Source organism: Coptis chinensis, chromosome 4, assembly GCF_015680905.1.
Source record: "Coptis chinensis isolate HL-2020 chromosome 4, ASM1568090v1, whole genome shotgun sequence".
Classification (NCBI taxonomy): Eukaryota; Viridiplantae; Streptophyta; class Magnoliopsida; order Ranunculales; family Ranunculaceae; genus Coptis; species Coptis chinensis.
The window spans coordinates 98,425,615-98,569,793 of NC_141459.1; the positions used below are offsets into that span (position 1 = coordinate 98,425,615).

A 144,179-nucleotide genomic window follows, 5' to 3' on the forward strand; every position below is an offset into this window, starting at 1 on the left:
TAATTTAAATAAGGTCTTTTTTTTTTATTAATAATTTAGAAACACCTCTCTAATGTGACTTAAATTAAATAATTACCTCCATTTCCCACATTGAAATTAAAACAAACCCTATTTTATTATTGATAATTTAAAAGAATCTCCCTAATATCACTTAAATAACATAATTATCTCCCATTTTGTTTTTAAAAAAAAAATAGGTGAGTCTCTCCTATATAATTACAATTACCATTAACAATTAAAATCCAAAAAAACCGTGCTAACTATTGATCTCGAGAGACGGGTTTCAAGACTTAAAAAAACCAATGTGGAGGAAGGTTTGCATACTTGTGAAGACAGAATGGGGCTTCCCCACTTCATATCCCTTACAACTTTTAATGACCCTTCTAATGGATACCTTCTCAATGACACTTTTGTTTTCGGAGCTGAGGTTTTTGTTTGCAAGAATAAAGGACAAGGTGAATGTCTCTCACTTATAACAGACGCAAGTAGTATAAACTATATTCATGGAAGATTGAAAGATTTTCACAGTTGAAGGATGATTTTTATTACTTAAGTTCTTTTATGGCTGGAGACTACAAATGGTAAATAAAATGGAACTATCCATTCGGCATGTGACTTCTGTCATTTTCAGCTTACGAACAAGAAGAATCTTCAACTCTTCTCCATCTTATCTTCTTTGTTTCTATGTATTTAGCATTGGATCGTTCAACACCATTTCCTGAAGGTCAGAAAGTGTATGTAGACTACACACTGAGAAGAAAAGTAAAATCTTAACTTACATTACTACATGATTCTCACGGAGTTTTCTCATAACGTAAGTCTGAACCCTTTATTTTTTCTTGGCAACTAACTTTTGGTTTACTGAGCAAGGAATTGGCTATGGCTTTCCAAATTTCGTGTCACTTGATGCTCTTAACGACAATACAAAGGGTTTCCTGCTGAAAGATACATGCATCATTGAGGCAGAGGTTCTTGTACTTGGGACAGTTAGTAAATTTCCATAGACCCTAAACCCTAAACCCTAAGGAGCAAGGTCCAACACCACTATAACCTTTTAGACTCAGTTATTAACTACAACTTAATACCTTATATTTCCTGTGACCTCGATCCCCTCAAGGTTCTCTAAATTGTTCATCTTCGTTTTCATCTTGGATTCAGATCTATCTGGTACAAACTATGAAAATATTATTTAAGCTTTTTTCGTTTTGTAAATTTGAATTGCTCTTCATGAATATATTTGCTCTTGCCAGTTATCAATCATACAATGCAGTATTTAGACACATTATTTCTGGACTCCACGTTAGTAGCCTCCTTTTCTGCTCTAAATTACTGGTGACGAGAACATAGGTGACCAGTCTATTATACAACCATAGTAGAAATTTGAGATTATCATACAAACATCCATGTTCGTTATTTTCGTAATACAAACACTTCAATTAAGTGTGCCAAGGACATCACGCTTGAGATGACTGCATTATCTCAAATGAATTGACTAATTTTACACCATTTCAGCAGATAACAAAGGGAAAAGGAACAATAACAAGGATGAATATTTTGACATTATTTTAACGACATATGGTGTGTTCCTGTGTACATTTCCTGATTTTCCATTTGCGCTTCTTTGGGAGCATACCTGAGTCAGGTCCTACAAGCTAAGTATAATTGGTTTCCTAACTTCTGAGTTCTGACTGGATTATTTCTACATATCATGAAAAAGCCTCCGTATTTGCTTAACAGTTGTAGGCATCAAGGTCACTGGACAGCGCTTATACTGTTGTGCAAACAATGAATAAACAAGATCATTTAAAGGTGAAAATTGACATGGTTCAAATATTTGTAAGGAATGGCATGAAGTTTCCCACCTGCAATACATATCTGAATATGCATGGGCAGCAGAAAACAAACCCTGAGACTGCAACCACCGATGGATTTACACGCTTCTGCGAGCACAGGGGGCAACTTGTTCCATCGGGGTGTAATGGAATTCCCGCCTCTGCAACCTCCTTTACGTGTGTTTTTTCCACAGAGTTGGATTTTATTAATTGGGAAATGAAATTATCTAAACTTAAAGAAATCACTATCCAATAGAAGCTAACTCTGGAATCACTAGTAGATGACACCATAACACCTAGTGGGTAGAAAGACTAAGATGTCATTGGTTGCGTCTCCTACCAAACAATAAACATGTAACAAAGTTGCAGGTTCTAAATTACTTTTCTTATTAAGAAGCCCAATCTTGCAACTCAAACATTCTATGAGAGCAATTAAAAATGCAAAGATTAGAGTTGATGTGAAAGGAGACAGTAAGGAAATATGTGACAGCATGCACAACTGATTCGATATTAAATAGGTTACATGCTCCTATATTAGCTATTGAGATTTGTTTGTGTGATCATGATTTATTTACCAATCTTAAGTGTGTTGTGACTGTGCAAGACGAAAAGCATTTGATTTAGTAAATCCCTTGCTACTTGGAACATAGACCACATGAGGGAAAATGCAGAAATGTATTAAACAATATGAGTGAAAAGGTACATGACAATTACCTTTGGAGGTGGTGGCGGAGGAGGTGGTGGATATACATTAGGAGCTGACATTCTTTCTTCCGCAGACTGGTACCACCACTCCATCATATGTAAAATTTCAGTGGTGTGTTAGTTTCTATTAAACTTTGGTGCATTCAACTCAAAACTAATTGGTGATGAGTGGAGATGCCCAGGAACTTATATACTGTTATGCAAGGTATTCAATATCCCATATGGGACTATATTCTCAACACGCCCCCTCACATGTGCCGTTACTTCAGCCTAATACGTGGACAACATGCCTGGGGAACGTGGAATAAACAGGGCCCTTGGGAAAAATACAATAGCCTGCTCTAATACCATATTAAACCCTAAAGCATCCAACTCGCAACCAATTGGTGGTGAGTGGAGAAGCCCGGGAACTAATAACTTTTTAGTTTTTTTTATAAGCCCGGGAACTAGCTAATATACTGTTATGCAAGGCACTCAAAATCCAATTTGGGACTGTATTCTCAACTCTTCCAAACTTTTATGGTAGGTGACGCTAGATGAAGGAAAAGAGCAAGCCTGAGTTTAATGCTTTGACTGATGAAGCATCTAAACTAATCAAATGCATGCATCTCCTTTTATGTCTTTTGAACTAAACATCACCAATATTCTAATTTGGTATGAGTGCAATCATCTTGCTTAATACCAGCAAAACAAACTTCCCATTGGCTCCTAGGAAAACAAAACCAATCTGACTTCCCTCCTTGATTATCAGCCCATTAAAAACAAATCAAAACAACAATCATTCATTTCCACCTATTCATCAAACAAGAAACATTTTAATGAATGACATCAACCAAGGAACATTATGTTCATATGCAGTCATTCACGTGCACTATTGACATGATGTCTATGTCCATTGTGATAATAATTAAAGAATAGGACAGAGTGAATGCAACATGAACCAAAGAATTGTTATATAAGATATGAAAGTATTGCATTACCAACCACAGATCACACAGCAGTGTTCACAAAATAGCAATGGGGCACTCACTTTGAAGAAGAACACTGCAGCAATGAGACCAGTTTGTGCATAGTCCAGTGTGGTGTACATACAACTCAGTAACACTCTTTGTAATGTCTGAAAAATGAAAAGGCATTCGAACGAGAAAATTAGATAGAGCTCAAACACTATCAATCACATGTAAACTGTGTAAGATAATTTATACCTTTAACCAAGGAGGTCCACGAAGTCTCTCACGCTCCCGGCTCCTTATTTTTGAAATTCTAGAAGAAGTGTCCATCTACCTTGACATCAAAATAAATTAAAATTAAGTACAAGGTACTGAGCTTTTGGAAGGAAGGAAAACAAGTCTAAATGGCCTTATCATGTCCTATTTATGAGGATAAAGGCAACAGAAGCATAAGAACAGAAAAGCGGGCTTATAAAGCCATGTTACCAAGGCACGCCAACTTTCACTAGGTAATAATAAGAATAACCCCAACGGCTACAAGATGATTTAGTAATGGGGGTCATCCCTAACTACCCTAATAATTATTCGATATAGAGGTCAACATGGATAGTTGTATATCTGGTTTTCGCCTTTACTAAGCCAACACCATAACAAGGAAATCATATGCCATCATCACAACCCATCAAAAGGACAATCAAGTCAACATTGCTTGGGGCATCCACATTATCAAAAAAATTCTGATAAGGGTATTATTGTCCACATAAACTTAAATTTGCAGGTGAAATATTATCACAAGTATTGTAACCAGCCCTTGGCTCATCTCCATGCAGGCCCATGAGACGACCTCAATTTAGTGTAGTAGTATCAAACATAAATTTGTGTCATGATAGTTCTCAATTCTCATAAATATGTTATCTACGTGTTTGGGATGGTAAGCAGGTAATCCAACCATAAAGTTCAATGCAATTTGAGTAAATAGAAAACGACTGGAGAAAGATTACCAGCTCTTGTCCTGTTGCACGACAGACATGAATGCCAAGTGCATGCAATCCAGGGGAATAAAATCCAGTAGCATCCAACAGATATAACAGCTGGTAAGCAAATGTGAGTCCTGCACCAATTTACTTTAGAGCTGAGAGCCAGAGACTGAGCATTCAATGGCAGATATTTACAGAAGGTACTGTTCCGGCCCCCACAAATGTGGCTGGTGTGTTTTAGCAAATCTTGCTGAAACAGGTACAACTGAAAATAAAAGTCAACAGAGAGACTATAACTCTTATGATTACTTAAGGATAGCTAAGAGTGCCTAGAAATCATTAATCCTGGTACTCTCATCCAAGTTGATGTTCTGTACAGATAAAAGTCAAATCAATGTAGAACTGTGAAGGAGATCATCCAATAGTCTTATTTTTTTGTTCAAAATTCTTTACATCATTAAACCAGAGAACTTTTATCATGGAACTAAATTAGTGTATAAAGGTAATGCCATGCTCAAAATACAACATTGACAGGTTGTTCCTGCATCCATAACTTTCAGAAAAGGATCATGAAAAACAATCTAAATATGAATTAGATATAATGGTTAGCAAGATATTCATTAAAATCAGTTCAAGAATGGTAGTTTCATTAAAACAAAGAATGGTCTGTTTTCTTCAAGATGGGGCACGAGTCGAGCTACAAATATAAAACATGAAATTTCAACTCCTATGTCATATAAATAGAAGACATGTAAGCAACAATTACAATATGATGCATTTGATAGTCTCAGAGGAATATTAGGCCTCATGCATAATGCTTTAAGTAAAGACCTTCAACAACATTTAATAGACTGCACTGAGTTTTATCATCGTCAATAAGCTCCACTAGTGTAGTAACATTGGCTTAAACTCATATTCACTGCATAAATTGCTTCCACTAAATAAGCCATTTTATAGGAGACTCAAACCCGTACCACTCGGAAACCAATTTTTTATATTTGCCTACTTTTTCCCACTATTACTTCATTACATGTTTCTTCCTACTTGTTCACGGTTTGCCCCCTCGTAAGTCGTAACCCTTAGGGCATCTCCAATGGGGGGTGTAAAATTACACCTCCACCTAGGCTCCACGTAGGTGCCATTAGGATTTTACACATCTAATTGTATAGTATTGTATAGCTCATAAATATCCACACTCTATACTCTCCAATGGAAGAGTGTAAAAAAAATAGATTTTAAACTCGGACGTCACTCCAAGTGACGTCCCTCTTTAATTTAAACTGGGACGTCACTTGGGACGTCACTTGGAGTGACGTCCGAGTTAAAAAATAAAGCTTCAAACGTGTGTTGAAGTGACGTCCGAGTTTTTAAGTTAAACAGACGTTATTTTAAGTGACGTCCGGGCTTTTTATTAACTAATAGCGAGAGGGGGAATTCCCTACCCTCTCTATTAGCTAATACACTATTACCTACGGTTTAGCACCCCTATTGGAGAGAGTTTTTTGATATTTGGAGTGTAAAATTTCCACTCTATACAGTTTACACCCCCCATTGGAGATGCCCTTAGTGTTCCCGATTTCCCACATCAAGCAAAAAAGTTCAAAGGCCATTTCCAATTTAGCTTTACCGAATCATTTATGACACGCCCTTCATACTATGGCAACTCCGTAATCAACTACAAATGAAACAACAATATTACATAGCCACACCTGACTAATGACTAATATGCACTTCAGAATAATATGTAAGATCTAGATACTCATACAACAAGGATATTAAAATGATGTGAGTGAGTTTACTGTTTGAAAGCTGTTGGAAATAAGGCTAGATAAACGCCCACCAGGATAAGGATAAACCACCAAGATAAGGATAACCACCAGGTATTAGGATGAGTGTAGGACTCTATCCTATCTGATATTAGATGAGTATAGGACTCTATCCTATCTGATATTAGATGAGTATAAGACTCTATCTTATCCAATATTGAGGAGGTGGGAGAGCTCTATAAATAGACCCCCCACCCCTCACATATTGATCATCCCAATAAAGAAAAGCTCTTTCTCCTTTAATGGTGGCCTCCAACATTTTCTAAAGAAGAAGCTAGTAATTTGTGGAGATTCCAAAGGTGGTAACCTCCCTAGCCATTGTCGGTTATTGGTTCGTGAACAAAGGTTGCTTCCCGTTCGTGGTTAGAACTTGACTCCAGCTAAGTTGAGAAGAAGAAGATCTTGGTTGTGCCAAGAACATCATCTTCTCCTGTAGATCAAAGCTTGGAACTTCAAATTGAAAGCTATGACCAAGGTACGATCTTCTGTTTCCGCTGCGCTATTTTATGCATGTGATATAGTGTAATTATACATATCGTAGGAATCATGTATGAGATATCGGTAAAAACCCTACATTGGCATCGAGTCAGGTTTTCCATGGTTTGCATGCTTTTGTTTGTAGTTTTGATATTGTGATCTACATTTTTTTTGGAAAACTGTTTTTTTTTCAAAATCTTTTAATTAATTTTTAAATAATTAGGTTGTTTAAAATTAATTAGAAATTGCTTAATTTTTTTGCAAAATAAATTATTTATGGGAAATAATTTGGCTATTTTAGGGGAAATTTTTTTTTAGGAAAATTTTTTTCCTTTAAATTTTTTATTTTTCCACGATTAAAAATTGGCATTAGGATGTTTATTTTTACTATACAGTAATTATTTAAATCTAGATTTTTACTATTGCATGTAAATAAAATTGTATGTTTTCTATCAACGGTCATATGAAAACTAAGACACAATGCCTAAGTCGCATAGACCCGAGACTTGTAGGAAAATTGAACCAGATCTTGGGAGACGGGCTTCCAAGAAACGCATGATTGCAAAGCAATATAGGAGAGTTTTGCAGCGTACTGTCTTGAAATCTGATAAGATAAAGACAGAGCCACCATCACCAAAATATACACCAAAGAGCCCCAAATCCTATTCGGGATAGGAATGAGGCTCGACCACTTAAATCTCTCCTACATCGATTATGGGACGATGCTGAGGAACCAAATCCATATGATGTGTCATCAGGGTTTATTTTCCCACCTCACAGGGAAACAAAGGAAGTGGCTAGTAATTTTCAAATAGCTGATAGTGACTGTGAGGATGAGGATGACTCCCCTGGGCACCCAGGACGTTTCTATGTTCATGGTTGACTGGCTCTTTTTAGTTCCACATTGTTTTTGAAAAATAGAAAACTCCTTTGTGTAGAAACAATTTTATTAAATGGAAATTTAAGTAGTAGATTTTTTGTATATTCTATGCTATTGATAGTCAAATGCATTGATTTTATTTAATGGCTAGAATCATGCTAGTAGATTATAATGATCATCTCATATGTGAAAATATGGATTACTTAGATTTATTTTAAGAGATGATTCTTATTCGTAGTATCTTATTTTTTGGAATTCAAACTTGATAGAATGGCACCATGGGAAAATCCCCATTTACGATGCTACCCGAAGGACTTGTTAAACGATAAGAATTACAAACTTTTCGCCTGTAGGAAAGTTAGGCTAATCTCGCAGATAGGAAGGTCATTGACGAATAACCGAGACAAAAGAGCATAACCTACCGCCAAAGGAATAACACAAGCTGCTTATACCGCCGCATCTCTTAGGAAGTACAATGAGTATACAAGTAGAGACAATGTTGCCCTAATTGCCATACTTGGCACCATGAGGAATGACTTCATGATGCAATGATGGCCTTGGATCGGCTAAAAGAGCTATGGGAAGCAAAGAAAGGCGGACCTTGGGGTACGACTATCGCAAACCGAGGGAGGCTACAAATGATCTTTGACAAATTTATCAAAATGCCCCATACCTCTATGACACAACATTGCACGGTGATGAGGAACATGGTTGCCGAAGTTAGCCCAAGAGACAGTCCCGTCAAATGAACAACAAATTCAAGCCATTAGGTCTTTACCTAAAACTTGGGAACAATTTCGCCTTATCCTAACGATGACGACAATCACAAACTTTGCACAGTGTAGAGGAAATGTGAGCTTGAGGAACAAAGGTTTCTCAATGAAAAGCATGTTGTTCAAACCGAAGCAAATGTTGTCAACTCCAAAAAGGAAAGGCTCCTTGGAACAAGAAAAGTGGAAAAGGGAAAGGCAAGGAAAAGGCCAAGCGACCCACAACAAAAGAAACCTAGGAAGTCGATGGACATGACTAGTGTTGAATGCTTCCGTTGTCATCGATGGGACACTATGCTAGGGCATGTCCTTCTCCCCGAGGTAAGTTTTACTTTAAGTCTTCACAATGTGATAAAATCTTGTCATCTTTGTCGATTCATCACAATATTGGATTGTAGATTTAGCAGCGACAGACCACATAAGCCGGGATAGGTCCCTATTTGAAGATTTTCGGAAACTTCCACAAGGAACTCGGAGAATCCACATGGAAAACCAAAGTGTAGCTGATGTTTTGGGCACAGGCACTTGTAGGTTGGATTTTGCGAGTGGGAGATCTATCCTTATTGAAGAAGTACTTTTTGTACCCTCAATTAGGAGAAATCTTTTATCAATTTTGAAATTACTTCAAGAATCCTATGTGTTTAAGTTTTCCCAGAACTCGCTTGAGATATCTTTAAATAACAGTTTGATAGGTCATGCTTATTTAATGAATTCTTTTATGACATTACACTAAGCACAAACTGAAGTTTTTATGTCTAAAATGGTTGGTTGCCAATTATGGCATGCTAGACTAGGACATATTGGACCGCAAGATAGATAGGACCGCTTAGCAAGGGAGGGTTGTTAGGTAACTTAACCTCTGTTAAAATGGAAACCCGTGAAAGTTGTCTTGCTTGGAAAAGCCACCAAGAAACCTTTTTGGGAAAGCCCAAAGGGCAACTTATCCTTTACAACTTATTCACTCGACATCCGTGGACCAATGAATGTAACAAAGAAGGCATGGGGCTTTGTATTTCATTACCTTCACAGATGACTATACACGTTATGGGACCGTGTACTTGATGTCTCTCACAAATCGGGCCTTGGACTGTTTTTAAAAGTACAAGAACCTTGTTGAGAATCAACTTGATAGGACAATAAAGGCCTTAAGAACCCGAATCACGACGTGAATATCTTTCACGATGAGTTTAAGGAACTCGTGGAAAATAAGGGTATAGCTAGACGACTAACTATTCCTTATACCCCTCAAAGAGAATAGTGTCTCCGGAGAAGGAATAGAACCCCGCTGAAATGGTTAGATCTATGATGGCTCAAGCTAACTTGCCCATCTCATTTGGGGTGATGCATTGTTAACGGCCGCATTATACATTAACCTAGTTCCTTCAAAATCTGCCGACAAAACACCCTATGAATTATGGACCGGTAGACAACCTATTTTGAACTACCTTAAACCATGGGGTGTGTAGCCTTTGTCACTTCTCAAAATCGAGAATTTAGGAAGTTGAGTGCTCCCCGGAAAGAAGTGTGTCTTTATAAGATCACAGTGAGACTTCTAAGGGGTATGTCTTCCTAGAGGAGGATACTCGGGCATGTCACGAAATAGAAGCACGTAACGCCGATTCTTAGAGGATCAATACCCAATGAGGGTGAGGTTGATAAGGATATATACAACTTTACGAAGTTGACAACCTTATAACCGGCGATGAACAAAGCTAAGATGAAACTTTCATCAACCCCGATTCCAAAGGACAATAGCATTGGTCAACCCATTGATCAATCCCAACCTCGTAAGAGTGTTAGAGGCCATATCCCCAAAAAGCCGGTTTGAGATTGAAGGGAGATAAATATGACCAATGCACTTACGAAAATATCCGATGAACCTAAAACGTTCAAGGAGGCTATTTCGGGTCCAATACAAGTAAGTGGATGGAAGCTATGAAGGAAGAATTGAGTCGATGAAGAAAAACAAAGTATGGGACTTAGTTGATCTACCTCCAAACAGGGGATCTATTAGGAACAGTGGAGGTTCTCAAGATCAAGAAAAATGCGGAAGGAACATAGACAAATTCAAAACCGGCTTGTTGCAAAAAAGGTTACACCCAAAAGAAGGAATAAACTATGAGGACACCTTCTCACCAAGAAGAGATTTGCCTCCATAATCGCCTCCTCTTGTCGATGGTTGCCCACTTAGATTTAGGGCTTTACCGATGGATGTCAAAACCGCTTTTCTCAATGGAGAATTGCAAGAGGAAATCTATATGGATCAACCCACCGGTTTTCAATCAAGGGTCGAACACAAAGTGTGTAAACTAACGCATCCATTTATAGTTTAAAACAAGCTCTAGACAGGTGGAATCTGAGATTCCATGAAGCTATGCTTCAAGACAAATTTGAAATGGTAAATGAGGACCATTGGTATATGTCAAGACATCTAAAAATGGTTTTGTGATTCTATCTCTATATGTGGATGACATTTTGTTAGCGTAACAAAGAAGGCATTGATAAATTTCACTAAGGAGTGGTTGTCATTAAACTTGAAATGAAGGACATGGGTGAAGCTAGTTATGTCTTAGGAGTTAAAATAACTCGGATCGGATCAACGCTTGTTATCTTTGTTTCCGGGAGACATATATCAAGAAGATTTTGGAAAGATTCAACATGACCGATTGCAAGCAAGTGGATCTCCCAAAGAAGTCTAGGAGAGTCTTTGAGTTCTAAAATGTCTCCCAAGAATCCTTCCAAAACTTCGGGGCTATGAAAAATATACCATACTGCCGCTATCGGAAGCCTTATGTATACAATGTTGTGTACAAAGCCGGACATCGCTATGCAAATTGGGTTAGTATCAAGGTTCCAAACAAATCCCGGGTCGCATTAATCGAAGGCGTGTCCAAGAAGATAATGAGGTATCTTAAAGGCACCGTGGACTACTCAAACTTGTCTACCAAGGAAAGATCTTAAGCTGATTGGGTATTCGACGCCGACCGGGTCGAGACCTTGATGAGAGGAAGTCAACTTCGGGATATACCTACATAATGAATGGAGGTGCTATATCCTAGAAGCAAAGAAGAACCAAACTTCCATAGCACTTTCAACTATGGAAGCCGAGTATATTGCATCTTTCGCCACACAAGAGATTGTGTGGCTCGACGATTCATCAAACACTTGTCGTTGTTCTCAAAAAGTCATTGAAACCGGTTCACATCCGACTGACGATGGCTGCTCTTGCATATGCTAAAGATCCAAAGTACCATGGAAGAACCAAGCATATAGAGTTAAAGTACCACTACGTATGACAAATAATACTGAAGAAGAAAATGGTTCTACAATATATATCCACTGATCAGATGGTTGCGGATCCACTGACCAAACCTATTCCAAAGGAACTCTTCCCTTGCACATGTAAAAATGCTTGGGTTAAAGAGGATGTGATTATGCTAAGAACACTTTGATGGTTTAATGAATAAACGCATTCTTTCCGTCGATTGCATTCTCATTATAATTGTTTATCATCTCATATGTATAAAACAGGGTTGGATGGTTCACTCACATGAACGTTACCTTCCATTTTAAACAATGAGAGTGTAGCTTGACAAGTCACTAAACCTTATGGGAAGGGTGGACCTAGTGCCGAGTCATGCCCCTTCTTATAATTGGATAAGAAGAAACAGGCTTCATAGAGAAGATTCTGTCTAAACCTACAAACGGTTGTTGCCAAGTAGGAGCAAAAGTATCCTTGAATCATTAGGGATGACAACACTTGCATGGTATGAGTGGACATACAGATATCTATTGTTGAGTAAACAAATTAGATACTCTTGCCATGACATGTTTTCACACAACATGTGTATAGTTGACCACCTAAGAGCAAGAAAATAAATATCCCTAAAAATTCTTGCTATGTGAGCTCTATTGATATGTTTTTTGTTTAAGACATATCGAATGGTACCCTCGTTGAACTTTTGACTCGTAACTTTGGTTTGCTCCCCATAAGCTCTTACTAAAAGGATGACTGGATGCATACTGGGAAGTTGGTAGAACTCTGACGACAATGACTTCATGCAAAAAGGTAAAAGAACTGTTTATCACACAATCACTGGGATTCTACCTGGCCAGGACAATTGATGATAATTATGAATCATGTGATACGTTTTTTGATTTTATGGTGTGGACTCATAGGGATGAGTGCTATTTGTCAAAGTGATGAAACAAACAGATCTTCGGTATACACACACACTCCTCGATATTAGGTTTCCGGATTCGCCTTCTTTAAGATCACTTTCATGGTAGATCACCGCGGTCGCGTGCTTTTCATTGAGACTTGCTACTTCACGGATATCATGATACGTGTGCTAGGGTCACACGAACCATTTGTCGTGTGAGACACACAAAAATGGTCGAAAGCATTCTACTTAAATGCTTATCTTAGAAACCTTCTTCACCGCCAGGCTGAGCGGAGATGTTGGAAATAAGGCTGGATAAACGCCTACCAGGATAAGGATAAACCACCAAGATAAGGATAACCACCAGGTATTAGGATGAGTGTAGGACTCTATCCTATCTGATATTAGATGAGTATAGGACTCTATCCTATCCAATATTGAAGAGGTGGGAGAGCTCTATAAATAGACCCCCCACCCCTCACATATTGATCATCCCAACAAAGAAAAGCTCTCTCTCCTTTAATGGTGGCCTCCAATATTTTCTAAAGAAGAAGCTAGTAATTTGTGGAGATTCTATAGGTGGTAACCTCCCTAGCCATTGTCGGTTCTTGGTTCGTGAACAAAGGTTGCTTCCCGTTCGTGGTTGGAACTTGACTCCAGCTAAGTTGAGAAGAAGAAGATCTTGAATGTGCCAAGAACATCATCTTCTCCTGTAGATCAAAGCTTGGAACTTCAAATTGAAAGCTGTGACCAAGGTACAATCTTCTGTTTCCGCGGCACTATTTTATTCATGTGATATAGTGTAATTATACATATCGTAGGAATCATGCATGAGATATCGGTAAAAACCTTACAAAAGCAAACCAAAATAATCCTTCAAACTGATGTAGCTTATAAACAGCGAAATGTACCTTCATTGCCTGCGTGTATCCATGGGTAGCAAGCACCAATAATTGCCTCAATCCTCTTCTGAATGCATGTCCATTGCAAATCTTCCGAACTCAAAGTTCCTGAGGTAACATGAGAAGTTTCACCGCTATCAAAATAGTCAGAATCATCAAATCTCACATCACTAGGTCCCCATAGACTAGCTTGAAGTGTAGCTTCCCTCTCTTTGTTGTAGATAGAATGCAACTTTGATTTAAAATATGGCAGAACCACCTACAAGATCAAGTAGAAACTGAATATCAATGTGTGAACTTGAACGGGGGAATACACATACACATACAGAGAAATATGTGTGCTCCAAAAGATTGTAAGCAAATTAGATAACGAGTTTATTCCAGGAAGCAAAGGCAAAAACTATCACAATAATGAAATACAATCTAAAAAGTAAAAAAGATATGTAAAAGCGATTGCAAAACGCTACAAAAAGGCGCAATAGAGATTGCTAAAGAAGAAGGTTATACCAGAAATGCAATAGAGAGGACTCTTTGGCGCTTCTCTAGTCCCAATGATGAAGCCTATCACCTTCTTTTTGTAATGAGAATTGTCCTTGCTCGCTTTTAACTTCACCGCTTGCTCCTTCGCAGAAGCCATACAGACTCTTCTCCAAAAGAAGCCTCTGCAAAACAAGTTCGTGAAACCGTAAAACAAGTGTGAAACGCCAAGTGAGGTAATGACTACAAGTTAGGAACTCTATTCAACCAATTCATCCTTATCAAGACCAACCAACTCAAATATTATTGGAAAGGAAATCAAACTCCCAAATCCCAATAACTAGATCTCAGCCAAGTCACTCGCTCAACAATCTTTACATAAAATACATTGATGACATGCATATGACAAAGATGACCAAGTGCTAAATCACACATGGATGACATATATAGAAAAGCAGTAATAATCAACATGAATGACGGGACATGGCAATATGTTGATAGTTGATACATCAACTCTCACTAGGAATTTGTCATGCTCTATTAGTCACCTTAGACCTTGCACAATTCTAATAGATGTTTTCGCTTCATCAAGCACATAAGTTTTGTGGCTCAAGAGGGTTGTGTGACACCGCCATACTGTGGGAGCTCGTGGGTTCAAACCCGAAGCAAAGACTAGGGAGTTTAATTACTCGCGGCGATGGCTCTTCAATAGTCAATACGTTCTGGAGCTGGTGCCCTTGAGACACGGTGACATGGTTTCCGAAAGTCGAATAGTTTCTGAGCCAAAATGTGCTCCTAGAAGTCGTATATTTGTTGTCAATGTCCAAGACAAACAACGTTCAATGAGATCCACTTTGTGGATTTCCAAGAAGAAGTAAACTACATATTTAGTTAGAGCAATGCTAAAGCAGACTACCCACTTTGCGACTTCCATACATGTCACCTCAAAAATAAATGTCTTGGGATTCAACAATGTACTTCATAGTTCAAACCCCAAGACCAAAATAATTTCTTTTAGTGATGTGGCATGTATGAAATTCACAAAGTGGGCTGCCTTCTAGCTTTGCTCTAATCCTCGTTCGAAAATCCCAACGAACTCTTTGAAACTTTAATACCAAAATTAAGATGATATGCGATCGCTAAACAAAACAAAACAATGGGTAATCTCTAAAACACCGAAAACACAAGCAATAACACAAAATTAACAAAACAGACAAAGATAACAAGAAGAAAACAAACACAGAAGTTCTCAAGCTATGAGTTTCAAGGACCAAAGATCAACAATGCAAAGAACTCATCATCATAATCCAACACTTTATGTAGAAAAGGTCTTCTCAAAGCCAAAACCTGCATCAAACCAACCAAAACCAATTATCCAAACCTTAAATTAACTAAATACATCCAAAAATCATAAATTTAAAAAGAACCCACTCAAGTAAAAACAAACAAAGAGACTTACACCAATGGAGTATGTTAAAGCAAATGTTATACTTGGCTGGAAGTTGTTGTCTTTGCTGCCATTTCAAAGAAAGTGGGATCGAAACCCTTGTCCACCCACTTTGAAACAACATCTTTTTTAGATGAAAGCTAGATTTGAAGTTTGATTAAGTGTTGTTGTTTTTGAGGAATGAGCTCAATGAAGCAACCTAAAGAAAGAGGTTTTTCAAATTGAATTTTAAGAGGGTTCTTCAAATCGAAAGAATAGTTGGTTTGGGTTATTTTGAGTTTTGTTGGGGTTAGCAAATTCCAATTTTCGATTTCCAAATGAAATAAAATAATGAGTTGAAGTCTTCGGGTGTTGGACATTGATCTTTATATTGCCTCGTTGGTAGCTTTTTTTTTTAAAAAATCCTGGGCATGACAAGATGTTATCAACTCCAATTTTAGTCCATAGTGATCAGAATTTCAATTAGAGTTGTATGCCTCATCCGATCCCTAACAACACTAGTACGTAAAGTCAAGACTGCGTGGTTGGTTCTCGTCTCTTTCATCGATTTTAACTTTTTCGTACTAAAAACTTTTCGTTTTTGCGATTTATCTGCCCATTTCTTGGTTGTGCTTCATTTATGACTTGTACTTGAGATTGAGTTTCATATCCCACTTCCACTCCATCTCCATTTGAATCTGCTTCCCTTTCCTCTTCTTGAGTAGTCGGCACTTCATTGTTGTTAATAACCACCACAGGAGTACTAGGACTTCTAGTAAGAATATTGTCAACAATGTCTCTTGAACAATGACATCCCCTTCCGGAGTTGGTGAAACTAATAACACCAACAAAAAATTATGCAAGAGTCAACGGGTCTATGAAGGACACTAGGATTTTCATGTGACCACGTCCTATTATGTGTGTCTGGAATGCCCGACTCTGAGAAACCAAAAAGGAAAAAAATAGGAATGCTTTTGACTTTAATAATATATGTTAAATACGAAATATCATATTACTAGATAACTGCTAAACAGTTGGAGAGTGGAGAGTGGAGAAAGGAGAAAAGAGAGAGAGAGTTAGGATTTGGTTGAAAGGGAGAGGCAAAAGTGACTTCTGCATTGCATTTAAACCAACCAATTTAGTTTTTGTCCGTGATAACCTCTTTTCTAGTGATAGTTCGACATGATATATATCACTAAGTGTTGTTGCTTTCCAGTTAAAAACACCACAAAATCCCTCCTTCCTCAACTCGCCCTAGCTATGTAGCTCTATCTCCATATCACGCCAAGGTAACTGCTGTTTTTAATGGATGAAATTTCAGTGCATTTGCAATTATTTGCTTGTCTTGTCGTGTGGGTACATTGCTTTGACTTTATAACAATGACATGCTTTTGAAGTACTTACTTTGTAACTTGCCATACACATTTTAGATGATAATCATGATACATCTTGCTTATCTTTATTACATTGTAGTTGGGATTTGTAAGAACTTGAAATCCTTGTTCACCCTGAAAAGAATGGTGTTGTTTTTTGTACTAGTATTCGCTCAAGTAACGATATTATATGCTAAACCTTACATACTCTAGGGACTCTTGGAAGCCTCGAGAACATGAATACAATGAGCAAACCAAACCCCCAAGCTCTTTCAATGGCTGGGCCAAAGCCGAGGTGAAGCTGATTTCTCATCCGTAAGTTTTGGCAAGTCATTGGTCACTTCTCTTTAGCAAATCCAACTTGCCCTACGTAACCATGTCATGCACTCATATCTTGCTTGCTTGTTATTTTTTTTTGGTAAACATGACTTGGCTGTAGTGATTGCAAAGCAAGCGATTAAACTTAAAACCAGACCGCCCAACGGCTACATTCGCCTTGGTGAATCTTATTTGGAGTTAGTAACCGGATGAAGCTATAACCACTTATCAAAAAAGGTGTAACATTGGATCCGTCAATAAAGCTTTTAATTTTTGTTGGAAATAAGGTTGGATAGACGCCCACCAAGATAAGGATAAACCATCGAAAGTATAGACTCTATCCTATCTGATATTAGATGAGTATAGGACTCTATCCCATCGATATTAGATGAATATAGGATTCTCTATCCTATCGATATTAGATGAGTATATGACTCCTATCCTATCGATATTAGATGAGTATAGGACTCTATCCTATCGATATTAGATGAGTATATGACTTATCATATCTGATATTAGATGAGTATAGGACTCTATCCTATCCAATATTGAGGAGGTGGGAACCTCTATAAATAGACCCCCACCTCTCACATATTAATCATCCCAACAACAAGAAAAGCTCCTCTCCTTTAATGGCGACCTCCAACATTTTCTAAAGTAGAAGCCGAATTTGTGGAGATTCCATAGGTGGTATCCTCCCTAGCCATTGTCGGGTTCTTGGTTCTTGGTTCGGTGAAAAAGGTTGCTTCCGCTCGTGGTTGGAACTTGACTCCGACAAAGTTAAGAAGAAGAAGATCTTGAGTGTGCCAAGAACATCTTCTCCCTCGTGATCAAAGCTTGAACTTCAAATTGAAAGTCGTGACCAAGGTACAATCTTTCTGTTCCGGCATTGCCATTTTATGCATGTGGTATAACGTAATTGTATATATCGTTAGAATCATGCATGAGATATCGATAAAATCCTACATTGGCATCGAGCAGTTTTCCATGGTTTGCATGCTTTTGTTTGGTTTTGATCTTGTGATCTACAATTTTTGAAAAAAATGCGTTTTTCAAAATCTTTTAATTAATTTTAAATAATTAGGTTGTTTAAAATTAATTAGATTTTGCTTAATTTTTTTGTAAAATAAATTATTTATGGGAAATAATTAGTGGAAAAATTTTTTCTAGGAAATTTTTTTCTTAGAAATTTTTACATGGAAATTTATTTCGAGATTATTTCTCTATAAATTTTAGAATTTTTTTTTTTTACATGTATTTTTCCACAATTAAAAATTGACATTAGGATGTTTATTTTTACCATGCAAGAATTATTTGAATCTAGATTTTTACTATTGCATGAATATAAAATTGTTTGTTTTCTATCAACGGTCATATGAAAACTAAGGCACAATGCCTAAGTCACATAGACCAAAACTTGTAGGAAAATCGAACCGTGATCTTGGGAGACGGCTTCCAAGAAACGCATGATCGCAGCGCAAACATAGAGAACTTTTCAAGAGTATCGTCTTGAAATCGATAAGATAGAGACAGAGCCACCATCACCGAATATACACCAAAAGAGCCCCAAATTCTATTCAAGATAGGAATGAGGCTCGACCACTTAAATCTCCCTACATCGACATGGGGACGATGCTAAGGAACCAAATCCATATGATGTGTCATCGTGGTTTATTTTCCCACCTCACGGGAAACAGAGGAAGTGGCTAGTAATTTTCAAATGGTCGATAGTGATCGTGGAGGATGAGGATGACTCCCCGGCACCCGTGAAGCTTCTATGTTCATGGTTGACTAGCTCTGTTTAGTTCTACATTGTTTTTGAAAGATAGGAAACTCTTTTTGTAGAAACAATTTTATGAAATGGAAATTTAAGTAGTAGATTTTTGCATATTCTATGTTATTGATAGTCAAATGCATTGATTTTATTTAATGGCTAGAATCATGTTAGTAGATTATCATGATCATCTCATATGTGAAAATGTGGATTACTTAGATTTAAATTTAAGAGATGATTCTTATTCGTAGTATCTTATTTTTGGAATTCAAACTTGATAGAATGGCACCCAATGGAAAATCCCCGCTTACGATGCTACCTGAAAAGGACTTGTTAAACGATAAGAATTACTTAACTTTGGTCTAGGAAAGTTAGCTAATTCCGCGATAGGAAGGTCATTGATGTAATAACCGAGACAAGAGCGTAACCTACCGCTGAAGGATTAACACAAGTCGCTTATAATCATTGCATTTAAAAAGTACAATGAGTATACAAGCAAAGATAATGTTGCCCTAATTGCCATACTTGGCACCATGAGGAATGACTTCATGAAGCGTATGATGGCCTTGGATCGGGCAAAAGAGCTATGGGAAGCAAAGAAAAGCGGACCTTGGGGTAATGCATCATCGCGACACCGAGGAGGCTACAAATGAGCTTTGACAAATTTATCAAGTCAGCCCCATACCTCTATGACACAACATTGCACGGTGATGAGAAACATGGTTGCCGAAGTTAGCCCAAGCAGGACAGTCCCGTCAAATGAACAACAAATTCAAGCCGCCATTAGGTCTTTTACCTAAAACTTGGGAACAATTTCGCCTTTATCTTGACGATGACGACAAGATCACAAACTTTGCACAAAAAGCAAAGGAAATGTGAGCTTGAGGAACAAAGGCTTCTCAATGAAAAGCCCGTTGTTCAAACCGAAAATGTTGTCAACTCCAAAAGAGGGGAAGGCTCCTTGGAACAAGAAAAGTGGAAAAGGAAAGGCAAGGAAAAGGCCAAGCCTAACCCACAAAGAAAAGAAACCTAGGAAGTCGATAGACATGACTAGTGTTGAATGCTTCCGTTGTCATCGATGGGACACTATGCTAGGGCATGTCCTTCTCCCCGAGGTGAAGTTTTACTTTAAGATCACAATGTGATAAGTATCGTCATGTCATCCCGATTCATCACAATATTGATTGTAGATTCAAGCAAATGACAGCACACATAAGTCGATAGGTCCCTATTTGAAGATTTCCTAAACTTCCACAAGGAACTCGGAGAGTCCACATGGGAAACCAAAGTGTTGCTGATGTTTTAGGCACGTGCACTTGTAGGTTGGATTTTTATGAGTGGGAGATCCATCCTTATTGAAGAAGTACTCTTTGTACCCTCAATTAGGAGAAATCTTTTATCGCTTTGAAATTACTTCAAGAATCCTATGTGTTTAATTTTTCCCTTAACTCGCTTTGAGATATCTTTAAATAACAAAGTTTGATAGGTCATGCTTATTTAATGAATTCTTTTATGACATTACACTTAGCACAAACTGAAGTTTTATGTCTAAAATGGTTGGTTGCCAATTGTGGCATGCTAGACTAGGACATATTGGACCACAATAGGATAGACCGCTTTAGCAAGGGAGGGTTATTAGGTAACTTAACCTCTGCTAAAATGGAAACTCCTGCGGAAAGTTGTCTTGCCGAAAAGCCACCAAGAAACCTTTTGGGAAAGCCCAAAGGGCAATTTATCCTTTACAACTTATTCACTTTCGCACATCCGTGGACCAATGAATGTAACAAACAAGGCATGGGGCTTTGTATTTCATTACCTTCACAGATGACTATACACGCTATGGGACCGTGTACTTGATGTCTCACAAATCGACGCTTTGACTATTTTAAAAGTACAAGAACTTAGTTGAGAATCAACTTGATAGACAATAAAGGCCTTAAGAACTGATCACGCGGACGTGAATATCTTTCCTCGATGAGTTTAAGGAACTCGCGGAAAATAAGGGTATAGCTAGATGACTAACTATTCCTTATACCCCTCGCCAGAATGGTGTCTCCGGAGAAGGAATAGAACCCTCACCGACATGGTTAGATCTATGATGGCTCGTGCTAACTTGCCTATCTCATTTTGGGGTGATGCATTGTTAACGGCTGCGCGACATACTTAACCTAACCTAGTTCCTTCAAAAATCGCTGACAAAACACCCTATGAACTATGGACCGGTAGACAACCCGCTTTGAACTACCTTAGACCATGGGGGTGTGCGGCCTTTGTCACTTCTCAAAATCGAAATTTGGAAAGTTGAGTGCTCCTGAAAGAAGTGTATCTTTATAAGATACGATGAGACTTCTAAGGGGTATGTCTTCCTAGGGGAGGATACTACTCAAGGGCATGTCACGTAAATAGAAGCACGTAACGCCGATTCTTAGAGGATCAATACCCAATGAGGGGTGAGGTTGATAAGGATATACAACTTTACGGGTTGATAACCTTATAATCACGATGAACAAGGCGAAGATGAAACTTTCATCAACCCCGATTCTAGTAACAATGGCATTGGTCAAATGATTGATCAATCCCAACCTCGTAAGAGTGTTAGAGGCCATATCCCCAAACGCCGGTTTGAGATTGAAGGGAGATAAATATGACCAATGCACTTAAAGAAATATCCGATGAACCTAAAACGTTCAAGGAGGCTATTTCGGGTCCAATACAAGTAAGTGGATGGAAGCTATGAAGGAAGAATTGAGTCGATGAAGAAAAACAAAGTATGGGACTTAGTTGATCTACCTCCAAACAGAGATCTATCGGGAACAAGTGGGTTCTCAAGATCAAGAAAAATGCTGAAAGGGAACATAGACAAATTCAAAGCTAGGCTTGTTGCAAAAGGTTACACCCAAAAAGAAGGAATAGACTATGAGGACACCTTCTCACCAAAAGATGAGTGAGATTTGCCTCCATACGCCTCCTCTTTGTCAATGGTTGCCCATTTAGATTTAGAGCTTTACCGGATGGATGTCAAAACCGCTTTTCTCAATGGAGAATTACAAGAGGAAAATCTATATGGATCAACCCAATCGGTTTTTCAATCAAGGGTCGAACACAAAGTGTGTAAACCCAACAGATCCATATATGGTTTAAAAACAAAGTCTCTAGACACAATGGAATCTGAGATTCCATGAAGCAATGCTTCAAGACAAATTCAAATGGTAAATGAGGACCATTAAGATATGTCAAGACATCTAAAAATGGTTTTGTGATTCTATCTCTATATGTGGATGACATTTTGTTAGCAGGTAAACAATAAGGCATTGATAAATTCCACTAAGGAGTGGTTGTCATTAAACTTCAAATGAAGGACATGGGTGAAGCAAGTTATGTCTTAGGAGTTAAAATAACTCGCGGATCGCCCAAACGCTTGTTATCTTTGTCTCGGGAGACATATATCAAGAAGGTTTTGGAAAGATTCAACATGACCGATTGTAAGCAAGTGGATCTCCCAAGAAGTCTAGGAGAGTCTTTGAGTTCTAAAATGTCTCCCAAGAATCCTATCAAACTCGGGGCTATGAAAAATGTACCATACTCAAGCGCAAATGGAAGCCTTATGTATGCAATGTCAGGTACAAGGCCGGACATCCGCTATGCAGTTGGGTTAGTATCAAGGTTCCAAACAAATCCCGGGTCGCATTAATCGAAGGTCCATCCAAGAAGATAATGAGGTATCTAAAAGGCACCGTGGACTACTCACTTGTCTACCAAGGGAAAGATCTTAAAATCGATTGGGTAATACTCCGACCGGGCGAGAGACCTTGATGAGAGGAAGTCAACTTCGTGGATATACCTACATAATGAATGGAGGTGCTATATCCCGAGCAAAGCAGAAGCAAACTTCCATAGCACTTTCAACTATGGAAGCCGAAATATATGCATAGTTGCTTTCGCCCACACGAGGTCGCTGTGGCTCGTGACGATTCATCAAACACTTGTCGTGTTCTCAAGAGTCACCAAACTAGTTCACATCCGATCGACAAAGATGGTCGCTTCTTGCATATGCTAAAGATCCAAAGTACCATGGAAGAACCAAGCATATAGAGTTAAAATACCACTACGCACGACAAATGATATCTGAAAAAGAAAGTGGTTCTACAACATATATCCAATCGATCGGATGGTTCTTGGATCCACCGACCAAACCTATTCCAAAGGAACTCTTCCTTGCACATGTAAAAATGCTTGGGTTAAAGAGGATGTGATTATGTTAAGAACACTTTGATGGTTTAATGAATAAAAGTGCATTCTTTCCGTGATCGATTGCATTCTCATTATAATCGCTTTATCATCTCATATGTATGTCAATAGGGTTGACCGGTTCACCTCACATGAACAGTCACTTCCATTTTAAATAGTGGGAGTTTAGCTTGACAAGTCACTAAACCTTTATAGGAAGGGTGGACCTAGTGCCGAGTCATGCCCCTTCTTATAATTGGATAAGAAGAAACAGCTTCATAGGGAAGATTCTGCCTAAACCTACAAAACGGTTGTTGCCAAGTGGGAGCATAGTATCCTTGGAATTGTCATTAGGGATGACAACACTTGCATGGTATGAGTGGACATACAGATATCTATTGTTGAGTAAACAAATTAGATATTCTTGCCATGACATGTTTTCACACAACATGTGTATAGTTGACCACCGAGAGCAAGAAAAGAAATATCCCTAAAATTCTTGCTATGTGAGCTCTATTGATATATTTTTGTTTAAAACATATCGAATGGTACCCTCCTTGAACTTTTGACCTTGTCAAGAAAATAAGAGGACTACTCGTAACTTTGGTTTGCTCCCCACAAGCTCTTACTAAAAGGTCGACCCGATGCATACCGAAGTTGGTAGAACTCGACGACAATGACTTTATGCAAAGCGGTAAAAGAAGAAAGGTTTATCACACAATCACCGGATTCTACCCGCCGTGACAATTGATGATAATTGTGAATCATGTGATACGCTTTTGACTTTATGGTGTGGACTCATAGGGGATGAGTGCTATTTGTCAAAGTGATGAAACAAACAGATCTTGGGGTATACACACACTCTCCTGGATATTAGGTTTTTCGGATTCATCTTCTTTAAGATCACTTTCATGGTAGATCACCGTATCGCTTTTCATTGCGACTTGCTACTTCCACAGATATCATGATATCGCGGTGCTAGGGAAGTCACACGAACCATTTGCCGTGGTGAGACACACAAATGGCTAAGCATTCTACTTAAATGCTTCTCTTAGAAACCTTCCCGTTGTGGGCGAAAGTGGGAGATGTTGGAAATAAGGTTGGATAGACGCCATGAAGATAAGGATAAACCATCGAGTATAGGACTCTATCCTATCCGATATTAGATGAGTATAGGACTCTATCCCATCGATATTAGATGAGTATAGATTCCCTATCGATATTAGATGAGTATATGACTCTATCCTATCCGATATTAGATGAGTATAGGACTCTATCCTATCGGATATTAGATGAGTATATAACTCTATCCTATCTCGATATTAGATGAGTATAGGACTCTATCCTATCCATATTGAGGAGGTGGGAACCTCTATAAATAGACCCCCCCACTCTCACATATTAATCATCCGAACAACAAGAAAAGCTCTCTCTTTTAATGGCAGCCTCCAACATTTTCTAAAGTAGAAGCCCGCAAATTTGTGGAGATTCCATAGGTGGTATCCTCCCTAGCCATTGTCGATTCTTGGTTCTTGGTTAGAAAAAAAAGGTTGCTTCCGCTCGTGGTTGGAACTTGACTCAAGCAAAGTTAAGAAGAAGAAGATCTTGAGTGTGTCAAGAACATCTTCTCCCCCGTAGATCAAAGCTTGGAACTTCAAATTGAAAGTCGCGACCAAGGTACGATCTTTCCTTTTTTCACGCTTATTTTATTTTATGTGGTATAACGTAATTGTATATATCATAGGAATCATGCATGTGATAAAATATACCAATGTAGGATTTTATCGATATCTCATGCATGATTCCTATGATATCATAGGAATTAGCTCTTTGTCGCATGGATCAAAATCTTCATCACTATCATTATCAATATCCATGTCTAAGTCCATGTTTGAAGTTAGAAGAAAAAGCTGATCGAAGAAAACAACGAGCTTACTGAAAAAATCAGATGTTATATTCTTATATATTACGTGAGCAAAACTCTATTGTTATTAGGATTTCTACAGAGACTAGTATTTGGCAAAGCATAGTTCTTTTAGGACTGTCAATGGGCTGGACTGCCGACCCTATAGATTCTACAGTTCTATCCACAGGCCCATTGGGCTATTAGTGGACTTCTAACAATGGGCCAGAGGAATGCTTAAAAGTCCAAACAATCAATAGCCAAAAACTGTCTAAAACCCTGTAAACTGTCTAAAACCCTTGCTTTATTTTCTGCCAATTCAAGCTGAAGTCTCTCTCTGATTTCAAAATCTATTCAAGGCAAATCCTCAAAACTATTTCTCACTCCTAAGTTCTTCTAACACTTGAACCTCTTTTCTGTTGCAATGTTGCATGCACTTGTTTATAGAACTTTGCAACAAACTAAACCAGTAACTACTGTACTTCAGCTTCAGTTTTACTGTCAGGGTTTTACATCAAGTTCATCAAACCCCAACACGTCTTTAACAGTAGAGTATCTTATGAACTCATGTGGATTACCACTTAAAACGGCTCTTATGGCATCCAAGAAACTCAACTTGAAAAGTACTGAAAACCCAGACTTAGTCCTGACTTTGTTGAAAAACAGTGGTTTGACTCAAAACGCCATAACTAAACTCATTTCTAGATTGCCCACTATGCTAAAAGCTGATGTCAACAAAACAATCAAGCCCAAGATTGATTTTTTAACTAGTTTGGGTGTTTCTGGTTCTAGGCTAGTTAAGATTGTTACAAGTGATGCACAATTTCTACATAGGAGTTTGGAGAACCAAATCATTCCTTCTATCAATTTCATTAAGAAATTCACTGATACCGATGAAGAATTTCTTACCATTTTGAATCAACCGAGTAGGATTTTTCAGATTCAGCTTGGGAATGTAATGGAGCCTAATATTGCATTATTGAGTGATAATGGTGTTCGCAAACACAATATTATCAAGTTGTTCATGCTCAATCCTTGGACATTGGCTTCTAGAAACGATCGGTTTAGGACAATTGTTGAGGAGATTAAGGAAATGGGATTTGATTCGAGGAGTCTAATGTTTATTCAGGCAATTGTATCAAGGTCTGGTATGAGTAAAACTAGGTGGGAAGAGAGATGGGCTTTGATGCACAAATTGGGATTTTCTCATGCGGAGAGTCTTTCAATGTTTAAGAAGCATCCCAGAGGTTTCGTACTTTCAAAAGAGAATGTGGAGTGCAGGGTCGAGTTTTTCACTGTAAAACAAAAGTTTGAACTGTCGGATATTGCGAAAAATTCAGTGATACTTGCTCTTGCTCTCGAGAAGAGGATCATTCCTAGGTGTAATGTGCTGGAAGAACTGTACTCAAACGGTTTGATAGGGAGTCGGAATGCAAGTTCAATCACTTCGGCGTTGAAACTAATTGAGAAGAAATTTGTAGAGAAGTTTGTCACTAAGTACCAAGACGTACTCCCTCAGATTGTGAGTGCATACAAAAGTCAGATTCGGCTTGCAGAATTGAAAGAGGAAGATGGGATTACAAGATGTAGAAAGGTGAGGTTCGCATTGATTTTCTTTTCTGGTTTTTGTCCTTCCCAACTAATATCATCCTGCTTTTTTAGTCTGGATAAATGTGAAGAATGAATGTCATTTTGTGTAATTGTACTTTCTCAAGTTGTACTTTGTTTGCAGTGTGATTATGTATCTCTTCCCTTCTTTATTGCTTATGTATTTCTTGTTGAACTGAAATTTAAGAGTCACCTATAGTAAAAAGAGGGCCACTGAAAACCACTAGGTAACAAAAAACCCGCAGGGAACTCGTTTGCAAAAGCCACATTTGAAAATCTCAAACTGAGGCTTGGCACTCTTGGTTACCTTTAGCTTGTCAAGTTCTAGTAATCGGCTTGATTATGAGATTCTGACTTTGGGTCGCTTTACTGATAGTCTTCGTAACTACTTCTTTAGTTCGTATGTCAGATATCAGTGTTACGGGTGTCCATAAGAAGAGTTGTACCAGAAACGGAAATAAAGGTCTAGATCGACTTACAGAAACAGGCCTATGCATTCACTCCCACTCAACAAGTTTGCACTTCTTTGCCTATGAGCTCCAAAGTATGCTGCTATGTAAATTGTCAGCCTAGGATGCAAGTCTTGAACTTACAAGTAAGAATGTAGTCCAGCTACCTCTCTTGTTTGTAAACCCTAGGATGTCTTGAACTTACATATAACTAAAACCCTAATCACGTATATGTTAAGTGATTGACACTTGACAGAATGAGTGTCTGTTGATGATGGCATAGTTGTTAGTGCAGGCATTACTGTGGTACTCGCCAGAAAATTGAACTTACGTAGAATTAGATGGTTGTGTTGTAACAAGTACATGTCTAAATGTTACTTACAGAAGATAGTAGCATTTTCTTAATGAACATATAACTGCCAATGCATGGCAGGTTGCTTTTTGTATAGCTTCTGGGGAAATGCATTGTTCTTCTTTACAAGGTTTGTTTTCATGCTTTTCCCTTGTCACATTCTTACCACTTAATTCCATCAATTCAATAGTAAAAGCCGCAATCTACAGTAACTTTGCGGGATAACAGTATATTAGTTTGTCATTTCTTTTAAAGAAAATCTTTAGCTTCTTTCTCATTCGAATACTTAAGACAAATATAGACACAAATCTTCCTTCCCCCTGTAGGAACTATACTCAATTTATAGATATAGTTTAGAAATGGTTATGGACTTATGTTTAAAAGTAGAAACCTCAATTCATCTTGTAAGTCCACTTTTAGGAGTGGAGTAACTTTGGAGTCACGATAAGGTGGAGTTCATATAACCATTCCCGTTTTTTGAATCCTTATATTCTTCTCTTTTAGAGGAGTAGCTTAAAGGGTTTGCTTTAAAGGATTTGTGTGGTAACCAATAAAACCTTTCATCACAGTTTCCATCAGTGGTTAAGAAACTCACAATCATTGTAGAGAAGAGCTGGATTCTACAGAAATATGATACTTGTAGCAACTTGTTAGTAGAACAGATTGAAGTCTCTGGAGCACAAGTGATTCTCAATACCCAAAGATTCCAGTCTGCAGAAACGTATCCAATGATAGCACCTTGTCTTAGAAGCCACACTTTGAGTGCTCCCGCCAGCAAAATCACCAGGAGTCCCATCAATTCGCAGATGACTATTTTAATTTTAATTTTGTATATGCATAGTGCGTGGTAGGTTCACCAAGGCATCCTGGACTTTCTCGTTCTCCTTTTCCCTGTTAAGAGCATATTTCCCTTTGTTGTCATCATCAATTTTACTCCATATCCATCTACGTTAAACTAAGAATCGTTGACGAGGCTTCATGGAAACCTATGTTTGTATGGAATCAAATGATCTTTGAATCTGAAAGTTTTCGTAAACAAAAACGAAAAGCTTTCTTCTCTTTTATTTTTCTACACAGACGTGGTCCGACCAAATGGGACAACTATTCCTTCCCTGTAACAAAAGGATCATGGGTAACTATTACATTCAGAACGGCTCTACTGGTTTACGTAATTAAGCTCCCCTTTTTATAGTAGCAGATTTACTTCCCAGGAGAGCCAGAAGTGTTATGTGAACACAATATGAATGAGGCAATTGCTTCCTTACATAGAACAAGTTCTTTCTACTCTAGTTGCACAAAGCCACAAACTAGTTACTGGTAAGTGAGAATACTTTTACTTAGTACTAAGTAATACAATTGGGCAATGGAGGCCTGTAGTGGAGAATGATAGAATTATATCTTCTAGTTTATCTTCCTTTTAACTAGGTGTACTTCTGATATTTGTAATAGTAAAGCTAATGGACTAGCCAATGAACTGCAGAGTTTCATAAAAAAAACGTACTAAGTTATATGTGTGACAGTTTAGAACTTTAGAACAATATGTTCACTCACCATGTCAACTACAACTCATTGACTTTACTACCCTCCCCTAACCTCAATCCTCACTGGAAAACCACCTTTCATCTTAGAGGTCAGATGAGAAATGAACACAGGCTGGAAACCTTCACCTAACGCTGGCACTATTCGAAATTGACGCAAAACCCCAGCTACCACTCTCTTCATTTGCAAGAATGCCATCTCTTTACCGAGACAAATTCTAGGCCCAGCTTGGAACACTGGATATAGAAAATTATCCCTCCCTACAAATTTCAATTTACCTTCACTTTCATCCCTCTCCAGCCATCTCTCTGGCTTGAAATCTGCCCAGTCTTTACCCCACAAATTCTCCATTCTCCCCATTGCATAAGGATGATATGTGACCCTCATCCCCTTCTTTACAACAGTTCCATCTGGTAAAACATCGTCGCCTGTTGCCTCTTTCGTGTCTGCAGGGACTGGTGGGTACAGTCTCATGCTTTCGCATAGTGATGCATGAGTGTAAACCATGTCCTTTACTTCATCGTACATTGATCCTTTCAGGTTCTCCATCATAATCTCGTTAAGTATCTCTTTTCTACATGAAAGTTGCAAGAGATTAACCAGAAAAACCATGTTAAGGCCGCTGAGGTTGTATCACGACCAGCTATAATGAAGCTTATAACCATATCAATCACAAAAGCATCATCTGAATGGCCGGAATTCATGATCCTTGAAAGAAGATCGACGGTTTCTAAAGAGGACTTGTCTTTTAGTTTTTGCTTCTTTTCTTTCACAATGGGTCTGAGAAATTGCTTGCTTCAGTTGCTTTTCAGATCCAAGGTTAAGTGCCATTTTCAGCTTCCAGGTGCTGGAAATATATAACCAAACCGTTCACTGATAATCTTCACAGCATCCTCAAAAGCAACTGCAAACGGTGCTTGTGGGAGTGATGGAGACAAGTACTCGGGATCAAACCCAAAGGCAATCTTGCAAATGTTGTCGAAGGCAAATCATTGGAGAATATCTTGAAGATCAAGTACTGAATTATTGGCTGCCGCGTCTGAGAGAATGGGATAAGGCGATTGGAGAGCTCTGAATCAACTACAGTCTCAACAAACTTACGGAGGGACTTAGTGTTGAACTCATGGCTTAAAATTTGTCTTCCGAACTTCCAGTTATCACCATCAGCATTGAATATGCCATTGCCAAGGAAATCGACTAAAGTAGTAGCAAAGAAGTCTCCTTTGGGGTAAAGAGAAAATTTAGTCTTGAGAATGTGTTGCACATTGGAAGGATTGGCAGTAACAATCTGACGTTTACCAAGAGCCCGATGAAACACAAATGTCCTAGTAGGACACTGACTCAGAATCTCTGCAAACCATTGGCTGTATCGCCCTTTATTCGCGATGATAGCAAGTGATGAGCCAATCAACGGGTACGACCTCGGCAGCTTAGAGACACAACCGGTAGATGATTTTGGACAAATCCTTTTATTCTTGATGAAGATGAAGAAGTAAAGTGGAAGGATGAAGAGAAGAAAAATAGCTAAGAGCACAAAATGGAACACGATTCGTAATTTGGCATATACCAAGTTAAGTGGTTGTACTGTACTTGTACCTTTGTGAAATGTGTGCTGTTTGTCGTTGATATGGAATTGATAATGCTGGAAAGTGTATTTATAGCTTATTCATTGCGTCTATTGACCCATAGAGCAAATACCGATAGAGAATTTTCTTTCCAAATGAACTGTTGCCCCTGGTACGCGGTTTGAATGTGCTGTTTGGCACATTCCTAACAGTACATAAGGGGCGGCTATTACTCCAGGCATATTATTCAAGATGGCGAATGTTAAGGTGACCAACAGAGATTGCCTGTCAGTAATAATATGAATATATGAAGATTCTTTGGCCCTTCGCCCCATCCCATACAATTGAAATAGCCTATGATGATGATTGTGATAACGATGTCAGCTTCGAGATGCTTTTAGACAATTGGCTGTTGCAGGAAAATGTTGTGTCAATTATATGTTGCAGTAAAGATGAAAGGAGATTGTCAGGTTATATTCGCAGGTGTAATCTCCTTGCTAGTGAATATGCCGGTTGCTATATGCTAATATGCAATTTCCACTCCGGGTACTATTTTTCGTAATTCTTGTACTTAATAACAGAATTCTTTGTCATACAAGATTACAAGTTGAACACTGGAGTCTGGAACCCGTGATCATCTACAGTAAAAACAACTTGCGTAATATAAAAAATATGCTGAAACCCCTATCAACTATCAACTATATGCCTATAACTATGCATACTTGTGTTCATTATACATAAATTTTGGTGGTTCTTCCATAAAAAAGTTGGTAAGTAAGGTTTCCTAATTTGTCTAAGTTCAAATGGGCCTCCAATCTTCTTGGATGAACTGATGAAGCCAGCATCAGGAGTATTTCAGCCACAATTTGGAAGAAGAATTGGAATTAGAAATGGTTATTTCCATTCAACAGTTAAAGCACCTAAATGGGTTCAACTTCATGACTTCTGCTGAAATTTCAATGATGCACACGAAGAAAGGAGACTAATATATGTGAGGATAAATTCTGGTTACCTCACAATCCCTGTACACCACTTCAAAGCAAAATGCACAAGTGCACACCTGAAGAAGAAGAAGCGAGCATAGGAGACCTAAACGAGATTAGGGTGGGAACAAACTGGGGAGGAATCACTACCTATCCTCTTGCTCAGAGTTCAGTGGTAGAGCCTTGGCCTTTAATATAGGCAGTGATCCTCCTTCCTATTTAGTTGAGGATCACTACAAATCAAGAAGTCTCTTTCAAAGAAAATATAGGATCGGACCTAATTGCCTACTTGAGCTGCTAGACTTCCATTGAGAGTCTGGTCGATGAGGAATAAGTCGGAGATTCTAGTTTCAAGACACCTTCTACTACCTTAAGATTGTGTCAACCTAGTAGTGGATCTGTTTCAGCACTCATTGACTCAGTTCCAGTTCCTGCTAGGTTAGAATAATTAACCATCTCTCCTAGCCGTTAAGGGGCCTACCAGGTACATGGAGTCACTCGGACCACTTTCCGGTGTTTCATTGCCTATCAGAGAGCACATCTTTAGCGTTCATACTCTATCAAGTGTCCAAATGGGCACTGACCGAATAGTGCACAACTGCACACAAACCTAATTTTGCAACTTTTGTATTCAAATAATTATCCACCCTCAAGAAAGTTTATTCCTATATCCTCAAAGAGCATAAATGTCAAAGTCAAGCACCATATGAAGATGAAAAACAGATAACATGTCTTGCCCATTTACTGAAATGCTAATACTACATTTTTGTATGCTTCGAAAACCATTCCAGAAAGTGAGAATTCAAAAGAGAATTTCAGGGCCATTGATTATAAACACAATAAAGAAGAGGAGATAGTGAGACACATAGTGACACTGCACACAAATTGCAGAGCTTAAAAAATAATGTACAACTTGTGAAAGTAACCAAGTACGATTACATTAAATCACATTCATTCTTCACATTTACCCTAGCAACAAAAGTAGGATGGATATAGTTGTCAAGGACAAAAAACCACAAAAGAAAACGAATACATACCTCAACTTTCTACATCTTGTAAAACCCATCTCCCTCTTTCAAATCTGCAAGCCCAATCTGGCGTTTGTATGCATGTACCATCTCAGGGACTGTCACTTGATACTTAGTGACATACTTCTCTATGAATTTCACCTCATTTAATTTTAACGCTGTAGTGACTGAACCTGCATTCACTCTTCCTATCAAACCGTTTGAGTACAGAATTTCCAGCACATTACACCTAGGAATGATCCTTTTCTCAAGACTAAGAGCAAGTATTACTGGATTTTTCACAATATCCGACATTTCAAAATTTTGTTTTACAGTGAAAAACTCGACCCTGCTCTGCACTTTTTCTTTTGAAAGTCCGAAACTACAGGGATGCTTCTTAAACATTGAGAGACTCTCCGCATGAGAAAATCCCAAGTTGCGCATAAAAGCCCATCTCTCTTCCCAATTTGATTTACTCATATAAGACATTACTATAATTGCATGAACAAACATAGAACTAGACGAATCAAATCCCATTTCCTTAATCTCGTAAACTATTGTCCTAAAACGATCGTTTTTCAAAGACAGCGTCCAAGGATTGGTCATGAACAACTTCAAAATATTGCATTTAGGAACACCATGATCCCGCAATATCGCAATATTAGACCCCATTACATTCTCAAGCTTATTCTGAAAAAGGTTCATAGGTCGATTCAAAATGGTAAGAAACTGTTTATCGGTATCAGTAAATTTCTTAATGAAATTGATAGAAGGAATGATTTGGTTCTCCAAACTATAATGTAGAAACTTTGGATCACTTGTAACAATCTTAACTAGCCTAGAACCAGAAACACCCAAACTAGTTAAAAAATCAATCTTGGGCTTGATTGTTTTGTTGACATCAGCATTTAGTATAATAGGGTTTCTAGAAATGAGTTTAGTTATGGAGTTTTGAGTCAACCCATGGTTTTTTAATAAACTTAGGACTAAGTCTGGGTTTTGAGTGGTTTTCAAGTTGAGTTTCTTGGATGTTAACAGAGCTGTTTTAAGTGGTAATCCACATGAGTTCATAAGATACTCTACTGTTAAAGACGTGCTGGGGATTGGTGAATTTGATGTAAAACAATGGCAATGGAAATTAAAATGAAGTACAGTAGTTACTGGTCTAGTTTGTTGCAAAGTTCTATGAACAAGTGCATGCAACATTGCAAAAGAAAAGGGAAGAATTGAACAGTTAGAACAACTTACAAAATATAATGAGTTTTGAGGAGCAGCGTGAATTGGTTTTGAAATCGATAGAGACAGTCAAGCATGAATCGCAAGACAAGAAGCCAACGAGGGCTTTACTGTCATTTTATAGGGATAGGGGTTTTGAGTAGGGCTGGAAATGGTACGGGATGACACCCGAATCCGACCATATCCGAATCTATTTAACGGATATGGTTTCTATGTTTGTGACTAGAATCCGACCCGAATATCTGAAAACCCAAATAATTTTAACCAGATTTATATTTTGATGTCTAAAAATTAATTTATATCTTACATTTATATATGAAAATCATTAAAATAGTGTATTTTTTAATATTTTTTAATAGATATGGATATCCGAAATCCGAATGGATCTAAATATGGTAAAGAGTTTTGAATGAAAATCCAACCCGAACCGGCTCCATTTCCATCCCTAGTTTTGAGCACCCCGTGTGCAATTTGCTACCAAGAAATTGGGCTGCTGGAAGTATTATTTTTGGGTTTTAATACCATTTTAGTTATTTTCATTACTAAAAGTCGTTATTTTTAAAATGTTTTCGAATTTGGGGATATGACTCGAGACCATTGCGAAACTTTTTTTTTCAAACTTTTCCGTCTTCTCTTTTTACCCTTTAACCGTTTTTCAAAAAAAAAAAAAAAAAAAAAAAACAAAACAAAATTTTTTGGCGGAAGCGTTCTACGTTAAGGTTGTTACTGGTCTTGAGAGGGAGTTTGAGTTATCTGCTCGTCAAAAAGCAGTTATTGGATGCTTGCAGTCAGAACACGCAAATAATTTTCTACTTGCTATTCCGATGGAGGGACTTGGACAGTAGAGCAGGGAATCATGTCGGGTTTGACCCGAATCGGACTCGACCCGAACCCGAATAGTTTGAGTTCGGGTCGATTTTTATATCTGTTTATTTATTTGGGTCGGGTTTGGGTCTATCGGGTTCGGGTTTGGATATATTTTTTGGGCTTTTTTGAATTTTTAGTGTTATCCGATCGGGTTAGTCGGGTTCGGGTCAGGTTCGGATATTAAATTTCAGATATAATCGGGTTCGGATATTATGAAACTATTCGGATTCGAATATAGCCATATCCGACCCGATCCCTGCCTATTGGACAGCGTATGTCAACGGTGGAGTATCGTTTTATTCTTCGGTACCGTCTCATGATTTCTTTGTACTCTGACGGTGGTCTATGCCCTGTTTGCAAAAAGAGTAGACTAGATGCTTTCGGGGACCATGCAGCACATTGTCAACACTTCCTAGGTTTCAAATATCGACATGATCATGTCAGAGATATTTTATGTGATGCATTTTGGAGGGCTGTGGTACAAGTGAAGAAGGAGGCTCTCGTCAATTTTCTCACTGATCCGAATGAGGGAAGATCGACACTTCGGTCTGCGGATGTATTGATTTACAGTTGGTCTGAGGGGAGGCATGCGTGTGTTGATGTAACTGGAGCCTCTCCATTGGTAGGGATTGGGAATGGAGTCTTTGGGGTGGGTGACGCAGCTAATAGAGCAGCGGCAGGAAAGATTGAGAAACACGAGGAGGCTTGTAGGGCTAACTAACATTGTTTCATTCGCTCGGTTTAAAACACATTTGGTTTCTTGGCACAACAAATGAAGCTCCTTAAGAGATTGCGTAAAGTTATGGACCGCAACGTAATGACAACCGGTTCTAACGAAGTTTGTATTTAGGAGGATAGGATTTGCCATTCGAGAAAGGACTTGTAAATGTAGCTTGTTGCACGCTTGTCCTAATTATTTGTAAAACTTCGTTATCATTATTAATAAAATAAAATTAGAAAAAAATAAATAAAAAACAACTAATTCACATTTTATGTGATTCATATTCTTCACTTAAATTCCTTCTTTTTATTTCTTCCACAATCTCAGTGGTCAGAAATTCCGTCAGTACTCCGGTATTAATAAGGTCAGATTCTTTTCTCATTTTAAAATGCATTATATTGTTATTTCACTCATATTTCATATAAGTGCATATTGTATTGAAATGGAATTGTTTTGAATTGTTAATTCACTCATATTTCATACAGACATAATAAGAACGTTTTTTTTCGTGCAGTTGAAATGGAAAATACTTAAGGGTTTACTGTGAATGCATTTTAAAATGTGCAGCAAAAAATGTGAATTGCAGAGCATTGTCTAGGTGCTGAAGGGTTTATTGTTTACTAGGTTTAGAGTTTAGGATCTAGGTTTTAGTTGGTTTATGGTTTAGTGTTTAGGATTTATGGGTGTTTAGTGGGTTTGGGGAGTAGTAATGGCGTTGTCATGTTGCTTAGCATTTTGAAATGCATAGCTTGTTTTTGACCTCCATTACTTTTGATTTATAGTTTGAATTCGTACCGAGATAAAAATAAATAAATGTGAACCTTTTCAAAATACTGCAACGATATTTATAGGTATTATAAGTAAACATGTATAGTTTTAACGTATGTAGCTTTGGAATGTAGGATATTTTCTCATTGAGTTAATTGTCTTCTTTGTGTATATTAGCTAACTATATGTTGGTAGTTTATAGATTATTCAAGAATGCCAACAATTATCTTTTAATTGCAAAAAAATGCAGCAGATCCTATATAAACAATGACAAAGTCCGCGGCAGATCGAAATGATTCCCTAGTATAACAGCAAAGTGTGTTTTTGTCAAGCATCGATGTAGGATTCAAATTTCTAGTGGAACAATTTACGAAGAATTCCAAATTTTCAAGTTCACATACATTATAAACTAAACTTGAAATCCAAAATTGAAACACTTTCGGTTTCAAGTGATTCATTCTTCCTTTCCAATCACCGTGATTTTATTCAAAGCTTTAAGCTCCAACTTCTTTTCTTATCGACAGGATCTTAAATGTCAACTTTGCACGAGCTTTTGAATTTTTCTCCACAATTGCTTGTTTGTGAGCCCGTGAATAAGAAGGCATTGTTTTGTTTATAATGACCATTGCATGAACTTGCATACATAAATTGCAATAGTCCACCTTGAAATCATAATTGATATTAGAGTCCTCATAATGAATCAATAATTTACATAAATTTTAAAAGTATTGGGACTATGGGCATACGATGAATCGGCGAAATCAAAGAGGGCCACGCTTTTTGCCTTCTTTACTACGATGTTTGTTAACCAACTCGGTCACTTTATTTCTCTGTAAATTCAATCATTTAGTTAGACTAGGAAGAATAACAAAGGCAGATTAACAATCAATAAATTGGGTCGTGGAGCCTCTTTTAGAAAAGTTAACAAATAATCAATTATAACCACCTATTTTGTATTTTTAAATGCATATGCACAAATATAAACCACCAAAGATAGTAAATTTATTTTAAAATACTAATGCATTTTAAAATGTATATGCAATAAATATGCATTTTTCACAAAATGCATTTTATTATTTAGTAGTTTCGACCAACTATTATGAAATGCAATAAGTTGGTTTAGGGTTTAGTGTCTAGAGGTTTAGGGTCTAGTTTATAGGGGTTTAGGATTCAGTGTCTTGAGGTTTAGGGTTTATGCACTTAGGGTATATTGTTTAGAGGTTTTTAGGGTTCAGGTTTAGGGTCTAGTTTATTGGGGTTTAAAGTTTATTATTAGGGTCTAATTTACAGGGATTTAGGGTTTAGTGTGTAGAGGTTTAGGGTCTAGTGTTGACAAGTTTAATTTGTGATACACCATATGCAATTTAAAATGCAAAGTCATTGTCAGCACTCTAGGGAAGGCAACAAAAATGAAATATGCATAATACAAGCCCCCTTATATATAAGGTGCCAGAACCAACACAGGTTGCTATGGAACTCCTATATACAATTTTTTGAAAAAAAAAAAAAATCTCCTATATACAAGGGGCTAAAAACATGTTTATAGTGTGCCTCAAACTAACAATGAAAGCCCAATAAAACAGGCAAAGAGCCAAGCCAAACACTAATATGTGCTACTACCTATTGGACAGTTAAACTCTAAGTATGTTTTGAGCTAAAAAAACAATTTTTTTGAAAAGCAATCAAAAACATTTTCAGTTTTCTGGTGGAGGGTGCCCCTAATGCATGTAAACAAAAGCGGAATCAATGGCTAGATGAATCCTAAGATGAAGATTGCTGCGTTGATGAAGACATCAAAGAAACTGATTAACCAACTAAGTAGCAATTAATGAAGCAATCTGGTCAACAATTTTACTAAATGGTTTTGCAATACTGAAGCAATTATTACCAAGTAGTGTAAAGAGTTTGTTTGTCACTTCATATTAGTGTTTATATTTTGAAATGCAAGTATTTGTGATGCATATAAAATCAAAGTCATACCATTGTTTCAAAGATTCTTTATGTACTTGTTTGATCCATTTCTTGGCTTCACTGAATTGAAAATGAGCCATTCCCAAGTATCCCAATCCAATGAAAGTAGTGTCCAATGGTAGCCCTCTTTTCGACTTAATGGTTTTCGTGTGTTCATTGGAAAGAAACAAATCAATTTTTTTTTTTGAGAACAACATGAAGAAACTCCCAAAAGGTGTACCTCTAAATAAGTACAAGTGGTGCTCATTGATTTTGTCCCGATCCCATTGATTAAGTCGGATAGTCCCTTGAGATTGCATCGATATTCCCCAAATGAGCTACTTTCCTCAGATTTTCTTCAACCGGTTTTGGAATCTCCTTTGAACTTTATTTTTGAATCATCTTCAAAAATCTGAAGTCGAGTTTTTCCCATTTGTACCGCTAAAATGAAATACAAAATGAATTTGCATTTTGAAATGTATGACCAATGAAGAGATTTTATATTTTAAATGTTGCCATAGATTTCACATTTTAAAAAGTTGGCATACACATTCCTAAAACAAATTGAAACCTTTATTTTACCAATTACAAAGTAAGCAATGCTTGTAAACAATTAAGTTTTTTTTTTTTTTTTTTTTTTTTTTTTTTTCACAATGACAGCTTAATGTTAACCAATCAAATAAAAGCTTTATAAGGAAAGTGAGAGAAACATCTACCATATGCTCAAAAAATGTTTTCAAAAATATGAATTCGATTTTGGAAATAAATGAGAAATTAATGGAAGATGCTATACATTGAATTCAAAGAATTAATGAATTTCTATATATGATAAGTTTAATCTTTGTTAAAATTGGAAACAAATTTATTACATACCTTTGACCACAATTCGCAATTGACGTCTTCTTCATTTTTATCTCTCACAAACTTAATTTTCTCGAGAATTTAGTTGCCTAAATTGAACAACTTTTCATATCTAAATTTTTTATTCAATTTCCTTTTTTTGTGTGAAATTCAAAATTTTGTTTTGCATCCCACTACGCTATTCGGGTAGATAGTCAGTTCTACTTTGTTTCCAAGTGAAGATATTTTCGCCTATTCTGTCAAATTGGAGTATTAAATTCTAAAAAATTTAAGAGGATTCTTAGGACTACTAAATATTTATAATTAACTCTTCTAGCCTAATTTTCTGGTATTTACTAGCCATGTCTGTATTACTACCGAGGATTTTACCCTTGTCCAGTACGCAAATTTGATAGCCATTTTCCCATGTGTGTTCGAAACTCTTCAATGAAGAGCAAATAACAAACTCAAGCCTTTAGTTGATCCAAATTCTGAAGGGCATCATTTTGAACCATTGGCATCCCTAGAGACTTGAGATAAGCTTCCGTCAAGAGCATCAAAGACTTCATGTTACTTTCCTCTTCCTGAATATTTAATCTTGGGATTCCAACAAGGTGCTTGATATACTAGCAGTATTAGCAGTATTCGTCAGCCAAAAACGGACCATGGCCAGTGCCTTCAGGCACAGATCACGCTATTTTGTAAGAGTTCAATAAACTATGCTTTCATCAAGACAAGAATTACAAAGGTGATTTCACATGTACAAAAACATAAACAATAAACGTAAGTATAGAAACATCACAGACTCTACAGATGTAATAAATTAGCTGCAGGCTCCTACCCCAATCTTCTTTTACCATTTGATCCAGTAAACATAATCATGGCTCAAAGGGTCTGCAGCTACAGTGATACACAAGTTTGTTGACACGCATGAAAATGTCTCACACTTATTTTCAGTACACCGAACCCAAACAATATCATACCATGACCAACTACTGCTAGCAAAGTTTATCCTACTTTAGGAGCTTGGACAATCACTTCCATTCCAGTCTGAGCCTGCAGAAAAAGGAAAAATGCGGCTGCTAGACATCTTGTGTTCCTGCAAACACTGCTGTTTCTTGTACTGACAGATTAGTTGGAATAATCAGCAGTACAGACCATCCAAATCCATTGCTAAAAACCAGGAAGAGATGGTTTTATCACCCAAGTCCAAATCCAATGCCTATAGCAAATCAGTTGCTAAAAAAACCAGGAAGATCCAATGCCTATAGCAGGTGTGATCCTAATATAAAATCTGAGTCAAGTATCAACCAAGGACAAACACATTAATCTGACTTGAGTATGAATCTTACCCAACTTCGTGCCCATAGGATGAATCCCAGTCACTTTTAACTAAGGTGAGACACAAGAAAGAAGACAACTCATTGAAATTTAAAAACTGGGGCGTGTATCATCAATTTGACACATGGCTCATACCAAGTTGAACCCTACTAAAAAGTCAGACACACGAGGACACAACATATCAAAAAGAAAATTATTACTATTTTTTAGTTGCACTACTAATTCTTGGGCTGAAGACCTTAAAAATCTCCTCCTTACAAACATATAGCTACTTAAAGTAGCATATCATGGAGTTGTAACTATGTTAATTGATTATATTCTTAGGCTTCAAAAGTGGCATATCAGGGTATAGAAGAAGCCTTAGTTAGAAATGGTATATGTACAATCCTTGAGCATTTCAAAACTTCGTTTGTGTTAAAAGACTAGTGGTTACTCGCTGATTTGTCACTTGAGAGACTCACTTTTCTGAGGACATTTATTATTAAAAAGCCAATCTAGTATCACACAGCAAACAGAAAATTAACTTCTTGTAATAAAATGTTGTTGCACCCGCTCAGGGTTCAACCTTTAGTAACAGGGAGACAGATAAGTGTGTTGGTGTCTGACACGGCGACCTATATAAGTCAGACACAAGGACACAACAGATCAAAAAAGAAAATTATTACTATTGTTTAGTTGCCTACTAATTCTTGGGCTGAAGACCTTAAAAATCTCCTCCTTACAAACATATAGCTATGAAAGTGGCATATCATGGAGTTGTAACTATGTTAATTGATTATATTCTTAGGCTTCAAAAGTGTCATATCAGGGTATAGACGAAACCTTAGTTAGAAATGGTATATGTACAATCCTTGAGCATTTCAAAACTCGTTTGTTTTAAAAGACTAGTGGTTACCCGCTGATTTGTCACTTGGGAGACTGTCACTTTTCCGAGGACATTTATTATTAAAAAAAGCCAATCTAGTATCACACAGCAAACATAGAGCAAAAGCTAAAGCGACGAGAACAATCAAACCTAATTGTGTCCATATGCTGAAACAAAAATCATACAGTGTACAATAAGAACTCAAAGTACACTTAACAAAATGCAAACGTGAATCAATACGAAATGATCTGAGGTTCGATTTTTGCTGGATATAATCTCCTTGCTAGTCAAGTGTTCAAAATAGCAGTCACCGCAGTATAAAGATCAAAACCATACATACGGTGGTTGCTATTTTCTAATATACAATTTCCTCTTCAGGGGCTAGTTTTGTTATTCTTGTACTTAATAACAGAATTATTTGTCATACAAGTTGAATACTAGAACCTGTAATCATCTAGAAAGGAAACAGCTTACCCGTAAAATCCCCATCAACTATAGTCTATAATCCTATAACTATGCATACCCGTGTTCATGGAGCCTATACATTAAATTTTATTTCAGGAACTTTTCACTGAAGCTCTATTTGGGCTTTGCGCCACAATTTGGAAGAAGAAATGGAATTAAAAAAGGCTATTTCCATTCGACCATTAAAAAGCACCTAAATGGGGTTCAACTTCATGACTTCTGGTGAATTTTCAATGATGCGCACCAAGAAAGGAGACTAATGTGAGGATAAATTCTGGTTACCTCACAATCCCTGTACACCACCTGAAAGCAAAGTGCACAACTGACGAAGAAGAAGAGAACATAAGAGACCAAAAAGAGATTAGGGTGGGAACAAACTAGGGAGGAATCACTACCCATCCTCTTGTTCGTAGTTTAGTGGTAGAGCCTTGGCCTTTAATATAGGCAGTGACCCTCCTTCCTATTTAGTTGAGGATCACTACAAATCAAGAAGATTCCTTCAGAGAGAATATAGGATAGGACCTAATTGCCTACTTGAGCTGCTGGACTTCCATTGAGAGTATGGCTGATGAGGAATAAGTCGGAGATTCTAGCTTCTAGACACTTTCTACTACCTTAAGATTGTGTCAACCTAGTGGTGGATCTGTTTCAGCACTCATTGACTCAGTTCCAGTTCCTGCTAGGTTAGAATAACTAACCATCTCTCCCTGCCAGTACATGGAGTCACTGGACCTAAGGGTGGAATTCCTTCCATGCTCAAGCTCGGCTCACTAATTACACGAGCTTTAAATTGAGCTCGAGCTCGGCTCATATAGTTAAACGAGCAAGCTCGAGCCGAGATTAAACGAGCCAAGCCCAAGCCAAGCCCGAGCCACTTGGTCATTTTACACTATAAATATGCTATTTGAACTAAACGAGCCGAGCTTCATCAAGCTCATTTGTTACACGAGCTTTAATTTGAGCTCGAGCTCAGCTCATATAGTAAATGAGCAAGCTCGAGCCGAGCTTAAACAAGCCAAGCCCAAGCTGAGCTCCGAGCCCTTGGCTCAAATTCCACCCTTACTCGGACCACTTTCCGGTGTTTCATTGCCTATCAGAGAGCACATCTTTACCGTTCAGACTCTATCATGTATCCAAATGGGCATAAATAGTGCACAACCGCATTTAAAACATAATTTTGCAACTTTTGTATTCAAATAATTATCCACCCTTAAGAAAGTTTATTCCTATATCCTCAAAGAGCATAAATGTCAAAGCGCCAAGCACCATATGAAGATGAAAACAGATAACATGTCTTGCCCATTTACTGAAATGCTAATACTACATTTTTGTATGCTTCAAAACCACTCCAGAAAGTGAGAATTCAAAAGAGAATTTCAGGGCCATTGATTATAAACACAATTAAAGCAGAGGAGATAGTGAGACACAGTGACACTGCAAACAAATTGCAGAGCTTAAAAATAATGTACAATTTGTGAAAGTAACCAAGTACGATTACATTAAATCACATTCATTCTTCACGCTTACCCTAGCAACAAAAGTAGGATGGATATAGTTGTCAAGGACGAAAAACCACAAAAAGAAAACTAATACATACCTCAACTTTCTACATCTTGTAAAGCCCATCTCCCTCTTTCAAATCTGCAAGCCCAATCTGGCGTTTGTATGTATGTACCATCTCAGGGACTGCCACTTGATACTTAGTGACATACTTCTCTATGAATTTCTCCTCTTTTAATTTTCAACGCTGTAGTGACTGAACCTGCATTCACTCTTCCTATCAAACCGTTTGAGTACAGAATTTCCAGCACATTACACCTAGGAATGATCCTTTTCTCAAGACTAAGAGTAAGTATCACTGGATTTTTCGTAATATCTGACAGTTCAAAATTTTGTTTTACAGTGAAAAACTCAACCCTGCTTTGCATATTCTCTTTTGAAAGTACGAAAATACAGGGTTGCCTCTTAAACATTGAAAGACTCTCCGCATGAGAAAATCCCAAGTTGCGCATAAAAGCCCGTCTCTCTTCCCAATTCAATTTACTTATACCAGACATTGTAAAAATTGCACGAACAAACATAGAACTTGACGAATCAAATCCCATTTCCTTAACTTCGTAAACTATTGTCCTAAAACGGTTGTTTTTCAAAGACAGTGTCCAAGGATTGGTCATGAACAACTTCATAATATTGCATTTTGGAACACCATATTCCCGCAATATCGCAATATTAGGCTCCATTACATTCTGAAGCTTAATATGAAAAATCCTACTCGGTTTATTCAAAATGGTAAGAAACTGTTCATTGGTATCAGTAAAACTCTCGATGAAATTGATAGAAGGAATGATTCGGTTCTCCAAACTAATATGTAGAAACTTTGGAACACTTGTGAGAATCTTAACTAGCCTAGAACCAGAAACACCCAAACTAGTTAAATATTCAATCTTGGGCTTGACTGTTTTGTTGACATCAGCATTTAGTATAAGGGGGTTCCTTGAAATGAGTTTAGCTATGGATATTTGAGTCAACCCATGGTTTTTCAACAAAGTCAGCACTGAGTCTGGGTTTTCAGTGGTTTTCAAGTTGAGTTTCTTGGATGCCTTAAGTGCCGTTTTAAGTGGTAATCCACATGAGTTCATAAGATACTCTACTGTTAAAGATGTGTTGGGGTTTGATGAACTTGATGTAAAACCATGGCAATGGAAATTGAGATGAAGATGAAGTACAGTAGTTACTGGTTTAGTTTGTTGTAAAGTTGTACGAACAAGTGCATGCAACATTGTAACAAAAAGGGGATGAATAATTAAAACAACTTACAGAGACACTCCAGCTTGAATTGCAAGAAACTGTAGCGAACAAGGGTTTGAATGTTTTTTTAGTTTTAACTTTTGAGCACCCCCGGGTAGATGGAAATATGTTAAGGGCACCCCCATATATACAACACTTGAAAAGTGACTAGACTCAGAGAGAATTAGGGTGATTGATGAATAAGAATATCCTATGCAATTAATTCTGAAGCGACCAAGGTATATGTTACTAGTGTCAATTTTGTTTACTAACGGCCAGTACGGAAAATTGGTGTCCAGTTAAGCACATTGCAGGGTATTTTAAGGGACTCCAGAAGGCTATGCAAGGCAAAACACCAGTTTCCTCCTTGGAGCAATATGAAAATTTTATCATATGGGTATTGCTATTTCCACGAATCCCAGTCTTTTGCTCCCATAACCATTTCTCATGTATGTTGAGCGAATAAGTGACCATTCCCTCACTGTTCGAAACTCTTGAATGAACATCAACTAACAAACTCGAGTCTTTAATCCATCCAAATACTTAGTGACATCACTTTGGAGTAGATTGCAAATTGAAGAGCAACTCCTTCCAAGGAACCAATGGTATCCCTAGCAGGGACTTGAGATGAGCTCCAGTCAAGAGCATCAAAGACTTCATGTTAGTTTCCTCTCCCTGAAAATTTTATCTTGGGATTCCAACAAGGTGCTTGATATTCTAGCAGTATTTGTCAACTAAAAAAGACATAATAGCAGTGCCTTCAGGCACATATTACACTGTTTTGTAAAAATTCAGTAAACTATACTTTCATTAAGACAATAGAATTACAGAAGTGATTTCACATGTACAGAAACACAAACAATAAACATAAGTCGAGAAACATCACAGACTGTACAGATGTAAAACAATAGCTGCAGGCCGCTGCCCTAGTCTTCTTTACCATTTGATCCAGTAAACATATGGCTCCAAGGGTCTGCAGCTACGGTGGTACACAAGTTTGTTGACACACATGAAAATGTTACACGTTTATTTTCAGTACCACGAACACAAACAAATAAGTATCATACCATGACCGATAACTGCTAGCAAAGTTTAACATACTTTAGGAGCTTGGACAATCACTTCGATTCCTTTTTGAGCCTGCAGAAAAAGGAAAATGTTGCTGCTAGACATCTTGTGTTCCTGCAAACACTGTTGCTTATTGCAAAGACAGCTTAGTTGGAATAATCCGGAGTACATACCATCCAAATCTGTTGCAAATAAAAACCGGGAAGAGATGGTTTATCACCCAAGTCCAAATCCAATGCCTATAGCAGGTCTGATCCAAGTATATAATCTGACTTGAGTATTAACAAGAGACCAAACATATTAATCTTACCCAACTTGTGACCACATTGAATCCCAGTCGCCGAACTAAAGTGAGACACAAGAAAGAATACACCTCATTGAAATTTAAATGTGTCATTAAGCAAATTCTTATCAAAACTGGAACATGTATCATCAATTTAACGCGTGGGTCACACCAAGTTGAACCCTAATAATTGCAGTACTATACATAATCAATCAGCAGTTCATTTGTACCAAGCACAGCCAGAGATGTAAAATTCACTTCTTGCCCAGGATTTCATTCGAGTTACAGGGACACTGAGGATAAGTGTGTCAATTATGACATGGCAACCTATATAAGTAAGACATGGACACAGCTTAATTAAAAAGAAAAAATATTACTATTTTTTTAAGTTGCACTACTAATTCTTGGGCTCAATATACCTTACAAATCCCCTCACAAATAAATAACCATGGAAGTGCATACCATGGAGTTGTAGCTATATTAATTGATTATTTTCTTAGGCTTTTTAGGGTATAGAAGTAACCCTAGTTAGAAATCTTCTGCACAACGCGTGTCGTGTGTGGCGAATGCAGTGTCTGTGTGTTTGTGTGTCTATGTTACTTAGGTTACCAAGATACAGGTGGAAGTAGAAGAAGAAGACTTGAAGATTAGTTTTAACCTGACATAAAGTTGTGTTGGACAAGGACGTTCTTTGAAGATGCCAGGGCGTGAGGGGTTCGCCTTGAGGAAGAGGGCTTTACTGGACCTTTGGGTGAGAGCCAACCGAAAGGATGCTTGGAAATCCTTGCCAAGAGACTAAAAAGATGAGTTTGGGGACTCTGTCAAAAGATTATCTCATCCACAATTTGACCCAACTCAGGATGAAATTGAGATGCTACCCAGAAATTGAAATTCTCAAAAACTCTTTTGTGTTAAAAGACTAGCGGTTACCCGTGGATATGTTACCTGGGAGACACTGTCACTTTTCCAAGGCCATTTATTATTAAAAAAGTCAATCTAGTATCACACTGCAAACAGAGAGAAAAAGCTAAAGCGACGTGAACAAGCAACCCTAATTCTGTCCATATGCTGAAACAAAAACCATACAATGCATAGTAAGAGCTCAAATTAGACTGATCAAAATGCAAACAAGAATCAGTACGAAATGATCTGAGGTGGGTAGAGTACTTTTTGAAGATGAAGGACTGGAAAAGGAATCACTGAGGTCAAAGATATTAGCAAAGCCGAGGAGCTCTAAAGGTTGCAGAGACATCTGCTGCACCTTGAATGAGCTCGAACCAGAGACCTCTTGGAGCAATGTCCAAGGGTCTGCTAGATGTTACTGTGTGATGAAAGAACTTGTCGTAGATATATTCCCCCCACCCCGTCCCATCTCGTTCTTCCCTGCTCTGAAGCCGTTGTACAGCATCCAAAAACCGGAGAAAACAGCACCTATATCCCTTTTATTCTACTTCCCCTCTCCTCTCCACTCATTCTCACGCCCATCGATCAGGTTATACTAGTATGTATATTAAGGGTATATCATACATTTAGCCTAAGCATCACACTCTTCTAAGAGATAATCTTAAGTTATTATATGAGCTCCCCTTTATGTCTATCTCAAAAATATAGCTAAATTCCACAATCTTTACAAGCAACTAAAATCCTTCAGCTAAAAAACACTACATTCACAGAATATAAAAGCAAGCAATACCAAAAATTGAAACAAACCCCATATCAACATAAACGAAAAAAGAAAACATACCATCTTCTTCAAGATCACTACCGGAATCAATAATCTGTTTAATCTCAAATTCATCAACAGCATTAGCATCCTTTGGTGGAGGGAAGGACTTGAAGTGAATCAGTTTCAATAACACAAGGATTATTACAAAACGAGCACCAAAAAATTTGGGTTTGAAACAAAACCAAAAGTTTTGTAGTTTTTAATAAGTGGATTTGTCTAACTTGCCTGTCATTTTAACCAGTTTTTCGGGTTTCCATGTATATTTGGTGCAGATTGGCATGTTGTGTGGATTGTATCTGTTCCCTTGGGTTTTTCCTACTGCTACTGAGGCCTTTGACAAATTTCTCCTTGAATTTCTCAGGTAAACTACAAAGCTTAATATTCGCTAATACAATTACAGGACCAGAATGCGCATAAGCTAAGACAGTCATCAAGATGGCATATATGCGGCAATAATCTACAAAGTTATTTGTTGACACCGTCAATCCAATCCAAGTCACTAAGTGAAGATATCTGTGTTACTGTAAATGATCAATTCAAATGCATGCTAGGTACGTGGACACATTATAAAATCATAATTTATATTAACACAAAGTAAATGGGAACAAGATGAAGTTAACTAGGCCTACCTGTAGAGATGAAATTATTTTCAGAATCCAAAAAAATGATTTCCATTATATCCAACCTCCTTGTATTGTAATACACATAAACAAAACACCAAATCTATACATCATTCCGATTCAACTTCAGGTAGTGGACGCACTAACAAACTCTCCGACTCAATATCTGCCAACGCCGAATAACTTCCACATCTCAAATGCCGGTTACAAGACAAAGTACCAAACAAAACAAAACACATAACCAAAATCCCAATAGCATGTACAACAAACAACAAATCAATCAAAGCCACACCTCTCAATCCATCCTCTTCAAGCTCGCATTGTACATTACTCTTCACATGAGACTCAAGTAATGAAATCTTCCTACACCCTTTCGGCGAAAAAGTATCTGTATACAAAGACAACCCAGCTTGTAACACCCACGTCCCTTTAAACACAAGTCCACAACACAAAACCACCTCGACGAAAAACGCAGTTGGTCTTAACGACAAATAAAAACAACAACTAGCACAAACTAATGTCAATCCAGCTAACAACTCATAAACACGAAAACCAGGATTCCCCACACCTGAAATCTCTTTCCCCGTGAAAGAACACTCCATTAAAAACAAAATGCCAGCAAAAATAAACAAAAAACTCTCGTTAATAAAAAATGGCTCAACGTTTTCACGTAAAATGATTAATATTAAGAGTGCCCAGAACATTAAAACTACTAATGATTGTTGAAATAATGTGAAACGGTACGTAGGGTGGCCTGAAAATGATAGGAACAAGAAAATTTCTGAAAATGAAGCAATGGGTAGGACTATTAGGAGAATGTATAGGTCGATGGTTTTCCATCTTGGGTCTGATAAGTACCATGTTTTTGATCTGTAGTGAGATGGGTTTTTGAGGTAATGGGAAAAAGAACATATTAGTCTACGTATTCCAATTGGGAATAGGAATAGAAATGCGGAAAAATGGGTTGCTAATGATCCCATTTTTGTTTTTCGGTTTTGTTTGAGAATAGTGGTTAAAGAGTTTGTGAGAAAGCAGGTTGGGGAATTTTATGCCATTGTAGCTGGAAGAAGAAGATGAAGAAGAGTTTGCAGTATGTTTCTCTTTTTGTTTTGTGTTGCACCGTGCAATCACTGTGTGGCTTTTTCTTACGTTCTTCGATTTTTGCATTTTAAGGAGAGAAACTATTCTAAGCATCAAACACCAAATTTTGTTTTTTCATTTTAAGGAGAGACACCTTTTGATAAAAACACCAAAGGGGCAAATTTGGTATTTGCTTTGGTGGCTGTATCAAATCTCTCTCGCAATTTTGGAAAATTTGTGCAGTGTTTGGAACACCACATGGGCTTGGACTAAAGTGTGGGCTTCAATGACGCAGTTTTGCGAAAACCGCATGGTGTTGTAAACACCAAAGGGGCAAATTTGGTATTTACTTTGGTGGCTGTATCAAATTTCTCTCGTGGTTTTGGAAAAATCACGCAGTGTTTTGAACACCGCATGGGCTTGGACTAGAGTGTGGGCTTCAATGACGCGGTTTTGCGAAAACCGCGTGGTGTTGTAAACACCAAAGGGGCAAATTTGGTATTTGCTTTGGTGGCTATATCAAATCTTTCTCGCGGTTTTGGAAAAATCACGCAGTGTTTTGAACACCGTATGACCTTGGACTAGAGTGTGGGCTTCAATGACGCTGTTTTGCGAAAACCGCGTGGTGTTGTAAAGACTGCATGCTCTAAATGAAAAACTGGGCAAAAAACAGCTATATTTTTCTTTCACTATAAATTGAAGCACTCACACAATAGGTTTTACACTCACTTCTATTCTCCACTCTCCACTCTCTACTCTAAACCACAATGACTAGTGAAGAGCCAAAAACAAAATCTAGAAGGGCTTCATAGATACAAAAACAAGATGTTGCTCTCACTAATAGTTGGCTACAAGTTAGTCAAGATAGTGTAGTAGGAAATGAACAAAAGTCAAACGAATTTTGGAGTAGGATTCTAAACACAACTTTACGGGCAGAAAATACCGTTGGACTCTCATTCAAGCTAATATCAATAAGTTTCATGCTATTCTTTCTAAGATTCAAGCATCTCCTCCAAGTGGCTATAATGACAATATAATTGTAAGTATTATTTACTTTATATTTGTTATTTTGATTCACAAATACATTTTTCAATTCTAATTTAGTTTTTTCTTAATTGGTAGGTTGAGGAAGCAATAAGTGCATATATGGGATCCATAATGGGGTTTGAAAGTGGATGTAATGCTATAATATGGTGAAAGACTCACCCAAATGGAAGAGGCTACAATTGAGAAATGAATTGCGACCCACCAAAAAGTCGAAGCCAAACAATGGGGAAAGAGGTTCATCAGTTCCAATATCAACTGCAACAACTTAACCAATGGATTATGATTCACACCAAGTTAATGGGCTTGCGAATAGGCCTTTTGGAAAGAAAGAAGAAAAGAGAAGAAAACAAAAAGAGAAAGAAAATGGTGATTCTAAAGTGGAGGAATCCGATAAGAAACTTGATGGGGGTAATGAATTGGAAGCTCAAAGACAATTGAAGAAAGATGAGATGGAATCCGAAAAACTTCAATTGAAAAAAAATCGATGGATTGGAAGCTCCAAATCCAAAAAGAGAAACTTCAATTAAAGAAAGATGCGCTCCGAGTTAGAGAAGATGAAAATGATGCTAAAATACTAGGAAGCAAGTTAGAAGGATTACCCGAAGATGAGCGTGAAATTTGGCAACTTAAAAAGGCAAAAATTTTACAAAAAATGAAGAATTGAGTTGCCAATATCACTGGTAGTAGTCAAAGTAGTGCAGAAGAGTCTAAATGATTTACTTCCTACTTATTATGTCTTTTAATTTATGGCGTATTTTAATTTGAGTTTGTATCTTGATTTTAATTAGAATGTACTTTAATTAAATATTTTCTTTTAATTTGAGTTACCTTAATTTAAAGTTGATACTTTTTATCATTCTAAAAAAAATTCGGCAGAGTCTACTTTGTATTTTCAAAATTCTCATATACACAAATCCTTTCATAAAACCACAAATACATAGAAATTGAAACGATAAATAAACACAAAGTCCAAATGAAGTCCAAATAGAAATAGAAATCAACGCCGACCACGCCTACTCCACAAATGCTCGACCAAGTCATTCTTCAATCTATCATGAACAACTTGTGAACGAACCTTCTCGACGCTAGATGCCCAACGAGATAAAACAAAGTGGCGTTCATCTTTAGATGCACCTTCTATACTTGGCCTTTCATAATCAGGAATATACTACGGGATATCTGTTTCGCGTTCATCTTCTACAATCATATTGTGTAAAATAATGCAAGCCCTCATAACAGTAGCCATAGTCTCCAAATACCATAACCTGCGCGGATTTGCTAAAATAGCCCAACGCGACTACAATGTACCAAACGCCCGCTCTATGTCTTTTCTAGCAGCTTCTTGCTTCTTTGCAAAATATTTGTCTTGTGCAACAGTCGGCTTAGAAATCATTTTAATCAAGGTGACATAATTATGATATATACCGTCAGCCAAGTAATAGCCCATATCATAATGATGCACATTCATAGTGTGGTTACAAGGAATAGCTTCATCATTGACTATATCATCAAATATTGGTAAGCGGTCAAGCACATTAAGATCATTGTAAGAACCCGCCATTCCAAAAAAAACATGCCAAATCCACGTGTCACGAGAAGAAACCGCTTCCAGAATTACTATTGGTTTATGTACATGGCCAGTATGAGACCCTTGCCACGGGGATGGGCAATTCTTCCATTGCCAGTGCATGCAATCAATGTTTCATAGCATTCCAAGCCATCCACGTTCCTCAGACTCTTCAAGCAAACGCTGAATATCTGCAGCATTTGGTTTGCACAAGTATTCACCTCTAAAAATTCTAATAATTCAATCACAGAAATAGCACATGCTTTCATGTACAGTTGGCTCAGCAATATGTAACATGTAATCTACTAGATCAGCTGGAAACCCATAAGCAAGCATTCGTGTAGCACCAATTAATTTGATTTTTGGGTGAATCCCAAATTTACCCGTATTATTAACTTTTTGTTGAAAATATGATACATGATGGTTAAGATGATTGAAAATACGAATAAACAATGACTCACCCATACGAAATCGGCGTCGAAAGTCGTGGTCAGTGAATATAGAATTTGCGCCGAAGTAGTTAGCATTTACACGAGCCAGTATTGCCTCGTATTGACGATTCTTGCATATTCTTCCTTTCTTCGAACCACCATGTGGTTTATAAGAAGACTCCGCTAGCTTCCTGCTGACGCAATAAACCCAGACGATGTCAGACCAAAGGTAGAGCAATAGCCACTAATTTTTTACAACGCTTAATTACAGTGTTATCATTTGAAGAGCTCGAGCTCGAAGAAGCTAGAAGAAGAAGAAGAAGATGAATGATTCATTGAAAAATCGTCAAGAGTTTCGGTAGTTTATTTTTTATTTTTTTTTGTTTTTGGTTTTTTGTTTTTGTTTTTGTTTTTGGTTTTTGTTTTTGTTTTGTTAAGGAGATGAGTTTAGGATTAGAGAGAACATGAAAAATGAAGAGAGCCATGCAGGAAACATGGGGTTAAGAGATGATAGCACGCGGTGTGTGACACACCGCGCGGTTTCTGGAAAACCACGTGAGCTTGTGCTTCTGTGGTGGGCGTCTATGGCGTGGTTTTGCGAAAGCAGCGTAGACTATATGACACGGTTTATCCAAAATGGCGGCATTTCATGTCAATTTTTGGTATGGCTCCTGAAGTTGGTTGGTGTAAGTTTGGTTTGGTTAAAAAATTTGGTTTTTTTTTTGTATTGCTGCTCCTAAAGATGCTCTAATACTCTTTCTTATGAGTGCCATATATATGTCTCAATTGTGTAATGCAGTTATCTCATCAAGCGTGTTGTCTAATATTACAAAATATTAAAAATTGAGGTATATTACATTATTATATACCGTATGATATGTGGATACATATATGACACAGAATATATGACACAGAGTATCTGACCACAGATTATTTTTAAAATATGGTTTGATGTGTATTTTTGGTAGTTATATATTCTAGTTCTTTGATCAATCGAACAAAAAAATATAAAAAATAATAGAGGAAGTTATTTCGTGATGTTTGAATATGATACTCTAATTGTTTCAGAGTTGGACCAAAGAATTAGGTTCTGACCAAAGAATTAGGTTCTGATTTGAAAGTTACGCCAAACTCCCAAGGACCATTTCTTACGAAAATGAAATTCAACTAGTTTTTCCAAATGCAAATTGTACTTACAAATATCTAATGCGTGACACACAAGTTATTTCGTGACCAAGGAGAAGACCATTGGAGTTGGAAGTTCTAGGGAAGTTGGTGTTAGAGTAGTAGTATCAACACAGCAACTAAAGTAGAACAGAAGGAACAGTAGACAAGGATAGAATTAATAGGTAATAACCAAGGCGCGAATTAGGCTGTCCTTAAGGAAAGATTTCGCCCCTTCCAATGGTGCAGAAAGGCAGCAGTGGCGTTTTCCTCACATGATTCAATGGTTAACAGCAGTCTGACTTTGCAACTAGAACAGACTACCCTCTATAATAGCAATATAACTCTCTCTGGTGGCTACAGGAAGAAAAGAAGAAGAAAATGACTGGTTTGAGTTTCTGTTTCTCTGAGTTAAGTTTCTGATCAAGTCTATTCCCTCTATGGACTCACAGTCCTATTTATAGAGGTTAGGTCAGTCTCCTAAATAGATAAGGAAAAGAGACCAACTCCTAATAGAACACAAAAACTTGCTGCTCAAGAAAAAAGCAAAACAAGTTTAGGCAATTGGTCAAACTACTACCCACAACAGTAAGCCCAAGCCCAAGCCTGAACCCGACCTGATGTGGTGGATAACCAATGTGGGCTATCTATTATGAACTAAAGTGGAAAGAACACTATTTGTTCATCTCCTCCACTTTGCACACATACACTAGTATTTAGAAATACACAAGAGATTCTAACAATCCCCCACTATTTCAAAATACTAATAGTCCCCCACTATTTTGGAATAGGATATTACAAAAGAAAAGGGTTAACTAAATGTCAAAGAGAATCGAAAAAACAATGCATAAGATACTGGTGCTTTACGGGCTTGAACCAGTCATAGAGTAACATGTCTTATAATACGTGAAAGTGGTGGATTAAAAAATCGTTGAACCAACATTCCCTTGTAGTAAAATAGATCACATGCACCCACATTGCTTTTTCATTATATGTCTGTTCTGCGGTGTTGCGCTTTTTGGCCCTTGCGCTGCCTGTGTTCCATGAATGATCTAGAGTACTTGCCTATATACTCATAAGAACCGACCCGGCCAGTTCTACATTCACGTAGGTGGATATCCATCAAGTGTACATTGCAGTTAAAATACACTATCTCATTATAAAATGGACTATGGATTCCAATAAGAGTAAAATAACTCATCCTTACTCATTGCAATTCTAGTTATACAAAGTATACTATAGTACCATCTCACTATATAGGGGGGCGCCTCATAAATAAATAAGGCGATAGTAATCGCAGATCTAATTTGTGACTTGTTTTTCCCTTTGAACCTACTTCATGGAATCTCCAATCACATAGGTAGGGTTGCCGTCAGTGTCGCCCTATATATAGGCATAAGTCCCATCCCCCTCGACGTATAACCACTTGCCTCCAAATAAGTGGTACGGTCAGACATATGGCCAAACTAAGTCCGACCTAACATAATCTCTAGCAGCTGCTTGATTAAGTTATATCTCAAACTTATGTGTATACATTTCCCATTGCACATGTTTTTTTTATTTTTATGTCTTAGCTATTGCAATGAGACAGTTGCAAAGCATAGACGCATTAGGAGGCTGTTTAGAGCCAATGGGAAGATTTGCCAAGAGGTTGCTAACCTACTCAATATCATCACATGCCTTTTATAAGGCGACTAGCTTGGATAATATCCAAGACACTTAATTTCCACCAAGGGTAAACACATAAACATTACTGGATCCAGTTTATAACACATTACCTTTCTAACAATGATGGAAATCTACTAAATATAAGTCCATAATCAATGGCTCCGTTATAGTACTTGGATAAACTGACAATATACATCCAATGTTTCTTATAAGAACAATGAGTTATCAACTAAGTATGCCATTAATGTAGGCAATGTCATGTCTCACATATATAATTCATCAAGTACAATAGGCTACCAATGATATTGACATATTTAGTATGAGAAAACACAAGTAGATTATTTTTCATAAGATGGATATTTGCCACAAAAGGTGTTAACGTATGCTTACTATCAGAATACCCATACTTTTCAATAAAAAATATTTCTACTACATGCTAAAATAATATAATAAGACCAACATGAGTTATAATTCCTATATTCACCAGTCATTCAATTCTGTAGTGCCCGAAATTCCCCTATACCATCCGGCCGGTCTGGTTTAAGGTACGCTGTGGGCTTCAACCATATTCAAACGCCAACATTTTGACAATTGAATATAGCATTTACAGAAATGAGTTTAACAACATAATGAACTATCATTTTCAATGATGGTCTATTATGTGTTTCAAATAGGAATTTCTCTGTCTCATACACATTCTCAATGCTAGCACTCATGATATTAAATCATCTAAACAAAGAGAGATTAACATATATGTCTTGCTTTATTCTAAAGAAAAGACACACCTTTATCAACAACGGTACTTTGACATCCATATGACACTAATATGTTGTTGAATTGCTCATGCCATTTATAGGCGCTTGAATCAACTCATGCAAAGATTTAACTAAATTGTATACCTTCAGCTCATCACCTGGTACTACTTGGTATTGTAGTTCCGCACAAATACTCAACTAGAGTCTTTAGAATTCTGTAGAAGAAATTCTAGTTACATGAGCAAGGTTTCAAAGTACTATAAATCTTGTCTCTGATTGAAACCCCTTGGCTATTATTATTAGCTTTGTATTTTGCAATACAACTATCACGTTTTAGTTTTCTCTTGAAAATCCAATTAAACCTATAGATCCCCCAATAAAACAAGAGTCTAGTTTAGAGGAGTTTTATCCTTCAAAAAAGGACATTTCTCATAGACAGACAACTTCCTTATAGGTTAATGAATCTTCCTCAAGAAACATATAAACATCATCACCGTAAATAGTGGATATATTCACTGATAGTCTTCCAAATTTCTTGTTCAGAAATTATGGGATCCTCTTACGTAGTTCATTATGAACATCCAACCACTCTATGCCAATTTTACAGAAAGCACATTCTCAAATAAAATTAGCATATAAGACATTCAATAATAGTGTGGTATCTATAAGATTGTTATCACGCATGACAACTAAAACAAACATCACTATTATAAGTTTCACCAATGAACATCTACTAGATAGTTCTAGATCTAAAAAATATTTCTTTTAGATTCATTCACAATAGCCTTGGCAAGACACCCCCCACATTTTGAAATATTTTTGGATAGGCTCAAGACCTTTCCATATTTTGTAGTTCAGTGTCTTTCCAATTATCTTGTGAGATGAACTATGGTGAAACAGTGTCATGCATATGGGTCACCACCCCCCACAGTTCAATGGTTACTCAACCTAATCAAACTTACATGCAAAACACATTATACCGCTACAAACATTAAAAGAAACAACAACAATAATATGCACTCTTATGACAATAATATACTTTACTCAAGTCTATGATTATGGATCATATTAAACATAGTCATATTATATTCATGCTATCTATATGAAAGGAAATTCACAAGTGATTCAAATGAATTTTAAAGAATAGAAAAATTAGATGAAAAAGGTTTTACCCAAGATAATATCATTATCATTCTTCTTTTCATCATTCAACATTCCAACTTGCATAGAGAGACAATCCACGTACTTGTACATCACCTTGGCTATTTATTCATAGTCATAAGAGGATAATGCCTAATAAGACAATCCACAAACGTTACATCTCCTTGTCTAAAATAGTCACTGGAGGATATTGTCTAAGAAGACAATCCATAACCTTACATCTCCTTGACTAAATTAGGTTTAGGAGGATATGATTGTTTCCCATATTGTTTCCTCTCGTAGACAACGATGCTCATTACTTAATAATATATGACATGGTTAAGCTTTATGCCTATGTTAAATAATGCATTCATGCCAAACATGGTTAATATCATATCATAGGTTCAGGAAAAGTAAACTTTAACTGTACCCCTCACAACAAAAAGTATACGATATTTAAGCAAATTTAGCCACTGAATATGCAAAATAACTGAGGACTCCACCTCCTCTCCTTACATGAGCTCAAGCAAGATAGGATACCCTATCAACAAGACCTCAAGTACTACTACAACATCTAATGACTTAACTCATTAATGTCTTAAACTAGAAATTTTTTACCAATAAACTATCATCAAATTCAAAGTAAATCCACGATGATTAATATCTAAAACTAGCATGCTATACAACTTTAACATATGCTCTATTGGATATAAGCTACAAGTTACTTCATCTAACATATATTTTCACAACATTATAATCATAACCATCGTCTAACAACACGTACACTCAATAGAGGTAATCAATTGTGCATTGAATACATTATAATTACTATCTAAAAGTGTGATTCATATTAACTATCTTGAGGTCTCTCTTAGACCATCTACATACATCTACATATGTACAAAGAAAATTAATATCAAACTACTTCTAGTCAAACCAATTAATATCTTAGTGATAAACACGTATAATTTGTTGACTAGGTTATTAAAGAAGTTTAAGCTTAGGGATTTTCCTCCTAAGAAAAACTAGCATGCAACTCAAGGCAAAAATATCACCATATAATCAAACCAAAAGAATTGCAAAGAGTGAAATAATACGATACCTAACCGATTGAAAAACCGGATTACCATATTTTTCTCCTTCTAGAAAAACAGTTTAAAAGAACTGTAATTCTGAACCAGCTCAGGACGAATTGGGTATCAAGCCTTATACCACTGGAAAGCTCTTTGAATCAACTATCCAACACAAAAAGCAGATTGCAAAACCGAGCTCTGAGTTGAAAGTTACAGCAGTTTCCGTAACGAGCGACGCAGCTGTCAAAAAGATGAACTTTGACGTTTTTTTTGATAGAAATCTCAAATTTGACTCCCACAAACGTAAGAGAAAGGTCTACAACTATATATGGTTTGATAAACCACAAAAGATCAATTAAGATTCAATCTTTAATTAGTTTCCCTAACAAAAACGAAATTATCAGAAAATTTCTAAAGTCATAACCCAATAACACAAACAATAACTCAAAGTAAAAGACTTATCTTTTGATTGCCGTATTAAAGCACTCTCATTTATTCTACTACAAAAATCTTTCCTTAAGATTGTTATAGTAGTTGTATCAACACAGCAACTAAAGTAGAACAGAAGGAACAGTAGACAAAGACAAAATTAACAGGTAATAACCAAGGCGCGGATTAGGTCAGTCCTTAAGGAAAGATTTAAGCCCCTTCCAATGGTGCAGAAAGGCAGCAGTGACGTCTTCCTTATAGGATTCAATGGTTAACAGCAGTCTGACTTTGCACTAGAACAGACTACACTCTAGAACAACAATATAACTCTCTCTGGTGGCTACAGGAAGAAGAGAAGAAGAAAATGATTGGTTTGAGTTTCTGTTTCTCTGAGTTGAGTTTCTGATCAAGTCTATTCCCTCTATGGACTCACAGTCCTATTTATAGAAGTTAGGTCAGTCTCCTAAACAGATAAGGAAGAGAGACCAACTCCTAATAGAACACCAAAACTTGCTGCTCAAGAAAAAAGCAAAACAAGTTTAGGCAATTGGTCAAACCACTACCCACAACAGTAAGCCCAAGCCCAAGCCTGAACCCGACCCGATGTGGTGGATAATCAATGTGGGACTATTTATTATGCACTAAAGTTGAGAGAACACTATTTGTTCATCTCCTCCACTTTGCACACACACACTAGTATTTAGAAATACACAAGAGATTCCAACAGTTGGAACATACTTTTTCAAACCATATTATTCGATCTTCCAAGTGCAAGTTTTTTGGAATGTTCAATTCGAGGAAGAGATGTTTGTGCTGATAGTTCAAGACTTCGAGTGACACCCGATGCATTGAGGGTCTAGCCTTTGGATCTGGATTTATGCATGCCAAAGCAGTCGAAAATGCTGCGGCTATTTCTTCTGCAGTAAAACCTGTTGGAAAGGGAAGCCGATCGTCTAACACGTCTTCCAGAAGTAGGTTATGTCTTTTGGAATGTAGGTATGAAATGTCTTCGCCGGGATGTTTTCCCACTAGCACTTCCAATACGACCACTCCGAAACTGTATACATCACTTTTCTCCGTTACCTTCACTATTGAAGCAAGCTCTGCATAAGAAATAAAGATAGAAAAAAAATTGGCAAGGTAAGAATGCGGAAACTATACTCTTATTTTTCTCATATATTGATATGCCTAGGAAGGCTAGGAACCATATTTTAGGCTGTTTCTCCACTAAAACAAAGTAGGCCGGCCACAAGTTTTACTCTTAAGATAATTTAATGACGTATATCTTAATATAATTCAATATGATTCTGATTGAAGAAAAAAACAATCAGAAACACAATTCATATGACAGATTAAACTATGCTGTTGGCATTTTATAGTTCAATCTATAAAATTACAAACATAATATTAAATGAATTGCAGGATAACCTTACCTGGCGCCATGTACCCGTATGAGCCAACTGGTGTCGTCTAGGTAGACTCGCCTGCTTCCACTAGTCTGGCTGTCCCAAAGTCTGAGAGCTTTGGTTTAAGTTCTAAATCCAGCAAGATGTTATTAAACGAGATATCCCTGTGCACAATTGGTGGTCTGCAGTCATGGTGTAAGTAAGATAAACCCTGTGCCACACCTCTGATAATTTTCAACCTCACTTCCCATTCCAAAATCTTTGCTTCTGGTTCACCATACTGCATGAACTTTGCCAAGTTTCCCTTCTCAAGATACTCGTATACTAAATACTTGCATCCTTTGTATGAAGAGATTCCATAGAGTTTTACAATATTCCGGTGTCGTATATTAGTCAGTGCAAGGGTTTCTGACCTAAAACTCTTTTCCTGCCAATCTATAGTTGATTCCATTTCTTTTTCTGTATGAAGACGTTTTATAGCAAAAATGTCACCATTTGGAAGCACTGCTTTGTAGACACTCCCTTGTCCGCCTTTTCCTATGCAATATTTCTCATGAAAGTTCTCAATCACAGTGACAACATCTTTGAACACCACTTTCCCATTGTAATTCCATATGGACAATGATCCGTCTTCCCTGCTTGCGCCATGGTTTTCTTCATCTTGGTCTTTTCTACAAGTAGGGTAGTAGATGAAAATTACGAATGAAATGAATAGAATTATTATGGCAGCTAAGAGAGAAATAGAAATGGCAACAGCCATTCTAAGCTTATTGCTTTCTCTGCGAAATATGGACAATGTGTTGTTACAAGGATTTAAATCTTGCCGGTCATTGTCGCTGCACAGACCTGGATTTCCAGCAAATGCCTCTGCTGGAGCTCTTTGGAAGATCTCAATATCTGGAACTGGACCAGTAAGGTTGTTATATGAGACATCAACCGATTGAAGACTTCTCATTCCCTGCAGGGAAGAGGGTATAGAACCAGTGATGCTGTTGTGAGAAAGGTTCAAACTCTCAAGTGATATTAGATTTCCAAGCGGTGATGGGATAACTCCTGTGAGTGAGTTCTCATTGAGGTCAAGCATAGTCTGTAAGGACACTAGATTTCCAAGATGGAAGGGAACTACCCTAACTAATTCAATTTTCCTGAGTTCCAAGGATATTAGCGCAATGCAGTCTCCAAGTTCCTCTGGTATCGGCCCAGTCAGGTGGTTTTGGGACAAGTCCAAGAATTGTAGACTCAACAACCTTCCAATCTCTGCTGGTACCTTCCCAGATAACTGATTGTTGCTGAAATTTAGTCCATATAAAGGTGTATCTGCATCGAACAGCTCCAGCGGAATATCTCCAATAAGTTGATTCGAGGACAGATCAAGTTCTTGTAGATTTGTTAAATTTCCAATCTTTGAGGGAATTTTACCTGATATAATATTGGTGGACATTCTGAAATATGAGAGCCTTGTACACTCCCCCCAATCCTAGGAGAGTCTTCCTGATAATTGATTATTCCTCAAGTCGATATATAGCAAATTTGGATATACTCCAAATGCATCTGTGATGTCTCCTTCTAGGAAATTATCTTCAAGGCGGACTCGGCTCAATCCAGTGCAATTTCTTAGGCTGCTGGGAATAGGTCCATCTAGTCTATTTCCACTTGCTAGCAAGTACATGAGCTTCCCCCCTCCACATATATTGGTAGGGAGTTTGCCGGAGAAGAAGTTGTAGGAGAAGTCAACATTCTGTAGAACACTGGGGCCAAAATCTTCGGGTATACTACCAGAAAAATTGTTATTTGAAACATAAAACAAAACCAAGTTTTGCAAGCTTGTTATAGATGAAGGCAAGGTCCCTTGGATTTTATTTGAGCTTACATCAAGCGATGTGATGCTTTGCATATTTCCTACTTCAGGTGGAAGAGTTCCACTGAGTTGGTTATTGTAGAAGTTTATGCTCACAACTGTTGTTAAATTTCCTAAAGATGAGGGGATTGAGCGGGTTATAAGATTATTGGACAAGTCAAGGTCAATCAGATTTGACAAATTTCCAATCTCTGGAGGGAGGGAACCTAATAATTGATTGTCAAATAGGTACAGATATGTGATCTTCTGGAGCATTCCAATTTCAGGAGGAATCGCACCACTGAAATTGTTGTGTTGGAGCTGCAAAGAATTGAGGTTAGTCCAGTTGGATAGGAAATATGCTTGAACTTCTCCTGATAGTTTATTGCTAGAAATCCCAAAATCAACAAGTTGGGATAGTGAGGCCATTGATTTAGGCAAGGGACCTGAAAGGTTGTTGATAGAGAGGTTGAGAAAAGTGAGATTGGTGCAAAACCCAAGTTCATATGGGATGCTTGAATTCAAGCCAGAGTTCTGGAAGTTTAGCGTCTGAAGCATCTTAAGTTTTCCTATTGAAGATGGTATTGGTCCATTGAACAAGTTGTCATTCAATTCGAGAATTTGGAGGTTTGACAAGAGGCCTACTTCATATGGTATTGTACCATTCAACTTGTTTAGTCCCAGCCTCATATGTTGTAGCTTGCTCAAATGTGTGATCTCCACTGGAATTTCTCCTTCAAATGAATTTGAAGTCAGGTTGAGAAATTCAAGGTTCTTAAGACTAGTGGCAAGTTGCACTGGAAGTGGACCTGTGATAATATTTTCAGATAAGTCAAGAAAGATCAATTTTGGATATTGAAAGATGAAAGGAGGAACCTCTGTGTCCAAATAGTTGTAGTTCAGCCAGAGAAACGTCAATGATTTCATTCCTTTGAATCGTATATGATCTGGATTTAGAAGATAGTTTCCAGCAAGATTGAAGTTCCATGCTTTTTGCAAATTGCTGAGCTGATATGGAATTTGACCGTTGAGTGAATTGTTAGAAAGGCGAAGTACCTGAAGCTCTAAGAGGTTCCCGAGCTGCACCGGAATTGTACTAGTGAAATTGTTGCTTCCCATATCAAGAAATACGAGTCTAGAAAGCATTCCAAGTTGACTGGGGATTGATCCAACCAAGTTATTAAAACAAAAACTTAGAGAAGTGAGGTTGGGAAACACTGAAAAATCAAGTTGGTCGAGAGTGCCATCAAGGCCCGAGTTCGCGAGGTTTATCTTGATAATATCATTTACTTCATTGCACTGATGAATTCCAGTCCAGTTGCAAGGACTCTTACCGGTGACATTAGTTAGAGACCATGAAGTTAGAGACCATGAAGTTAGAGAATGAGACTTCAACCGATTTTTCCATCTTAACAAAGCTTCTGCTTGTGCTTCTTTTTGCACCGTGATTTCTGAGAATGCACAAGAAAGGAAGACAATGAAAATTACACTTTCTAATGTTCTCCCCATGGTTCTTCCAGCAAATCTCTAAGTTGCTTGAAGAAAAAGCAAGTATGTCTCTATTATATAAGAACTTGGAAGGCAGAGAGAGATACGAGAGTGTGTAGTGTGTACACGATGGATTCACAAGTAGTTGAAATTTGAAAGACTTAACTTCGAACAACATGGTATTCTCTACTTGCTATATACGAGTTTACTAATAAAGACTTGGCTTCATGTCCACTTCAAGGTAGTTAAGGACTTAAGGTCTTAAACATGCAGTTTGCAACCAATACTAACTTGTGCTTGTCAACAGTGTATATTTTAAGAGAGTATCTTTGCTAAATCCAATTAAATTGTTGTTGGTGGCAAGTTTTTTAAGTGTCGGTTAAGATCGATGTACTACTAGATTAAATAAGTTTTTCAAGTTTTTGTTGAATCAGAAAGTTCTTAAGACCAACTTCCCTGACCATTTGGCCTTTAGCTTCTACCCCATTCATAGAAACTGCAGACTACGAAACAGAGATGGCCGGCCGTTCTATCGATTAAAAAGTTCAAGGATTTAAATGAAGAGAGAAACATTAAAATAGAGCGGGGAAAATGTAGGTAGAACACTAGAACCGTTGAAGTGCAAATGTTTTCAATTTTCAGTTTTTCACAGAATAGAGGGGGAAAGTACAAATTGATATACAATATTCTGTGGTACCAGTGTGGCAATGTGAACTGTGACATGAAATTGACAAAGCCCAAAGGCGGCCAAATAGCTAGAGACTTATGTTGAGGAAAGATATCTGTTTTGTGTTGCAAATTCCAACCCATTTTCCATACGAGTACTTTCGTTGCAGTCCCATATAAAAAAGAGTTGAAGAGTAAAATATTAGGATTAACTAGTATTACCCCCTACTAGATGAGCTAACTAAGGTTTCCCAAACTAGATGGAGAAATTAGGGTCTCTCCTTTGAGTACACAAAAAAAAAAAAATACGGTCAACTTTTTTTGTGTGTACTCAGGGGGGAGACCCTAATTTCTCCATCTAGTTGGGGGAAATCCTAATTGGCTCATCTAGTAGGAGGGTAATAATAAAAATCCAAATAAATTTGTTCAAAATCGACAGATAAGACTTCTAGGGTGCGCATGGTGTACAAGTACGCTGGCATGAGGGCCCTCGGACAATACTTTTTGTAGTAATACACTTGTACTCTTTGCGAGTGGCCCAAATTCAATTCCTCACTCTCTCTCATGTGCACACTAGATTTATTTATAATAATCTAATTTTTTATTTAACAAAATAGGGAAGTGTGGGGCTCAAAAAACCACATCCAATGGTAGATATTCATTTTCATCAAAATATGGCGTACTTGAATCTATCTAAGTGTTTGGAGGGTTTGTCTAATCACCAACAATTGTTCTTTGGGAACTTATAAACCGGAATTTCCCAAATTGACGTGATGCTATCGCTTGATTGGCTCACCCAATTGATATTATTGGGTTTATAGATAATGACCAATTGGACTTGATTTACATACCCGGTTAATATACAAATTGGATTAAGATTGGATAAAGTCATGTCTTTCATCATCCATGACGATCAAACAACATAACAAATACTTGAATGTTACTAACTTTTCGTAGTTCAAAGCGAAGAGACTACTTGGAAACCGAGTAAGTGGTCCAATTCAAAGTATCGAATGTTCCTCACGGGCCCAAGGTCGACCGGGAAGTGACCATTCTGGTCTTTCATATGCCACGCCCACACCAGCACACAATAGATGCCAAAATCTTATTGCCCTATAAATATCAAGAGAAAGACACTGAAATTTCATAGGAAGCACAAGTAGTGAGTGTGAAAAAACAATTATGGCAGATCTATTTATTAAGCAAGCAAAGGAATACCAAGAGAATCGGCCAAGTTATCCACCCGAGCTAATACGATTTATCGCTTCGAAAACACCCAATCATGATCTTGCGTGGGACGTTGGTACTGGAAATGGCCAAGCTGCAGTCATTGTGAGCATTTTATCTTGTTTTCTGAGTATATATATGTTGTGTATTTTGGTCAATCAAGCCTCATTTTGTCTGAGCCCATGATCCATGAAAAAACGAACTAAACGGTTTGGAACCATGATTCATGATCTACTTTTCTTTTTTGGAAAATTTGAGGTTGAAACGTGATTGCGAAGCCTCTGATCCTTCACCAAGATACTTTTAAAACTTTTTTTTTTTTCATTTCTTTAATTTTTTCAACTAAGATTACAATATGAGCTGCGTGAAACGTATTGTATAACTCTTTTGTAAAATGAAATGAGCCAAACATATTGACGCTCGACTAAATGCAATCTGATGGTGGCAAAACAAGTTCACCATATTGCTTTTGTTTTTGTTGACTTTTCTGTACATTTTATTCTATTGAATTGTTTTGTTGTGTTTTAATTTGTTGTTTGGACAGAATGCTAAATCAAGCTCTCTATTATTGTTTTCAGCTGGCCGGAATTTACAAGAATGTTGTAGGCACAGATACAAGTGAGCAACAACTGGCACTTGCGTCAAAGCTCCCCAACATTCGTTACCAACACACTCGTCTAAACATGTCCCTATCCGAACTAGAACGCGACGTGGTAGCACAAGACACCGTGGATCTTGTCACTGTCGCTCAAGCTGTTCATTGGTTTGATCTCCCCACATTTTACAGTCGAGTTAAATGCGTTTTGAAAAAGCCCACTGGGGTTCTTGCAGTATGGTGTTACATTGAGCCCGAAGTCAATGAAGCTGTAGACATTGTGTTCTGGAAATTGTACAGGGCATCTGGGCCTTATTGGGCGCCAGCTCGTAAACTAGTGGATGATAAGTACAGAAACATTGATTTCCCGTTCGAACCAGTTGATGGAACAGATAATACTGGTCCATTTGAGTTTGTAACTGAGAAATCAATGGATTTGGATGGATATTTGACGTACATAAGATCCTGGTCGTCTTATCAGACTGCAAAGGCAAAAGGCGTTGAACTCTTGAGTGAAGAAGTGATTGCGGATTTTGAGCGTGCATGGCAAACAGAAAATGGTAGCCGAAAGGTTGTCCGTTATCCAGTTTACCTGAGGATAGGGAAGGTGGGGAACTGATATGCATTGCCGCTTTATTCGCTAGCATTATTTCGCCTAATAGGCTAATTGTTTATGTTCAAATAAGTTTCTGTAGAATCACTTTTTCACTTTGTAAACGTAACCAGTTTAATACTAAGGATGGTTGCTAAACACCTTTCACCTCCGACTCTCCGAGCTTAGTTAGCCATATTGGAGGTGGCACTGTCACACTATGAACTAGTATAAAACATTGTAACCTTTGTTATTCATGGATGTGATGCTTTACGTCAAGAAGTAAAATTGAAATTTCTATCCCTCGGGCTGAAGTCAATGGCTCTCTCCTCGGCTTTTAAAAGTTAGTGTTAAAATCGATAAAGTAAAAGTTTAAAATTCGATAAATCTCTATTTTAAATGAAATTTAAAATGGAAATTTAAAGTCGATAAAGATGAGGAACAAATACGCCGACTTTTATTTTCTCACTTTATCGATTTTCTTTGCAAAGAGAGTAAAATAGAGATATTTTTAAATTTACTTTATCGACTATTTTAAATTTCAACTTTATCGACTTTTAACACTAATTTTAAAGCTGATAAAGATAAATCGACTCAGCCTCATTTCGATGGCACCATTTTCACTATATTAACATGTTTAAGCAACCCTGCGTAGTACATAACTACATCTGCTTGCCGGCTTGAGTTGAATGATCAAATACTAGTTTCGACACAGACTTGACCTTAATCAAGCCCAAACAGGGATAAGCCCAACTTCAACAATAACAACAAAAAGTAATCAGTGGTGTAAGGTGTGTGGACTGTGGACTGTGGAGTCTTATGGCTAGAAGACTATTCGTGGCGGCTACTGGTTAATTGTTGTCTCACTTGTTCACTTGCTTCTCATTTTGTTTTTTAAAACTTTAACAAGCTCTATAATAAGTTTTTTTTTGCTAAAGATATGTTCTTATCTTGAAATCATCCTCAAAGTACAATCATTCCTGATATCATGATTAATCCAGCCCCCTAAGAAAGGAGTTACATTCCACACCGAAGAGTACTTAGGGAGCCAATGCCTCCATCCGTGTTGTAATAGATTTGGGTGAACTAGTGTTACCCCCCACTAAATGAGCCAATTAGGATTTCCCCCCTACTAGATTGGAAATTAGGGTCTCCCTCCTAAATACACACAAAAAATATTCGGTCAACCCAATTTGATTTTTTTTTGTGTGTGTATTTAGGGGGGAGACCCCAATTTCCCATTTAGGAGGAGGGGGGTGTTAATATTGGTTAACCCCAGTTAAACCCAATAGATTCTCTTGATCTATTGCAGTATCCCAGTGCATTGTTTCTGCCTTATGTGCCGTAAACGTCGCTAATGCATCAACCCCATAATTAGCTTCTCTGTAGCTCCAATTCAGTAAAAAGTTTCCTTCCGAAAATAATGCTCGAATTTCCTTTATCATCTCCTTAGCACTTGCCGGTATTGGAGATGACATATTGGTAACGAACTCGTAAAGCATTCGATAGTCCGTTTCCACGAGTACATTTGCAAGGTTTGAGGCTTTCGCAGCTTGTAATCCTATTTTTAGTGCAATTGCCTCTGCCAAAAAAGCTGTAGAGAAAGCAATGGGAGTAGCAATGGCCATTATGAGCCTACCATTTTCGTCTCTGAACAAGCAACCAGCCCCTGCTGCACCTGGATTCCCCAGTGATGATCCATCAGTGTTAAGCTTAATCCAACCATTTGGTGGGCAGTCCCATTTCACATTAATTTCTATCTTCTAGGCGCCATTTTGTGGTCGAGTGTCAACAATTGCAGCCATGATTTCCGTCATCTTCCTTGCTTTTATTACCCAACGAAGAGGCTGTTGTGGTTTTCCATTGAAAATAATCTCATTTCTCGCCAGCCATATGGCCCATAACCCAGCACCAAGTGTAGTCATCCACATTCTTGCATCGGCCTCATTCTCTAAGCATTTGACCATGTGTTGTAACCAATCTCTAATGTTGTCAGCAGTACAGTAAGCCACAGAAACGGACAATAAGTAATAACAATGTTTTCAGCTGTTGGGGTTTTCAAGAACACTTAATTGGCATAATATAGTAATATACAATGTATTATCACTTTTTTTGCATTTTAGATACTATACAATTTTCTATGCGCTATTATTCACTAGGGTATGCCCGTGTCGTATGACACTGATATAGAGTCGCTTGCGGCACTAACTCTGTAGAAACAACCTAAACTTGAACTCCCCCCATTTTGATTGTATTATACTGGCTATTGTTCCATTCATGGTTAAGAATGATTATTAGGTTGAAAAACTCGACATGACACTAACTTGAACCACCTGAGGGGTAATTTGGACAGAAACTCCCCATTATTTGACAACTTTCTAATGTTTTGGATCATGTTAAAAGGCTAACTGTCATTCAATAAATCCGGTCCAAATGTGCAGATGTTTAACACAGGGAATGCAAGGCCAGCACAGCTCCCAACATTTAAATTAACACGAGTTACTTCAACACCCTTTGGAAGAGATGCAGGATCTACTGCATAATTGAATTCTGTACCTACGAAAGAACATGAATGAGCAACCAAAAAGGAAAAAACATCAGTATATAGTTCTTTCTTTGGGGGACTTCCTTTATTTCCTTGCAGGGTGGTCTCCTACCGAAAACAGGTGCATCCCACAATAAGTGATAAACACACGATATTCTTTAGTAAAAGTCGATAGAATAGTTCGCTCTGTGTTCACGACATGGTATTGTTCAGTGAAAACATGACATACACCCGTTCAACGAAACTAACAAGTCAGAAGTTGTTTACTAACAATTGCAACGATATAATAAAAACACAAACATATGCTACCAGACACACACACTTTAAGTATCAATGGAGTTTTTATGGATACAAATATGACTAAAAAAGTGTTAAGTTTATAGGAGTACAATGAATAACAAATGCCTCATTACTAATCAAAAGAACCTCAAGTTTACAAATTTGATAAAATGAATCCAAAGTGAGCAACTGAGCATTTTGTTAGTTTGTTTAACATACTTGAGCACTGATCTCGACACGACTATTCCGGACACTACGGACTGGATGGTTTCCTCCATGATGACCAAACTTCATTTTAAACGTTTTACCACCCAATGCCTGGCCAAGTAATTGATGTCTCATGCAAATGCCAAAAACAAGAACCTTTCCAAGCATTTCCTTCAATATTTCAACAACATAAAACACTGCTGAAGGATCCCCATGTCCATTGCTAAAAACAACTCCATCAGGTTTCATTTTGACTGGCCATGTACAATGTTGCCACATGATGCAAAACGCCGTAGAATGTTATGCTTGATCCCAAAATCATAGGCAACAACCTTCATTACACAAAAAGAAAAACAGTGAGAACTATCGACATCAAAACAAGTCTATTGCACTAAAAGTAGACCACTAAAATGAAAATTTCCGTCTTCACTTCCTTAGTTGAGGAATTCCCAGTCAGAACCAGTTTTGTCTACCCATTCATAAGGGGCAGTGCAAGAGACACCACTTATTAAATCAACACCTGCACATTTGCATCAAGAAGGGAATATTATTCTAATGTTGCAGGTCATCTTTCATAAACTGTGTGAGACCACAAAAGTTGTAACAAAATAGTACAATACAAGCTGAACTTGCGCAACTTCCTTTATTAACGCAATATGTAATCTAAACTTACCAACAATATTCCAGGTACGGGACATTTCCAAGAGTTCCTCATCAGTTTTAGATTTTTCTGTGCTCAATACACCTATTAGACTTCCATAAATAGAAATTAGTTATGGAAATTAGTTAATAATGGTAAGAAATTGTGCATATAGAAAAGCAAGAATCTAATACCGAAGTGATGATGATGATATAGAGTAGAAGGCTCGTGCCTCAAAGATTACAAAAAATTGCACTTCTTTTTAACCCCTCTTCTACAGTTTTTTCGGATGCTATTTTCTGTTAGATAAACAGAATGAAAAAAGCATGCATGAACAAATAAAAGAGAGGCCAATATGAAATACGCAGTTCCACTATCTGAGTTTTTTGGACGAATACTATGAGGTCGTGGTTGTTGTGGAAAGAAAACCACACTTTAAATCATAGAAAAATGAAAAACGAAAAAATTGGAAGGGAGGAGACATGGATACTTGGTTTTAAATCGCGGATGACTCTCTTCAGTCGCGGGTTCTCGACACTGAGGCGAATACTCTCTTCAGTAGTGGGTTCTCGATGAGAAAAGGGGTGGGAGTGATGGAGGAGGTTAGGGCAGATAGAAAATAAGATCTAATCACATGGATCAAGATGTTGTGGATAGAAGCAACATACTAGCGGGGAGCCGCTTTTTCTTCCATGTCATATTTTGTTGAAAAATGATTGCAGCCGTTGGATTGGGCTCTTTGGGCCCCACACCATTATATTTTATTATATAGACTAGTTAGTGCCCGTGTTTTCGGCACGGATTTCATAGAGTGGCATTCCAGATAGATTGATTCAAAAGTACACATGTATTAGTATAATGGAAATGGAGATTTGAGAAGTAGGTAACTCGAAAAGTATAATGCGTTAATAAATAACAACTTATTTAGTAATGAGCGGTTTATTTTAAAAATTGTGTCACTAATTTCTTGAAAGCATTTGGGAAATAGGTGAATATAATGTATAACATTTTTAGTAAGGAAAACACGGGTAATTGGATAACATAAAAAAAAAATTAAAATGTCTTGAAAAGTAGTTTGTTGTTGGCAAACTATTCATCAAGTTGAAGTCGATGTAATAAGGTTATTTGGTAATTTGGTTGAACTTTATCCATATAAGGTTACGGTTGTGAAATGGTAGAAGTACTATGAAATCCATAAGGCACTTTGAAATGAGGCAAATTGCAGAGCTTATATCAACTATCAAGTAGGTCAGTGCCTCCGATTATTTCTCTAAATACAGAAGCTCTATGTTTTCTAAATTTGCCATCAATGCACTTCTAGAAGCTTGGATGTGATGGAGATACCAAGAACATTATTGTTGGCTTATTATAATTTATTTGTATACACAAATCTCTTGGAATTTGAATACACTAAGTTTTGTAATGTTAATCTGATCTGCTGCTATCATACTAAAATCTAAACCTTTCAACTCCATTAAGTATAATATATCTAGCATCTCGACCATTATAAAAAGATAAAGTCAGTCTTTCTATTGTTTTTCCTTAATAAGAACTCCACGCCCAATTCTATTCATAATCATTTAAATATTCTGCATTCAACTTCCGAGTTTCTTCAAGCAATTTGACCCAATTGCATGAAATATTGGGTGTCTCGATATGCTTCAATTGTATATATACGAACCCAGTCATCCTAAAGAGTATTAGAACACGCAGTTGTAGCACATTCTAAATGTTGTACCACGATAGCACATACCAATGCCCTAATCGTGTCGATTTTGCATTATTGTTTTGGTACTCATAATCCAATCTGGACCATCCTAAGTTAAGACAATAAGCAAAATAGGCCAAGAGTAATCACTTCATTTCCAAAATAAGATCATTTTTTAAAAAGGCATTGTGCATAGAAATAAGATCATTAAAAAAAGGCATTGTGCATAATGAATGGCATGACATTTCCAAAAAAAGGCAGCTCAATGAAAGGAATGTAATATCTTAGTGCATTTTGGGTGGTAAACATTGTGCAAAAATATCTTAGTGCACTTGTAAGTTGTTAACATATTTTGATATAGAAAGGCAAGCTATTTGTTATTGAATTGTGTTGATTGTTTAAATCAAGCAACAGTGTGTGTGTGCTTGTGATAGTATGAACTAGAGGACCGATCGCTGCCTATCCGAATACGGTTGACGATGTGGCTAGTGGAGCAACTCTTTTTTAGAGTTGTATGGACTTTCATCTTCTAAAGAGTATTAGAACACGCAGTTATAGCACATTCTAAATGTTGTACACGATAGCACATACCAATGCCCTAATTGTGTCAGATTTTGCATTATCGTTTTTGGTACTCATAATCCAATACCGGACCATCCTAAGTTAAGACAATAAGCAAAATAGGCCAACAACAATCACTTCATTTCCAAAATGAGATCATTTTTAAAAAAGGCATTGTGCATAGAAATAAGATCATTTAAAAAAGGCATTGTGCATAATGAATGGCATGGCATTGCCAAAAAAAGGCAACTCAATGAAAGGAATGTAATATCTTAGTGCATTTTGGGTGGTAAACATTGTGCTAAAATATCTTAGTGCACTTGTAAGTTGTTAACATATTTTGATGTAGAAAGGCAAGTTATTTGTTATTGAATTGTGTTGATTGTTTAAATCAACCGGCCGATTAATGTGCTTGTGATAGTATGAACTGTAGGGCCGATCTGCCTATCCGAGTACGGTTGGCCGCATGGCTAGTGGAGCAATTTTTTTTGCGATCGAAGTTCTTATAAGTGTAATAAACCCATCATACAACTTCGTGCTAACGGGAAAATGGTGAATAACGACTCCAAATGACAATTCCGCGAGGTTTCTTAGCCGTACAATATAAGTATGTGTGTCTAACTCACAAACTCTATAACTAAATGACCTAAATGTTTGATTTCAAGGGAGAAAAACACCAACAGTATACCAATCCAAAGGAACCTTAGAATATTATTTTAAAAAAAAGGGAACCTAAGAATCGAGTGCAACTCTCACAGCAATCAGATTTAAAACTTTGAATATAACGAAAAAACAGGGCAACTAAGTTAGTACATAACAACTTTAAATAGAAACATGGTATATCAAATCTCAAAATCTCCGTATCTTTTTCACACAGCCAAACTCCAAATTGTTTTTTGTTAACTGGTATTCTGCTAAGTGGTAACATCATTTGATATATCAAGCAACCACGACAGCAAAGATCGCGTAATAGCGGCGAAGCGGATCGGCATGAGCGGACGGTAGCGGCAGCTCTGCATCTGCATCGGTCGCGGCGGTATCGGCATGAAGCGGCGAAGCGGCGGCAAAGATCTGCATCTGCAGCATCTGCATCAGTAGCGACATCGGCATCAGCGGCAACATCAACGCGCAAAGACATCAACATCAACCTGCATGGCGGCATCTGCAGGAGGCAGCAGCAGCAGACATCAATCCACACACACCAAACACTATACCACTAAACCACTTGCCACCTACACGACTGCACCAGCAGCACCTACACCACTACATAGTAGACACATCACCACTTACCAGCACCACCTACACCAAGTAGTAGACACCAGCACCACCTACACCAAGCAGTAGACACCAGCACCACTACACCACCTCCCAGGCTCCCAACGCACATGACCACCACACACAAAAACCAACCAACACACACTCACCACACTACTACCACTTGCCAGCACCACCACACTACCAGCACCTGCCACCTTCAGCACACACGCAACACCACAGTTACACACCAGCCAGCACATTCACACACACCTAACAATAAAACATCATCTTCGCTAGACCTTCAGTTTAACTTCCATGACATTTCAATATATTACAAACACAACCCAAATCTATAGTTATCAACCCAAAAGTTATCAAATTCGGCTCAAATTAACACGATTTGACTATAAAAGGAAACAAATTAACTTACAGTGAAAAATTAGTGCCACCACCTCAAAAGCCACTTCAATCCAAGCACATCAAAGTAGAAGAAACGTAGGGTGTTGCCTTCAATTGAATCCTACGCCAAGCACATTAAAGTAGAAGATCTCCATGACTTCAAATCCACTTCAATTCAATCAATGTGAATGTGGGTAATGAAAGCGTAGAAGCATCAATGAAGCGGAACCCATATGCACATCAAAGTAAAGTGCACACCGAAAAAGGAACCCTTCGCTAGAAATATTTAAGCAATCATCATTCATTCCCGTGTTCAAGTTAAATGAATAATGCCAACACCATATTCAAATAAGAAAGTTCTAAAACACACATAAAACAGAAAGTTCAAAGCATAGTGAAAACTGTAAATGTAGACAACGCGATTAAAGAGTAAATTAAAAAGCACACAACTCAAGCAAAATGAGTTCCTACTCCGAAGCACAAAAGCCCAAACCGTGAAGCAGGAAGAAAATGACAGGAGTGGGTAGTCGCGTAGCACACATGTCCTACATCAGGGAGGAGACAATCATGTGATATGTTGATGAATATATTTTTGGAAACAATGAAGCAAAAATAACTGAACTGGATTGAACCAAATGGTTGAATAAGTGCTGACCCACTAATGAACCCTTGTTTTTTTTGCTTGGTGGAGCTCAGATTCCATATCTTGGCTTGAAAGCTCTTTTCCAGGTACTCCATCTTCTAAATTGGGGCGGCCACTTTTTGGGTCCTGTATTTAACCACAATAAGTTTAATGTAGGTGAAACAATACTATTTTTGTAAATAAAGGGATCAAAAGAATACCTCATCAATAATTTCTTTCATAAGTGGGTCATCAACATCCATAGTAGCTGGGAAAATCTTGTAGATAACAAAAAAAGACCGGCTTTCCTTCATACTCTGACTGAAATAATTTATTTTAACTTGGAAAATAAACTCTTTTCCAGCAACCTGCTGCAATGCATCCTGAACGATTTGTGGGCCGTTTTTCTGTGTTAGGAAGCACTTTATTAATATTTGGTGAGAAGCATGTGTTTTGTGTTTAAAAGCAGAACATTAGTGATAAAAGATAAGTTATAGGGTTGTGCCTTCTTGTAGGTGTCCACCAATTCTTTAACCGGCTTCTGAATAAGGTATTCAGCTTCCCGATCAAAAAGCAACAAACGAAAGTAACCCCGACGGCGAATCTTCCACATCCATTCTTAGAAGGTACCTGGACACTCCAAATAAAATTTATAAAAAGTGGATCCGCCAAAAGTAAAAAATTTAATAAGGAATTAATGATCGACCTCTCATTGCGGCTCTTGATTTCAAGGTTACAGTTTGGGCAAACGCGCTCAACAACCTTCTTGTTACAATTGTTGTTGGTGCATGAAGTGTAATACCAATTCGTGTCGAAGACATATCCTATGGTTGCTTTGCAAGTGTAGGTTGCTCCCTGTTTTACGGTCGTAATGACCTTTAATAGAATCTTGGGCAACGAAACAAAGTTGGCTCTAATGGATTGAATGTTACCTTATTGGATTCATCTAGTCCCATTTCCTTTAATTTGTCTACTGAAACCCTACGGTTTCTAAGCAGTTTTTTCTCAGAGAAGCCCTCTTTTGCAGATGAATGTTGCTTTGCTATTTGCACTTTGGTATCCCCCAAGCTATAGAATTAAGAATGACAAATATTGTAACGCATGACATGATCATGAGGTAAAATGATAAATACGAAGAATAAGATGATACACTGACCTGTTTTTATAGTCGATAATAGCCTGAGTGTCCAAATCTATGTAGACCTTCGTTCCACTAAGCGATGAAAGAGAAAACTGGCCTACAACATAGTATTAAGACATGAAATATGCATCATTTTGCTTTGTGTAATTTAAAAAAAAAACTGAGTACATGAAGGTGGAATAAATGTGTACCTTGGAAATCTTTTGGATTAAGTGAAGTGGCAATGACGACCACATCTTCTTGTGTCAAAAGATCATCCGGAAACTCTTCGGTTAAAGCACCCCATAAAGCAATAGTCAATTCCGCGGCACTGATTATAGGATCAATTGTGTTAGGAAAAAAATACATAGTGCTTATTAGATACGAACGTCGGCAAGTTACCTTTGATCCATGAGCACAATCTCTCGAAAAGCAGTTCCATTTTTTTGTGTGATCTCACCGATTCGCTTAAGGAGTCCAATAACATCTAATTTTTTGGTTGACATAAAATGTTAGATTACATTCGTTAAGGGTTAATTAAGAGGTGAAAGTGAAACTCGTAGCAAACTATTACCTATAAGGTGAGTCTTGTCGTGAACTCTACTCGAAAGGGTGTCGAACTGTGAGAAGTTGAATTTGTGCCTTGCAATGTGGGTGCCTTCCACATCATCTGGTGTGATCACCGTTCTAGCATTAAAAAAAATCTTGTGTTCATTCTTAACCGGGCGATAATCTTTTGCAAGCCATACATCGAATTTCTCCATGGTGTAGACATTGCCTTCTTTTAACACACCATCCGTAAGCAAATTGTGGAAATCCCCAAAATATTTCTTTAGTAAAAGCGACATGGATGTCGGCACCACAGTAATGCGATCGAGGAAACAACAATAAAGTCAGCAAACCATTATAGCATGGTTTTGGCAAACAAATGGCACACATAGAAATATAATCACCTTTGGATCTAAAAGAAGAAACTCCAAACTAAGAGTGTCATTATATTTCAAATGCACTGACTCCCACAGCCTTGTAATGCGGCCCCTCACTTTATATCGGTTTGATCCGTTGCGGAGTTTGTCAAGGTCTTGATAGTTTTGCATCAACATCGGGAGAATCTTAAGGATGGGAAAAGGCCCAAATTAGAATAGTATCGTATTAAAAAAAACAAAATGGAGCAGAAAAGAAAGAAAAATTATAACCAAAACAACAACAAAGCGCGAATTGTTTAAAAGTGCGTTTGTCGATGAAACGACAGTGAATGCAGACGCGACAACTATTTAACAACCCATTCAAGAATGACAATAAGTTGACCGTACAATTGGGTTAGGATGGGCAGCAGCAACGCTTGATTAAATTATACAAACAACTCAAGAGGGAAACGGATGTAACTAAATGTAGATTGCGCAAGGAAATACTGCAAATTAATTTTTTTTAGTAAGTCTGAGGAGGCATAGCACATGAATCAGGTTATCTTACGCAATTTTGATACCATCTTCAATCTACAATCCCACATATTCCTACGAATAAACTATCTTGATAATGGTGGCCATCTAACAATTTCTTAAAGGTTAGGTTCATGCCCTCTCAAATTTCTACGATGCAAAGAGTCATTCTAGTGGCCTACATTGTTGTTGTTGCATATTGAATTAAAGTGCAAGGCAGTTGTCCTTAACACTGTTTTTGTCTCTAAAAATCAATTCATAACACAAACAAAATTTTCACCCAGGCCAATTAAGTCATGAAGCATTTCCACCAATAATTTAAATTTACCCAACAAAGCATTGAACTAAGCATGTCATGCCCTTTCTATAAACAATGAACTAAACCATGCCCTTCGTATAAGTATTGAACAAAACTATGTTGATGCAAAATGTGTAAATACAATAGCATCTCAAATCGAAGTCACCTATAGGCTATAGTAGATTTGTCAAGAATTTAATCACAATCCAACAATGCTTCCTCTTCTTGTCGTCCACCCTAAGTATATTTGTTCTACAAAATCTGCAAATGTGACTACAAAAGAAACAACTAATAAAATTCTTACTTAGCATAGGTTAACACAACTTTTAAATTTTTTTGAAAAACAAAAGCTATAAAGCATTTCCATGCATTCTATTTCACTAATTCTTACTTGCTTCCACATGCTTGTAATATGAGCGATGGTTTGTTCGGTGAAGTTTAGAATGGTCTTGGTAAACTTGCATTACCATTTCAAGATCGTCACTATAAGATATAATAAGATAAAAAGGTTTTACAAAAGAAGGTCGTCACTTATTTTTTACATGTGATGTATACATATCACATATCCAAACCCAAAAACTGAAAAAAACTGAACATTTCTCAAGGCATGTGAAACATTGGGTACTCTCAATAAACTTCAGGTGACCACATATACTAAGCTGGTCAACTTCAGGTGACCAAGTTTGGTTACTGATTATACTTGAACCTTTTGTCCTTTTGGTACTTACAAATAACAATTGGTTTTATTCATAATGAACTAAATGCATTCAGAACAGAATATTTGATTAGAGACCATTACTCTAGCTACACCTCATACATGGAAATAACAATAGTAAAATTCGAAAAATCAAATCTGAATATGGTGATCAATTAATTGATGTTGTATTCTTTTCATCTTTAGATTTATAGTAAGTGCAATCAAAAGCATGAAAAAATGGATTTATATACAAAAATGATAACATATATAATAATTAATTAACCTATTTATATTGAATATATCTGAAATATTGGGTATCAATTAGCATTTGATATATTGAAATCCATTAAAGGTGATGAGTAGCCGGAATGAAGTAAGGAATAAGAGGGAATAAACACAAAACCTGATTGCTGAGGTTGTAACACGAAAAGTAGCTTGATACGAAGAAGGTGAACAAATAGAGCGGATACGGAATTCCGATACTAATTTATAGATTGTGGAAAAAAACGTATAGAAGGAGAAGGAGAAGAGCCCCATCCGTTACAGTGATGATGAGGATGTGGTTACAGAAGTTGGAGGAGTTTAATTGAATTGTGAATGATGGTGGAGAAAAAAGAGGAGTGCGAGATATATATTATTGAGGTTAAGCGGGCTGGAAACTGTTGAGGCCCAAGGAAATAAATCAACATGCAGTAAAAGTCACAACAATAGTTCGAGATTTCGGAATTCTCGGAATTTAGATAAATCTAAAAACAGAAATCCATTAACTTTTGACTCTATCACATTCGGAAATTCGAATGCATTCGGAATTTCGGATATTTCGACTTTATATTTGGAATTTCAGTTTTCCATTTGGAATTTCGGTTTTTTGGAAAACCGAAATTCCGAGGAAAATTCCGGAGTTTCGTTCGGAATCACGAACTATCACAACTACGGCACATTTAAGAATCAACACATTGCTGATCCTTAATTGTATATCACTCCCTTAAGTGTATAACATATATTGAAGGCTGATCCTTAAGTGTGACTGTCAAAAGCAAGTGCTTATATTAATGAAAACACAAACTGACCAGCTAATTCCAAAAGGAAAATCCCAGGCAAAAAAAATGGTTGTTTTCTGAGAATGATGAAACACCAATATTGGGACAAAGGTTTTTTTTTTGCTTCATTGCCAGCAGTCAAGCCATTGTGATGGTAAAAGTCACAACCATAGTTCGGGATTTCGGAATTCTCGGAATTCCGATAAATACAAAAACCGAAATCCATTAACTTTCGACTCTATCACATTCGGAATTTCGAATATTTCGACTCTATATTTGGAATTTCGGTTTTTTGGAAAATCGAAATGCCGGGCGGGATTCCGGAGTTTCATTCGGAATCACGAACTATGGTCACAACTACGGCACATTTAAGAATCAACACATTGCTGATCCTTAATTGTATATCACTCCCTTAAGTGTATAACATATATTGAAGGCTGATCCTTAAGTGTGACTGTCAAAAGCAAGTGCTTATATTAATGAAAACACAAACTGACCAGCTAATTCCAATAGGAAAACCCCAGGCAAAAAAATGGTTGTTTTCTGAGAATGATGAAACACCAATATTGGGACAAAAGTTTTTTTTGCTTCAGCGCTAGCAGTCAAGCCATTGTGATGCCACTTAGACGACCAAAGAAAGGAGAAAACTGTTGTGTGCGAGAGAGTTTGGCATAGCACACCGTTCAAAATCAGTTGCAACAAATTATTAAAAAGCAGTAAATTCATATGGTTATTGGTTAGTATAGTAATGATCTACATGGACGATGAGTTGATGCTGCGCAAAGCAATATATTGAGTCGTGCAGTTTAGGTTAAAGATCAAAATTTTGGCAATGTTTGATAGAAAGCACTGGGCAACAGGTCAATAACATTTCATGCATTTAACGTTTTGAATCGGGAAATAATTATTATTTAAAAAACTAAATAGTCAAAAATTTATTGGTGAAGGTGAAACGGAAGCAAGTGAGGATTACAACTTAATCTATGTCTTCCATGGAAGTGGGATTAAACTCTTTATCATAGGAGGTTTTGATCGGCGTCTTGGTGCTTTTGGCAGGGGTCTCTTCAACCTTGAGTTTTGGTTTAAGGTAGTTTAGGTGTGACTTGGTGAGATAATAAAAAACATACATCATTGCTTTTAGACCGACAATGCCTGGTGGAGTTTCGGGCTTAGAAATTGGGAAGTTGTCCTCATAGGATGTTGTCAGTGGCTTGCTTGTATCTGGGCCTTCGTTTGATAAGTGAGACATTTGCTGCAAAAGATACATGAGAGCCACCAAACATTAGGCACATAAATAGATGACAATGTACAAATTAGATGAACAATGAAGAAGAGCAAGTGGGAATCGTACCTGTGGACTGGGTGTTGGTAAGGGAAGGCTTGCTTCTATGGCGAGGTAATGAGAAATAGATACCAAGTTTTATCGCATGAAAGGGAATTGAGGGTGATTTTTTATAGGGGAAGGAAGTAATGTAGTAAATGTAAAAGGGTGGGGAATTGATGAGTATGGGAGTTACATATACATATAGGATGAAGTGAGTCAAAAGAAGTAGAATGAAATGTTTTTAATGTTTTTAATGTAATAATTGCGGTAGTTTTCATACCAACAATGTATAATAGATAAGGTACAAAGCGGGATTAATTTGTTTGAAAAGCAATGTAACTGAATATAATGTGAGTAATGATTCCCATAACAACGAATTTAATCAGACAAATCGACCTACTAAAGATAATCTCTGATTTGTCTTGACACATGCGCCCATGTGTATCAATGCAAGGTAACGTTTAACAAACAGTGTGTCGCAAATAGGTGGTAAAAAAAGTAGGTCTGCCTAGCAGTACATGCTCGTATCATGTTGGTTAATAGAGATGCATATTCGTTATGCGGGGGATAGGAAGCAACCGAGGTCTTTTCTAACGCACCTAACAAAGATTGTTTGTGCATGCTAGTATGTTTTGTAAAAAAAGAGCTGGTTTGGGAACCTTATTTTCATGGACGCTTGGAATGATGCATTTATTTTTGGGTGGATCTTGTAGGCATTGGCTTATGTGGTTAAGTTGGGATGTAAACAATTTTTTGAGCACATTATTAATCTGGTCATGAATCCAATCTCAAGTCGCACAACAATGCGGGCTCTCAAGAGCAATTGGAGAGTGGCGGTAATTTTGGTTTTTTTAGGCGTTAACTAATGTCTTAGATGCTTTGTTTAAGAGCTCAACCGTCGGACCACTGAATTAAAATACCATCCTCTATTCTTGCTGGACTAATGAGCTGAAAGACAATAAAATAATAAAGGCTTGGCTAGATTGTGACTAAAATGGTTAGTTGTATACCTGACTTATGACTCGGTACTGGTAAAAGGCTTTGTCAACTTAACCTTAAATAGATACGGTTGTTTAATAGAAGAAGGAAGCAGTAATTAACTGAGAAGTAGATATATATTGGTTGCTGGCAGAAGGGTATGTGCTAAGCAAACAACATTGATTTTGGCCGAAAGAAAAAGGGAAACAGGGGGGGGGGGGGGAAATAACCAAAAAAAAAAAAGCCAAACAACACTGATGAGATAGATAGGGGAAAAAGCTCAATAAGATAGATAGAGGTTCGTTCAAACTTGGTATACATAAACGACACTCCATAATGCACTAAACACTAACAAAGCATGTTAAGATAAAGCAAGTTGAAAACATAGTTGTGCAATCTAGGAAGCAAAGGGAAACTAAAAATTGATAGGTATGAAAGAATTAATTTCCTTCTTTTTCTTCAAGGGTCGCCTTATGCCCCCATGTCCATCGAAGATGGTACGTAGTCAGAGTCGTCAACGACGCTCTCCTCATCATCACTAATGATGATCACATTAGGAATGACATGGTGTGCTTGCAGAGTTGCAATCTGTTGAAGTAGGGTAGTGTTCTGGGTTTGAAGTTGTTGAGTCTCGGCTTGGAGCTGTTGATTTCGAAGGCGCATTTGGCATAGTTCCCTTGAGTTGAAGTCAATAAGATCAAAATGGTAGATAGAACGAAGGTATTCGATCGATCTCCGGGCGGCAACCTCATCAGAACCATTTTGGCTGATAGATGGATCTCCGAAACATCTCTTCTTAGATGTGATGAATGTAAGGGTCTGTATATCGACCCAAGATTTGTAACGGCCGAACCTGAAGACTGCATCATAGATAGGTAGTGGTAATCCTATTTGATGGGTAACGTCATTTAGCAAGTGTTTGAAAGAAATTGCAACTGTGCTGCCATTTTCCATTGCCTGTGACGAATTGGGTAAAAAAAGAAGTTGTAATTAGAAAAAAACATAACTGAATGAAATTGGTAAGTGTGTAGTACAATATGAAATTGTTATTAGCAAATGGGGAAGAAAACTTACGGGGTAACTTGTCGGAACTATGTACTTGGAGGACCTGGCCATTAAAAGAGACAGAATCGTAAGTATAAAAAAAATGTTAGCTCAATATGGCAAATGGGCGGGGGGAAAAAACGAACCTCGTGGAAGAGAGGACAGAATTATGAACAACTGGCTGGTTATGAACTCATTCCGACAATGTATTTATAGGAGTTGAGGAGACCTTTCAATGACGATATATAGTGGGAAGGCATGGGTGGAAAGCTATTTAAAACTGTTAAAGGAGTTGTTTAAAAAACTTAAATAAGAGGAAGAGGAAAGGAACAGTTTTTGGAATGGGAGGGGAGAAGTGTATGGGCCAAAAGCGTTAAGAACCGGTGTTGTGTTTTCATATAGGAACCCACGCTAAAAGGCGGAAATGATATATTGGCTCGGCAGATTTTAAAAGACCCCGGTGCCTAAGGTTTTCAATTCATAAAAAAGAGTGTTTCTCCAATGCTAAAATTCTTTTGCTGATAAGCCTATAAAACCACGCCGGGTAAATATGCCAAGTTAATTGACGATTCTTTTGGGTGTCTGTAACATGGGAAGTCCACGTTGCAAATCAGAAGCAAACCAATCTGGACAGAGGAACAAATGCATGCGCATTCTCTAAATACTACGTAGCTGAGCGAAAGGTTTTAATTACCTAATAAATAGTCTTGCGTTATCGGTGCTCGTCGATGAGAGAAGAATCTGCTTGAAAGAAGTAGGTATTGAAAACATGCGAAGTAGTTTAAAGCCATTAAAATTGTGTTGAAAGTGCGAACTGAAAACTGAAGAAACAGTATAAAGACACCAGCATTTTGGTGAATGTGTGCATGAACATTGTCAACGCAACTAACAAAACGGGTGTGTTTGCCAGATTTTGTAACCTACCTATAAATCATGCTGGAAACCAATTAATTAGAAAGTTGTTGGTGCATACGTTATTTACCAAAAGAAGGCGTCTCAAACATGCCCAAAGCAGGTGCTTTATAAGAACGTCGATAGAATTACAATTGTTGAGGGTCTAAAAGGTTTCACGCATTCTTGAAGACATTCTTAGAAGCGAAGAACAAAACATGTACATGAGAACTGAGCAAGTTCAAGAAAACACTGCAACTTTGCTTGCAGGCAATTTTTATTACACATTACAAAGCACATGTGAAACCGAATGCTTGATCACCACAGTCAGCGTCCACACTGGAACACTGTTAGCTAATACCCCAAAGTCTGCGGCACTGTTGAAGGAAGCATTTATGTAAGGATCCTTGTGCGACTTCTTTCCATAACTCTATAAAGAGAACAAAAAATAATCGAACCATAGAAACTCCTGGACGCATACCTGTTTTAAAAAAGGGAAAGAACAAACGTGAGATTTAAAATACCCAAATGAATAAGAACACACCGTACCCGAGGCAAAATTCATTCAGGAGGCACAATTTAAAAGTTTTTCCTACAACAATTAACTAATTAACAATCGGTAACCTCGGCTAAACAAAAAAGAAAAGAAGAAGGAAAACCCTTGTATTAAAACCTCATGCGGGACTCCTATCTCCTCATGGATACCTTCCACAATTACAGCGTCCCTTATCACCTAAACATGGTTGCGGTAGATACAGCCACATAGACAGGTTTAAGTTCAATAAACAATTGTTTTAAGTGTCCTACAATTGCTTGTTTTCACATTGTCGCCTCTTGGATCATTAAATTGGATATCATCCTTGGTGGTGACCAACATGGAACTTCGAAACACGGTTTCAAGTCGTCCATGTGTGGAAAAAAAGATTCCCACGGAGAATAGAGGGCATAAAGAGAGACTTGACCCACACTAAAAGTTTCTAGGAAAGAACCAACATGCATGTTTACCTACACTTGATCCATTGCATAGATCACAAATCCTCAAATAACAGGAAAAGCTAAAATCTGATGATTACTAACAATTCATGATATTTGAATTACGTTCTTAACTTGATTTTGTTACGTTACAATGTCGCGTCATAGTCGGTCACAACTTGATATGGATTCAAATTGCCACAGTTTTTGCACTGTTACCATACATAATACATACACGATCACATAGTTGCAATAAGGGAAGTTGCAATGATAACCAATAAGGGATTGACAATTGTTAACGACACAATGTTAACAATATCATTACGAATTGCTATCTAGCCATGAACGCCATGAAGGCACAAATTATAATGAGCTATGAAGGCACTATGTGATAATCTAATAACACTTCTAAGAACGCAATGTACCTTTTTATTCACAATGACAATCTTTTCAAAAAAATTCCAATTCTTTTGGGTGCTTCTACCGAGTAAGATTTGACCAACAATCTAGTCTAACTTTGTGTGACACCCCAATGAACACCTTCAATGACACTAAAGATTCAAAAAGGTAATTGGTAGTTCTAAGGGACGGTTGGGACATTTCCCACCAAAGGGTCCCCACGACCCAAACTTTTTATGTTTCTATCATGTAAACCTTACTATTTTCCTATATAAAGATCGTGAGAGAAGGCTGAAATGAAATCCGTGCCATACTCTTTTTTTCCAAGATTTATTCTTCATTAACATTAATATAATTTTACTTGAACATACGACAACCATGCTTCTTTAGAGATTCAGAATATGACAATGATGCTAATAAATATGTTTTTTTTGATAATTAATGCTAATAAATAATAATTATAGTAGCTCCGGTTTCTTACCTGTTGAGACTGAAGATCAGATGGTGAAGGTCGAAACATGATTGGATCGAATCCATGCACTTGCTCAGCACTTCTCCTCGCGGTTTATGTCCCCAGATAATCCAGAATGTAAGATTCAATTTCATCCTCTGTCAAATCTCCCACAATACTCACCTGAAAGAAGACATTGATGGGGATCAAGGCAACAAAGGGGGATATATAGTTTTGAGTTCTTATGTACTAACCTCATGGTTACTGCTTGATGAATCGCGTCTAATGGGCCTTCTTAATTTTCCTCCAAATCACTGCTGTAGAGTTCTTATGTACAATGAATTTTCTTAATTGTGGTGGAAGACTGATCTGACATCCAGAAAAAGGATCAAACAAGAAGTTACCATTGTGATTTGCCATTCTCAAATAGCCTTGGGCTGATCCACAGCAGAAACTCCGACTTGCTAACTTTGGCAGCTTAAGATTATAGATTGTACCTTCTGAGAGACTTAAGAACATTCCAGTTTGTGTGGTTTCATCGCGAGAGATCATTAACCAAGGAAGTCGATTGAGTCCATGAAGGTAGTGTATGTGCTCTACTGCAATGGACCTCCATGCATGACAAACTGCAGCAAAACGGATATAATCTCTCAGACATAGTCTACGCAAAATCATGTTCTCCGTTGGTCACCTTATTGCAACTTCCCTTTTTTTTTGTTATAACTCGATTCCCATATCACCTCTAAAAAAAATGACATGAATCCATGAAAAAGAAGGCAGCATAGCACTTGGTCACATGAACCAAGAACAAATGGAAAAGAAACCGGCCTCATATTTCCTTCATGAGTTCATCTCCTCTGGCAATCTGGGAAACAATCAGGGGCAACAAAAATTGATTAAAAAGTAAAATTCTGGAATGTGATTTTCAAATAAAAAACGTTCTAGCTAGCAAAAAGTGCGAATCTACCAATGGCCTTCAATGTAGAATAACATCAGAACGTGTACAAAGTTCAGAGATGCTTAATCTGAAAAAAATATATTAAATTTAATCCACGCGCTTAATCTGAAAAAGTACCTGCAGTATTCTTCTCAAGAAGATCAAATTACGATTTTAGGCTTTTCGAGAAATCTGAAAATAGACAATGAAAATCTTCAGAGATTCACCCATTTAGGAATTCATTACCTACAAAATAATGCAGAATAACATCAGAACGTGTACAAAGTATCTAGATGCTTAATCTGAAAAAGTATATTAAATCTAATCCACGCGCTTAATCTGAAAAAGTACATGCAGTATTCTTCTCAAGAAGATCAAATTACGATCTGAGGCTTTCCGAGAAATCTGAAAATAGACAATGAAAATCTTCAGAGTTCCCTACAAATCATTTAAACATATAGGCCCCAGATCCCAAACTAAGGAGGTAGCATGCGTATTTAGAGACCTGATAGTTTATAGGCTTCCAGATACTGACTTGCAGCTACCTGATGCTGCTCGATCAATGTAAACCGATGCCCTGAAATGACTATTGGTGCCACACACTCTGGATCTGAACGCATCATTATATTCAAAAACTTAGAGAATGATTTTTCAAGTAACTCTTCAACTTAACTTTGTAATAGTAGTTCCAGGCACTAATACATTTGGGATTTCTCTGAACAGTGGCCTCTACCTCTGGATGCACATCGGTTGCATCAGTGGCAATAGATGCTATTTGAGTTTCAAGTATCTCAAGCTCCTCTTTCTTCTCAGTCGATGGTGTATTAGATGCCACTTTTCGTGTATCTTTAATAACTTTGAATGCTTCTAAGTACCGCCCCAAGGATGCCAATGCTTTGCATAGGTCTATTATAAGTTGGTAATGTTCGTTGTCCTTTATAAGATTTGGCAAGGGCGGCTCAATTATTGTTGGTCGTGTAGATTCTTCATCCGAATCATCATTGTACCATTCCTGCCCAGCAGCCGGTACCGCATCTCTTATTTCTTCCTTCAAAGCTTTCCTTTCTTGAAGTGATCTCTTTCCTCTTGCAGCTTTTGATAACGCAACAGGAGCTGCTAGTGGCCTGAGACCTTGAAATATGAAACCAACTTTATGGTCATCTAATACTTAACTTTTTCAAAAAGTGTGCTTTTCGGAAGCCTATTTTTGGGTCTAATTGTTTTGGCCGCATGTTCAACTCTCAAAGTTTCAAAAATAAGTGGAAAGATCGGATGGCAGCCTAAAAAAGAAAATTACCATCTTTCCTTGGAACAGCTAAGATAACTGCTACTTCAGCAGCACTAAGGTCAGCATGTTCCACATATTGTGCGCCCCAAATTTTCCTTAAAAGCGACTCTGTTGTAGCTCTTGCCTGAACCATGCTTCCCGTCAAAAGCGGTATCTAAAGTCAACTTAGTATATGCTAGAGATTAGACTACTGATCTTGCATAATTCAAATATAGACCATAAATCAAAAAGGGTTGAAGCGAGTAGTATGGAAGAAATGCCCTCTGTATAAGGAGGCTTCACATGAATGAAGCATTGTTCATACCATTTAGATAAATGCTTTGCGTTACTATCAAAGAATCAATCGGCGGGTTTTGCAAATGATAACATTATCTATTGTATATAACAATTGCAAAAATCTATATAGAATAATCTATCATCGAACCTATTAACCCACCCACATAGCATATAGGTCAATGGGCCATACTACAACTCGACTTATCTCCTAATAAGCTAAAAGCTTTGTATTGGCAATTCACATACATTGATATGTGGAAAATTTTGAGTGTTAGTTGATATGTGGTATGTGAAAAGATGTGGTATAATATATTTTTCTTGAATGGCATCTACAATTGAACAATGTGAAAACCACTTTCGATTGAACAATACCAAGACATATTTTTCATTATCATTTAACGGTTGGCGTTATTAATAGTTTTTCATAAAACTAAAAATGACAAAAAAAAAAAAACATCATACACGAAACCCGATTTATGTGTTATTCCTAATAATTGATCGGATAATTTTGTAGGGGTCGAAAGCAAGCAAGGAAAAAGACACAGAACTACTGAAGTTGTCATTGTTTAGTAACTTGATGCACCTAATGTGAAAACCACTTGATTGTGAACAATACCAAGACATATTTCCGTATCATTTAACGGCGTTATTAATAGTTTCTCATAAAACTAAAATGACAAAAACATCATACACGAAACCGATTTATGTGTTGTGCCTAATAACTGATCGGATAATTTTGTAGGGCTCGAAAGCAAGCAAGGAAAAAGACATAGAACTACTGAAGTTGTCATTATTTAGTAACTTGATGCACTATGCAAATTACAAAGATGCTTTCCCTAATAAGCAAAACGTGAGAAGTGGGATGAGGAAGGGGAAACCAACTTCAACATAAATAACAACTTCTAGAATAATCGAAGACAATTTAGCATAAGTTCATTACAATAGAACTTCTGGGTACACGATATTGGTGGTACATCTAGAAGAGTTTGGTGGAAGGACTACACTAATTCTCTTCGAAGATGTGCACCTGGAGAGCGCCACGTATAACTGTCCATGGCTGAATACAGGAGTTCGTAAATCTATCCCAACATACTTCACTGACTGCCCTTGGGATTTATTTATTGTCATACCGTACGCAAGTCTAACTGAAACCTGGGCGTGTCATTTGGGGCGACCACTCTGTAGATGAAGGGTCAAAGAGATCCTAGGTAGAAGTCTTTGGCTCGCTGCGTGTTCCCGGTTATAATGATTGCTTCAATCACTTTAGGGGCACATTGGAGAACAATCAGGCGCATTCCATTGCAAAGGCCAGCTTTGGGACCAATGTTTCTGAGCAACATAATTGGGCACCCAAGTTTCAACTTGAGCCCGAAAGGAGAGGTAAACCGGATGGGTCAAAGCGAGTTAAGGAACTTCGGTTGGATAGTCGCCAATAGGTGCAGGAGACTTATCACGGTTTTTCCTTTCATTTGATTGAGAGTCAGCAACATCTGGAGTTGAGTTGGTTATTATCCTTTTTTTTGTGGACGTAGGTTTACAATCAGTATCAACAGCTTTATCTGCAGCAAAATATTCGAGAACTTCGCCAGGAAACAAACGCAAGGCCATGTCATTAATATCCTTGACATCATCGTTCCTTGCAGCTAGAATAGTACGTTCTCTTAGGAATTCTGGTGTAGCCGTGCCCTCCTTGTCCAACTCAGGGTATACAGAGAGAATTAGGTGTCTTAGATCTATCTGAGTTTTGTATACGATGGCAGCTCAACCTTTTCTTACGGATTTGTGCCTATCTATCTACACGATCACATAAAAGTAAAGTGCTTAGTTCAACGTTAAGTATTTGCGGCAACAACATTTCAAAGGCAATGTTGTCATAAGTATTTACCTCGGTAAGATAGGTTCCAAAGTCAATGTTGTCTACATCCGACATGTCCAGCATGTTTTGAAATAGATGCAAAACTTCCACATGCCTCCGAGTTGAGACCCTCGCGCAAAGATGCAAAGAAACAAAATCTTCACGGACCCTTTTTGGTATAGCGGGCAATGTTTGCGGAAATCCCTCCTAGAATAACGGTTATGCCACGAAATTATTTTTGTTTTCATAGATATCTTGAAGCGACCGATCAACGGCTTCAACGCAATATCTATGTTGCATGGGGACTTCATCCCAAATTATAAGTTTTGCCTCTCTGAAAAGTCCGGCCTGCAATGAATCTTTGCCAAACCCACACATGGTGTCGTTGAAGACGTTTAAGGGCAAACTAAATGTCGAGTGAGTAGTGCGGCCCCCAGACAATAGCAAAGATGCAATTCCAGAGGAAGCCACCATTATAACGATATTACCAATACAACGACATGACGCTGCAATTGTATTGTACAGGAATGTCTTCCTTGTGCCCGCGGCTCCATTCAAGAAAAAAATCTTCCCTTGAGCATAGTGTACAGATTCTGTCACCGCATTAAAAGCATTGCGTTGCTCTTCATTGAGACGACTAATATTAGCATCAGTTGATTCTTGTAAGCCCTGATGGTTTAGTAGTGATGCTCCCGGATGAGTCCATTTCCAACAACACGCTCCAATCTTCCTTTGGTAGGGGCATGTTAGGGGAAATTCGATAGATTCTTCCCACTTTCTTGTAGCAACCTGTTCCAACAAAAAACAAACCGTGATCCGTAAACTCGGGACCTCGGATGGATTCTCTATAAGAAACTCGGTTTTCATCACGCGAAGGTCATCACATATATTAACGGCAAATCTGTTCCACAATACTTCCGGGACGCGTTGGAGAGCACTCTGTTAGGATAATCTTTGAACAATCGGTAGCGGTGATACCCGTCCGCATGCAAGATGCCTCCTGCAAACATTGGCTCCACTCTTGGTCATCTTCCAATAGCCCTCGTGCAATACATGCTTCCTTAAACGTACTGTATGGAACACCGTCCACCAATTTAAGTGATGCGAATGATGTGGGCCCTTTAACAACGGTTAGCGACATCGTGAGATAAAAACACTCCCGGCATTAGGTTTCTCAAAAACATTCGGCCAATAGCGAAACAACTATCTCGACTCCTGAGTGTCCATTTTTTAAAACCCATGTTGTAAACGAAGGCTCCAGGCATCTCTGAATAAGTGAACTCTCGGGCTTTTGGATTTTCAGCACAACATTTAAAGAATGCGGTTAGAGTTGATTGTTGATGTTCAAATCGGCGAAATTTCATCGATGGTTCGGTTGGGTCGCATGAGAACCCGATGCATCCCGCAAATGTATTGCTAAGCGAATAACGTTGGGTACCTCTTGGTGCATGTTAAACTCTAGAAGCCGCCGCATGACTTCACGTGGGCGATATACCTCAGCGTCGATGTATTGTTGTATCTCATCATTTGCTCCGTTAACACCATGGTTGTTTTGTCAAAACCCTTGTAAATGTATTTATGGATATATTTGATCACCGAATCGATGCACACACTTCAACATTAATGTGGCAATCAAACAGCTTCGGATAGGTAATGGATTATATGGAGCTACATTTTGGTTGGTCACTTTATGTTTCTTTCGCTTTGTACTCTATGCGGTGTTGCGGCGATATATAAAGCGGGTATCCTTCTTGATCCATCGTTGTTTTCTCAAAGCAAATTCCCCAGCGAGTATTGGAACTGCAAAATCCACCATCTTGCATGCGCGAGCTTTTGGATATTCAGAACCACACGGACCATGAATCATACATTTCATAACTGTTTGAAAGAGAGCGGGTTTGGTGTCGATTTTGGAATCTCAGCAGAAACAATTTGATCGACTTGTTCAGTGGTATGAATCTTGTCTTCGTGTTGTAGGAATATGAGAGCGTGCATGTGTGGAAGGCCACGCTTTTGGAATTTAATGGTGTAAAGTGTAAACATGTGCGACCGCACGACCGAAAATGTGTTTCTTGGTGATTTCATCCATTATTGCTCTACGCTTCATCTCAAAAACACGTGCCACTATCGTTGGTTTATCATTCGATTTTTGATGTTTTTTAAGCTCCGTTAGAACTTCGGCCAATTCGATTTGATTCTTTGTAAGAAAAACATCCGGATGTTTATGGTAGCGTGTGATGGCCATTGAATCTTGGTAGATCTCGTACATATGCCTTGGACTGCCTGTATAAGATGATGGCAGGATAACACGCTGCCCAACTTGGCTTGGATGCAGGCCCTGTGCTGCAATATCTGTTAATCCCTGGTATAACTCTACACGAATTTGAGCTTGTCGATCTCTAAGAAAACGTACGCGGTTCTGGTCTGTTGCAGCCCAAGCATCGACTAAAAATTGTTGGCCTAGGGCGCCCGCATTCAAAATAGGGGAATACTCTGATGCGCGATCAAACATACGATAGGCATAATATTGCGCTTGTGTCAAACGCGCATCGGTGGGACAATTGTTAACGACATTCCACTGACGCAGGTCAGGAGACCAACTGAGATCCCCTCGCGGAAAGAGAAGAACATAATGGAGGGGAGAATACGCGGGGTTACACTCGCTGATCCTTTCTAACCCACCTTCTCGCAAGCAAAGAACAATATCTCGCATGCTATCAAAACGTACTCCCCTCTCCTGGCAAAATCACAGCTATCTCTGTTGTGGATGGAAGGTTGTAGCGGCACCGGTCACTCCCAGAGCTATAATGCAATCGGGCTGGGACATTGTTATTTGGAGAATCACTTGTATTCAAAATCTCAAAAGCATTCATATACAACCTGTAAAAGTTGTTGTTTTGGATAAGAGTGTCCTGAATGATGCTCAAAACGTCCTTTGATAGATGAGGGTTCCTACGAAGACAGTGATTCAAAACCTCGTTTCCATCATAGAAGTAAAGTTGTGAATAGACGGGATCCCCGCCTAGAGATGGAAGGAGTGACCGACTCGTGGTAGAGTTCTCCATGGATGACAAATGATTGTGGGCCCGCGCCCACTCAATACAGCGTTAGTCCGGATCCATACCAAGGCTTGTAAAAGCATTACATGCATTATATGCACGAATGTGCTCCACGGAATGACACCGCGAGTCCATCATTTCCTTCAGATAGTGAGTGGAGAGCGGTGTGGCAATGGCGATAGCAAGGGCGGTCGACTTTCCCTTGTAAACAACACATCCCAAATTTAGGGTTTTTATGAATGTGTCAATTTCTCATCCATCCGGTGAAGAGTTGAACAATGTGGGCAACACACATCCATCCGTCCCGGATAATGGCGTCCTTACGGCAAATCGGTCCAACGGTTTTTGAGGAGATTTGTCGCACGCTTCAGCGCCAGCAAGTGAGACCGAATCAAATGAATTCCTCATTTCAACCCCAAACGCATCTCCAGCGGTACAATTGGCTCTTTTCGTGACATCGCTCAAAGCGGGGTACTATACATGAAAAAAGTATTTAGTGCATAAGTTTTCTCCAAAGTAGCATAAAGCTTTGAGGGGCAATCCAAACGGAAGAGAAAATCGTGCTTGAAGAATTTTAAGGAGGCTGATCTTTTTGACTAACACACATGGGTGGATCAAAGGTGCTAACATCCTTAATTTGTTCTCGAAAAAACTTCATTCTCTCGTTAATGCGATCCCCTTTAGATGATGACCCAACCAAATACGTTGATTGTGTAATGCCGTGGTTGCGGAGCCAAATCATAAACGATGTCCTTCCCATTTTTTATTTCCATTTTGCATGGGGAACCCTCAACGACAGTCGTAGCAATGGGGCCGATGAGTTGATGGTGGCTCACAGCCGCTTTTAATTAAAGTTGAGCTAGGAAGGCGGGCCATTTTGTCTCTCATAAACCCGGACACCGCGGCGCTAGTGTCTTTCGGTTAGGTGTCACAGTTGGGCTCAAATGGATCTGAATATCTTTAGATGGTAGTTGCATTCCCCGAGATGTGGTTGAAGATGAAAAGGCTCTCTTTCCCTCCGAAAGCACGTTGTGCGATGGTGCGGCGAAAGCGAGGAGCAGATCTTGGAGCAAGTTGGTGTTGGGAGCTGCACTTTCGTGGCGTTTCGTTGGAGCTTGCAACCGGCTTTGAAATGGTAATCAATCGAAATAAGCACGCTTAAAACGCACGCTATGATCGAAATAAGAGATGTTATGGTCATAATAAGACATTGTATTAACAACGACACAATGATCAAATGTTTTTTGGCTGTTTAAAAGCCAGGGAGGTAGCCACACGCAAAATGGGTTAATTAATAGGTTAAGGCAAAAGTTCTCCCCAACCATTGGGTGTTGTGCTTGTACGGTTTTCCGGTGGGAAAAAGAAAACTAAATGAATACATGTGCGGGAATAAGCAAAAAGAAAAATATATCATGCTTTCGAAAATATAAACGCACCTTCATTTTTAATTAACTTCTTGGTCTTCGTCATGCGCCCATGCCCCCGATCGACGAACTTGTGAGCCCGACTACCGGCAAAAATAAAAAAGCGCACAATTTATTGGTTGAGTTAGTAATGGGGATTAGATACGCTAGCATCGGATATATTAATTAGATCATGGGAAACAAGAAACACCGAAATAAAAAAATAAAAAGTGAAACAGTTGTTCCACTTTAAAACAGTCTAATCTCTAGCAATAACCCCATCTCATGATGGTACCACCATTCAAGCACCATGATACAAAAATCTAGCCCCAAAGCAAACTATAAGTGGTATAACCTCCTAGCCCCTGCTACTCTCGAATGGAGAAATCAAGGCTTTCTATTGTTCAATGGTTTTCATAATTCTCACAATTAATTTCTAATCCTACGCCATTGTGGTTGAGGCTTTACAACATTCCAGTATCATGCCACTTGAATCAAGGGCATATCAATCATTTTGCATTTACTTGGATCACACAATTAATGTGTAAATATATAATACACCTAAAATAGCAAGCCCACATCAATTAAAATTATATAGCAAGAACAACATAATCATGTTATAATCATGTTGTAGCAAAGCAAGTACCCCATTCGCAAAAAATTAATTTTTGACTAAACAAAGTAATTACTTGGAAATATATAGCCATATTTAATTAGCTAATAATGAGACTCCATGTTAGTTGAGCTGAAATGTATTAATAAAGAAGAACCTGAAACCCGTAAAATATGCATGGTTGCCACTGGAACTTAAAAAAATGCATTACAAAGATATATTAAATGGTTATCCATGGTGTTTCTAAGATTGGTTAACTTCAATTGAAACCGAGAAGAAGCTGAAAAAAATATTGTAGAACTAAAGCGGATTATAATTTGTCCCAAATGATACAATTTCAAGGGTTTACAAAATCTCAAGTGCAATTAAATGGACATACCTCAATACCTAGACGTCAACTCCTCATAAGAAGAGCCGCTTACAACATCCTTGTTGGCCATGGTTTCCTCATCAATGGACCTCCTCCCATTAAACCTTAAGAGTTAGATACGAAGGAATCAATGGTTAGAGTTTCCTCTTGAGAGTATGATCCTAACATAACAAAAATGAGAAAAATAGCCCACCAAAAAGATGCAAATTCATGTCAAATTGTATTATTTGTACAAACAAATATGTTCTACACTATGACGAAGTAAAAAAGAATAGCCCTCAACTTATTTGATTCTTGTATAAATTTATAATGACTATTTTTTTTAAGACTGTAATTTCATTCTTTAAGGAATAACAAAAACCAAATCCACAAAGGATCAAATCAAACTGCAATATAGCATAGAACCTTACATGTTTGAAGTTCTTCTATAACCAATCAAAAACTATAAGCCAGTCATTAACTAAAATCCCAGCAAAAAGTTGAGTTCCCACATCTCCAAATACTGATAAAAAAAGAACAACACATTCCCAAAATCATATTCTGCGAGTTCGCCTTGTTGTGACCTTACTATGTTCATTATCAATTAAAGACTACTCAAAGTTTCCTGCTAAAGGGGGCTTCTTATTTTCAACTGCTTCTCAAAGAATATCTCGGAGCAACAATTGGAGTCTCAGATCGACTTACAGAGAAGTTTGAAGGCAAAGACTTCCTCACACTCTCAAACCTTTTCGAATTGCTTTTCTTTCCAGATTCCATACTAACACCAAGACCATAAGGTGTTTTCTTCTCTTGCCCAATCACACCCTTCTTTCTCTTAAGCCTTTTATTCCTTCTAGCAGAATATTTGAATTACAAAAACCAAATAAATCGGCGAGACACGCACACTTTGAACTGAATAGTTTCTTTCATAGTTTTGTGAGACCCAAATTCAGCCAATAAAATACCAATAGTTTAATTGAATCAAAACATAAACCATTTGAAATTCGAGGGAAAAGAACAACCAAAGCAAAAGAAGAAAGGCTGATAGAAACTTTACCTTGTATACACATGCGTTGGCTTTGGGTGAAGAAGACAACACATTGATCTTTCTAACAGAATCATAGCTTGAGAGAGATCGGAAGTAGTTTGGATAACTGGAGAAGGTGAATAGAGAGAATGACTATTCGGTTCAACTTCTAATTAATTTGAAAGCCTTTTTCTTTGATTTGAGAGAGAAAAGAGAGTTGAAGGAGCGAAAGAGTAGTTAGGAGTGAGGAGACGAAGGGTGGGTTTTTGATATTTGGGATAACAGTAATAATTAACACTTTAAGACTTATAATTAATTCTTAATTCAATGTGGCGGCATGACAACCCTCGATTTATACTGCCTGAAACTCAATCCCAGCCGTGAGTCAGAAAAGAGCTTTGTTTTGTTAGGTTGATTGTACAATTTATAACGATCCGCCGTATTCTATTACGTTGATACTATCCCCACTTAGTCATGTTTAACTGCGGAGTTCCTACGGAATCCATACTAAACAATCCGAAAAAGGCATCGACGTTAGGATTTGGTGGATCAATTACTTATGCCCCACATCTCGAACAGTTTCCTAGGCAGTAAAATACATCATATCTTGCGCAACCTTCTCCCCATGGGCTAAGCGCCTTCCCAGATACCTGACACAGTCGTCCTATCCCCACGGATATACACCTTTCAGTATACCTCCACAGGGTATTACACTATTAGTTTTTTGGCACTTTGAGACTATGTCTTATGATAAGCACCCAAAATTGTAGTTTAAACCCCTTAATAGTATCTCATTTAGGCCAATTATGTTAATAATAATATGAGTTTAGTACTATTTACGTGGTTTTGTATATTTCAAGTCTTAGAGCTGAATATGTGCATAAAGACGTCACTTTTGCATGGAAAATGAGTCAAGATGATTGCTAGAGAATTTCTACGTTTAAAGCCCAAGTTTCAAGGAGAAAAAGCCTTCTAAAACCCAGTCAAAACTGGGAAGTCAAAGTCAACTCGAGTAGAAAAGAGACAGAAAGTCAATGGAACTTCAAAAGGGCGTATCTTTGGACTCATACCTCGGAATTTGGCCCATTTTATATCAAAACGACCGGCTCGGAATAAGCTTTCCAATGGACCTAGCCCAATTAGAGCTGTAAAAGTGGACAAAAAGGGTGTTACAGTAATTTCCAGCAGTTGGACCCCTTTTGGATCTATTTCTTCGGGCTTTGGGCTTGAATTAGTGGCCCAAAGGCTTGCTCCCAAGCCTATTCACAAAATTGTAAGCCTAATCGTTTAATTTATAAAAAGGATTAGGGCAAAAACTCATCTTCTTCTTCCCCAATAGTTAATTAGTTTAGGGTTCTTAGGTAGCCTCCAAACCGCCATTAAAGACCATTAATTTCTTCAATTCAATCTATTCTTATTATTAATATGTCTTTATTTCATTGTTTTAGTATAGAAGATCCAATGAAACAAGGCTAAACCTCCAAATATAGGGGGTTATAAAGCCTATGTGAGGATTATAATTATTTAGCTTAGATATTGTGCTAATTAACATTTCAAGTTTGATTCGCATGATTATTTAGAGATAATTAAAAATCATATGAATTGAACTAGAGATTAGAAACTCTATCAAAGAGATTTGTGGAGGAGCTAATCTTTCATGCTAGTAAAACCATGATTAGAGATAACTTGGTATTTACTATGGATCAATAAAATTAAACCAATGATTAGGTTGAATAATTGTATGATTCAAATAGGTGGATTATCCCTTTTCTATTATTTTATTTCATTGATTTTTATCAATATTCAAGTAGTTTAGCATTTTAATTACTATTTTTAAAGCATCAATTCATTACTCTCATTAGTTTAAAGTAGATTTCACGTGTTTTTATCATTCAAGTGCTTGAGAATTAAGAGTGGAACGATTCCGGACTCTCCTATTTACAAGAATTTGCATGTTGAGAGTTAGGTTATAATTATTGATAGCGTAAGAGCAGTTAGAATTATTAACTGTTTTACGTATTATCATCCTACTTTCAGCTAGTCGAGTGCACACATGGTCGTAGGAGTCAACCATCGAACCACGTGTCTGTTCAATTCATTAGGTGTTGGTAATTTTGCCACACAAGTTGAAATCCATGCGCGTGAGCAGCATGTGACATCAATTTCCTCCATTTACTCTTCTCCATCTTCTTCAACACCTCCATTAACAACGCCCAACCAAAAAAATCAAAACAAAAATAAAGATATAATTGGTAACTATCTTCTCTAATGAAATGAAAAATTTATCTATTTAGTCACTCCGTGACACCTGGGTGGGATAGAATTGTAATAATTTTTACTATCAAGTAATATACTTGTAGGGGTTTGCCTTACTGTTAGCTTTATTTAAAAAAAAATAGATAAATAATTATTAGTAAAAGATCAGGTTTTTATTGTTCACGACTTTCCCAATTTTTTCCAGACCTTTTCTTGAATTTGTACACATTTCACATTTTGACTCCTTGCCAAATTGATGATATTGTATTTAATTATGACTATGGTTAAAAGTGTGCCCTGGCCTTATTTATAGAAAAACATTCATTATATAATCATATAGTCCTAAAACTTATTATAATGGATTATAAGATTGATAGAATCCTCTAGCCTCAAAGTTTTTACCACAAATATCATCAAATTTTGCACAAAACAATTACTATAAAATATGGTATTAATTCATATCAGTATTGTTAGAAAGTACAAACCACCAAGATTTGTAATAATTTATATGTCATAAATCTATTATTTATTCTTAATATCTACTAGTAGTATCTCCTATAACTAACTTGGACTCTTAAATTCATCCGGGTATTTTTCTTACGCATAATACCCCCAAATAAATAATTAAATCAAACACCTCAATACTATTGAGAATGACTATTTGGTCTTTTTACACCCATGTAAATTCGTAGTACTGATATTGTCCTTCAATTAAAGTGTTGTTTAACACTGTTTAATAGGGATAATCGCTCATTTTATGTGGTGATTAATTAAAAAACCAAATCCACGCAATTTTGAATTGTATGCCCACACAATAAATGCCCATTTAATTATTTCACCTTTACATCTCCCCTCAAAATAAGTCTTGCAACAAAAGTAAACCGACCTATCATTCTCTCTCGCTCTCGCTTCAAATTGAGTTCTCTCATTGCAACAAATTCCAGCCATTCAATTTAATCGAGGTAAAAAATATGAATTTTCTCTATGTAACAATGTTATTATTTTACCTTTTTGAAGTTTAATGCAAACTCCATCTCAACTAATTCACTATCCGTTGTGGCAAGTTCTTCCCCTTTCGACAACATCATTTTTCAGTTGAGTAACTTCTATAGTTTCATTTGCAAGTGACAAACTATATATATTATTATTATTACTGTAGGTTAATAATAATCTAATAATATATGTCAAAACTACATAATATTATAAGTTAGAACTATTAGATAGTAACCTATAATAATAAACTATGTTTTGACCTATTATAATAATTAGGTTTTACCAATTATAATAGTTACTTATTAAAATAATTAGTAATAAGTAATTATTATAATAGATCTAATAATATAGGTTAATTAGTAATAATCTAATAATATAGTTTATAGGTTTATATGTAATAATAGGAATAATCTATATTATTGAATGCATGATATATTCGGTAAGTTTTAACTTGGCTTTTAATGTGGGTTTTATTTGCCAGTGGATTTTTCAGATCAATAAGGTAGTGCAATGTCACTTGGCAGTTGGCACCAATAACAATTGAGGCACCATTGAAAAGACAAGTGACTGCCTTTGTTAGTCCCCATTATACTTGCTTTTTTTCATTGGTTTCAGGTATATATCGTCCTTGCTCTTTATTCCCGATGCACGTTTATCTGTTAAGAAGTTAGTTTGTAAGCGTCCTCTAAATATTGGTTCATTGTGACTTTATACCTAAGGCTTATAGAGTATTGGTTCATTTGTAAGTCGTCATTCCTTTGACTATTCGTTTCGAAATCAATATTGCGTTGTTTTGTATTTTAAGTCACACAGTCTCTTCGTGGGGGTTTTTAAGTATTTCTTAAGACCTTTGAGTGGGGGTAATCAGTCATAATTGAAGGTGTCTTTGAGTGGGGTTTTAAGTATTGCTTTACATATAATTTTTAATTGAAGGTCTCTTCAAGGTGCGCATCTCTTCTTCTCTTTGTTCATTTTTTTTTAAAATATTTTGGTTTAGGTCGTATGATAAAACAACTTAAACACACAGATAATACACCACGCACAAATCATGAAAACCGAAAGATATTTGACTCAAACTCAAGATGAAGAAGACTATGATGTCGGGGGTAAAACAACCAATTTAAGGTGAGAATTTTATTCGAATTGTTTATTCTTTCATTAACACCCCAACTTCAATGCCTTGCTATTCTTCCTCACGTCTTCTTCCCCATATCGAAAACCAACTCATCAACATATATTCTTATGCAAAAACATATGCAAAAGTCTTTTTATATAATTTCGTACTCAATCGAGCCTTAAAAGTTTCTATAGCATTTGGAAACTTTTGGATCATTGTCAGATCACACCTCAGAGCTTAATTTGATATATTTGTTACCACATGTGAGATGACAACCAATTAATGTGCATAAGTTGGACGTGAGGAGAATCTGCAAAGTGTAGATAAATAGGGTGGGGGTTGTGTTGCCATTTTGTTTTTGTCCCAACTCACTGCTTCTGGTCAAGCTCCATTTTGTAGTGGGGTTTTTTTTTTTTTTTTTTTTTTTTTTTTTTTTTTTTTTTTTTTTTTCCAATCCTATTTGTGTTTTGTATTGTACTTTAATTTAGTCGATTTGTTTTGACAAAATCTTTTGTTTATTTTAATTTAAGGTATATATGCATTTGTGGGGTTTTCTCAACTGTTAGAAACACATCTGTATGAAGATTTGTCTGAGACGGTAATAATCGGGTATGATTTGTATGGTTTTTTGAAGTGAATGCATATTCCATAGTTATTGAATGATATGATAGATATTGTTTTGTAGAGATTGGCTTTTGTGATGGGAATAAAATGGTGAAATATGCCTTCCCTTTATTTTTGCTTTGAGGTCGAGGTTGTTATGGTATTCAAAAGTGTACCAGAAGTGGTTGGTGTGATCGCATGACAAAATTCATTATCCTTATAGCCACCAAATTGAATCTAGTTAACCTGATCCAGGGAAAGCTAAGGCTAGGGACTGAGTTCAACCATACGGGTTATAACTAAACTTCTTATTATACAAGTTTTGCTTATTGTTGAGTGACTATATTATAACTTTAATTTAGTTTTGGAGCTGCTTATAACAAATTTAAATAAAGTCTTGATTGTATTTCTTGCATGTAAGCGTCATACAGAGAACTTATTGAAGATTGCAAGTATTAGTTTTGCCTTAAACTACATTATTTGATCATAGTAGTAGAGTTTCATATTCCTATGTGATTATACAAACAAGGTATTTTTGGTTTACTAATAGTTTAGGCTACTACACTGAAACAAACGAACTAGATACCCCATTGCAAAGCCAAGTTAAAACATCATATTTAGGAATGTTGTTGATGTGTTGTTTGTTTCAAATGAATGACTACGATTTGTTTTTTTTATTGGGGTAGTGTATATTAACAGGTCATTCGTAATACCCATTAATGCTGGACTTCAAAGAAATAGAGGTAACATGACTGAACTTTTTCTTATTGAATTAAAGTATCCTTGATGGTTTAGTATATGTTCACCCTTCTTTGGATAATTCCTTCACTTTTTCAACTTCTCGACATCAATCTTAAACTTTTTTTTTGTGGACTTATAAAATATTAGTATATCTTCTCCTTTTGTTAGTTATTGACTACTTCACTCTTTCTTCTCCGTATAACATTTTCGTTTAAGTCATGATTGACAATAGCTATTTCTCTGTGAAAACTCGGGGCTTCCATCAATTGTAGTAGAATTTTGCTGAAGATGGAATGCTTTAATGTGATAGCAAACTACACTACACTATAAAATAGAAATGGTCTTAAGAATTTTGAGTATCGATAGAGTAGGAATATATAGACTGATTTTGCTAAGATGAGTAGCTCATGTCATATATTTCAATGCATTTGAATGCATATCTTGATCGATATCATATTTAATTTGAGACCTTGGAGTCTTGGACATAATTGGATATGATGATTAACTATATTAATTTAACTGACTTGATTTTGAGCGAGGTAGAGCACCATATATCTCATATATTTAATTGTGTTTGCTTTGTGTACGCGTAGACCTCAATGATGTTCATATATATTGGTACCTTGCTTTCAATAATATGTTCATCAGACGAGTTTGATGTAGATTTCTATTTTTTTGAATTGCATTTCTATATGTTAGTCCTACAGGATGATTATGCTATTCAGAGCTTTGAGCATGACATTGCTGCTCAAAATGGTGGTTCCTTTGCATAAGAGATAGCCCCAGTAAGACTTAAATTATTATTTCAGATGGTAACAGATTTTACTGTTTGTATGAAACTACTCAGCTTCTATTACGATTCCATTTGAATTTCCAGGGGAAGTGGAATACCCTCCACATTTCACATTTGTTGATGTGGATGAGCCTAAGCAAGGTAAAAGGACTCGATTGCTATCAAGTACTTTTCCTATAAAGTAGTTTCTTCTTATGAGACGCTTTACCTATAGCAGGGAAGAGTAAAATTTTCGAGATCATACTAAACAACATAGCAATAATACGTACATGACTACTAAAACAATTCGGAATTCTGTTTTTAATGGGAATCAAAATGCTTCTTTGCAATATAGGGGGTTGTGTTGAATGTGCCTTTGAATACTCTACATTCAAATTCACAGCCCAAAATTACTTTTATGGAATTCAAGTTATAGATTGATGTCTTCTATACAGTGAGGCAACAGGTGATAGCAATGGAGTTACTACATCTGTTGGGATTTTGGGATCGGAGGGACACTTTTTTCCGGAGGTTCAAATTGCTGAAGTTCATTGCTTGTAAGATAAAAATCTAAAAATTGGAGCTGAAGATGTGCATGTTAGACTTATTCAAACATACTTATTGGTACCATAAATTAATGTTATGAAATTTATGTTCTTCAGATAAATTGCAATTTGATATTTATGTGCAACCCAGCAAAAATATATGCATGTAGTCAGTGACTTTTTATTTTAGATTCTTTTTAAGCCACCAAATTTCATGTTCGGTCCATTTAGAGTATGTTCAGAATAATTTCCATGGTTTTGAATTGTCACAAGCCTTTTTCTTCTTTTGTTCAGAATAGTTACATTATTGGACAATTTTTTAATGTGCTTTGAGCAATTTCTGTTTTCAAAGTATGCTTCCAAACTTTTTTTTTTGGCTGGAATATGTTTCCAAACTTCAGTTCGTAGATATAAAGCTTATCAATTAAAATTTCCGAGTAACCACTTATTAAATACATGTTTAGCACGCTACTGGAGTTCACAACATCTAACAATCTGTACCCCACTCTTAACATTCAACTGAAACAATTGAGCTTAAATAGATGATAATATCTTAAATGTGGATCAGGTAATTTTATGATCGAACTATCCATTGCTAGGAGAGCAGCAATTTCTACTCAAGGGGATATAGCAGCTATCTACCTTACCTCTTCAAATAACTCCCCTCTCTCTCTCTCTCTCTCTCTCTCTCTCTCTCCTCAAACTCTTTTCTTTACCCAAACCTCTCTCTCCCCCATATCACCGAAACATACTACATACCCTTCAAAGCAGGTTGTTCTTATTCTTCACACCGCTTCAAACCAAGTCAAGCTATAGTGTGTCTAGAGACAATATGTATAAACCCCCAGCCTTGACTACGGGGGCATCGTCCTCAGGTAGTAACAATAGTAAGATAGATGAGCTGCAGCAAGAGATGCTAAAATTGGTCTTCACTAAAAAAACACCATGCAGTGGAGATAGATTGTCTAAATGTAGAAGATGTTACTGATGAAAGGCTTACTGTTGCAGGCAAAATGTATGGAGGATACCCAGTTAACCTTGAAAATCTTGGGGAAGAACTCCATCACATCTGGCAAACAAAAGGTAACATCACCTTTGAACTCTTATCGAGAGAACATGTTAGGATCCATTTTGAAAAGGCAGAGGAATACAACCATGTGCTGGAGCATGGGCCATGGGTTGTTCATGGCTACATTCTGTCCATCAAGAAATGGAAAAGAGTTGAAAGGTTAGAGGATTATAATTTTGAGTTTGTCTAGTTTTGGGTCAAAATTTGGGATCTCCCCAAGGAACAGATTAACAAGGCGAATGTTCGAAAGATTGGAGCTGAATTGGGAAAGGTGCAAAAGGAAGATCTGTCATGCCCACCGGATTTCAGCATACCAGTACCAAGAGGTCGCGTTGAGATGGACATCAAGGAAAGGCTTACAAAAGATAAGAAAATTCAAATGGAAACTGGGAACAGAGACAAGTTAAATTCAAGTATGAAAAGCTTGAGTTTTTCTGCTTCTTCTGTGGAGTTATTGGTCACGACCAGTATACTTGCCGCATTCACGCACAACATCGGTATGATTTACTAAAATGTGGAGGATTCCCAAAAGACATCAAGCCAAATTTCAGTAGCCAGTTGAGAGCAAATGTATTTTTCAATGGAATAGCATATACATGGAAGCAAACGGTAACCATCTCGGGAATGCCTCAGAAGCCTAGATATGAGGAGATTCCGGCCACCAGCAGCGGAAATGATGAGGAGTATGCTAGGAAGATGGTGATACGTGGCAAACAGGAGAAAAATCATAGCTACACGACATCTAATGGGTCCATAGAAAAAGACAAAATACAAAGATCCGTTGAAAGTATAGAACATGGGTCCAAGGTGACTAGCCAGAGGGATAAAGACAAAGTCCAAAGAGCCGTTGAAAACACAGAACACGGGTCCAAGATGATGAGCCAGAGTGGGAGCCCAACGGTAACATCCCAAGAGTTTGTTGGGCCTGTGGGTCAAGGGCTTCTTGGACCCAAACCGAGTCGACCACATCTTGAAGTCCAAAGGCCTAGTGGCCAGATGGTCCAAGTTACAGAAAGGGGTAAAAGTTGCAATGGGCTAGTGGGATTAGAACTAGCGGATCAGGATCGGGGGAAAAACAAGATAAGCATAGGAAATATAAAGGAATCAACGACTGAGTCATCTCTCTCGAGAAGTCTGCCTCTCCCTACTACGCCTAGCTCCCTGATTGCATACTGACGTGTGGGAAATGACAGGCCAGTTCCGTTTGATTCGACAAGAAAGGCTCAGCATGCAGTCCTGGTCAAGAAAAAGGGTAAGACTTTCAAGACTTTTAAGAGAGGCCATGTGTCAAAGAATAGAGGTCAGGGGGATAATAAAAAGCTGATATATCCAGAAGGGTTTCAACCAGAATAGGAGCTAGAAGTAGAACTAGATTTTGAAGTACAAGACCCAAATTCGGAAAACAAAAGAAAAATTCAGCTAGATCTAAGTGGGATGGAAAGTTTCAGGAAAGATAAGAGTGATGATGGTTTGTTGGGTCGAGGAGTGCGAAATGAGAAGAACAGATCAAAGAAAGCGAAAATACATGCTGAAGAGTTGAGAAGTCAAGGAAAAGGATACAAGTTGTTTCCAAAAAATGCAAATATCATCTCTTTGATCAGTGATTCGAGCTCTGAGCACAACTCACACAAGATTACTCCTTATCAGGAACAAAACAAAAGGGAGCAGAATGCACTAACCCTATATCAGTCTGACTCGGAGGAGAGTGTGACACAGCCAACTTCGTTAGCTTATGATGATACTACAGTGGTAAACTCCGCAGCTCGTGGGCTGGAGTTTAATGATGGGCAAGGGGGTTATTATGGTGAGCAGAGTTCTGTAAGCAAGGCAATTTTGGATGAATCTGGAAAGGGTGGTGGCACAAAGAAGAATGGTCAGTATGGGTCTAAGAATGGAAACGAAGGGTTCGCGGTGGTTGTCCCAACACAGCCGCCTTCCCCTCAATGATGTTGGCACAGAATTGCCGGGGGATTGGATCCCCGACGGCGGTTCGACAGTTGTTGGACCTGGTACAGAAATTTCAACCTGATGTAGTATGTCTTTCGAAAACAAAAGCTAGTATGGATAAAATAGGTAGTCTTAGTAAAGCAATAAAGTTTGATGGTTGGTATGCTGTTCCTGCTGCTGGTCTGAGTGGTGGCCTAGCTATTCTCTGGAGAGAGGGATGTGATTTGGAGGTGCTTGGGGCTACACAGAATCAGGTAACTGGAAAATTTACTAATTATCATTCTAGTTTTGTTTGGTATTTCTCGTTTGTTTATGGCCATCCTGTGGCACACTTGAGGAAAAAGGTCTGGGATGAGCTGAGGGAGTTTGCTCCCCTTATCCCTGGCCCATGGATGTTGTTTGGTGATTTCAATGCTATCACCTCTTTGGATGAAAAAGTTGGGGGTTCTAGTTGTTTCAGTAAATGCATGATGGACTTTAATAATATGATAGATGACTTAGGTCTGGTAGATTTGGGTTACCGTGGCCCAAAGTTTACCTGGAATAACAACAGAGATGTGCATAACAACATTTTGGAGATGCTGGATCGAGCCATGGCTACACCCAGTTGGTTAGCTCTGTTCCTAAACATGACTGTCCAGAATGTTGTCAATGCCTCATCTGATCATTTCTCCTTAGTTATTAGATTAGAAAGTAAGGATGAGTTGGGTAAAAAACCGTTTAGATTTTATAATATGTGGTTAAAGCATGATTCTTGTAAATACATTATTGATGATGCATGGAATAAAGTAGAGCATGTTTTGCCTGATAATAATGTGTTAGCTAAAGTCATTGCCACTCAGGATGTGCTTACTGAGTGGAATAAGTCTGTTTTTGGCAATGTGTTCTTCAATATTAGAAGGACTCAGAAAGAACTTGAAAAGGTTCTCATGAGACCTCCTACTAATGGGAATCTTGCTAAGGCAAAGTTTTTTAAAGCACAGCTGATGGATTAGTTTGAAAAAGAAGAGAGTTTTGGAAACAAAAGTCCACCATCCATTATATCAAAGAAGGGGGCAGAAATACTAGATTTTTCCACCTCTCAACTGTGTATAGAAGGAGGAAAAATACCATTCAAAGACTGAAAGATGAAGCAGGGGTTTGGCAAGAGGGTAGGAAAGATGTTGGTTCCAATATAAATAAGTATTTCTTGGATATCTTTGCTTTTAATAGCCCAAAGAGGAACAACAACATTCTTAACCTCTTCCAACCCTGCATCACTGATAGGGAAAATGAGATTTTGGTTTCTTGTCCCTCTGTTGCTGAGGTATGGGGGGTGGTTAATAAGATGGGTAGTCTCAAGGCTCCAGGACTTGATGGGTTCCAGGGGGTCTTTTACCAAGAATGTTGGGATGTGGTGGGTCCTAGCATTACTTTGTTTGTACAAAACTTTTTCAATAATGAATCTCTACATCCTAGTTTCAATGAAACTTTCATTACTCTCATCCCTAAGATCTCAAATCCTGACCATATTGCTAAATTTAGACCTATTAGCCTGTGCAACTTTATCTATAAGATTATTTCAAAGATCCTGGCTAAGGGCATCACCAATGAGACCTTTATATGGCTCTCTATCTTCAAATATAAAGGAACAATACGAAAATGGGCTTCCAATGCAAGCTCTATATGGCCCTCTATAGTTATCTTCCTTTAAAACTGTCTCTATTTCTATCACATTTATTGAGGGCCCGGTCCGTTTCGCGACTTAAAAAAGAAATACGCCCCGAAAACATTTCAATGGGTAAAAACCTAGCGTAGTTGGTAGAAGGTGTTCCCCGAATGGGTAACTTCCCAGGTTCGAGTCCCACGCCCAAAGACTTTGATTTTTTAAACTGTTTTGAGTTCCAAAAGGCTGGAATTGTAGAAATAAAAAAAATGTTCTTGCTAAGAGTCGAAACCACACCGTGCCCACCCTGGAGATTATTCTGGTCACAAACTTTGCCACTAGTCCATTGAAAACCAGATTGTTCATTGCCTTGGGATTTTAATTTTGATTATAAAGGTTGCGTTGGAGAACCCATGATTTAGAGGTCCTTCATACCAAAGTCTCTCCTTCAACCTAACCTTTAAAATGGTGATGTGGCCCTCTATTTTGAGGGCCTGCATTGGTGATGCCCTAATAGGCTAAAAGCACATTTACAAAAGATTGTCTCCCCCTTTCAAGGGGCTTTTATTAAGGGAAGAAGTATTGGGGATAATATTGGACTAGCTTGTGAGATTTTTCATAATATGAATAAGATGAAAAAAAAAAAAAAAAAAAAAAAATGGTTGGATGACTCTTAAGATAGATATGTCAAAGGCCTATGATAGGGTGGAATGGGTGTTCTTAGATGGGATTTTTGAAAAGCTTGAGTTTAATAAGAAGTGGAGAGCATTAATTCATCAATGTCTCTCTACTGTTAGCTTCCAAGTGCTTCTGAATGGTTCTTCTTTGGACAAGTTCTTGCTTGAAAGGGGGCTTAGGCAGGGGGATCCCCTGTCCCCATACCTCTTTATTATTGTGTTTGAGGCTTTGTCTAGATTGATTGCTGATGCTGAGATTAAGCAAGAGATTCATGGGATAAAAATTTGAAGGAATTCCCCTTCCATCACTCACTTGTTGTATGCTGATGACTTAATCATCTTTACAAAGGCGAGTGTGAAGGAGGGGGGGTACCTGAAAAATTTACTCCATGAGTATTGTGATGCCTCAGGGCAGAGGATCAATTTTGATAAGTCTAGCTTATTCTGCAGTAAGAATGTTCACCATAAACATAGGCTGATTCTTAAGAGGTTCTGGAAGATGAGGTTGATTGATAAAAATGATAAGTACCTGGGTGTGCCTATTGTTTTATCAAGGAAAAAGGCTGAGGATTTTGATTACCTGGTGGACAAGATTCTTGGTAAGATAAAGGGGTGGAGGGCAAAGGTGCTCTCACAAGCTGGAAGAGCAGTTATGATCCAAGCTGTGGCACAAACCACCCCTTTATATGCCATGTCTACTTATGCATTGCCTGTGTCTACTTGCAATAAAATTGACCAAGCATGCAGGAAGTTTTTTTGGAATGGAGATTCACAAACAAACAGTATCCATACCATTGGGTGGGATAAGATTTGTAGACCCAAAAGATGGGGTGGGTTGGGCTTTAGGAAAGCCAAAAGCATAAACCAAGCAATGTTGGCTAAACTTGCTTGGAAAGCAACAAGTGAAAAAGAGTCTATCTGGACTAGAAGCTTTGCTAGTATCTATGGCAAGCATTGGTTTGGCATGAAAGAGAACCCCCCTCCCCATGCATCATACTTTTGGAAAGGGGTGCATAGATAATATGCCCGCATAAAAGAAGGAATGATATGGAATATTAGAGATGGGAATACAACTTCTGCACTAGAGGACCCCTGGCTGCTGGTAAATGGTATACCAACATGTATTAATAAGATGGGTGATAAGAGCCCAAAATTATAGTTTTAACCCCTTTAACAATATTGCTTTAGACCAATTATGTGATTAATAAGTAAGACTTAGTAATGTTATCGTGCTTTTGTGTATTTTAGGCATTGGAGTCGAATATGTGCAGAAATGTGTCCCTTTTACGAGATAAAGGAGCAACAGTTGGTTGCTAAGAAGTTCTATGATAAAAGGCCAAGATTCAAGGAGAAAAAACCTTTTTAAAACCTGGTCAAAGCTGAAAATTCAAAGTCAACGCGGGCAGAAACAGCGCATAAAAGTCAGCAGAACTCCCGAATGTTGTATCTTTGGACTCAGACCTTGGAATTGGGCCTGCCTTATGTCAAAACGACCGGTTCGGAAAGAGCTTTCCAATGGTCTAAGACTTGAACCAATCAGAGGAGCAGAAGTGGGTGAAACCTCCATGGAAGTCAAATCTAACTGAAAAGGCCTCTATGGACTAAAGAAATTGGGTTTTGGGCTCGATTTTCCGGCCCAAAACATGGCTCCTCAGCCCATGCACAAAAAAGTGGATCTGGTCTCCTCCATTTGTATGGAGAAGACTTAACTCTTAAGATAACCTAGATCTAGATTAGAAAGTTAGGTTAGACTCCATTAATTAGTTCCAATAACTTGTTTTAGATCTAGTTTTTACATTCAATGAATTAGTTTTAGAACAAAGTAGATTATTATTTAGAATCAAATTTAGTTTTATAATAAATAATTAGTTTTTCATTTCAATTTAGTTTTTGATTCAATTCTTATTTTAGATTTAGTTGTCTTAAATTCATAATTAGTTTGTTTTAATTTGATAAGTAGTTATTCATAATCTTAGTTCTAAATTAGTTTTAATTTTAGTTTTAATTCATTTTGAATTATTATTGTTATTGTTCAAATAGATTAATAGAGTTTAATACTTATTCAATAATGACTTGTTCTATTTGTTTAATCAAGTTTAGTTTAATTTACATTATGTTTTCCTTTCATTATTTTAGTTTAATTAATCCAATGATATTAGGCTAATCCCCCCCATTAGAGAGAGTGATTATGAAACCTAATGAGGAATATATTGCTTAGTAGAATTATTTAATTGTGTATGTATTTCAACGAGTTTAGTTTATTGTATGACTTCCAAATAAGCATATGATAAATTAAACTAGGGATTGTTGTAATTAAGTCGAGAGACTTGGTTGTAATAATCCTACATGCTAGTAATAATGACTATAGAGATGTAGGTTGTTGCTAGGGATGATAAATGTTGAGGCTTTAGGTTGAATCGTTGCGTAAAAACCTAAATACGATATCTTTTCAATGAATAATTCGATTATTGCATGAAACTAGTTATTAGGTGGATTGATCACTCTTCTCTATAACTTTCTTTTCCATTGAAACCCTATTTTTATTAGTTTAGTTAATTTAGATTTATTTGAATCCATCGTATAAGCGTAGAATAGAAATATCACATCACACATTACTCTCACCATTGTTATTTGTATTTGATTAGTTGAATTCGTTTAAGTCTAGAGAGTTAAGAGTGGAACAATTTCATACTCTATATATTGAATGAATATATATGTGAGAGTAGGAAATAAATAATTGATACCGTAAGAATGAAGTTAGAGTAATCTAGTTGAGTTTTTACGGTTATCAATGGGGTTCTATAGTGCGGAGCTGGCTGAGGCTCAAGTAAAGGACTTGATGATGGAGGACAAGAGTGGATGGAATGTTGACTTCCTCAACAACCATCTACCTCCTTTCCTAAGTCAAAAGGTTCAAGAAATACAAATTAGGCCCCAGGAAGCTGGGGAAGACAAGATGGTGTGGTGTGATTCAAAAGATGGCAGTTTTCTCATTAAATCAAAAACTACCTTTTTCTATGTAAAAAGGTTGGATTGCCATGCATCAACTTTTAAGATTAAAACCATAACTAGAATCTAGAAAGTACATGTACTTGCTAGAACTCAGGTTCTCTTGTGGAAAGCCTATATGAATGGGCTGGCAACTGGAGATTTATTGAAAAGAAAGCAAATGGTGGGGGACTTTGAATGCCCTTTTTGCCATAAAGAGGTTGAAAACCCTAGCCATAGCTTCTTCATGTGTACTTGGTCCAGAAGTGTATGGTTTGCAATTGTAGGTATAAGAGTGGATCTTGTACCTTATCAGTCCATGAGAGAGTGGATTGATGAGATTATGGAGTGGTGCTGCAGCAAAAAAGAAGATGAGATTATTAGTTTAGTTAATTTAGATTTATTTGAATTCATTGTATAATCGTAGAATAGAAATATCACATCACACATTACTCTCACCATTGTTCTTTGTATTTGATTAGTTGAATTCGTTTAAGTCTAGAGAGTTAAGAGTGGAACAATTTCGTACTCTATATATTGAATGAATATATATGTGAGAGTATGAAATAAATAATTGATACCGTAAGAATGAAGTTAAAGTAATCTAGTTGAGTTTTTACGGTTATCAAATGACGCCGCTGCCATCTTAGTCTCGTTCAAGACAAGAATTCAATTGCTTGAACTCAAGGGGCAATCCCCCATTCTCTACCCACCTACCCTTTTCATTTTTCTTTATTTTTTCTCATATTTTCGTTACTGTTCACTATTTTAAGCACAGAGCACGCCCGCCCTCCCTTGTGTCTTCGGAATCACAGCGAAGAATACTGTGGTAAAGGTATTTTTAAATTTCCGAAAATTTTGCAAATTTTCAGGTATAATATTTAAGGTGTTATTGATTTACTGGAATATTTTCAAAATTTTCTTGATTGTTTTACCTTGTGAAAAAATACCATCTTTACACTGCTGTAATTCAGCTTTCACATTGTAAGTGTCTGGCAAAACTGTCGAGTAATGTTACTTAGGAAGTTCCAAAAATTCTAAACTTTTTATAGGAGTATCTATCTTAAGTCAGGAGTTTTCAGTAAAATTTTGACGAGTTTTTGATTTGTTTTGACCTCCTAACTAGTGGAGTATTTCCAGTGTGTTTCTGCAGTTTTGCAAACACTTAATATCTGGAACAACAGCCGATAAGGAGGGTTTGTAGAACTCCAATTGCTCTAAAATCTTTACAGAAATACCCATGCTCTGTCAGGAGTCTCCAATACAATTTTGGCAATTTTTGTCTCTGTTTTGATTGGTTAACCATTCAGTTGTTTGAATTGTGTCTGAAAACTGTTTCACAAACTTTAAAAGGTAGTAAAAGGACTTTCATATCTCCGATTGATTTGAAATTTTACAGGCTACTTGATAGACGTCTTAGCAAACTATTGTAAAAATTTCAAATTTTTTGGAGCGCGCCCCGCGCCCTAGATAGCCTATTTCCAAGCGCGCCCCGTGCTCAACCGCCTGGATATTGTGTCAAGCACGAGCGCGCCCTGCGCCCTAGATAGGCTATTTCCATGCGCGCCCCGTGCTCAACCGCCTGGACATTGTGTAAAGCACGAGCGCGACCTGTGCCCTACCATAGCAAATTACGAAGCCCGCGCGTGCTCAAAAGCGCTGAACTCGAAGTTTGACCTCGAAAGCGTGACCACCCTCCCAAGGTCGAACCGTAGCCGCCCTCGACCCTCTCTCGAGCGACCCGATTTTCACAGGTCAATCCAAATTTTCATTTCTTCAAGTTATTCAGTGTTTCTAACATCATACAAATACTGAGATTGCGTATACAAGACGCTATTCAAACGCGTAGCAAGGAGGCATTCAGGTACTCCTTCTTCCACTTCTAGCCTCTTATGTTAGAGGAGTTTTAATTCTAGTATAATCAGGCTTGTTTTTCATAGACATAAATACTACACGCCTATCTAGAATTTCACATACTACACCTGCATCAATGGCTAAAGAACAAGAGACTCCTCTCTCTGATTTTTATAAAGCCTTAAACGATGGCCCTAAGTCGTGCATCGTTCTTGCAGACCTAGCTAGTGGGGGATTTTCGAATTCCCCCTAATATATTTAACTTGTTAGCGGTTTTTCATGGTTTAGACCACGAGAAGCCTTACCAACATATGCGTAGGATAGAACAAGTTCTCACTACATTCCATCATCCTAGCGTAAGTCCGGATCAAGTTAAACTTAGGGTGTTTCCTTTTCACCCTAGCCGACAAGGCGGGGCTTGGTTAACTGCCCAAACGCCAAACTCTCGTGGACTCATGGGCTCAACTTATTCAATTGTTCATGGAACAATTTTACCCACCACTAAAGACAGATGAAATGCTTCACAAGATTCATTTCTTCCGCCCGTAATCCTCATGAATCCTTTTCGAGGCTTGAGTCGCTTTCAATCGATCTTCTCATTGAATGCCCGCGATCATAATCTTCGAAAGACACGCTTTGTTCGTGCTTTCTTCAAGGGGCTTTCACATCATCATAAGGAGGTTCTAGATATCATGACCGGGGGTAGTTTTCTTAGTAAAGGAGCCTTGGAGGCTTATACATTCTTAGAAGATCAATCTAAGAGGAACAACAATTGGGGAGGTAACGACTCATCCCGTTCCACTCCTTTTTCTTTTGAGGTTAAACCTGATTCTGAGCTTAAAACTCTTATCGATGGCCCTCACTAAAAAGGTAGATGCCATCTCTGTTAAACAACAACCCACTCCTGTCATGAACATTAACTCTACTCGTTGTAATGTCTGTTTTAGTTTTGAGCATTTCGACTTCTATTGTCCTCTTGTCTATGCACAACCACCACCACAACCATCACACTTCAACCAGTTAACTCAACATCAAGGACAAGGAAACTTAGGTGACCAGAATAGAGGTTTAGTGCCCATGACCCAAAACTATCAACATCAAGACATGAACGCTCAACAAGCTTTAATTCCAGTTCAACCATCTACAAACAAATTAGTAGTGATCTTGTTGGAAAAACAAAATCAAATTATGCAACAAAACTCCAACTTGATGAAAGATCAACATGATCAAAACTCTAATATGATGAAACAAACGATGCAAATGATGCAGTCTTTGTGCCAAAAGATTATTAACATGTCTCCTAACCAAAATAATAACCAAACAGGCGTGTTTCCAGGTCAAGCAGCGCCTAATCCTAAGTCAACAAACACCTCCTTTGAAATAAACAGTATTCACTATAATGGTAATATAAACCAAGGGGACCTGACAGCACTACCGCCCTTCGCTCAAAGGAAAGTAGTTGATAACAAAGTAACTATGCCCTCAAGACCACCCCAGCGTAGAAGCTGAAAATGAAACCATACCAAATACTGTAATAGAAACTGAAGACCCTACAACTGTAGAAGTACCAGTTAAACCACAACCAAAAGGAAAAACCTTACAAGACCCAATAATAGAAATTGAAGACCCTACACCTATAGAGGTTCCAATATGGACACCTAGATGGAAAACGGCTAAAGATAAAGCAAAGACTAATAATATTGCTAAATATAGTGATAAACCACCATATCCCCAGAGACTAGTTGTGTTTAAAAAGGACGAGAATTTTGATGAGATTAGGGAAGTGTTTAAAAATCTGACTATAAACCTACCTTTTCTAGATGCTATAAAATGTCTACCTGGACACGCTAAGTTTCTAAAAGAGTTGCGCACCAAGAAGAGGAAAACCAACATACCCAATGAAGCCTTCTTAACTGAACAATATCCCTTTTTATCTGAACATAATGAAATTGTTAAGTACAAGGACCCTGGTCGTCCCTATCAGATAATGCACCTTAGGTGATACCTTCATAACAACTGCTTTATTAGACCCTGGAGCGAGTGTTAACTTATTCCCTTTTATTTATATAAACAACTGGGTCTAACAAAACTTCAACCAACCAAAATGACTTTGTAGTTAGCCCGATCGTTCTATTACGTGATCCTAAGGGTGTAGTTGAAAACATTCTTAAAAGTGCAGGGATTTTTACTATCCAAATTTACTTTTGTTATTCTTGACACGAAGTTGCTCATGATTCCATTCCCATCATCTTAGGGCGTCCTTTCTTGGCAACCGCCAATGCCCAAATCAATTGTCGAGATGGCTCAATGACTCTTTCTTTTGGAAATCTTTCTGTGGAAGTTAACATGTTTAGACAAAAGCAGAGACAACTAGGTTTTCCTGTAGAAGGTGAAGTTAAGTCTATTGAGAGTTTTGTATATCACATTAGTGCTTCCGACGATCTCGTCCATACACTAATAGATACCCTCTTATGGAGGAAGACAAAGATCACAATTTTAACTCTTTGAACATAACTAAACTAGCGAAAAAAATTTCCACCCTGCCTTCCGACACTACAAGAGATGGAGTAAACCTCACAATAGACGAGACAGATGAATTCCTCAAAGATGGAGATGAATACCATAATTATATGGATGCGAACAACCTAGATAAGGAATTCCACGAGTTTCTAAGAGCCTGTGATGATCCACCCTCTCAAGAACTACCTAAAGAGCCACCTGATACCTTCATTTTCAGATGTGTGCTAATACCAACCTATGCCACCAATAAGTTTTATGTTAAAGCCACGCACTCATTTTTTCCATTCCTTCAATCTAAAACTTATCCATACCCTACATATCTTCCACAACCATCCATTTTCTCACGATCATTCACTTGGACACCTTTTCATTCAAAGAAAAAGAAGAAACTTTATGCTCGATTAGGTTCTAGATCTATCAAAATTCACTCCCATTCTACTAAGCCATGCCATAGGAAATCTTGGTGCTTAATTCTGTTTGATGGTGCATTTCATATTAACTATTTATAGAAAGATCCACAATTATTTAGATTATTGATGTATGGTAAACTGCATGCTAATACATATATACCACATTAAGTCTAAAGAATCTGACTTAAAAAGACCCATATAATTTTTTGTAACATACCACATTTCTGGAGTATAGGCCAAGCAAACATTTTCAAACTTAAAAAAAGTTTTCCAATTTTATTTGGGGGTGGCGTATTTTGGTATTTCATTTCAAATCTTTTTGCCACCCTTTACCTATCATGTTTACTCCAGTAGAGTTTGTGTTAGTTAGTACGTAATAGTTTAATTGTGCTTCATATTATCATATTATCTTTACAATATTTCTATTACAGTGTAATCGCCAATTTTGCCACGCTTTCTATGATAAATTTTTTTCTTATCTCTTTACACTTTGAGGACAAAGCGTTCGATTGTTTGGGGGTGGGATAGAAACATTTGCAAATATTAGGCATTTTTAGGATGTAAATTATGCACTTTTCTTTATAAAAAATTAAAAATCATAAATATTGTTTATACTAGGCACTTAGTGATAATAGTATTGTTCCCTTCTCCATGATGATATTAGTCTAGAAATCTCACGTAGTACTTAAATTAGGATTTAATTTTTGAAACATAGATTAATATATAGGTAATAGTTATTACATCTTTTCATAAACATCTTACATGAGCATCTTTGATTGTACTTGGCAGTATTTTTTTGAAACCTAGGTTAGAGTACTTAATACATATCCTGTGAGCATCTAGCCTAAAAGCCTCATAAGAGTGAAATATCTGAGTGATGACACAAGGGAGAAGTAAATTCCGAGTAGAGAAATCGCACATCCACTTGCTTGAACATCACACCATATCCTAAGCGAGAATTTAAGCCCTCTTTGGATCGATATAGCCAGAAATTTACACCTATATGAAATTTATTATCCGCTAGTTGCCCCACTGAGCCTTTCATTAGCCTTTTCACAAACCACAAATCCTTTACTCAATAAAACAAAATAAAAAATAAAATTAGCCTACCTATCTAGATAAGTATGAGAAATAGGATGAGTGAAGAAAAGAAAAGAGAAAAACTTGTGTAAACAAAAATTAGTTAGTTGCTTCATAAAAAAAAAAAAAAAAAAAAAAAAAAAAAAAAAAAAAAAAAAAGAAAAAAAAGTTTCCATCCAAAGAAAAGAAAATAAAAATAAAAATAAAATAAAAACTCCAAAAATAGAATAAAATGAGTCAAAAAGCCAAAATAAAAAGGCTAAGGATGGAAACAAAGTGTAGAAGCAAACGAACAAGGTTTTCTCTAGTTACATAATATGAAGACCCTATTTTCTCATACTTGTCTTTTTGAATATCCATTTCCTTCCTTCTTTAACTAATACCTACGCCCCGTATCACCTAATAAAGACCTTTAGCTCAATTAGGAATAGGTTGGTGTGATAGTAAGTGGTAGATATGTTTGATTGACCTTGGTTTCCTTGGATTGTCATTGAGATTGTGAGAAAACGTGTGCCCACTGCACACTGGAGTTAGCAAACTTGAGTAGAAAAATCAGAGTGTTATGTGTTTTGACACATTCCTTGTGAGAACCTACTTAGGCATACTACCCAAAAGTTTCAGAAACGGACCTGCCCTTGCATTTCATATCATAGTTCATTATATAGTTGTTTATCTTAAGATGATTTGATTATTATGCATGTATTAGTTTAAGTTTTAGAATGATCATTCTTGTTTAAATACTAGTGAGATGTATAGATCATTGAGACATAAATAAGGAAACAATAGTTTTATTTCTTAGTCGTTGTAGTATAGATGAAGTTTGTGAGTACCTTCACTGAAAAACTCTCACGCGGCTATAACTCGTCCATTAGGGAATTCCTAGTGGTTTAAGGCCTTGTTGCATATGGTCAATGCAATCGCACTCGGGAAAACGAGATTAGTTAGAACTCTATTTTTGGTAACTTATTCTAATTTCTCATATTTGCTTGAGGACAAGCAAAATGCTATTTGCGGGTGGTTTGATAAGAGCCCAAAACTGTAGTTTTAACCCCTTTAACAATATTGTTTTAGACCAATTATGTGATTAATAAGTAAGAGTTAGTATCGCTATCGTCGCTTTTTGTGTATTTCGGGCATTGAGTCGAATATATATTTGAAATGCATCCCTTTTATGCAGATAAAGGAGCAAGGGTTGGTTGCTAAGAAGTTCTATGATAAAAGGCCAAGATTCAAGGAGAAAAAGCCTTTTAAAGCCCGGTCAAAGCTGAAAAGTCAAGGTCAACGCGGGCAGAAACAACGCATAAAAGTCAGCAGAACTTCCGAATGTCGTATCTTTGGACTCAGACCTCGGAATTGGGCCTACCTTATGTCAAAACGACCGGCTCAGAGAGAGATTTCCAATGGTCTAAGCCTTGAATCAATCAGAGAAGCAGAAGTGGGTGAAACGTCCGTGGAAGTCAAATATAATTGAAAAGGTCTCTGTGGACTGAAGAAATTGGGTTTTGGGCTCGATTTTCCGGCCCAAACATAGCTCCTTAGCCCATGCACGAAAAAGTGGATCAGGTCTCCTCCATTTGTATGGAGAAGACTTAACTCTTAAGATAACCTAGATCTAGATTAGAAAGTTAGGTTAGACTCCATTAATTAGTTCCAATAACTTGTTTTAGATCTAGTTTTTACATTCAATGAATTAGTTTTAGAACAAAGTAGATTATTATTTAGAATCAAATTTAGTTTTATAATACATAATTAGTTTATCATTTCAATTTAGTTTTTGATTCAATTCTTATTTTAGATTTAGTTGTCTTAAATTCATAATTAGTTTGTTTTAATTTGATAAGTAGTTATTCAAAATCTTAGTTCTAAATTAATTTTAATTTTAGTTTTAATTCATTTTGAATTATTATTGTTATTGTTCAAATAGATTAATAGAGTTTAATACTTATTCAATAATGACTTGTTCTATTTGTTTAGGGGTATTTAGACTTTGGTCCTAACCATAGTTGGTTTATTAGGGTTTAGTCCAGAAAAGCTTGAATATTAGGGTTTAGTCCTAGTTTTGGTTTTTGACCCCCAGTCAACTGAGTTGACTGTGGTCAATCAGCTTGTATTTTTGAAATGACAATAATACCCCTCGCGTGCAATATCACGTGCTTCTATTTTATCAAATTTATTGGACACGTGTCGGCATCTGACTTCAACTTTCGATGTGGCCGTCAGATCTTAAATTTATGCATCTCGAGAATACAGGTGAATACTGAAAGAGATAAATCCATTGGTTGTATTAATTATAATCTTTCTTCCGTGATCAACAACTGCAATACCTTGGATAATACATTCATCTTGGATGAGCACATCCGGAGGTTGAGGAAGTGGGGACCATTTACCAGAATGAATGTCGTATACCTCAGCCTAAGGGTTTGGAATTGGATCACATTCCATATCAGATGCAAATACATATATCTTGTTACTAATAGTTACTGCTTGAGAATCAACTCTCTCATGAACCATCTGACTCCGACTTTTCACCCAAACCACAGAATCAGTAGTGTCACATAAATGGACATCATCCTTTGTACCAGTGTAATAATTATCCTTACTTGTATAACCTCCAAATAGAAATATTCTAGACCCGTATGCGGCAGAGGCAAAATATTTTGGGAGTTGAGGATCCAGCATTTCATAAACAGAATGATGCTGTTCTCTTTCAAGAACATCCGGTTTTATTTTCGAGCCATTATCATCACCGGATCGGCCTCGAACCAAACAAATTGATCTGGCTTTGTTTTGAAACAAACATATAAATATAAATTCTTGTTCACATTATCATCAGCAGCAGTATCCTTCTCGACAAGAGGATTTCCTGATAAAGAGGTTGTATCCTTCTCGACAAGCTCGAGTTGTGCTTTTTTCCTTTTAACGCTTTACTCTTCTGACCCATCTCCGTCTCTCTTTCTTTCTTGCCCCTCAAACCAAATGCCGATCGATTTACTTTATCATTCTGGATTTGGACTTTTTTTTTTTGGGCCAAATCGTATAGTTGGCTAAATATGTATAGTTGACTCGTGTCGAATAAATTTGATAAAATAGAAGCACATGATATTGCACGCGAGGGTATTATTGTTATTTTGAAAATACAAGCTGATTGACCACAGTCAACTCAGTTGACTGGCGGTCAAAAACCAAAACTAGGACTAAACCCTAATATTCAAGTTTTTTTGGACCAAACCTTAATAAACCAAATATGGTTAGGACCAAAGTTTAAATACCCCATTTGTTTAATCAAGTTTAGTTTAATTTACATTATGTTTTCCTTTCATTATTTTAGTTTAATTAATCCAATGATATTAGGCTAATCCCCATATTAGAGGGAGTGATTATGAAACCTAATGAGGAATAGATTGCTTAGTAGAATTATTTAATTGTGTATATATTTCAACGAGTTTAGTTTATTGTATGACTTCCAAAATAAGCATATGATAAATTAAACTAGGGATTGTTGTAATTAAGTCGAGAGACTTGGTTGTAATAATCCTACATGCTAGTAATAATGACATAGAGATGTAGGTTGTTGCTAGGGATGATAAAGGTTGAGGCTTTAGGTTGAATCGTTGCATGAAAACCTAAATACGATATCTTTTCAATGAATAATTCGATTATTGCATGAAACTAGTTATTAGGTGGATTGATCACTCTTCTCTATAACTTTCTTTTCCATCGAAACCCTATTTTTATTAGTTTAGTTAATTTAGATTTATTTGAATCCATCGTATAATCGTAGAATAGAAATATCACATCACACATTACTTTCACCATTGTTCTTTGTATTTGATTAGTTGAATTCGTTTAAGTCTAGAGAGTTAAGAGTGGAACAATTTCGTACTCTATATATTGAATGAATATATATGTGAGAGTAGGAAATAAATAATTGATACCGTAAGAATGAAGTTAAAGTAATCTAGTTGAGCTTTTACGGTTATCAATGGGGTTCTATAGTGCGGAGCTGGCTGAGGCTCAAGTAAAGGACTTGATGATGGAGGACAAGAGTGGATGGAATGTTGACTTCCTCAACAACCATCTACCTCCTTTCCTAAGTCAAAAGGTTCAAGAAATACAAATTAGGCCCCAGGAAGCTAGGGAAGACAAGATGGTGTGGTGTGATTCAAAAGATGGCAGGTTTACTGTTAAATCAGCTTACCTTTTTCTATGTAAAAAAGGTTGGGATTGCCATGCATCAACTTTTAAGATTAAAACCATAACTAGAATCTAGAAAGTACATGTACTTGCTAGAACTCAGGTTCTCTTGTGGAAAGCCTATATGAATGGGCTGGCAACTGGAGATTTATTGAAAAGAAAGCAAATGGTGGGGGACTTTGAATGCCCTTTTTGCCATAAAGAGGTTGAAAACCCTAGCCATAGCTTCTTCATGTGTACTTGGTCCAGAAGTGTATGGTTTGCAATTGTAGGTATAAGAGTGGATCTTGTACCTTATCAGTCCATGAGAGAGTGGATTGATGAGATTATGGAGTGGTGCTGCAGCAAAAAAGAAGAGAGAGAAGCCAAAGGAATCCTAGCTTGCAACCTGATGCAGTATATATGGGATACTAGAAATAAAATAAAGTTTGAAGGGGCAAAAGGAAGCAGAGAAGGAGTGATCAGAAAGACTCAAGCACAAAGTCGTAAATGTCTAGAAGCATTCCAACAAGAAACAAATCAAGGAATGGGCCATACAGGGGCATCCTCTTCACACTCTAATTCTATTTCTAGTTCTGAACTTGTAAATGAAACGGTAAGTCTTCCCTTTAATCATGTTAGAAGCACTTATATCAAAATGGATGCAGCTTATGACAGGAGTACAGGATGGGCTGGAGCAGGAGTAATAGCTTGGAATGGGCAGGACAGGGCAGTAGGAGCAGCTATTAGAAGGTACAAAGTTCGCAGCGTGGAGGAGGCAGAGTTGATTGCAGTGGAAGTAGCAAAGGGAACCGCCAAGGCACCGGGTGGAGTTCCGTGATAGGTTTGAAGGTGATAATGCCTCGGTCATACAGGCTCTGCAGAGTCCTGATTGTCCATGTAGCTAGGGTCTTGCTACTGTAAGAAATTATATTTTGAGATCCTCAGCTGTGTTTAGGTGTTGTCAGTTTAAGTGGATTAACAGGCAATTTAATGGGGAGGCGCATGACCTGGCACAATGGGCTAGCCATGGCCAAGGAATCAGACCTCTTCCACATTGTATGTTAAAACATAACTTATTTCCTTGGAGTTTTTAATATATAAGATTGGTGTGGATTAGTGAAAAAAAAAAACTATCCATTGCTAGGAAAAGATAATATGAAATGCAAACAAGGACTACTCTAAAAATCAAAGAAAATAGGTTGTTTTTCTAATTCATAATCAAGCAGTTTTCACAAGTGGCATGTGTAGAGCCCGTGCATTTTTGCTAGTATCTATAAATACCTTTGTACTTTATCTCATATAGCAAGATAGTAGAGTCTCAAATAAAATTAAAAAAAAAAAAAAAAAAAAAAAAACATATGGCTAAGCTTTCTTTCATCCACTTCTTCTTTTTTGTTCTTCTTGCCTTATCAGGTTTGCAGTCTTCTTCGTTATTTCAATTTCTCTTAGATATGCTTATTATTTTATTTTTATATATCTTCACAACATCATTTGGATGTCCGATCTTTTATATTATACAAACCATCCTGATCAATCGTGCAAATAAAAAGAAAGAAGAAAAAAAAAATGATATTGTTGGTATTGTTCCAAAATATCTCCAATTTCAATTCACTTACTTTTTTCTCACTTAAAATTTGTCTAAAAATAATTTTGCAGCTTTAGCGGTGATTCCTAGAGCAAATGTTGGAACATGCCAAATTAAACTATGGAAAGATGGTTGTGATCCTTTAGCTTGTCGAGAACAATAATGCACACAACAATATAATGGTAGTGGAGCTTGCATGGACAATGACACTGCAGTTATGGATTGTATTTGTTCATATCCTTGTTAATGCTATAGTTTGATTATTTTTTCGATCATGTATCTCAAAAACTCGATAAAGTCCAAAGAGACTTACAAATAAATTGTTTTTTTTTCTTCCCCCTTAAGTATAAACAAGCAATTGTATTTGAGTTCCCTATTGAGTTTAATACTGTACTTAATTCTTCCTTAATTGCAAATTATGTCACATTAATTAAATACGTTGAATATGAAATTTCAAAGAGTGTTCTACTTTTGAGACGTGCTTCATCATTTAGCATGCTCGGTGTAATGCATGCCTCAAATTTATTATAATTTGAAACTGACTCATGTCAACTATAAATCATCCAAATAAAAATTTTCACGTGAAATATAAATATAGATATTTTTATGGTTAGTTAGAGATGTCCACAACACTGCTAGCTAACCATTTTTCTAACCAATGCAATGAATTATGTTACACTAAATAGGAAAAATAAGCAACGTACTATCACATTTTTTTTCCACTTTGGATACATTTTTTTCACTTTGAATATCAATTTTTGTGAGTGCATTTTGTTTATTTTTTTTTAATTCAACTCTAGTTTCTCAATTTGTGGTTTCTATTGTTGAATAATAAGTATGGTTGTTATTTTGATTACTATTTCATTGTTATTTGAGTACAATGCAAGTTGTTTGGAATCCAAAATGAAGTATTATATGAGAAAGTTCCAAATGACCCAGTGAGGTCGTTCTGAAGATGCCTCAAACGACCTCACTTGGTCGTTTGGGCCGCTTCCAAAACGACCCAGTGAGGTCATTTGAATGTCTTTGTTTTTTTTTTTTTTTTTGAATATTCTTGAATATTCTTTGTGAGTTAATACAAAATTTGGAGTTATTTGAATTGTGCATGGAAGGATCGTTTTGAATGATTTGAGTGTTTGAAGCTAGGTTACATGGACACGCCATATTTTGAAAAAACTTGTAATACGAATTATCCGATTTGATTAAACTTATACTTGTTTTTTTTTGTTTGTAAGGAAATGGGTCCTCGATCAAAAAATGCCAAAAATGTAGCGAAAACTACATTCAAGGGTGTACAGAAGTTGTTTGGTGGCGCAGCCTCTTCGGTCGCGTGACGCGCCGGAGCCCGAAGAAGAAGAGATAGATCGAAAACAAAGGCTTCAATCTGTAGAGGCGAAAGAAAAGTAGATGATGATCTTACTAATGTAGGTGATGTAGAATGAGAGAAGAAGAGAAAAAAAGGGAGCGCGCAACTCGGCCTTAGTGTGTAGAGGGGACCAGAATGAGGTTATTCCGAGTAATGTAGATACTGAGAGTGATAGTGAAACTGAGAGTGAGGGTGATATTAATGTAGATAAAGATTTAGATGATGTAGATAAAGATTTAGATGTAGATGTAAATGTAGCAATGGATCATGGGAATAGTGTAGTTGAAAATGATGGGGATGATGATGGGGATGACTCATGTGAGGATGGAGATGATGGGGAAGAGTCTGGTGATGAGGAGGGTGATGAAAAGGATGAGGAGGATGATGATTTGGAAGAATTGATGGAAGTTGAAGCACCGGTCGAAGTCGAAGCACCTCCAGTGGTAGACTGTTAGAAAATCCAAGAATGATTTGGAGTACACACGAGGTGTATATGGTGGTGGCCCCCCACCGAAATTCTGCTTCAGATGACTATTATTGTGCATGTGGCTCGTGATGTTTGGGAAAATAAGGTATTATCATAGACTTAGTATCTTGATTTTCCTTTGTCTTTACAAAACTTTTTGCTTCTCCTCATTGAGTCTTTGTTGTTTCAGGCGGAGCACGGAGTGTTGAAGTGTGTTCCACATCTATCCAAGTTAAGCCAATGGGATCTCAAGAATGAGTTCAAAAGATCTCCCAGATTTGAAAATGAGCTTAAGAGGATTGGGTTTTATGATTTGGTATTTGGGTGTTACAAGCATCAAGATCCAACTTTGGTCTCTGCGTTTGTGGAGAAGTGGCATCCAGAGACCAACACCTTTCATATGCCATTTGGGGAGATGACTATGACTTTGGATGATGTCTCCCAAATCTTAGGCATTGCGGTTAGAAGCAGAGTAGTGCGAGGGAACATGAAGTTGACCCGTGAACAATTGGAGAGTCTCCTACACCGTGCTTTGGGCGTCTCGCTGCTTGTGATTAAAGCGGAGATGGACGTGAGCCGGTTCATTTCAAAGGTAAGGCTGGAATTGCTACGGAGCCAGTTTGCTGGGAAGGTATGAGATAAGGATAAAGATGGGAATGTAAAAGGGAAGGTGTTGACTTTGGTGGAGGTATAACAAGCTGTAAGAGCTTATCTACTATTTTTCTTTGGATGTACCATATGCATCGACAAGTCTGGGATTGGAGTGCCTGTTTATTATTTGAGGCTGTTGTTGAAATTTAGTGAGATTGGCGAGTATGCGTGGGGTGCAACAATTTTGGCCTTTCTGTATAGAGGACTTGGGACTACAACGTGTGCAAAGGTGAAAGGTGTTTCGGGCTTCCTGACTCTTCTACAGGTAAAACTTAAATATTTTGTATACTCTTTTTAATGTTAATTATATTATTCTATTAGTATGTTAACTGTATGTGTATATATCTAGGCGTGGATCTATGAGTACTTCCCGTTATTCAGGCCAATCCCAAACTTGGAGTATAAGTTGGCTGGATTGCGTGTTCTTAGACACACAATTAGCGTTGTGCACTACGAGAACCCATATCATACATTGCAGTATTATCGAGTGATAATTGATGATATGTTGGTGTTCAATGTAAGTATTTCAATTTGTTTCAATTTTTTTTAGTAATTAATTATTTGAGTATGTGATTAATGACACATTTTCTTTTGTTTAAGGTTGATTGACATCTATACGATAATGTCAGAGCTATACGCCTAGTCGATGACATTGCCTTTTTTGAGAGAGTGATATGCTTTTTTGACGTTGTGGAGATTGCCGTCCGAATTAACTTAGTCGATCACTCGATTTCCAAATCAAATAAAATAAAAGCTGCCTAAACATTATTTTCAATAACATAAAAATAAAATAAAATTACACTTGTTCCAAATTACATCAAAATAGCATGTCAAAATGAATTTACAAATTACATCAAAATATTATATCAACAACATATGAAAAACTTAGTCGATAACATGTACTGTTGGGTCTTCAACGGGCTCGTCTTCCCATATTAGATTGGGAATGTTCAATTCCATAAATTGCAATTGTCTTGCTGTGAATGCCAAATTCCAACTTTCAGCAATATCATATCGAGCTCTAAGCCATTGACACATTACTGGAGGAACCGGACAATCTTCAACAAGTTCAACATTGACAAAATGATTTCCACCAACATGTGCGCTACCCAACACTTTTTTCACTCTCTCAGGATTTGCTTGGGTTCTCAGCGGCATGATAATGAAGTACTGACGACTTCCTAAATACAGGAGGACAATATTAAATCTTGAAGCAAATATGTATCCAATAAAGGGCATGCTCATCCACTTATTTAAGGGTGTGTAACCTTCTTTATGTGGGATTGTTTTCTTCATAGAAACAACCTCATTTTGACCATACAAAGTACAATAAAGGGGGAGGTGGTCAATAACCTCTTGGTACAAGTCCTTTCTCATCTGCGGCCAATCTTCTTGACTTCTTCATAATGCAATGCACAAAGATCTATAACCGCAATTGCCATCGCCAATAGGATCATTGTCTCTAACAATGTATTTGTGCATTTCTTCAGAAATATCCAACCCGTAATCCTTAGGACCCCTCGTCTTTCCAAAGTCTAAACCATCTTTCACATTTCGTGGTGTGGTTGTTTTTGGAGAAGCCTTATTTCTTGGTGTGGTGTGGGTGTTTTGGGTGGTTGTTTTTGGAGAAGGCTTCTTTCTTGGTGTGGTGTGGGTGTTTTGGGTTGGTGTTTTTGGAGAAGACTTCTTTTTTGGTGTGGTGTGGGTGTTTTGGGTTGGTATTTTTAGAGAAGGCTTATTTCTTGGTGTGGTGTGGGTGTTTTGGGTGGGCGTATCATTTTGTTGTGACGGGATCTACTCTTCATGGTCACATTGAGAATATTCAAAATAAGATGGATCTCACTTTGAAGAGTTCTCATCTCCAGTTGGAAGCTTTCTCTTGCAGCTACCTTTCGGCTGACCTTTGGTTTTTACTTCCTCACGAGGCGGTACTAGCCATGTACTTTTTGGTACGGCAATTTCCATAAGCTTTCTAATCATAACCTTCTGCTCTACTTTAGAAACCATTACAAACCTTTTCATGAACAAGTCGATCGAAGGTCTAACATCGGGACCAACACCCACTGACACATTAGGATAAGCAGACAATGTTTTCCAAAAGGGGTCGATAGCAGTTAAAGGGATGGACCGCTCTTGCTCTTCAAACTCAATTAATTCATGAGCACATGGTAGTCCATGGCTCATGCACAGATAGCACCAACACCTGATCTCTCCATCTTTAACACATTTTACGCGGGTATCTATTTTTTCAAATAGCAAGTCCAAACATTTGCGTGACACAAGGCGTCCGAGTTCACGAAACAAAGGAATATTGTGGTGGTGCTGAGTTACAATCATACTCCTCTTGAAGGTAGCTCTAATCTCAGACATCTGGATCTCTAGAATCGGGTGGATTAAGCTAAACATACTCAAAAAATCATGACAATTTGCATTTCCTAGTACACGCTTCACCCGAAAGCATGAGACCCTTTTCAGCTTCTATTGGTCGTTGTACTCCCCAAAGTGAATGTGTTAGTCAGTCCAACAACATACGAATCGATCCCTGTGAGGAAACCAAGTCTCTCACAAATAACTAACAAAATTGGAGTATTCAACCCTATAATATTTTTCCAAAGCATTCCATCTATGCTGGAAAATAACCTCTGTCTTTGATTTGACTATAGTGTTCCACGAGAACTGGGCCTTCTCTATAAGTTCTGTACTTGGAAAAATATCGTAATATTTTGAAAGGATGCACGTAGCGATATGCCATCTACATAGATACTTTTGTACGTTAGGGAAAACTTTATCAGCAGCACTCATCAGGGCCAAGTCCCTATTAGACACTATCACGGATGGGGTTCTGTCACCAAGCAACCACTAAACTGATGCAGGGCTCACTCATAGTCGATTGTTGTTTCAGACTGATGCAACACCTGACACATGGTGAAAGACTTCCACGTTGGACTCACCCCAACAAACTGTACGAAAAGTCACCGATACCTGTTAGTTTTGTAGGTAGCGTCTAACATGAAAACTATTGGAAAAGTCCAAGCCAACTTAACACCTTCTGGATGTGCCCATAACAACCCCGTTATCTCCTCGTTATTCGCATCCTCTCTTAACTCCTTAAAATAATATTCTTCTGCTAACAACTCACGTAATCTCTGCAATTGTGTGAGACCGTTCATATCCAATCTCCTCACTTTCTACCTTGCAGTGTAGACTTGGGATATACTAGATATGTTTTCATGATACCTATTATTAATGGAATTCAAAATTTGTTTAGGATTTATTCCACACTTACTCATCTCTAAGAAGTACTCGAACTCTAGAACGGTCAGACGAGTAGCAAATGCATGTCCTTCAAGGGTCTTCGCCAATACATGGTTGTGAATACCATTTCTAACTTATATTTTCCAACTATTGATAGTGCCGCATTAGAAAACACCTTTTAACTTAAATGGACATCCCGATTTCTTAGTTCCCGACTTTCTCTTATTAGCCCTCCCTTCGCCTTCCTTCTTGTGTGATCGATAGACACCCGAGCACTCACAAGCCAAATTAAGTCTTGCTACTCGGTTTCCCTTAGCATACTCCGACTTTTCAATTACCACAACCACATTAACTTGTTTTCCTCTAGCGGTTGCCCAACAAATTGCCTCGCTACGTGTATGAAAGACCTAAACACATAAAAAACAACAAATATTATTAATACACTAATAAAATTACATTTAGAAAATAAAAAAAAAATGAAATCAATACCTACTCCATCATACCTCTTCTGTAGTAAATATTTATATTGTATCACTTAAAATCAGTTGACAATCCACGTCATTTGAGTTTGCAGAGAATCAGTTATCGGATCGCGGCAAATGAGCCTACATATAGAATAAAACAAGAGTCTAAAACAATTTGTGTAATGAGGGATTTCGAAGTCACAAAAAAAAAGAACTTCTCACTAAATTTAGTCCAAACGACCTAGCCACATCGGCCAATAGGGTTCCTAAACGACCCAGTCATGTAGTTCCATAGAGGGTCCAAACGACCTAGCCATGTTGGTTGCTAGAGTCCCCAAATGACCCAGAGGTATCGTTTGGGCTTGGGTTCTAAATGTTGTTGATTCATTCATTCAAGTGTTTTGCATTCATTCATTCAATCAATCAAGTGTTTTGCATTCATTTTAATCAATGCTCTCTTATAGATTCATTCATTCATTCATTCAATCAAATGTTTTGTATTCATTCTAATCAAGTATTACCTCATTATTTAGGTTTGGTTGCCTTTTTCGTTGATGATTTCTCGGCATCTCATTTGCTCGACTAGTCGCATCTTCTATTTCGTCAACTTCTTCACCTTCACCTTCAACATTTTTTGCCACTTGTTCACTTTTTATTGGTTGTTCTTCACCTTCAACATTTCCTCTATTTTCTCCTTCTCTAATTTGTTGTTGCACCTCAAGCATTACCTCAAATGCCTCTTCTTCATCTTCGTATTCCATTTAGGATTTTGATTGGGTTTTGACTGAGTATGAAAATAGTAAGGAGTAAATGAGAAATTTGAGTATTTGATTGAGTATGAAAAAAGAAGTAAGGAGTAAATGAGAAACTTGAGTATTCTATGTATAGATATTTAAAATTTTGATATATTTCAAATAATTGAGTGAAATATATTTATAAACTCTAAACCCTAAACCTTAAACCCCAAACTAGTTTATTATCCACAATTGAAAAAGATGGAAAAATAACTAGTTTAGATATAAAACAAATTATTATTTTAGATTTGGATAATTTAGTGAAATATGTTTGAAATTAGTTTTTTTTTTATGTCAGTACGAAATTTGTAAACCTTGAACCTTAAACCATAAACCCCAAACCCCAAACCCCAAACTAGTTTATGATTCACAATTTGAAAAAGAAAAGGGTAAATAATAAGTTTAGATATAAAACAAATTATTATTTCGAATCATTGAGTGTAATATGTTGGTACGAAATTTGTAAACCCTAAACCCCAAACCTCAAACCCCCAAACTAGTTTATATATGATTCACAATTTGAAAAAGAAAATAAAAAATAACAAGTTTAGATATAAAACAAATTATCATTTCGAATTTGAGTGAAATATGTTGGTACGAAATTTGTAAACCCTGGACTCTAAACCCTAAACCCCAAACCCCAAACTAGGTTATAATTCACAATTGAAAAAAAAAATGAAAAATAACAAGTTTAGATATAAAACAAATTATTATTTTGATTTTGGCATGTTTTAACTTGGCTATATATATATACTATGTCATAACAGATAAAGAGTGCAGAGTGCATGTAGTTGTGTTGGTGCAACTAATTGTGTTGTTCCTAACCCAATTTTTTAAATCGGATTTCAATTTTGCTAATTCAATTGGGATGTGTTGATAATTGATCATTACTAATTCAATTTTGCAGATCATTGTTTAAATAAATTATTGTACAATTATGATCGATTAATGTTTTGTATTATAAGAAAAGTGTTTGGTGTTTATATATAAGAAAAGTGTAATTGGTGTTTATGTAATTAATTTTTATTGGTTAATCGGGCTAATCATTGGTTAATTAGGAATTTCCTTGGTTTAAGGACTCCCCCATGTCTCCCTATAGAAGCCCCAAACGACTCAGCCATACCGCTTGCATGTGATACCAAACGACATGGTCAGACCGTTCCATGGAATTGAAAAAACAGAGAGCTTTGTCTCAAACGATATAGCTAAGCCGTTTGAGTGTACACTCAAATGATATGGGCAAACCGTTTGAGTGTACACTCAAATGATATGGTAGTACCGTTTGAGTGTACACTCAAACGACACACTTAGACCATTCCATGGAGATTCCAGATAGCTAATTCTCAAACGACAAGCTCAGACCGCGTGCATGTACACTAGAACGACATGGTGGTATCGTTTGAGTGTATACTCAAGCGACATAGCAAAATCGTTTGAGTGTACACTCAAACGATATGGTGGTACCGTTTGAGTATACACAAACGGCACGCTCAGACCGTTTCATGGAGATTCCAGAGAGCCAATTCTCAAACGACAAGCTCAGACCGCGTGCATGTACACTAGAACGACATGGTGGTATCGTTTGAGTGTCTATTGAAACGACATGGCGAAACCGTTTGAGTGTACACTCAAACGACCCGAGGGTTTCGTTATGGCGAGACTGGTTGAATTGTATAACACCCCATATATTTTTATATATTTCCTAGTACTATAAAAAGAATAATAATAATAATAAGAAAAAAGAAAATAAAACAAATAGGATAAAGATTAGTGGAAAGAGAAAACGTGGGTAAAGAGGATAAACCTTCTTCCCTATTTTCAGGGGTTTTGGAAAAAATAATAAACACAGAGAGGAGTTTACACAGAGAGTTTTACACAGAGATGAAAGAAAAGATAAAGGGGAGGATTTGAGCACCTCTTAGCTAGCCTTGGATCGGATTTTTGGCGTTCTATTATATATATTCTTTTTGCAGGATACGAGAGGTGAGTAGATTTTTAATCTTTCACAGAACTTTTATTGAATGTTTTATCTCGAAGCAAAAGGTTCACTGATTCCATATAATTTTGCTTATACAAAACTGATTACATATAACTGTATAACTGTGTTACTTAAGTTTTATTCACTCTGTGTCGTTCTGAATTATTCTGTATGCTCTGTCAAAATTGTTCTCCTTAAATTTAAAGTAATGGGTATTGAATACTTTTATATTGCCGATTGAGATGGAGTATATGGGTTGTTTTATACTGTCGATTTAGATTGGATATAAGGGTTGTTATATACTACCGAATGAATATAATATATGGGTTGTTGTGTTTGAATTGAGAGTTTTGGTTGGTTAATTTCTTGGTTGTTGTTGTCGGGTGAAGGGTAAATGTTGGTTGTTGGTTTGGGTACGGTGGAAACTAGCTTTCGCAGGGCAGTAATGGAGTTGAGATCGATTTTTGGGAAGTGAGGGGAATCGAGTTTTGGTTATATCCAAATGTGGGGTTTTTGATAGGGAGTAAAACCAAACCACTTTTGTGGTTTTTAGTGATCATGTCGTCTCGGCGAGATCAGGAAAGGAAGATCTATCGGAGGAGATGACCAAGAGCATGATCTGGTGCTCTCGGCTTTGGTGAGTTAAGTTAGAAAGGGCTAAAGACTTTTGGGCTTGGGCCTATTTTAAGTTAAAAACTTTTGGACTTAAGTCTTGTTTAGTGGATTAGATCTGTCAAATTTTAGTGGGCCGGTTATATTGTTAAGATTTGGATCTGTTGGTCTTTGAATGACTTGGCGTGCTTTAGATGTCTTAGCGCTGGTCTGATTTTGAGCTAAATTTTGATTTAGTTAGAGTTTGAACTAGATTTTTATGAAAATATGAAAAAGTAAGATATGGAAGTCTTCTTTCTATTCCAATTGTCCTCATCACATTCCGAGGTCCGTGGAATTAATTATGACGTCTAGAAGTTTGACTGGCAGAAAATAGTGCGTCAGAAATCAGTTTCTGTGCACTGTACTCGAACCTATTTTTCGTACATTTAGAATGAGATTGAGTATTTTTGTAAAACATAATAAAGTAATTTCTATGTGTTAGATTTTCAATGCAAAAAGACTCAATGCATTTGGATATCTGTGGAAAGAGTTGTGCCATTCGGAAGATAGTCCATCAGAAATCTAATTTGCTGAAATTAGGATTTGTACCGTTTTCAACTTAAGCTTTCTTCTAGATGGGCTGAGGTTGGGACTTCGAGTTCTACATGAAAAAGTATGTCCACATACCCTAGTTTCTAAATAATTAAGTTATATGTCATTTGGATGAATATATGAAAAACTATAGCATTGACAAGTTGGCTAGAAAACCTACCGTGTTATCCTTTATGTGCATGAACCTATTTTGGGAAATATGTCTAGTAATGAACTAAGAGTCTCTTAAACTCTTCTTGGTTATTTTATATAGTGTTTTTAGTCTACTTTTAGACTGTGGTTTTATTTGGAATCGACATGGTTTATAAGACCGTTTTTTTAGAATCAAAAGTAGAGAAATATATGATTGTGAGTTTTTGGATTTAAAGGTTCATAGTGTATCTCTAGGTATGGAACTTTACGTATATGATTGTGGGAGTATTTGAAACTTATTGTATGTGATTCTATATAGTATAAATTGTTGTTTTCCTTAAAGGTACATACAAGGATGTTGATATTTATTGGTTAAGAGCTACATAAGGCTTGATTCTAATCCTGAAAGATTGGATACGTAGGCAGCCTTAGGTACAAGTACAACTACTATTTTATATATTATATATTAGTTTTTGTGATAAATATATGTGTATAATGTTAGTATTTAATTGTGTACGTGATTGTGATTGTTTGAATTGTATTTGATTGATGACCATTCGTGTTGCGTTCAATGATATTTAAATGCGTGATTGATTTGCATTGATGTGTGATAAGCACTCAAAACTGTAATATTAAACCCCGAGAGACATAACATTTTGATCGATTATGTGTTTAATAATCATGTAATAATTATATTTTCGTACTTTTGCAGGTTTTCGCATTTAAAATAAATATAATGATAAAACGTGCATTGAAGTACGGGAATACTGGAATATTTGAAGTTTCCCACTCAACCCCAGTGAAGCCCAACAGAGCCTAACTAGAGCCGAAGTTTCCAAAAGAACAGAACCAGTGCAAAACGGGTCCACATATAAAGAAGCAGCAAACTTCCAAAGCTCAAATCGGATAAATCAGGGTGCCGACGTTGGCTAGTGAATTGCCAGAGTGACCAGGGCGACAAACTCTACGCAAAGACAGAAAGTTGTAAAAACGCCAAAATCAGCGTCGCCACTGGACATACTAAGTGGACTCACTCTGCGGGCCCAGAAGGCATGACGAGTCAGCATAGGTAGGTGGCAAGTGATGGTTTTAATTTAGTGCCACCTCGCAATATGGAAGACACGTACCAATTCAAAACAGATGGTTTGAAATGAAATTGGCTAAAAACACCTAAACTTTAATACGGTAAAGAAGACGAACAAATGGGTAAAACAAAACTTTGATTCTCAAAGTTTTGAACAACTCAATTAGCAAACAAACAAAAAGCAAATTAAACCGTCTCCCGTCTCCGACCTATATATATATATATGGGGGGGTAGCCTTCATATTTTTCCTTCAAAGATTTTATGCTCTAGCTTCCGCTTAGCAAGAAGTTAGTTTTAATTCAAAGATTTACATTCCGTCATTTACTTTCCAAAGCCTTAAATATTGTAAGTCATTTTACCCTTAATAACAGTCATTTCTTTTCTAGTGTAATTCATGTCCTGCATTTATTTACTTAATGTATACAATAAGTTTTATTATTCCTTCAATGACCATGAGCTAATCCCCTCGATGGGAGGTTATGTTTATCGCGTGTGAAATTCGATTGACTCGTTAATATTCTAGAATCACTACTTAGGAATTAGGCATAGATTAGACATCCGGTCCCAAAATGACTGGACTAAAAATTTGGAGGCTTTGATGCTCCGTAATGTCTCCCAAACCCAAAATGTCTCGCTAGCGACTTATATAGTGTCGACAAACTCTCCAATTTGTCCAAATGATGTGGAATTGAGCCAGAGCTGAAATGATATTCCGAGATGAAATATTAGTTCAACTCCTTATGCTAGTGTGATGCGGCTCAGAGATGTGGGCATGCGCTAGGGATCAATACTCGACGTCGTCTACGAACACAAGATAAATTAGAGATGTAGTGATGTGGTAATATAAACTGTTAAAAATGATTCTTGCATGAGTATGATTAACTCTCTCCCTGTTTCTCTATTTTTGTTTACCTGCATATAATCGCCGTAGTAATTTACATTATTTGCATTACCGTTAATTAAAACCAACTAAAAAAACCTAAAATCCTACTCACTAAAAGTTGTAATTCCAGTTGTGACCCTTTTCCGAGCCCTAAGGTTTGGACGATCCCTTACTCGACCTATCCTACCAAACCCACGTGAGTAAGGTAACTTGACTAAAACGTATGACTATACGGACGTTGGACTTTGGACTTTGGACTTGGGTCTTTGGACTTCGGACTTTGGACTGTGGACCTCGGACTTAAGAAGATAAGTAACTGAAAACAATAAACGTGTGTTATGATCGTTTTATCAATGCGTGAAAATAACTTTATGCATGTGTGATCAATTGTTAAGCATGATTAATGCTAGTACAATGATAAGTGAGTTGAGAATAATATTTTCAACGAGTCAACTACACCTTTAGAATTTTCCACGCCTCAGGATTTGGTAATGATATATTATGACTTGAGATGTCATGTGATAAGAAGGTATTCATTGAATGTGCCATGAATGATCTGTTAGTGTTATGATGAGTATTCCTTGCATGTGGCGGGAATGACCCAAGGTTTTCATTGAATATACCATGAATGACCTGTTAGTATTATGATGGGTATTCCTTGAATGTGGCTGGAATAACCTAAGGTATTCATTGAATATGCCATGAATGACCTGTTAGTGTTATGATGGGTATTCCTTGAATGTGGCAGGAATGACCCAAGCTATTCATTGAATGTACCATGAATGACAGTACATGTTAGTGTATGATGGGTATTCCTTGAATGTGGCGGGAATGACCCAAGGTATTCATTGAATGTTCCATGAATGACTTGAGATATTGAGTGCCCATAAGAGGCTGTGATTATGCGAATGGAAAGTCCAAAGATGGTTGTGACTCACAAGTTATGAGTTTACAAGATGTAAATATGTTTCTGGAGACGATATCCCCGCTTGGGACATATGTCTTGTAGTGGTACTCGGTGTGAGAGAGGCACATGGGTATGTGTGATTTGGCAAATGTGTGAAGTGCAAATCATGGAGTAGGAACTAAAGGTGAGGTCAGTAAATAAATGATTAATAAACCAGATACATTGTGGAATTGAATGAACTAACAGTATGTGAATTTGTGTGATGTTATGGATGTGAAGTGTGATTGTGAATAATATTAGTGAATGCTTGTAATCTTTTATGTGATTGGGAAATGACTATAACTTGAGATGTTATTACAAAAATATTAATGATTTGTGATAGTCTGAGATCTATGATTATGCACGTAGAAACTTTATGACGTAATTATGTCATGTGAATGACTACCCTTGATATAGGTATTATGATAAGTGGTATTCCCCGAATATGTGGGACAAACCAGGTTATATCAATTAGACTTAAATGTCTTAAATGAGGTTTGATTATGAATGAAAATTTGACTGGCTGAGATAAATCATTTTATTGTAATGTCTAACTCTGTTTTGCAGGAGGGTATGATCTATTAATCTTTTATGCAGGGACATAAATATCCTACCCCAAGACGATGTGTTGGCTTAAAGGTAAGGTGTATCAAACTCATATTTAATTAGGTTAGTATACGTGCATTTAATAAGTGGAATGTAAGTGGTATTTATGTTGTGAGTTATTTTGGAAAGTGGGAATGATGAGTACTATTATATGAGATTATTGGAATTGTATATTGGGGGTGAAATCTTATTTGGGAAGAAACTACATGCCATTTTGAGAAAATAGAACTAACTTGTCTTCCAAGTTGAAATGATTGTAATAGTATATTCCTTTATTTGAAATATTAAACATATTGTTTTTATATTTTTAGTATTACTCATATTAGCAAATTCAATTTGTTGACCCATGTTTGTTTTATTTTGCAACGTGGCTGCATTCTTAGAAACATAGATGGTGGAGTGCAGTGGATGAGGGCACGTGATTTGGATTTGCTCTTGGAATCTTCTGGTTTAAGTTTTTCTGAAGTGTACGGTTTTGTTTTGAGACAGATGTAATAGAGTTGGTTAGTTTCTTTGTAGTTTAATAATGTGATTGAAGGATTGTTCCTTTTGGTTTTAAATTTAATCTCAGATTTTAATATCGTGCATGGTTGATAATGTGTTATTAGGGTTTCGTTTCATCCTGAGTTTTCAGATGATTGAATAGGGTGACGATTGAGATAATTATATCTTGGATAATTTCCTATTTTAAATTTTCTGGAAATTTGGGGTGTGACAAATTGGTTGTTGGGCCTGGGCTTTGATGGCAAACTTGTAATATGAATTGTTTTTTTTGGGGTTGCCCAATCCAATTTGATGAGTGCCCAATTAAACTACCCTTAAATAATAAAACCCAGACTAACTAAAAACAAACCCACGAAGCCTTTAGATTAAACCCATACAAACTAAAATCATTCTCTCTAGTCTCTTCCATTGTATGTCTTCCTCCTTTAATACCCAGGTTAAGGAATGGAATTATTCAAAAACTCAACAGGTGAAAAGTGATTGATTGGTGATGGGTTCCTTGTTGCCATTTTCATTTCATTTTATTTTGGTGCTTGTCAAATCAATGAATCGTACAAAATCCAGTAGAGAGAGATGTTCATTATTGGAAAAAAAAAATTAAAAATAGAGAGAGATGTTTGAGTATAGTTCAAAACTTTAAATATTTGATCTTTGTCTCAAAAAATATCTGAATATTGAGGAACATGCATTTTATACTCCCAAAAAGAAGACAATCTATTCAACAAGGAGATTTTTTTTTAATCGAATTCTAAATTTCTTTTTTCCATATGCATGTGGAATTTTTGGAGGAAGAGAGAGTGCGTGGGTTTTTTGGTTTTGATTTTGAAAAAAAAAAGGAGTTAAGTTGATGTTAAGTGAGGGACACGTGGTGATAGATTTTATACTGTTAACCAGTTATTGCATAGCCGAACTCGTAGAATAATGCATGGCAAAGGCAACAGTGCAGATACTCTCTGCAGAGTCTTGCCATAAAGACAATTTATGGGGTGGTTAGTGCTTGGGTTGTAGTATTCTAGAATGTTCAGAATTATGACCATCTTTTTTTCATTCTCTTCAATTATTGTGCACAACTAGACGTGTAGACAGCATGCCCAATGCCAAGCGATCCTAAACACTGTTGGAAAATATTTTATTATCAACTTAACAAAACAACTCAGTTTCCTAACTCGCGGCTGGGATTCGATTTCAGGGGTATAAATCGAGGGCCACCATTCTACCATGTGGATTAGGAATTTATTAAAGGTCTTAATTGTGAAAACCCTTCGTAGTGTAAACCCCTGGGTTCTCACTTTCGCTACGATATTAATTACCAGTCTTAATTATGAAAACTGAACCAAAAAAAAATCTTTCAGTCTTCACAATCAAAGAATTGAAAGAAAGAGTCAAAACCCTATGTTTCCCCACCCCTAACTGCTCTTCCTCTTCTTCAACTCTCTCTCTCTCGAATCTCAACATTAGTTCTTCTCTTATATAATCCGCTCACTCTCTCGAATCTGAACATTAGTTCGTTTCTTCTATAATCCGCTCAGGTATTGTTCTTCTTTCTCGAAAGTCAGTGTCTTATTATCCCCTCTATTTAAAACTAATTTCTTCCTCTCTCTTCATCGTTATCTTTTTTCAGTTGTGAAGCCCTCATCTTTTGGGCAATTTTTCCTTTGTCTATTCACAAGCTCTCTAATTTTCCTTTTACTTTCATTGGTTTATTGGTGAACGAACTAAGAATGGCAGAAAATAGGGAATGTCAATGATACTTATATGGATTCATTTTGTCGATTGGTGGTAGTCTTTTGCATGCTCTATTCAAGTAATTGGAATCGGGTAACAATAGGTGATTTGGTGAAACAAAGTTTTTAGTTGTTGCTAATTTTTTTTTTTCTAATATGGCGTGTTAATGATTTCACATTTTCACTGATCAAGGTTTTATTGCTCTATGTTTAGAAATGAAGGAAGAAAATAAAGGAATTATTGAACCTCTTCTGGGTAATCTTGGCGAGTCTGGTATGTTCTAAAGCTAACAACTAAATAATTATATATATATGATATTTGTTTTCTGTTGCTAAGATGTACGTACTGTAAGACAACAATATTGACTATTAAGTATTTCTTTAGTTATTAATTTTAAATTAATTTGATATATGTTGATATTCGACTGAAGGGTGGCTGAGGATAGAGGAGCTTAACCAAACTTTGGTTTTTTATGCAGGCAGTAAAGCCCAGAGAAGAAGGATTGCCTAATTGTCTAACCTATGTGTTTCGAGTCTTCATCCAATTGTCACACCATTGCTAAAATTGTGCAATTTTCAGAGGTATGTTGAGATTATATAATTGTTGGGTTATCATCTTCATCCATTTGTATCAAATAGAATAATGAATTGTGAACGATCTTTTTAGATAGCCTACCTTTCTTATGGTTAACTATAATGATGCATAGAGTAATTTTAACAAATTTCTCGCGGCCAAGCGATCTAAGTGTTGTGAATTCTATGGCTTCAAGCTCTATTCCATTTTTTAAATCTCTTTTCAAATTGTCAATTCACCCTTGAATAGTTTGGAGAATAAATACGGTTGGAGCATCATTTTTATGAACCAGAAATACATGGAACGTTTGACGAAAAAAAGGGAAAAAGAATGATGAGAGAACTCAACGCTTCAAAAAAAAAAATGGTTACATATAATTTTTTTGTCATATCTATTTGTGTGGTACATCCTGAAGAATGCATTGGCTTTGATTCAATTTAAGGGGGTATAAATCGAGGGTCACAATTGCCTCCACGTAAGATTAGGGCAATAAATCAAATACTTAAATGTGGAAACCCTTTGTGTCCAAACCTTTCATTCTTCGAGATTAGAATTTAATTGGGACTTAGGTGAAAAACTTTGAAACCTTTTGGGTTCTCCCTCCACCTCTCAGTGCTTCGACCAAGTGCAATTAGAAATTAATTTGGAAAAACAAACCTTTGGTTTTCCTTTCATTCCATCTCCCCACCTTCTTAATAAAGAAAAAAAAAGGACAATTAACTTCGGTATTGAGATCTCTCTCTGTCCATGGGAAAAACAGGTGGGTGAGGGTTTGTGCGTTCCGGCAAGCTTTACTACTAATTTGTGCTTTCATTTTAATTGATCGGGTTGAAAAGAGCAAAATACTACCAATTTGAGGAAACAAATAAGAGCAACGGTCAGAATTCCAACAACCTTATATACTGTTTGATTGTTTATACTTCACTTTTGTCTAATTTCTATTACACAATCTCACGGTCTCACTCTTCTCCATTTTATTTTTGTATATCTATCTCACCGGAAAAGCAACCCCTCCCCCTCATTACACAATCTCACGGTCTCTCTTCTCCATTTTATTTTTGTATATCTATCTCAATCGAAAAGCAAAGACATTACAAATGTAAGTAGGTGAGCATTTGATAAAGGTTATTCTTTGGTTTGTCTGTTATAGTTTGATGAACCAACTGTATAATTTCTTTGAATGTTAGATTGATATATCTATTTAATATGCGATTCCAATCCTTGCATTGCCGCTGCTATCTTTTCTTGACTGGCATATTGCTTTCAGGTACCAAAGCGGTATGAGAAGTTTATATCCATTACTTTCTATTTTAACTCATTGAATGATTTATGCATTTTTCCATTGAATTTAAATTTTCTTCTTTTCTATCTAAATTTTTCTTCATAATGGACTTATTTTCGATTATGGTTACTTTTATTTTTATTTTTCTCTATTAAGTTTCAAACGTGAGAATCTTTCATGAATGCAATTTCATTTTAGTTGAATGCCTCAAGTTTTTTCAAGTGCAATCCATTTGAGTTGATTGCGCAGCCTTAAACTTTTCCAGGGTACAATCAATTCTAGAGAAAGACTTTTCTCACCCTGTCCGCCCTCTGTGTTTTCTTCCATGTTTCTCCCAGGTGTGACTCTTCAATTCCTATCTATTTGCCTACCCTTCGCACTTTCTTTTCCGCACATTACATTATTGCATTTTTTGTTGATTTTCGAGGATCATCTTCAGATTGCACAAGCCAGATACTGATTTGGGTTGTTGTTTTTATATTTACTAATTTTCAACTTGACGTCTTATTGCTTAACAGGTTGATCATTGAGCATAGGAATCAAAGTTTTGAATTCAAATGCAGTTGTCTATTACACCCAACAAGCCCTTTGGTTTTAATTTTGTATTTTAAGGATTAAATCTCAACTGATTTCTTATGTTTTTTTTTGGATTTGATAGTTATTTTCAATTGATTTCTATTTTATTTTCAAGTCATTTGGATTTCTTATTGATCGAGTGTGTAAATGAAGCACCATTAAATAGGAGAATTGACCATGGGGTTCTTAATTACGTTAAGTAAGGGTAAATGTGGTTTCCTTAATTACGTTATCCCAACTTAGCACACGATCTCATAGTGAACACTGAAACTGCGAGATTGTTGTATATACATGTGATGGTTGTTGAATTTTGGAAATTGAGAGAATTTTTGCTTCCATTGAGTGCAAGCAGACATTTCATACACAACAAAATTAAAGGGCCTAGGTTAGGTTTAATCCTACGGTAGTGCGACTAATGGTTAGCAGGTTAGGACTCCCTCATGTGCCCTGATCATGCACCATGTGAGCCAACAAGATTAGAAATTAAAGATAATTCACAATTATGAGGCAATAGGAGTTTGAAAACCTTCATCAATAAGAAAATTTAAGGTTTCATAGTTCTCTTCATCTATAATAATTATAGTTATAGTTTGCCTATTAGCAAGTGATTCAATGGTGTGCTCTATTCATTATTCTCCCGAGTCTTGACTTGGCCACAATTTGATTTTTTTTTTAAAGTTTAAATGTTCATTTATTCTTTTGGTTAGTTTCTTACTACGAATTCCGAGATTTGTCTTTTTTGTGGGCGACTGATGTGAATAACCTAACCAAAGCTTTCTTTTTCCTGTAAATAGTGAACCTCACACAATTGTTGTGATAGGCGGGTGACGTCCCACTTTGGATATTCATTTGAGGGTTGTATGTTTTTTTGCAAACTTTCAAGCTATATTGAGATATTATTCTTGAGAATCATCATCTAGAAAAGTAATTCTTTATTTGTTCCCTCTTAGCTCTTTGATCTTTTACCTAATTCATCTGCTTTGTTAATCCTTATGTATGTTTTAGATATGTGCTCCTTTAAATTAAATAATTCATGTATTACATTTTCTTTTCTCTTTGATGGACTTTTTAAGATTTCTTCTTTGTTTATTTTTCTAGCGTCATTTTTTGTTATGGAATATGGGTTGCTAACTAACGGATGCAAGACTATTATGCTCAATTACTATTAAAGACTAAAGCACTTAAAAGTTGTAACTACCACCTCAATAGGACTCTCTGCATTTTAATTTCAACTTTCTAGCCTAAAAATGTATGTCGTATGTGCTTAATTCGTTAGTTGCGCTTCTTATATGCTTCTAAGTACGTCAGGATTCCTCTAGAGGGATTGCTTCTTTAATTGTGATGCTACTGCACTTTGAGTTCTTCCATGGGTTATGGAAAATTTTCTTGGGCACTATATAAATTCATAATATTGGTTCATATTGTCCACAACAAATAATTTTTAGGTCAGGAACCCCTTCATCTTCGTAGCAATCTTCTCCTAACTCTAAGATTCCCAAGTTTAACCTTTGCATATGTTTTCATTTAATTTTAACCCTTGAACTATTAGTTGTGTCTAAGGTCTGACTTCATACATATTCTTATCATGTTGTATGCAAATTAGGTAGATTAATTGTAAGAAAATAAGGCATAGAATATCTATCATTGATATCTTCAGGCTTCAGGGACATTGCCTTTTCATTGAATGCACCCACATTAAAAATATAATATCTTGGTATGAACCTATTTTTCATTTCGAATTTATTCCTTTACCTTGCGATTAATGTACATGGGTGACAATCCTATATCCATATCAGTTTGAAAGATCAGTTAGACTTTGGTTCCATGACTGCAATTCTTTTTAGTCTTTAGTTCCATGACTAAAATTTGTTGTTGACTTCTGATGATATCAATTAAAATTTTGTTTCTTCGACAAGAATGCGCACTCACTCGGGTAGCCTTTCACATATCTTGCATAACATAACCTATTTGCAGTTGGTATGCCTTTTTTTTAGTGTTGCATTATTGTCTATACAAATTATGTATTAAATATAGGTTGTACACATGTGAGAGTCTACTATACTAGCCAAGTTTATAACATTGCTATCCCTACTAGCACAAAGACCCTTCTACAGGTTTTGCATTGGAATTGCAACATCGTCTTTGGGTTTACACTATGAAGGTTAGATGAGAACTTTGTTTAGTTTAACATGGGTTTTTCCAAAATGAGTGTGTATTATCTCAAGTCAGCAGGTAAAAATGCCTAAAATAAATAGAATGTCGCAGGTCATCTAAGAGACGTTATCAGTGCTATGTCAACTAGGAATATCAACTTTGGTTTGTAATCTTTAAGGTGACACAATCATAAATTACACCAACACTTAGACCAATTTAGTAATTTTATACCTTGGTTATTGATTCCAACTATTAATATATCATCAAACTATGGTGCAGAGGTGATTCATGTTGATTCTTTATCATTACGCCATTAAACAAATTATGTATTTGTATTTATGTTGATATTTTTTTTTGCTGAATTCATATAATACTTAATATTCAAGATTGATAACCATTGTGTGAAAGTTGAACATAGAAAATGATGGGCCCTTACTTTTTAGGTAATGTTGGTGGTGTTAAATCTAAGTTTGCAGGTAATGTTGGTCGTGTTAAGTCTAAGTAGATTTCGCATTGGCAGGATATTACAAATGGGTTAATTATTCATGCAAGATTTGTGGACCATGGGAATATAAAAGCTATTTCGGATGCAATTCTATACTTGGAAGAACTTAGGTTGTATTAATAGCGAGTGTAAGTACCATCTGTTCTGCACTACAGTACACGTGTCCATACACCAGGTCGTTCTCCAT

At 37.0% G+C, this 144,179-nt stretch overlaps 7 protein-coding genes, 2 long non-coding RNA genes, 1 other non-coding gene and 1 pseudogene across 11 annotated transcripts; 3 read left to right on the plus strand and 8 right to left on the minus strand.

Annotated features, from left to right (window-relative positions):
* Nucleotides 1–1,359: 1,359 nt before the first annotated feature.
* LOC147506113 (peroxisome biogenesis protein 12-like) lies at nucleotides 1,360–14,119 on the minus strand. Its single transcript, XM_086605699.1, has 8 exons — nucleotides 14,051–14,119; nucleotides 13,492–13,741; nucleotides 4,489–4,598; nucleotides 3,743–3,817; nucleotides 3,568–3,654; nucleotides 2,547–2,624; nucleotides 1,863–2,003; nucleotides 1,360–1,771 (listed from the first exon to the last, which is right to left on the minus strand). The coding sequence occupies exons 1-8, from the start codon at nucleotides 14,117–14,119 to the stop codon at nucleotides 1,700–1,702; spliced, it is 882 nt and encodes a 293-aa protein (XP_086461825.1). The 3' UTR covers nucleotides 1,360–1,699.
* Nucleotides 14,120–25,404: 11,285 nt separating this feature from the next.
* LOC147506114 (transcription termination factor MTERF15, mitochondrial-like) lies at nucleotides 25,405–26,787 on the plus strand. Its single transcript, XM_086605700.1, has 2 exons — nucleotides 25,405–26,574; nucleotides 26,713–26,787. The coding sequence occupies exons 1-2, from the start codon at nucleotides 25,405–25,407 to the stop codon at nucleotides 26,785–26,787; spliced, it is 1,245 nt and encodes a 414-aa protein (XP_086461826.1).
* A 2,065-nt stretch (nucleotides 26,788–28,852) lies between these two features.
* Nucleotides 28,853–30,828, minus strand: LOC147506115 (cytochrome P450 94A2 pseudogene; annotated as a pseudogene).
* Nucleotides 30,800–33,722, minus strand: LOC147506116 (transcription termination factor MTERF8, chloroplastic-like). The gene is made up of 2 exons (XM_086558406.1): nucleotides 32,514–33,722; nucleotides 30,800–30,902 (listed from the first exon to the last, which is right to left on the minus strand). Exon 1 carries the CDS (start codon nucleotides 33,687–33,689, stop codon nucleotides 32,523–32,525), a length of 1,167 nt encoding a protein of 388 aa, XP_086414532.1. The 5' UTR covers nucleotides 33,690–33,722; the 3' UTR covers nucleotides 30,800–30,902; nucleotides 32,514–32,522.
* A 6,221-nt stretch (nucleotides 33,723–39,943) lies between these two features.
* Nucleotides 39,944–44,525, minus strand: LOC147506117 (uncharacterized). Its single transcript, XM_086604212.1, has 2 exons — nucleotides 43,134–44,525; nucleotides 39,944–39,973 (listed from the first exon to the last, which is right to left on the minus strand). Exon 1 carries the CDS (start codon nucleotides 44,314–44,316, stop codon nucleotides 43,237–43,239), a length of 1,080 nt encoding a protein of 359 aa, XP_086460338.1. The 5' UTR covers nucleotides 44,317–44,525; the 3' UTR covers nucleotides 39,944–39,973; nucleotides 43,134–43,236.
* A 14,082-nt stretch (nucleotides 44,526–58,607) lies between these two features.
* Nucleotides 58,608–63,398, minus strand: LOC147506118 (uncharacterized). Its single transcript, XM_086558407.1, is given in 2 exon segments — nucleotides 58,608–59,477; nucleotides 59,808–63,398. Coding segments are annotated over 2 exon segments (3,729 nt in total). The 5' UTR covers nucleotides 63,127–63,398; the 3' UTR covers nucleotides 58,608–59,067.
* A 1,470-nt stretch (nucleotides 63,399–64,868) lies between these two features.
* On the plus strand, nucleotides 64,869–66,344 carry LOC147506119 (uncharacterized). Its single transcript, XM_086558408.1, has 2 exons — nucleotides 64,869–65,103; nucleotides 65,577–66,344. The coding sequence occupies exons 1-2, from the start codon at nucleotides 64,954–64,956 to the stop codon at nucleotides 66,210–66,212; spliced, it is 786 nt and encodes a 261-aa protein (XP_086414534.1). The 5' UTR covers nucleotides 64,869–64,953; the 3' UTR covers nucleotides 66,213–66,344.
* A 2,480-nt stretch (nucleotides 66,345–68,824) lies between these two features.
* On the minus strand, nucleotides 68,825–68,935 carry LOC147506120 (U5 spliceosomal RNA). The gene has a single exon (XR_015194114.1). It is a non-coding gene; the product is annotated as a U5 spliceosomal RNA (small nuclear RNA).
* Nucleotides 68,936–69,052: 117 nt separating this feature from the next.
* LOC147506121 (uncharacterized) lies at nucleotides 69,053–70,518 on the minus strand. 2 transcript variants are annotated; one of them, XR_015193588.1, is made up of 3 exons: nucleotides 70,051–70,518; nucleotides 69,890–69,969; nucleotides 69,053–69,736 (listed from the first exon to the last, which is right to left on the minus strand). It is a non-coding gene; the product is annotated as an uncharacterized LOC147506121 (long non-coding RNA). The 2 variants fall into 2 exon arrangements; XR_015193587.1 differs by having other exon boundaries at nucleotides 69,890–69,961; nucleotides 70,051–70,514.
* A 12,828-nt stretch (nucleotides 70,519–83,346) lies between these two features.
* On the minus strand, nucleotides 83,347–85,916 carry LOC147506122 (uncharacterized). The gene is made up of 4 exons (XR_015220737.1): nucleotides 85,461–85,916; nucleotides 85,311–85,373; nucleotides 85,087–85,239; nucleotides 83,347–83,715 (listed from the first exon to the last, which is right to left on the minus strand). It is a non-coding gene; the product is annotated as an uncharacterized LOC147506122 (long non-coding RNA).
* A 20,103-nt stretch (nucleotides 85,917–106,019) lies between these two features.
* LOC147506123 (uncharacterized) lies at nucleotides 106,020–106,901 on the plus strand. Its single transcript, XM_086605701.1, has one exon. It carries the CDS (start codon nucleotides 106,020–106,022, stop codon nucleotides 106,899–106,901), a length of 882 nt encoding a protein of 293 aa, XP_086461827.1.
* Nucleotides 106,902–144,179: the final 37,278 nt, after the last annotated feature.

What these genes read in the sequence shown, in the direction of transcription:
- LOC147506114 (XM_086605700.1), top strand. Translation starts at nt 25,405, where the DNA reads ATGTTGCATGCACTTGTTTATAGAACTTTGCAACAAACTAAACCAGTA. An exon ending in GGATTACAAGATGTAGAAAG is followed by an intron (nt 26,575 to 26,712) that starts GTGAGGTTCGCA and finishes CTTTGTTTGCAG; the next exon opens with TGTGATTATGTATCTCTTCC.
- LOC147506116 (XM_086558406.1), bottom strand. Translation starts at nt 33,689, where the DNA reads ATGTTGCATGCACTTGTTCATAGAACTTTGCAACAAACTAGACCAGTA.
- LOC147506123 (XM_086605701.1), top strand. Translation starts at nt 106,020, where the DNA reads ATGGATAAAATAGGTAGTCTTAGTAAAGCAATAAAGTTTGATGGTTGG.
- LOC147506113 (XM_086605699.1), bottom strand. Translation starts at nt 14,119, where the DNA reads ATGGCTTCTGCGAAGGAGCAAGCGGTGAAGTTAAAAGCGAGCAAGGAC. An exon ending in GTGGACCTCCTTGGTTAAAG is followed by an intron (nt 3,655 to 3,742) that starts GTATAAATTATC and finishes TTCATTTTTCAG; the next exon opens with ACATTACAAAGAGTGTTACT. An exon ending in TATTCAGATATGTATTGCAG is followed by an intron (nt 1,772 to 1,862) that starts GTGGGAAACTTC and finishes TTTGCACAACAG; the next exon opens with TATAAGCGCTGTCCAGTGAC.
- LOC147506119 (XM_086558408.1), top strand. Translation starts at nt 64,954, where the DNA reads ATGGCAGATCTATTTATTAAGCAAGCAAAGGAATACCAAGAGAATCGG. An exon ending in ATGGCCAAGCTGCAGTCATT is followed by an intron (nt 65,104 to 65,576) that starts GTGAGCATTTTA and finishes TATTGTTTTCAG; the next exon opens with CTGGCCGGAATTTACAAGAA.
- LOC147506117 (XM_086604212.1), bottom strand. Translation starts at nt 44,316, where the DNA reads ATGTTGCATGCACTTGTTCGTACAACTTTACAACAAACTAAACCAGTA.